This window comes from Aethalodelphis obliquidens, unplaced genomic scaffold (genome assembly GCF_003676395.1).
Source record: "Aethalodelphis obliquidens isolate GAN/ISIS:26980383/991018 unplaced genomic scaffold, ASM367639v1 scaffold29, whole genome shotgun sequence".
In the NCBI taxonomy this organism is placed as follows: Eukaryota; Metazoa; Chordata; class Mammalia; order Artiodactyla; family Delphinidae; genus Aethalodelphis; species Aethalodelphis obliquidens.
The window spans coordinates 6,612,635-6,756,813 of NW_020837973.1; positions in this window are offsets into that span (position 1 = coordinate 6,612,635).

Consider the following 144,179-nt stretch of genomic DNA (forward strand, 5'->3'; position numbering starts at 1 on the left):
ACCCACTTCAGAGTGTGCACTAGGAATGTCACCTACCATATTAGGAAACTAAGGGTGTTGAGCCATCCAGCCCGCAGCCACTGCAGCTGCCCTGACTGTGCACCCTGAGGGGATTCAGAAGGAGTAAAGCAGGATGCTGTCCCTACAGAGCGACGGTGCATATCAGAGGAATGATTTCAGTGAGCCAAGACTCTTGCATCTTCCCATATACAGAAAAGCACTAAATTGCTTAACTTGATGTCTGTTTTTCTTTAATTAACAGTGATTTTTCAATGTTCCAACTATCTGTTTTTCTCTTTTTGTTTGTTTTTTGTTTTGTGAAAACACCTGGCTCCTCCCTTACCTCTAGGGGGCAGTGTCCCAGAGCTATCTGAGAACCCCTTCTGGGCTTAAGTTCTCAGAAAGTCTGCGGAATACAACCTAATTTAGGTTGTGCTTTTTTTTTTTCAGTTGACAAGAGCCTCCAGCTGAGATGCCAGGGGCAGCTTCCTTGACTTTGTGGAGAATTTTAGAACTTCAACCATTACATAGGATTTAATCCTTAATCTAATACTTTATACCTGAAATGCTTAGAGTGTGTTCTGCAAGCTTTACTGAATGCTGGAAACCACGAATAAATTTCTATGTAACAAGCTGTTGAAATTTTAGATTTCTTGGTAAATGCTCATTCTCACAATGCTCAACATATCTTTTGGTCGTGCTCTTTTTCAAAATACAGTCTTCATTTATATGAATGATTTTAATTTTTCTCTAGGCCATATCCATACATTTGTTCTACCAATCTAGATCATTTATGGAAAACATATTTTGTGCTGGTCTCAGCCTATCAGTAACCAATGTTGTAGTTGGATCAGCCCTTGTGGTTCTTATTATCATTGCAAGATGGCCTTCAGCAGAAAGAAACAGAGGAAGCAGAGATTTATTACTTCTAAGACCTGGGAATTAAAAAGCACACCTGGGTCACACAGAGAGGTTGCAGGTAGAGAGAGAGGAAGAACTTGTGAGCTTGGGGTCCTGTTTTTTTTGTTTGTTTGTTTGTTTTTTTGTGGTACGCGGGCCTCTCACTGTTGTGGCCTCTCCCGTTGCGGAGCACAGGCTCCGGACACGCAGGCTCAGCAGCCATGGCTCACGGGCCCAGCCGCTCCACGGCATGTGGGATCTTCCCGGACCGGGGCACGAACCCGTGTCCCCTGCATCGGCAGGCGGACTCTCAACCACTGCGCCACCAGGGAAGCCCGGGGTCCTGTTTTTTTTATTGGGGTTAAGGCTGGGACGCCTAGGGTTTCATGGGCTCATTCTTTATTAGTGAATGTAAAACATGGAGCAGGCATTTAAAGCTTGGGAAGAGAAAAAGAAAGAAAAGCCAAGCATCTCAAATGGCCAGTTATCTAAATCAACCAGGATCTCTAAAACAAAGGAGCCTCAGTGTGAGGAGGTGGCCTAGCTCTATATCTAGCCCAGTGGGTGATAATGTGTTTATTCAAGATAACCTTCCTTGCAGGAGATGGCCCTTTTTTTTTTCTTTTTAATTAGTTTTTTTGGAGTATAGGTGATTTACAATGTTGTGTTAGTTTCTGCTGTACAGTAAAGTGAATCAGTTATACATATACGTATATCCACACTTTTTAAGATTCTTTTCCCATATACATTATTACAGAGTATTGAGTAGAGTTCCCCGTGCTACACAGTAGGCCCTTATTAGTTACCCTTTTTATATACAGTAGTGTGTATATGTCAATCCCAATCTCTCAATTTATCCCTCCCCCACCTCTTTATATATAGTATGCCTATTTAAAGTAGATGCATCTGCAATCAAAGCTTAACTCAGGCACTTACATTACAAAAAGAAAAGCCAACCTTCAGGGCTTACACTACACTACATCTCCATTCCTTAGATAAGGTGTCAGTTCTTGAAACACACAGGCCCACTTACCATTCTTAGTTTACAAGCTCTTTTCATTTCTGAATATTAATGAGATAAACTGTTATCCTAATCCTTAGTACTAATGTGGAATCCCTCTCTGTTAGAGTCAAAACTAATTTGAGGGAATTATGTGTTTAATTCTTACAATCGCCTTTGAAGTGGGAAAGAGCAAGAGAAGATGATGAGTTTGTCCATGAGTTTCTCTCAAATTTCAATTTTCTAATTTTCATACCAGAAAATAAGTGATAGCACCACAAACCAATATATCTATAAAATGTTGGTTTACAGAAAACAAAAAATTTATGTTGCATGCATATTGGGAAACACACAACAGATGATGAGTTTCAGGTTTGAGTATGTGGGGGAGGCAGGGCTGTGTGGAGAGTCAACAGAAGAGAATCAAATAAAGATAATTTTAAAATCAATTACAGAATTCAGTAAGTCGCTGAATACAAAATTAATATAAAAATCAATAGCCTGGTGCTTCCCTGGTGGTGCAGTAGTTAAGAATCCGCCTGCCAATGCAGAGGATGCGGGTTCGTTCTCTGGTCTGGGAAGATCCCACATGCTGTGGAGAAGCTAAGCCCGTGCGCTACAACTACTGAGCCTGCGTTCTAGAGCCCACGTGCCGCAACTACTGAGCCTGCGTGCTGTAACTACTGAAGCCCACGTGCCTAGAGCCCGTGCTCCACAACAAGAGAAGCCACTGCAATGAGTAGCCCACACACCACAGTGAAGAGTAACCCCACTCGCCACAACTAGAGAAAGCCTGCCCACAGCAACGAAGACCCAACACAGCCAAAAATTAAAGATAAATAAATTTATTAAAAAAACAATAGCCTAACTAAATGTAAGCAACAGTTAATAAATGTATTGAATGAAATATCCCATTTATTAGAATGATACAAATAAATTAAATAACTCAATATAAATTTTACAAAGCATGCACATAAAATAGAAGAATAAATCTTTAAAGTGCTACTGAGAGATACAACAGAACGTAAATGGAAATGTCTATTCTACTCCTGGATTGAAAAAGAAAAAAATATTGTCAAGAAGCAAATTTTTGTAAATAGCCTATTCATAGTATTCAGTGGACACCAGTCAATGTATAAGCAATAGGGTTTTTTCACATACGCAAGCTAATTCTAAAGTTCTTTGGGACAACAAGAGTGGAAGAATATATAGGACAATTCCAAAAAAGAAGAGAAGTAAAGTTGAACTAGGGAATTCCCTGGCAGTCCAGTGGTTAGAACTTGGCGCTTTCACTGCTGTGGGCCCTGGTTCAATCCCTGGTCGGAGAACTAAGGTCCCACAAGCCCCATGGCATGGCCAAAAAAAAAAAGTTGAACGAATTCTACCAGATACTAAAAACATAATAGCTATTATAGTCAACAGTGCTATATTAAGTACTTCAAAGTTGCTAAGAAACTAGATATTAAATGTTCTTACCACACACAAAAAAGGATAATTATGTGACATGACAGAGGTGTTAATTAATGCTACAGTGGTAATCATATTGAAATATATGTGTACTAAATCAACAACTGCACATCTTAAACTTACACAATATTATATGCCTACTCCCTTCTCTTTAGCTCAGGTGATGTATCAACCTCAGTTGCCTGATTGCCTCTGGGTCTCATAGTCTTATGGGACTCCAGTATATAAATAATTAAATTTGTTTTTCTCCTGTTAATTTATCTTATGACAATTTAATTACTAGACAGCCAAAAGAACCTAGAAAAGTAGAGGAAAAAATTTTCCTCCTCAACAGCCCACATTATAAAAAAAAGCAAAACAAAACAAAACCTACAGAACAAACAAAAATGTAGAAACAGAAAAAAAGTTTTGAAAAAAGCAACTATGAAGAAGAGAAGTATGTATAACATGAATGCCGAACAAAGAGAGGAAAATGCTGCCTCCATTTATTCATTGGAATAAATAAATAAAAATGAATAAAAGTGTTACAAGAACAAAGGATCCAGGGAAAAGAATGTGCATTTTCAGACCTCAGTTTTGCAGCATCAGGATCCAATAGGACTACAACTGCGAGAAGAGGACTTGGCTGATACAGATAAGACCAAAGGGAGGTGGCAAGTACCCAGGAAATGGGGTTGCAACGGAACAAAGTTGAGGATTTCCAACAACAACGTTAAAGAATCTTTGTAAGTGAAGAATTTTCCACACAGGAGAGAACCAGGGAGCACTGGAACTTGTTCATTTCAGAGGACACAGTTGCAAACTGTGGGAAGGACCACTGGAGGTCTCGGTCTGTTGGCTAGCGTGTCCTGGGCTTGGATGCTCGTGTGACACTTCATTCCAGGGCTACAGAATTTCCAGCTTTCTTCTTTTTGCTTTGCGGTAAACTTCCATTCTGAGGTCTTAGTATCTATTATTCTTGTCTGTAACAAGTAAAGTGAAAGGTTTCTTTCAGTCTGGCAATCACTTTGAAGCAATATCACCAGTCTGTGATAAGACCAGCAAAAGCACTGTATTAGGTTGCTCCATAAAGTCTGATAAAGTTGGATTAAGCTGCATTCATGAATGCAATTAAACTATGTATTTCTAAAACATGATTGTGCATGAAAAACCAAATGTTCATCATCAGAGAAAGAAGCTAAGTGAAACACCTCAAGCCAAATATTTGTCCCCATATAAAGGTACATCTCTAAGTTCAGCTGCAGGAATGTCTAGTCCAATCAGTCCATGTGAGCAAACCGATGGAATGCCAGGCTTTCAGTGCTGCAGGAAGCCTAGCAATTTCTGGCGCTCGATTCCAAGGGATAATGACATAATTTTGGAATTATCATTACTAGTTATTAAAAATATTACCCCACCAGGATTTACCTCTATAATGTATAATAACTATTAAAGAAGCTGTATACCTACCATTCCTTCATTAGACTATAATAAATAAAGTGCTCTCACTATACTGAATGCCAACATTCTGGATTAATAATGAATGAATATTAATGTGAGACAAGCACTGTGGAACAGAGCCGTCCACCTGACCAGGACTGTAGAAAGACATAGCTTCCTAATGAGTCAGGGATGGCATCTGAATAGCGATTCTTTTTGTATCATGCGGATCTTCCCTATGCTCTGCTTGCCCTCCATTACAAAACTCAGAGCCACTGTAGGGGAAAGGAGTATGTCCACTGAAAAAAATGCACATCCTAAAAGTTGAGAATTACATTTTATTTTGTGGACAAAACTAAGGACTTAAGCCCTGGATGCAGCTTCTCAGATAGATCTGAGGGACTCCTCCAAAGAGGAGCTGGGATATACATGAGTTTTTGCAACAAAGACCACGTAGTCAGCACTTCAAAAGATGACTGTTAATTAAAGAAAACCAGATATCTGGACTTCCCTGGTGGAGCAGCGGTTAAGAATCTGCCTGCCAATGCAGGGGACACAGGTTCAAGCCGTGGTCCGGGAAGATCCCACATGCCATGGAGCAACTAAGCCTGTGCACCACAACTACTGAGCCTGTGCTCTAGAGCCCCCGAGCCACAACTACTGAGCCCGCATGCCATACTCTGCTCTCCTCAAAGAGCATTCAAGAGAATTAATATTATCAAGATGAGCTGAGTATCCCAGCTAAACGTTCTACAATCAACTCAATTTAGGATTAGAAAACTCTATTCCCAGCAGTGAAAGACCATCACCAGAGAGAAGCATTTCTGACTTTATTCTGCTTACATACCTTGTTTATTTACCCTGGATGACTCTATCTTGGGGTAAAACTCCAAATTAATTGCACATTTTAAGCATCATTTCTAGCAAAGTCAAAAGTGCAAAGGAGGTTTTACACATTTGGCCTCATTCTGTGATTAAGGCAATGGTGCTCTCAGTTGCTTATATATAAACGTTCCCTAGGTCAAGATGATCACGCTAAAGGTAAATCAAATAATTTAATTCCACTGAGTGGAGATGAACCTGTCTGCTGTTACATGGATTGGAATTTGGTTTTACAATGTAAAAAAGGTGACATTTAAAGTTCCATTTTCCTTGCTTTTTATTGCATTCCTTATTTGTTTATTGGCTTGTTAAGATTGCTCCCAATAGGAATGTGGCCTTCCTGAGCCTATAGAGAGATAAAATGCAATGTTACCATTCACAAAGTCTTGAGTGAATACAATCAGAGAAGCTAATTTCAGGGGAATCAAAGCTCAGAAATCCTGGGCCTCAGTTCCCTGTGTGGCGGCCGGATCCTAGGGTGATGGTAACTGAACGCACAAGAGGCTGGTGGATAAAGGACCTGCTGGTGAAGGGCACGCAGGCTCTTCCCCACTTTCCCTCTGCCCTTCTCTCCCTCCTCCAAGGCTGGGGCAGGGCTCAGGACCAGAACTTTGTACTGGGTCATGGGTCTACGGGCATGGTCTGATTCTGTCTTGAGATTCAGTCTCATGGGACGGGAATCATAGCAGCAGATGATGGATGGAGACCAGTCTAAAGGGGAAAGACAGAGAAAGCAGCTCAACCTGCCCTGGACCTGCTTCCACCTGGGAACGTGGTCCAGTCCAGTTTCCAGCGGATGCTATTGGGGCTTGGTGGCTGGTTTTATATTATAACACATGTCCCTTTACCAGATCTGTCCTCTGTCCAGAGGAGAGAGGTCCACAACTCTCTGGTTCTTCTCCCACTTGCCTTGAAGAGAAGATGATAGGATTCAGGAACTGAAAATCTCCCAGACCATCAACATCATCGGCTTCTTTTTTCCACCCACAGAGCGTTCACCCACTACAGGAGACACACCTGGACAAAGATGACCCCAGGTGTCCCCCACCTGGATACCCACGCTAGGGTCAAGGAGCCTAAAAATCCTACAGTATAATCACAAAATTAAAACAAAACCCTAAAAATATTCTTAGCAATTATGTCTTCATTTAAGCCATCATCCACTTTGAACAAAGGAAATATTCTTGTCCATTAATTTTCAAGAGGCCTAAGAGATCAAGTTTATGTTCTATTTTCATTTTATTTTTTAATGTTTTCTGTACTATCTCAAGCTTCATCAGGTAGGATTCAAAAGGGAAAAATGAACAGATAAAAAGGTAAACAATGTTCCTTAGACTCTTGCAGAGACTTTAGGCTGGAATACTGTATTCTATTAATTTTGTTTGAATGGATTTTGGATTCATTATTTTTCATAGAAAAGAAATAAAAGTAAAATCTGACATTATATCAGAAATACGTTGCTCTCTCAGCCCTCTCTGTGGTAATCAGATTTTTTTCTGATCTTTTCAGCAGTGATCTTAATATATTATAGAATAAATCCAGAAACGGAAAGTTTAAATTTAATAGGTGACACCAGGAAAGCTAGGCAGTCCTAAGACAGGGCTCAGTGAAACTGACTTGCTTCAAACCTTGCCTAGAGCGACCAGTATTCATTCATCAGCTATAATTCACTAGTTCAGATATTGCTCTGCTTGTATTACTTTTCTTTCTATTTGTTACACCAGCTCTAATCTAGCAAGCTATGAAAAATGATGTTGGATCTTAGCACTTATAATATCTCTAGGGTACTTCTCTAAAATGCATCTGAATTCAGATTTAATTAATTTTGTGAATGACCTAAATGTGAAAATAATTTCCTGCTCTTGATATATTACAGATATTAGAAATATCTCAAAAAGAGAAATAGAGTGAAATTAGGTCCACATTATTATTTTTGAAAGGCTGACTTACTTTGACCATTTTTAGCTCAATCACTGGAACTGAACTGATATTCACTGAATTGATATGGTTTTATTCAAAACAGTACCATGTGCACAGGAAATGCCTCACTGGGTAAATTTTCTCTAAATAAGAAAAAACCTTTGTAATGGCTATACTGCTGACTAATTTAAATTTTACTCATAATTATAAGTAGAATATATACATGTATCATAATGTTTATACATATATTATACTTATTATAATATATGCTTGTAATTTTAAGAAAATTGTACATGTAAGGATATTATATAGTATATATATAACTATATTTAATATATAAGTTTATATATGATCTCACTAACCAAATTCCTAGTAAATGTAAATCACTAGTAATTTGATGCTTTTAAAGATAACTTTGGCTAAAAAATAATTTAAATACACAAATAATTTTATATCATTAGGTAATTATAAGAGATTTAGGTAAAATCTGCTTTTATAAAACTTAACAGTTGTTACCATTCCTGGGCATATATCCAGAGAAAACCATAATTCAAAAAGATACATGCACCCCAATGTTCATTGCAGCACTATTTACAATAGCCAGGACATGAATCCACCTAAATGTCCATCAACAGAGGAATGGATAAAGGAGATGTGGTACATATGGTACATATATACAATGGAATATTACTCAGCCATAAAAAAGAGCAAAATAATTCCATTTGCAGCAACATGGACAGACCTAGAGATCATCATACTGAGTGAAGTAAGTCAGACACAGAAAGACAAATATCATATGATACTGCTTTTATGTGGAATCTAAAAAAACGGTACAAATGAACTTATTTACAAAACACAAATAGTCACAGATATAGAAAACAAACTTATGGTTACCGGGGGTAAGGGTGGGGAGGGATAAACTGAGAGATTGGGACTGACATATACATACTACTATATATAAAATAGATAACTAATAAGGACCTACTGTATAGCACAGGAAACTCTACTCAATACTCTGTAATGGCCTATATGGGAAAAGAATCTGAAAAAAAAAGAGTGGATATATGTATATGTACAACTGATTCACTTTGCTGTACAGCAGAAACTAACAGAACATTGTAAATCAACTATATGCCAATAAAAATTAAAAGAAATATGAAAAAGAAGACAAATCAACAGAACCCAATGAAAAAACAAAATAAAATGAAAACTTAACAATTGTAAGATATATTAAAAAATCTAAATAAATGTAAAATAGGTAAACTATGTATTATGAATGGGTAAAATAAAAATATACATTAAATAAATTATGATAATCCATGTTTTCATACCACCATAGAAAGATCTTTAAAAATATATAATGTAAAACAGTTGCACAATAAAGTAATGAATGCAGTTCGATGGCATTTATGATAAACAACAAAATTAATGGAATATACATTTTATATTTAGAGGTGTGAATATGGGTGATTGTGACTCATTTTATGTCCTAACATAAGGTCTAAATGTGTTGTTTTGTTTGGCCTGGACTTTTGTCCTTGTCCTGTGCTGCCAGAAATCAGCATGTACCAAACAGAGCTATAAATTTTATATAAGTTTTGGTGACATCACCTGTGATGATGGAGAAGGTATGCATCTACCTATTGAACCAGAGGCTCTTGTAAGGTTGCCAGATTTAGCAAATAAAAATACCGGACACTCAATTAAATCTGAATTTCAGATAAACAATGAATAACTTTTTAGTATACATATGTTCCATACAGTATTTGGGACACACTAATACTAAAAAAATTGTTTATGTGAAATTTAACTAGACATCCTCCGTCTTCTCTGGCAATCCTAGGGTCTGGATGATTTGCTTCCAAAACTGATGTCACTTGTATGAGTTGGTTGTTTTCAGCTCATTATTGAAGTACTATAAGAAAGAGATGAACTTATGAAAGGACTGGCTGGTCCACAAGTAGAACTGAGAGGGAATATGAAGAGCATACTATTTGGAAGTTTGGAAAATGAAACTGGTCATTGAAGCAGTTTTGATGGTAAAAGAAAATTAAGCCTGTAGTTAGCGTGCATTTTCTTAAAATGACTGATGAGATTCATACAGCTTCTAGTAAATCCTTTCATTTGTACAAAATGGTACAGGGAAAAGATAAAGGTGTGCAGTTATATGATGGTAACTCATAAGGTAATATCTCTTAGTATTGTTAAGAAACATTTAAAAGCAAAAATAAGAGTTTGTCAAATTCTTCTAACCTGAATATTCACATCTGACATTGCTTAAGGCCTAGAAATTGATAATTAATTTCATTTATTAATATCTAAGTATGGTATCGAAGTGTACCTTATACATGAGCATGACGTACAGTCAGCTCTTTTTTTATTGAAGTATAGTTAATTTACAATGTCTTATTAGTTGCTGGTTACAGCAAAGTGATTCAATTATATATATGTAACTGAATATATGTATTATGTATATGTTTATAAAATATATATATTTAAAATGTAATATATATTTTATATATATAAAACTGGGACCTTGTTTATCTATTTTATATATACTAGTACATATCTGTTAATCCCAAATTCCCAATTTATCCCTCCCCCCTTTCCCCTTTGGTAACCATAAGTTTGTTTTCTATGTCTGTGAGTCTTTTTCTATTGTGTAAATAAATTCATTTGTATCAATTTTTTAGATTCCACATGTAAGTGGTATCATATAGTATATGTCTTTCTCTGACTTACTTCACTTAGTATGAGAATCTCTAGGGTCCATTCATGTTGCTGCAAATGGCATTATTTCATTCTTTTTAATGGCTGAGTACTATTCCATAGTATATATGTACCACATCTTCTTTATCCATTTATCTGTGGATGGACATTTAGGTTGCTTCCAGGTCTTGGCTATTTTAAATAGTGCTGCAATGTACAGAGTCAGCTCTTTAATATTAAGGAGAATTCCTCAAATATTTGAAGATTCAGTGTACTAGTCAGGGCTCTGTAGAGATATAGAACCAATAGGATATCTATCTTATCTATCTTATCTATCTATCTATCTAGAAAAATAGTTTTTATGAAAGATTGTCTCATGTGCTTATGGAGTGTGAGAGTTCCCATGGTCTGCCATTTGTATACTGGAGGCCAAGGAAAGCTGGTGGTTTAGTTCCAGTCCAACCTGAAGCCTTGAGATCCAGGGGATTCAATGGTGTAAGTTCTAGTCCAAGTCTGAAGGTCCTAGAACCAGAAGCCCTGACGTCTGGGAGGCAAGAGTAGATGAATGTCTCAGCTCAAGCAGAGCAAATTCACCCTTGCTCCTCACAGTCACACCTAGAAATAATGTTTTATCAGCTTTCTGGGTGCTCCTTAGCCCAGTCAACTTGACACATAAAACTAACCATCACACTCAGATGTGGCCATAAATTCTGAGGGAAGTTTCTTAGAACTTGGATGGACTAAATGAACAATAATGCTTGCATTAATTAGATCAATTTATTCAGATTTGTGAGAATTTACAACACTGGAGACACTCTGACCATGATTTCTCTCTTTTTTCATGCCAATAGCATTTTGTTCACAATTTGTTTCCTGACTGGAATGACTACCCTTTCTCCAATATCTATCTATTTTTTTTTCCAATATCTATCTTTATGTGTAATTCCAGGTAATCCCCCCAGGCCAGCTCTGGCTTGATTTTTCTGCTCATCCCCCCCTTCAGTAATCTTATTGTCTGGTGACTTTTAGCTCATGTTGACTCTGGAATTTGTGAATTATTAAAACAAATTATCCACTTTTGTACTGGCCTTAGATTTTAATTGAACTGCTGCTTTGCTATCTAACTCGTAATTTTTTTTTCCTCTGGCATCCCAAATTTTACAGTGTATAGGTCAAGGACTAGTTCCCTGCATGTATGCTCTTTGGGAAGGAGTGAAAAGAATATTTTAAAATTATCTTTAAAAATCCATAAAAATATAAAGCACCAATCCTGTATGATTATAAAATTCAACAAAATGGCAGAGCCAAAACAAATGTTGTTACTTTAAGAGATGAATATGTTTTAGTAGTTAAGATACATATAATAATAGTGATAATTACAAGTGTCAATGAAGGTTCATAACAGTAACCATGAAAGCAAACACTAGGCGTGTGTCATCTGACCTTAAGAATGAGAAGTGACAGTTTTCCTCAAAGCAGGAAAGTTCAAGGATAACCAGAACTTTTAGTGATTTACTTGGGATGTGGGGAGGGATGTAGGGCGCTATACACATGTAGCTCCCCCTCTTCCACCAGGAGACAGGTATTTCTTTGAATTTTAAAAGTTTGTCATTCGAAAAGAGTGTTTTTGAATCAGGTTTTGCAATTTAGTCACTAACTCACTCAGTTATCTTTCATTGATTCATTTATTTATTCCTTATATTAAATAAGTTCCTTTTGTTTAGTCACCCATGGCACTGAGCCCAGAGGAGAGAGACACAATTAGACACAGATCTCACTTCCACAAACACCTGCCCTGGGGATTTAACAGTCCTGTGGGGACATAGCTAAGGAAGCATCTGGTAAAAGCTAGTGTGGTGGGTTGAGGCAGAGAGGAGCTTGGGGTGTCACAGGAAGGCAGGGGCTGCACAGCACCTCATTTCCACCTGGAGTCCATGGTGGGTGGGCTGGGGGCTTCCCTGGATGAGGCAACATATTTATCTGTGTAGCTACCACTGTCTGCCCTGCATTCTCTCCTGGATACTAATGGTTAGAGCTTTCATGGGAAGATTGGGGAGTATGAATCCCAACTTGCTACATGGGAACAATTGTCACTAGATGCTCTACAATTTTTATCTGTTACATTATTTCCTGGCCCTTTAACCATATATTCTGGTCACTAAATAGAAAGACAAATCTCCACTTTCAAAGAGTTCTAAACGATGTAATACAAATCCAAATTTCCAGTTGGTTTGAGCAAAATCCCATGAGAGGAACATGGGCTTATCCTACAATTCCAGCTTTGAGTGATTCCGTCTGAGGCATCATTCTAATAAAGGACCCTGAAATTTGTTTCACTCTAACTGCCATCCCTATGGCTATACATTTCTGACAAAGATACTATTCATTGATATGTGAAAATACAGAGAAGAAATTCAGGTTTTAGACAAATGTGTCCATTATGACATATCTCATGTGAACATTGTCCTAGATCTCTGGTGGTTGATGTAGAATAAGCATGCATGGTTGCCTGTAAATCAGGTGCTCAGTTTTGCCATAAACCTACTATCCAACATGATTACAAATAAAAACCTGAATGCACTAGGCTATCAAAAGATAATACCATGTGCTTAAACTTCCTCTCAATGTTCCTTTCTCCAATCTCATTTCTATTTCTTGTCATCAGTTTTTGCTCTACCTGAAAGGATCGTGAGTGTAAACCATTATGTCTTTTCTTCTCTTTTGAAATAGGCAAGAATTCTAATTAGCAATTGTCCATGATGATAGACTTAACTTTTTTCTTTCCCATTAAAATAAAAAGAATTCAATCTATTTGATGCAGGCAGATGTCCACACACACTTTTTTTTTTAACTGTTTTACTTTTATCATTGTGTAATTTTACTAAACATCCTATTTTATATATGTGCACAACTGTCAGGAAGGTTTAATGAAACTTTGTGAATATTGCTGTCTGCCTTTGAGGACTACAGTGAGTTGTTTTCCGAAACTGGCAAGATGAAAAATAGAATTGTCTGCAGGTTAGGTTAGGTTAATTAAAAGAAACCAAACAAACAGATTTCAAATGGATAAAAGCAAGGATTTGTAAAATCATCCTACAGAGTTAAAATAGTAACCCAGACTTTGCTGCAACTGACTGAAGGAATCAAGGTATTTAAATATGAAGTGTGTCTTTTAGAATAGGGTTTTTCTATGAGAGGTTGCATGGCCACTTGAAGACTTCTTGGTAGGTGTCCTTCTGGGCTGCTCTTAGTGATGATGAAGATGCAGGCTCAAGTGTTGCCAGAATTTGATGCTGTTATGGTGCCTGATCCCACCCTTCAGGTTTTCCCTCTCTCCTCTCTCCACCTGCAATGTGGTGAAGTCTGCATCATGGGACAATGGAGAATGACAGTGTTATTTAATTAATAAACAGATGTAGAACTGTGGCTTAAGCTCCTTAATGAGTGAGGGCGTTCTTCATCCCCTCCCCCATATCTAACTTTTGGGAAAGTACCACTTTCTGGTTGGCCATCAGGTAGAATTGGGAGAGGGGGCTAATTGAGATTCACAGGGGTCTCTGGGTTCACTTACCCTGCAGAGAGAGTAAGCGACCTGGATGTATACCTTTAATGCTCAGTGATACTCCCATTAGAAATTGTGCTTCAATAAATTTTGGAATCAAATTTAGATAATTTGAATTATAGATAATATATTAAGGTAAGAGTGCAAGTATATGACTATATGTCATCAAATAATATTATCTATGTGGGTGCATAAAATAGACATAAGCATAATCTAGCATGCATACCTTTTGTACATATAGAAAAAATTCTAATGTGTAAGAATAAAATCTAAACTGTCATGATTTGTTTCCTAAAGGCAGGCAGTATGTTGTAGGAAACCCTCTTTCTGCTTTATACTCCCACTGTATTAGATTGCTTTAAAATTTCTACCTATGAAATTAAGAAAAGATAAATAACAGATTATAACATAGACCTATAATTCAAAAAATGCCTTAAATATGTTAAAATACTCTTTCAATTAGGTATGTCTATGGCCTTGATGGTGGTGATAGTTTCACAAGTTTATACTTGCCCCCAAATTCATTGAATTTTATACAGTGAATGCGTACAGCTTTTTACATGTCAATCATACCTCAATAAACTGGTTTTAAGAATACCCTCATTCTCTTGTATCCTATGATGATGTTATATAAATGTTTATTACATATATTAATTCATTTGTTCATTAAAGAACTTTTGTCCCCCAAGATCTTGATAACGTAGAGACATAGAATATAAGGGTTTTGAAATATGTCTTCACACCATGGCAAATTGTTCTACACCTGGGAAATGGACCATAAAGTTGAGATATAGTTTAATTTCACATTTTCAACTAATCTCTGTTTTCTAAAGACAACGTGGCAGGGCTTCCCTGGTGGCACAGTGGTTAAGAATCCGCCTGCCAATGCAGGGGACACGGGTTTGAGCCCTGTTCCAGGAAGATCCCACATGCCGCAGAGCAACTACGCTCGTGAGCCACAGCTCCTGAGCCCACGTGCCACAACTACTGAAGCCTGTGCACCTAGAGCCCGTGCTCTGCAACAAGAGAAGCCACTGAAATGAGAAGCCCGCGCACCACAACAAAGAGTAGCTCCCGCTCGCCGCAACTAGAGAAAGCCGCATGCAGCAACGAAGACCCAACGCAGCCAAAATTAATTAATTTTTTAAAAACATAAAAAAAAAATAAAGACAATGTGGCAGTGAAAATTCAATAATACAAAACTCAGATTAAAGAAAAATTGTAGGACTTTGCATGGCTAATTTCCAGGGTGAATATATAGGAATTAATTTAAAATAAAGTGCTCTAGGACTTTATCACATTTTAGTAATATATTAATATCACAATATTTCAACTCAATCATTGTGATCATTATTTATGAAATCTGCCTTATTCTGTGAGCTGTGTGGCTCCGTGAACTGCAGTGAAGATTGTACAAGAAGATGTTGTCTATTTACTACATGACCATGTTACTAGAAAATTCATTTCACAGCATTCAGAACGGTTAGGACCTTCCCAACAATTTGAAGATATGTCAAAACAAAAATAAATGTAAAAAGTGATAGTATGGTGTATCATAAGACAGTCTGGACTTGGAATTTTTTTCAAGTGGTATTTACTTATGCTGTGACTTCTGTGAGTTACCAGTGTTCTTCGAATTTCACTCCTGCCCTAAACTCCTTGTATGAGTCAGACAAACCTGTAGAAATGGAGTTTAGGCACACATTAAATTCTCAAGTGTGAATCAAAAGTGTCATTTGTCATTTTATTACTAGTTACTTTTAAAATTTGTCATGAGATTCTTCAATGGTTTTCTTTTCTAAAAATTAATATTTTAACAATATGTTAAAAACTATACCCAAAATATAATATAAAATGACTTTTTGTGTGTTTTGTTGCTCCAACAAGGCCATCTTAATCATAAATAAAAATCCAATATTCCTTCCCTCCCTCCCTCCCTTCCTTCCTTCTTTTCTTCCTATATGTTTCTGAAATATTTCCTTCTTCTTACATTTCTGAAACCCTGTATTTTCCTGAGGCTCTGACACTGACACTAATGAATATATATATTTTTTACTTTGCATGGGGATTTCATTTTTGTGATAGCTGGAGAAGTTGATATTTTTTCTTTCAATTGTGAACAGGTTGCTGAGCTGTTCTGTGATAAATGGCTTTAAGTGCAGCAATTAAACCTTGAAATCGCCTGCTGCATTTTGCCCTTTCTGACCCGGCAACCCCCGTTGGGTGCATAATGTCCTCTACCAGCGGGGTGAGTACCTATTTCAATCTGTCAATTATTTATTATTCTTCAGTTTGCCTGTGCAGTAATTGCCCTAATGTAGCTGGTTTTAATGGCAGCACATTTAAATTTTATGAAACACACTAAAAAGGGTAAAAAGGAATATGAAGAAAATTATTATATAAAGTTGAACACAGTGAAAGAAACATTAGTGGGAAATTTGAATAAAATTTTAAATTTCAACTTCCTTGAAAAGATAATCTTTTATATAAAATTATATATGGGGAAAAGCTTATATTTAAAGTCAAACAAATGTTAATTTAAGAATTTCATACCCTCATTAGAGATTCTATATCAATGTAGAGCTGCTCTATTAAACACAATATTATATGAAATACTCAAAAATAACCAAAATGAAAACAAAAGAAATCAAGGGAATTAAAAACAAAAAGAGTGTTTGTGATCATGTTATCACTCAGGAGACAAAATGGAATATTATGCCGAAGCTAGAAAAGATAAAACTTTTAAGAGTTTTACCAAGAAAAATAAAAAAATTGTTAGAAATCACTCTTCTCAATCAAACATCTTTTTTTTTTTTTTAAAGAAAATGGTGGGGGTAGGAGTTTATTAATTTTATTTATTTATTTTTGCTGTGTTGGGTCTTCGTTTCTGTGTGAGGGCTTTCTCCAGTTGTGGCAAGCGGGGGCCCCTCTTCATCGTGGTGCGCGGGCCTCTCACCATCATGGCCTCTCTTGTTGCAGAGCACAGGCTCCAGAGGCACAGACTCAGTAGTTGTGGCTCACGGGCCCAGTCGCTCTGTGGCATGTGGGATCCTCCCAGACCAGGGCTCGAACCCGTGTCCCCTGCATTAGCAGGCAGATTCTCAACCACTGCGCCACCAGGGAAGCCCCAAACATCTTAATGTTAGAGCTGAATGCTATTTATTTAAGTTGAATAGTACTGAAATCTCTCTAGTAAGTATTTAAATACTAATTGTGATTTTAAAGAAATATTGACTAATTTAATAAACGTTAATGACATCTATCAGGATGGGAAGTAAGACCCATAAGTCAAAGGATGTGGGCAGCAAATCGATTTTCTCAACATATTTTGAGAGTTTTCATTTTTCACTCTTGCACTTTACTGGCATTCGTTCATTGTATTTGTAGACCATCTGGCAACTAACAAGTTTTTTCTTGTTTATTTACAGACAAGTTTGGATTCAGTCATGTTTATTTTATTAACTTAATGAACCACAAATTCCATTTTTCTAATGAATCCTTTGTCCTTTTTTTCCTATTTTATCTATCATTTTCCAATGGTATTGTCAGGGGATATAATAAATATTCGTCATTCTCAGATTTTAGGAACATCAGAGAAGTGTTAAGATAAAGATTACTGAATTCATGAGTTTACCATGACACAGATGTTTTGCTAATTATAAATCTTCACTTAAGAAAAACATTTTAACACAGTTTTAATTATAAGCATAATTTGAAAAGTCTGTCAATTTTCAGTAACTATAAGTTTTAGGAACCTGGCTTGAGAAATAAGAAGTAGCTAAATCCATGAAAGTCTGCTCTGGGCTGGAAATCATTTCAGGATCTATGTGCCACTCTTTCACTCTGCTCTGCTTCCTAAAATTAATATTGAAATATGGTGATCAGTAGTAGATTTATTTTAATTGCATAGATCATGATTTTAGTGAAAATAGCTAAAATATATTGGATTGAGCCAAGGAAAATCTCAGAAAAGGAGATATTCCTTAGTATAACAGTGTAGTAATATTCAATTTAAATTATAATAACTGAGTGGGATTCACATAGAATTCTAATTTAAAATTAGAAAATTCTGACCCAAATATAATGGGAAAACTGTGTGAACGCTTACCCTACCTTCTCCAAAAGACTTATTCTCACCAGTTATTTTTTAAACCACAACTTCCAAAAGACTAGAGTGTGATAGTTTTCTAAGCTTTTCAAGTAAATTCTCATGTGTTTACAGGTAATGATGAAAGTAAATCTTTCTAATCAATTTTGTGGAACTTGTTCTACATAAATAAATGTTTTTCAAAATAATGTAGATTTCCTGTAATATCTAATTTGAAGAAATTCTTCAAAACCCAATATACACATTAAGTAAAGTGAGTGCTGTTGGTTCATTGGGTAATTCCGAGGCTTAGATACAGACAGGATCGTCATATGTGAAGACTTCAATCTGGCTCTTTTGACACTGCTTTGATAATTATCCTCACAAGATTCTTTAAGTTCTTCAGATGTTTCTGAAAGATTATATGAATGAAAGTGTGCAAAACACTAATGGCTACAGTTTGCCCAAGGAATTGAAGTCAGCTAAAGAAATTAGGGCAAAGGGTCCAATTTAAAGCATGCATTTAGGCTTTGAAAACAATGGTTAAAATATAAGATTACAAAAAGGATTCATGGGAGTGACCTGAGAACAGTATTTTGTCAATGTTGACGATGATCATAATAATAGTTTGGCATTTACTGGGCACCTATTCTACTCCAAGCACTATGACTCATGACTTATAAACATTATCTCATTGAATCCTTACTAACTTTTCATAAGTGAAGTTGATTTCCACACTGAAGCCCAGAGGGCATGCATCGCTTGCTGGCTAATTGCCAAGTCAGTTGCCATCTGTAGGATTCCCTGACTTTACAGCCCTTAGTTTCCACCCTGGGATTTCATTGCATTTGCCGTTTACATTCAAACAGGTCAGCTGGGCTGAATGTTTTCACAAATGACTAATGTGAAAGTCAAAGTTAGTGGACCCACAGATTTGGCACTGGACTGATCCAAAATTATTTTTCTCATTATTGTCAACGGAAAAAAATTTCTCGTTTTCACTCTTCCCTTTATCACTAGATCAGATTAAGAGAACACATGTTTTTTTTTTTCCCAAAGTAAATCTACTCCAAATTTAACTGTAGTGATTTCTATTAAAAACATACAAAACTAATAACAAAATCTTTAACCCCACTCAAACGTCCACTAATAGAAAAACTGGTTAAATACAAATATGGTTCAGCCACAAAATAAAGTACCACGCTATCATAAAATATATATAAGGAATAACATTTATGTAATACTGTGGAATGATTTCCAGGTTGAATGATAAAAGTATGTATCGTCTGCTACTGTTTGCTTAAGAAAAGGGACACATACATGTATATACAGACATACACAAGTGCACACATATACATATATACGTAAATACACATACAGTACACACACAGCACATACACACCCACATACACAAATATCTATGTATATTTTATATATATACATATAGAGAGAGATACACATATTTCTTTATGTTAGAAAAAATAAAGAAAGTATAAATTGTAAAATTTAAGAGAATGATTACCAGTAGGAAGGATATAGGATAGAAGAGACAGGGATAAAACTGAACCTTCTTTTGCAGAATGAATTTTGAGAACAAGTGAATATTTAAACAATTATGAAACACAATGTAAAGAAGGGAATCCACAATTGAAAGCAAAATGAAAGTGAAATGAGGGGCCTGTGTATTGAGTTTGTGGCATAATCACGCAGGAGAAACTCTTCTAAATGTCTTTAAAACAGTAATTTGACATGATTTGGAGGGGTGATATTGTGAGAAGAAAAATTAGAGACACCTAGCATAGACAACCCTTTTGAGGTATTTTGGTAGATAGATAAATGGGAGAGTGGCTAACGCAAGCTGTGGAGTCAAGGGAGAATATATACTGATGCATATACACACACACAACCAGAGAGGCACATATGTCCATGTACATACTGGAGTATAAGTGGAACGTGCTGTTCAAGCCCATGGTATTCAAGGGTCATCTGTATTTCGTTTGGATGATAATAAGAATATGAATTTATGCTGACGATTAGCTCATGAACAGCAATTTAATTTCTTGCTTTTTTTTTCTTTTTTTTTCTTTCAGCTGTAAAGTGGGATAAAATCTTGCTCACGAGTTTGTAATCCTGATTAAATTCCATAAGGTAACGTCTACTGGGTGCCCAGGAGGCTGTCTTGCTCACAGCAGTCCTCTGTACATAGAAGTCCTCCTTCCATCGCTTGCTTCTTAGATCAGTAAGTCAGTGCACAATGGCTGCCTATCTATCCGGGGTGTAAGTCAGCATGTGAGAAGCACTGGGATACGCCAACACAAATCACCTTGGATCCGCTAGGTCCTGAGGAAGGTCGTGGTCTTCTTGGGAGCACATGGCTGTTAAAGTTAATTGATTATGCGATCCATATGGCGGCTCTTCTAGGATTTCCATTCCAGGAAAAGATCATCTTTCCATGTCAACTCATGGGCTTTAGATTTTATTTATACTGCTACCTTACAGAGATATTTGATTACCGTATGTCATTTAATTCTACAAAAACTATACAAGGAATAACTGTATCCATTATGGAGTTGGGCAAATAACTTTTAGCTGATAAATGTTTCAATTAAAATCCAGTCTTATGATTCTGTTCGCCTTCCCTGGGTCTGTGTTTCTCCCCATGGGGCTGACTTGTCCAGGAATGTGAAGTTAATTGGGCTGAGTGGACGCTGGGGCTTGTTTCTCTTCCCCAGTGGTCCAGGGGCTGTGTCTGTACTGTGCAAGGCTAGACGTTTGCCAGCTGTGAGAATAACATGATCTAATATATTTCGCAGGACACTAAACCCCAAATTCAGTGTTCAACTACATAATTCAATGTATTAGGTGTCTTATATTGTTCTTTCTTATTCTTTCTTTTAAATTGATATTTATTATTTTAAACCTTTTTTGCTGTTTTCTACTGCATTTAATTTCACAAAAATATCAAATAAATAAGAACTGAGAGGGTATACATCTCAAAAATAAACCCAAGATATTTCTTTTCATGTCTTTTATGTGTCCTTTAGAAATGGGAAGAAATTATAAGATAGAAATGCTTATATTTGAGGAACTATAGCAATATAAAATCTTTATATATATTTTATGTATGCATATATATTCTTTAGTGATGCCCTTTTCCATCTTTTCTGTGGATGAGTGTTTATACTGCCAAGTTCATTAATGAGAATTTAAATTTAAACTCATTTTAACTACTGAAGTAGGGAATATTGGTTAACAACATAGTACTAATAAAAATATTGTTACTGTGAATTTATGCTACTTAATTGTAATGCATTCTTGTCTTATAATTACCTAGGTGTAATAGAGCAAATGCATTAGTATATAGTGCCCAGGCCAGGCTGTAACCCTAGGAACACCTGGAGTGCACAGGATGGAACATCTGAGGGGTCATCTGGGCTGGCACGGGGGGAGAGCTGCCATGGAACTCAGCCCTGGCACAGCCTTGGGTGGGACTCAGCCAGGCCAAGGCCAAAGACAGTTGCTCCCTGCAGATGGACCAGCCGTCTGAGGGGCTGGGGGACTTCGGAGCGCAAATGTCAATCCAGATCTGAGTTAAACACATTTTAGATGTAACTGAATATTTATCCCCACACAAGAATGTTTAAGTCAGAGTGCCTGGAAAAGTTAGTGGATCAGTCTTAGTTTATTATTCAATAAAATTTTGTTTTCCCACTGTGGGGTGGAACTAGGACCTTGTCAGAGGACAGTATGTGCTGTTATAACAATAGACTGAACTTCATGCTTAACATATATGACTTGAGTCTCTTAAGTCATGTCTGGGACACATATAACACAGTAAGAAGGCATGCATGTAAACACACATCTTGCTCTTCTTGTTTTGTTTTTAATCTTTTATCCAGATGTTATGTGCTTTTCATATGGGAGCATCCCATTCTTTGCAAAATTCTCATTCCCATTTCTACCACCCCACACTCCCTTACTATGCTGAGTGTCACAGATGACCCTGGGGCCACACCACTGACATTTCCTAGTGCGGTGGTCTCAGCAACTCCTCAGAAATCAAATTTAAAAGCAGACAGCATAGTTTAATTCACACCCAATACCCCCTCTTATTGTTTGTTTTCGAGTTGATTAGTTGTCCTTCAACATTTTAGGGTCCTTGTGTTCTGTATGTTCTAGGAAATTTGGCTGATTGCAAATAAATTTTTCTAGGTGTGTGACAGATGTCAAAATCTCAGCACAGGACATGATGTAATAACACACAAATTTGCCATTTTTGAGATACCCCAGAGTCTCCTCAGCTCAATCCACTTCCATTCAAGCCTTTCCATGCCTGAGTACAAAGACAATACTAGAATATCTGATTTCAACAAACATAACTTGTATCTGATGGCTCTTAAAAGCTTACCAGTAGCAATAGCATCTCTGCAGTAGGGGACAATGGAATTGCCATGGTCTTTATTTTGGGATTTCTTTGCATTCCCTTATTTCTATAAAGGTAATGTCAGTGGTACTCATTTTTTAAAGAGGATATACTGAAGTGGTGCCCAAATTTTGATGCTGACATTTTGTCATCCTTCCAAGAGATAAAGGAACACCTCCAACCTCAAATTCCACAGCTTGGAGAAGCCTAAAGCCTTCACAATTTCCTGACTCCCAGGCATCTCCTGGGAGTCATGGCCCCATGGTTTGGGGTTCTGCTCTTGCACCTTTGTGATCTCTAGGCTGCTCCACAGTGACTCAGACATGAGCCTCTATGCTTCTCCAGATGGACCACCAAGAGCCTCCTCAGCCAGGTGGAGCATGAAATGGCTCTTTGGGGAGTCTGGAGGGGAGAAGTTACAAGCTCCACAGCGGCCCCACCTGACATTTCTGTGCTGTCTGCTCTCATGCTGACCACCAACCGGTGGGGCTGCTTTTTATCCTTCCTCTCCTATGACAATTGTTAAATAAATGCAAGAATGGATAAGTCTATTATGGGTATTCATGAGGAAGCATGCATGTTGAAACGTTATCCTAACCTGTATACATTTAAAACATGAGATACAGTCAGCTCTATTTGGGAAAAAGTGGAAAAGATAGACTTTTTGGAAAAATTCATTCAACCCTAAGTGTTATTTGCTATGATTGCATTATCTAAGGCTGACTTCACTGCTGAACCTACAAACTCTTATGCCGATACAAAGTCAAGAGGTCTTCTATTCAGGCCCTTGTCATGCCTTCCATGTTCACTTAAGCCTTTTTATACAACAAACAAAATGTCATGCATTTGAAAAATCTGTCACTAAAACAGACTGTCCAACTGTGGCTTTACTGCTTTTTATATCACTCCAGAGAAGTTTAAAGAAAGACACAGAGAGAAAGAAAAAAAAGCTCACATATATAGTTGTCTCAATAAAACAGTATTTTTCTAAATATAGACCTTTTGGGGAATATAAAATTCATATAAAATGTTTACTAAAATATGTATAATCTACCTTAAATACTATATGCTGTATATATTTTTTGGCTTTTACATGGTCCTCTAGATACATTTTCTCTTCTAGCAAATGTAATAAAGTGGAAGACTCTGTGTGATTCCTGTATGTGAGCAACATATTACTGTTGACCCAATTTCCCAATTTAGAAAACTTCTTTGGATTCTGTACTTTTATCATCCTAGAAATCTGAGGGGAAGTACAAGTTTGAATATGAATTAACAGAAAGAAAAGCATATATCTACACTTGATTTACTTATTGGTTTTTCTTTAACCTGCTTGTTCATACCAATGTCTAAGAAACTGTAAAGCTAGCACAAAGCAAAATTCTCTTAAGGAATAGGGAGTTGCAAATGGGTATAAAAAACATATGTTTCATATATTATGAAAAGTTTTTTTTTTCTGTGGGCCCAGGCTAGAGAATGACACGCTGATTTCAGTAGAGACGTGTAGAAGCCAGGAATGGAGAAGGGATGCCCCTGCCCAGCCTGGGACACGCGGGCATGTGGAGGTGTGCACAGGGTGGTCTGTGTTGACTATTGCCCAGTGAGGGGGGGATAAAGAGGGGATGAAGTTGAAGGTGAGTTCCATTTTGGAAGTCATTGAATTCTGAGTTTAGGAATTTGAAATTAACCTGATGATCTGTGGGAAAATAATTAAATATTTGGAGTGGGAAAGTGATATCATCAAAGGAATGCCCCAGAAAAGCTAGGTGGAGTCTGGTGTATGTTAATGCAGGAGAGAAAGTGCAGCAGAGGGAAGGCATGGGGAGGTATTGCAGTAGTTAGTCTAAGCAATGGTCTCCAAATTGGGGTGCATGCACCAATCCATCCAGACGGGGTACATTTTTCCAATGTATATGCACATTTATTTTCAAATCATCCATTTTAATGTCATCCTTTGTACTTGTTTCATAATGTACACAACATAACAGCAGTTGTGTATAATTTTTTGGTAAATCAATGTAGATGCCTTGTGAGGGGTTGCCAATACTGTTTACTGGTGGAGATTATGGTTTGAAGGTGCAGATAGTCTAGTGGGAGGGACAATGGAGAGGAAGGGGTAGATGCAAGAAACCTTCTCAAGGTGGAGTGAGCAACTATTCTAATGATAAATTTTTTTGTTCGCTTGTTTTTTGTTTTCTTTTTTTTTTTTTTACATCTTTATTGAAGTATAATTGCTTTACAATGGTGTGTTAGTTTCTGCTTCTAATGATAATTTTGACAGCTGAGGCGTGGAATGAGATGAATGTAATGAAGTTGAGAATTAATAGCTTTTTAATGGCAGGTGGTCAAGATGCCTTGATCAAGAGATCAGATCCTTCTTCTATTTTCCTCTTTTACAAAGTGTAACAAAGAGACCAGAAGATGAGCTTACAAATGGGCCCACTTTATTTGCACAAGGACACATTAATTAGCTTCATCTAACATCTGAAGCTGAACTTAAGTTTTTGTTTTCACATCCCCGAAGTAAGTCAGATGTATTAAACTCTAGGAAAATTTAATTAGGCTGAACTTGGTCTTTATAGGACAACAAATACCAGTGGTAGTTAAAAGACAGCCAATTCTTCACTTTCTTAAAGTATTTTGACTTTTGTTTTTTTCATGCAGTGAACTTCCCTACTGCATTAAAAGATGATTCAATTTGAAATATTGTAATTTGCATAAAATTCTTCACAGGCAAACTCCAAGAGGTCCTTCACTATTGAGTTTCAAGGTATGAATAAATTTAGGATTCTACTTTAACTACCAGAGGATACTAAAAATTATGCTCACTATAGAGATTAGTCGAATCTACATTTTTCTCTTCTAAGGTATGACAGACATATATTACAAAAGATGGCATAAAAAAGAAAAGTTAACATAGCTATAATATTTAATTTGTCTGTTGAAAGAACCAAGTGAACACCAATGGTATCAGAAAATAAAGTGCATGAATTCTAGAAACAACAGAGAATGTTTTCGACAATAGGAGAAAAAGCCTATGCATACACAAAGCCCGCTACACTGTTTTTTTCACTGAACATCAGAACAAGACTTAAGAAATCTGCCTTGCTTCCTAATTTCTCCACATCCGAGAATGGTTCCACCTAAAATGTGAAATGTTATAACAAAATTAACACAATGGCCTTAAATATTTACTTATCAGCAACCTCATACTTCTCAGCTCATACAATTAAGAGCTTTCTTCATCTGCACCTGAGAATACTAAGTTGGGCTCAGTTGCATGGTTTTAGCACTGACAACAGCTCAGTTATTGGAAGCCTCCACATGACCTCTTTGCATGGAGACATCAGTTACCTACACCTAACACTCAAAGTCCATCTATAAAATGCTTCATAGGAATACTCCTCCAGAACTAGTCAGAGGATTTTCCAATTAGTTGTGTTTTATTTTTAATATTTATTTTTTTATTGGAGTAAATTGCTTTACAATGTTGCGTGAGTTTCTGTTGTACAATGAAATGAATCAGCTATATGTATACCTATATCCCCTCCCTCTTGGACCTCCCTTCCCACGCCCCCCCACCCATCCCACCCATCTAGGTTGTCACAGAGCACTGAGCTGAGCTCTCTGTGCTATACATCATGTTCCCACTAGCTATCTATTTTACACGTGGTACTGTATTTATGTCAAACCTAATCTCCTAATTCATCCCACCCTCCTTTCCCCCAGTGTCCACATGTCTGTTCTCTATGTCTACGTTTCTATTCCTTCCCTACAAATAGGTTCATCTGTACCATTTTTCTAGATTCCACATATATGCTTTAATATACGATATTTGTTTTTCTCTTTCTGGCTTACTTCACTCTGTATGACAGACTCTAGGTCCATCTACATCTCTACAAATGACCCAAATTCATTCCTTTTTAAGGCTGAGTAATATTGCAATGTATATTTGTACCACGTCTTCTTTATCCATTTATCTATCGTTGGACATTTAGGTTGTTTCCATGCCTTGGCTATTGTAAATAGTGCTGCAATGAACACTGGGGTACATGTGTCCTTTTGAATTATGGTTTTCTCAGGGTATATGCCCAGTAGTGAGATTGCTGGGTCATATGGTAGTTCTATTTTTAGTTTTTTAAGTAACCTCCATAGTGTTCTTCATAGTGGCTCTATCAATTCACATTCCCACCAACAGTACAAGAGGGTTCCCTTTCCTCCACACCCTCTCCAGCCTTTATTGTTTGTAGATTTTTTGATGGTGGCCATTTTTACCAGTGTGAGGTGATACCTCACTGTAGTTTTGATTTGAATTTCTTTAATAATTAGTGACGTTGAGCATCTTTTCATGTGCCTCTTGGCCATCTGTATGTCTTCTTTAGTGAAATGTCTATTTATGTCTTCTGCTCATTTTTTAATTGGGTTGTTTGTTTGTTTTTTTGTTATTGAACTCCATAATGAAACTTAAAAGCTTTTGCACAGCAAAGGAAACCATAAACAAGGTGAAAAGACAACCCTCAGAATGGGAGAAAATGGGACAAAAGATTAATCTCCAAAATATACAAGCAGCTCCAATGAGGTTTTAAAAGTCACTGTTACTCAAAAGGCCCTGGAGTTCACCTCCTCTATTTTTCTTATTACAGTGTCAAAGAAGAGTTGCAATGTCATAAAATTGTAGAATAACCCTTTCTCCAGGTTTTTAAACATCTATTACAAAGGCCCTAATCAAGTGTCATAGCAAAGAAAAAGGAAAAAATCAGGACATGTTCATCCTTAATTTTGTCCAAGAATTATGCCTTTAACAACAATATTTATACCTGTTTTCTACCTGATGTCTTTGACCTTCTTTGAGAAAACTGGGGTCAAAGCTGGGGTTAGTCTACTTTTAAGGCTCAGTGGAAAGGGAAGAGTAAAAACAGAGAAGGAGAACCTCAATGTAACAAAAATTTCCTCCCCATTGGAGTCTCCTTACTGAGTTCTCATACGGACATGTCCTGACTCCCAGGAAATGCAGCTAGGAAGGGAAATAGATGACATTTCTATCCCCTCAGGCTTTCTTATCCTTAGAACAGGCAGCAAGAGACATTTTCTTCTTTTTTGCTTTGAGACACAATATTATCACCACTGGTAAACAAACACAATCTTGTTAACAGTCCCTTTTTATTCCAGGACACAAATAATACAGTATGTAAAGGAAGACTAGCTGCATCCATTCCAACGTTGCCATTCCTGGGGAGTTGAGTGGAAAGCAGTCTCCTGTGTAGAAACATGAGAAAACGGGAATACACTTCCCCCTCATTAATTACATTGCAAAGTTGTATTGAATGGTGCATTGAAGAAAATAATATATCATGATTAACTGGGATACGTTTCAGGAATGTGAGAGTAGGTCAACATGATGCAATCTATTGATGTAGTCCATCATATTCATAGAGCTAAAGGAAAGCAATCCTATGATCATCTCCATAGTTTCAGAAAATGTATGTTTGATGATTTTTGAATTTTAGTACACATTTATTTATATATTTTTATATTTTATTGAAGTATAGTTGATTTACGACGTTGAATACATATTTACATTGAAACACTCAATAAAATGGTGATAAACTTACACAGAAGAAAGTACTTAAAGGCTTAGGATTTAGAACAAAACAGGTAAAACCATATATATTTGTAGGTAATCTGATTTTACATTTTAAAAATTCACAAGAATCAATGGAAGTTACTACACATAATAAGAGAATTTAGTAAAATAGCAGGCTATATAATCAGTAATCAGTAACTACCTATGAAGCAAATAGAAAATAGAACAGACCCATTTATAATATCACAAATTAATATAATCATAAGAAGGTAAAATAGCTAGGCATAAAATTAAATTTTTTTAACATCTTTATTGGAGTATAATTGCTTTATAATGGTGTGTTAGTTTCTGCTTTATAAAAAAGTGAATCAGGGGCTTCCCTGGTGGCGCAGTGGTTGACAGTCCGCCTGCTGATGCAGGGGACACGGGTTCGTGCCCCGGCCCGGGAAGATCCCACATGCTGCGGAGCAGCTGGGCCCGTGCTCTGAGCCTGCGTGTCCAGAGCCTGTGCTCAGCAACGGGAGAGGAGAGGCCACAACAGTGAGAGGCCTGCATACCGCAAAAAAAAAAAAAAAAAAGTGAATCAGCTATACATATACATATGTTCCCATATCTCTTCCCTCTTGTGTCTCCCTCCCTCCCACCCTCCGTATCCCACCCCTCTAGGTGGTCACAAACCACCGAGCTGATCTCCCTGTGCTATGAGGCTGCTTCCCACTAGCTATCGGTTTTACATTTGGTAGTGTAAAATCTCTTGAAGGACGTGAAGGAGACAAACACAAGTGAAGACATTCCATGTCTAGTTTCCCACTGGCCCACTTCTCATATACCTCTGTCCACTAGGTCTTGGCATAGCTCCCTTGAGAACACATTAAGTGCTCCATATCTTGTTGAATGAACAGATGACTGGATATTCATGTGTAAATATTTCAGCACTGAATTATTTGGAAAATGTCAAATGATTAAAGCTTCATACACCATAAAAATGCCTGTGTCACAGTGTTTTCCTTGAGACACAGAATTGTTCTTTCAAATCATATATTCATATATATCCTTACTGGAAAAAAAAGATGATGGAATTTTACAAATTATATATATTTTTCATAATTAGGTCTTCATTATGCCTATTGCACAATAACATTTCCCCTTATCTAATGGTTTTACTTCAAATTTCCTTTAAATAGTGATTAACTCTAGTAAGTTAAAATATTTCTCAACTGAATAATAAAATTGAACATGGTTTACACCCAACTTTCTGGTTCTGTGATAGAGTGAAGTGCACTCTCTGAGATATATGGAATTCTAAGATACTGAGATCAAATTTTTCAAGTTGCCCTGATGAAAACTTTACAGGGGAATTATGATCTGACCAAGATTCATTGTCCTGGAATGTCAAGCTTCTTTAGTGGTTATTTTAAAAGGTAATTAAGGTAAAATGAGGTCATAAGGATGGGGCCCTAATTTGATAGGACTGGTGCTCTTAAAAGAGTAGCCACCAGTGATCTCTCTCTTCACGCATGCACTGTGAGAAAGCTCGTGAGAACACAACGGGAAGTCAGTTGTCTGCAAACCAAGCCTACTGGCTTCTTAAACCCATCCTGTTGACACCCTTATTTTGGATTTCCAGCCTCCAGAAATGTGAGACAATAAATGTGTGGTAGTCAAGCTACCCAGCCTGTGGTATCTTGTTATGGCAGGCTAAGCAGAATAATGCAGATTTTGTCTTCCATATTACCAGAAATTTCTTCTTATTAAAAATTAATTTTGACTTTTTTTACCATTTCACAAACATTTGTTGTTCAAAGTGTTAGAGATACAAAGCAGAATGGGCTCTCTGACCTTAAAGAGTGTATAACCTAGACAAGATGACAAATACAGGGCTCTTAAGCTTCCAGCCCTTCCCTTACCCTAACTGCCAATTGTAAGGTCGGATCTTAACAAACGGCACCGCGAAACAGAGGAAAGCTTCGAGTGAGCTTTATTAGGGAGCGCTCCCGGGCGAGGTTCACTGGTCCGAGAGAAAGGGGCCAGAGAAGTCACACCCAGTCCTAGGCGTGGGAGATTTTATTGAGGTGTAAGGGAAGGGTGGTTTGCAGTGGTGGTGGGGGGGGGGTGTTGCTATACAGGGTAATTCCTTATGTGGTGAGGATACAGCAGGGCCAGGTGTTGGTTGGTCTGCTGTGGGGCGTAAGCCCATTTTCCCTTCCTGTCAGCCCCACTGTTTTCTGCGCAGGAAGTTAGAGTCTCTTGTTGATTCCCAGAACAGGTGAGGTCGTTATGTCCCAATGCATCTCCTTCCTCATACTGGTCGATGTTTTCTCTTACCCCCCGGGCCTCCTTTCACCTGGGCCAATGGACCTTACACCAATTGATAACAGAAGTATCTCCCAATTGAACATCAGAATCCTACTGAACACAGAATAAGTAACAAATGGTCAAATTAAGAATGCTCCAGGAGAAATGTATTGGTTAGCCTTAGTCCAGTGCTATTGATCTTGGGTGGCCTCAGCCTGCTGCGGCTTGAAGCAGGACTTCGGTTCCCGGCCTGATATTGAAGTCAGGTCACTAGACCAGTGGCCAGTGACAAGGTCCTGGCCCATCAGATTTGCAGAAAAGAATTCCCACAAAGATAGAAAGTAGCAAAACAAGTAAAGTGTTTATTAGAAGGAAAAAGATTACCTGTGGATAAATACACAGATGGGCTCAGAGAGAGAGTCGTGCCCTTGCAATAGTTTGAATCATTGATATGGGGCATTTCTTCCAGGTTTCCTTGGGCCAATCATCTTGCTTTGCCTGGTTCCGGGTCTGCATTTGGTGTACCTTAGGGCTTCGCATGTGTTCATGTGCATCTCTTAGCCAAGGTGGATTCCAGTGAATAGGCCTATAGGTAGGTTGACATCACCCACTATGGGGTGGTACACCCTCCCTTTTGACATTCAAGGAGCCTTTTCTGCACATGCATAGTCAGGAAGGTCTCCTGGACTTTGAGAATGATGAATATGTGGTCTCTATCTTTTATCTGGGCAGGGTTCAGCCTTTCCTATCTTCATCTTGGAGTAACTGTCCATAGGGAACAACTCGAGCTGTTCAGCCTGGGACCCATCTGTCTCTTGCCTCACTATAAGGAGAGAGGCCTGGAAAATAAGGAGGCTTGCTAGCACTAACCACACACCTAAACCTAAAGAAAACACTCTAAAGAAAAAAAAAATTGCAAAAATCTTGAAAAAAAGTCTGCATGTGCACTTGTGTGCACAGAATAATAAAGAAGTTAGGTAGGTCTTAAGAATAGTATTCTAACTTTTGTGTATTTGTGGTGACCACATCAACTCTAAAACATCGACAGCCATCAGATTTTACTCTGTTTTCAAATTGTGGAGTTCTTTCAGACGCTTACTTTATGAACTCATTGATTTCACAGTTATTCAATATTTACCTACATTTTACTCAATGGCGTAAATTCAGTTGTGGCCAGATAACAGGCCTTAAATTTAGTTTTCACCACTTACTCACCCCCTATACTCTCTTCCCAGAAAGTTGCTGAAAATCCAAGGGAACATAAAACTTTGAGTTATGTGCTTATTTAACCAAATTCAGAATGTTTCTATTTCCTTCACTAAGTACTCTATTTCTAGGAGACTAAAGATGGCCTCTTTATCCTTTCTGCTGACTTTTTCGAAAATGGTAATTTCTGACATTTTTCAATGAAAAAATATATTTTACTTTATGAAATATGAATAGGATCAATTAAACACAATGAAAAATGCAGAGACTATTTACACCTTTTTTTAAAAATTACTATCAACGCTAACATACTGTAGATCTAACTGAATCCAACAATGGATCAAAATTACCGTATATTTCTTGGCTCTTGATTTAAACAATGAAAAGTAGTATAGAAACATTACCCTAAATACTTTGTCTGGACAACTATGAGTTATTTTCCTTTTTTAATTTGTCTGTTATATACGTATTTAGTTTGTTCCACTTAAAGTAGTCAATAAAAAGGGTATATTCCTTTCTGGAAAAAAAAAAAAAAAGCTATTGTAAACAACTCCACAGGATTGACTAGGATAGTTTCATATCAAAAAATAAATTAAAAAACCTTGTCTACTTGTATTGTTTGACTACTTCTATTGTATCTCACAGCTTTATCTTTTTACATTTTCGATTTATGTGGGCAATTACTGACTTATGCTTACTTCTTTATTATTAATGAAGAAAAGAAAATTTAAAAAATTATCTCTGCTACATAAACAAAGGATGACAATAAAGGATCAATAAAAAACAAATAATAAAAAAGAAAAGAAAACAAATCTAGCAATGTTAATATCAGACAGGCCCTAATTTAAGATCTAAAAGAAAAAGCGTAATATTTTATATTAATTAAAATAACATTCCAAGAAGTTATATCAGTCATTACCTTTATTTAGTTAATAACATAGGTTTAAAATATATTTTAAAATATTGAGAGAAATACAAGGAGAATTTGACAAAAGCACAACATATCTATCTTGGAAACCCAGGGAATAAATTAAGCAAACATATTGAGGGTTTGTAAAACACTTTTACATGGACAAGCAAGTATCACATATATCATTTTATATTTACTTCAGAACAAAGTATACTCACATACACATGGATTTGAGGCAGGAGATAGATGGGCCCCTGAGGCAAGCAGTTGGAGTTAGTTCCCTGTGGACCAATACTCCAAAATGAGAATAACAGGACAATTGAGAGAAGAAGCTGGGCCCTGCCCAGATAGAAGATAAGAGACCACATATTCCTCACTCTTGAAGTCAGAAGGCTTCCCTGACTACACATGCACAGAAAGTCTCCTTGGAGGTCAAAAGGGGAGTAACGCTAAGTGATGTCAAGTCTATCCATAGGCCTCTTTGGTAGAATCCATCTTGGCTAAGAGATGCTCGTGCACACATGGGGAGATCCTGAGATATATCAAATATGGACTTTGAACCAGGCAAATCACAATGATTGGCCAAAGGAAACCTGGAAGAAACACCCCATAAAAGTGATTTAAACTGCCACAAGGGCATAACTCTCTCTCTGAGTCCACCCGTGTGTCTAACCACGTGTACTGTACTTCTTTTTCCTAATATATACTTTACTTATTTCACTACTTTCTGTCTTTGTGGGAATTCTTTTTCTGCAAAGACATAGGGCCAGGGTCTTGTCACTGACCACTGGTCAAGTGACTAGGATTCAGTGCTCTCACCACCGCAACCTGACCTCCATCACGGACTGGGAAAAGAAACCCTGCTTCAAGCCACTACAGGCAGAGGCCACCCGAGATCAGATTGTTGAAAAATGATCACTTATCTTTCCTGAAATCCAAAAAAGCAGAAATTTATATAGTCTGCCATCACTGTGTCATATGCAATAAAGCTTGAATAAAATAAAAGGGTAGGGAAATAATATCCTAAAATTTATAAACACACATTTCTAAATAGTTCCTTTTTACCAGAGACATTCAAATGAGAAGTTATAAAATTACTTACAAGTGATCAAAAATTAGAACACTACTTCTCAAAACCTGTAAAATGTTGTCAAGCAGAACTCAGTGGAACATTAATGATTACAAACACACTTATAACAAAAAAAGGAAGAAAAGAAACTAATACAACAACATAAAAACTAGAAATAACATTAAATAAAACAAGAAAATACGCATTTTTTTGGTAGAAATTGATTTTAATTTTATGTGGATATACAATGGGCCTAGGAGAGCTAAGATGTATTTGGACAAATAAAACTAAAATTACAATACTTAAATAAATATCAAGACATTAAAAGGTAGTAAAACAATATGGTATCAGTGCAAGCATGGACAAGTAGACCAACAGAAGAAAATAGAAACTAAGATATCGCACATACGTACACATGCATCTCTCACACACACACACACACACACACACACACACACGCATACACACACACACACAATTTATGACAAAGATGACACTTGAGAGCAATTGGTGAAGGATTACCTTTTTAATACATGGGTTCTTTCAATTTTCTTTCCATGTAGGTTAAAAATAAACCATCTTGGCCTCTATATTATAACATAGAGAAAATCAATTCCAAGTAAATTGTAGGTGTAAAAGTGAAAAGTAAAATAATGAATCTTCTACAAGATAATGTCAGGGAGGAAGAAATTTTCCTCTTCCCTTCTAGGTTTTTCTGGCTGGTCTAAGAGTTAGGTTGATATGAGACAGATTAACAGGAGAAAATCAAACAAAAGTTTAATAACACATATACATAGGGGAGACCCAGGAAAACTGAGTAACTTGTCAAGATGGCTGAAAACCTCAACTTAAATAGCAGCTTCAGCTAAAGACAAAAGAGGATGTTGGGGGTAGCAGTTTGGGACTTCAAAGGGGAGGAAGGCAATTCACATGGAGTTGGAAGAGCAAATGTTTGGTAAACAAATGTTTGCTGAGCCAGGAAAAGACAGTGGGACACTGAGTGGACTCTGATCTCTCAGCCCTGCTGAGTTTTTCCCAGCACACTTAGTCCATATTTTTTGCAGATATCTCTGGCAATACACCTATCCCAGAAACAAATTCTCTATCTCCTGAGTCTTTTGGTGCTTAATTGTTTTCAGCTCAAAATAATCCACATGCCAAAGAGACATTTTGGGGTGGCAAGTTTTGCTCTCTTACAATAACATAGGAGAATATCCTCATGATTTGGGGCAGCTAAAAGTTCTTTAAACAGGTCACAAGAATGAGTAACCATAAAATATAAAGATAGATAACATTCAAATTAAGAAGGTGTGTTATTAAAATACACTAGTAGGAGTGTAAAACAGCAAGTTCAGTCTAGAGAAGATATGTCTTTACATACTGACAAAGAACTAATACCCCAAATGTATATTGATGTCCTATACACCAATTAGAAAACATATTGCAATGCATTTATAATGTTTGAAACAAAAAGTTCTTTTGTTTCAGTTTGCATATTATGGTCATAAAAGCAAATCAAAACTCACAACCAGGAAGTGTGTACTTGGGTCATCATTGACTAAAAAGACCACGACTACCCAGATGCTTTTTCTAAAAATTACATGTGAGAGCTGTAAGTCATCAGTTGACTTAAAGTTGAGATTGTTTGCAATTTTGCAGATGAAATTCTGATTTATGTTCTTTAAAGATCACTCTAGCTGCTCCGTAGAGAGAGGATCTAGGAGGTCAAGGGCATAGCAGGGAGACTGGCTGGGGGTCATCCAGTGAGAGATGATGTAGCTGGAGGTAGGATCAGGAAGGGGGAGATCAGAAGTGGTCAGATTTGGTCAGTGTGATACAGGAAGTGTGGACAGAACGGATGAAGCACTGGATGTGGGGATGAATCAGGGAAAACAAAGATTTTTAACACAATACCGGCATTAGAGATAGGTTGGTTTTCTTCCCCTTGCATTTTATTTTGAAAAATGTCATATATTCAACAAAGTTGAAATAATGTTCCAAGGAACCTCCTTAAAGCCTACACCTAGTTTCTGCTATTAATATTTTACTGTAATTATTAATCACATACCTGTACAGGTATCTACCCTCTATCCTTCCATCAACCATTTTTATACATTTCAAGTAAACTGCAGATAGCAGCACACATTCTCCTAGATACTTCTGCGTGCATATCATTAGCTAAATTTCAATATTTGTTTATATTTTTATATATGCAATGAAATGCATAAATCATAAGGGTATGCTTGCTGAATTTTGACAAATGCTTACATCTGAGAAAACATTAATTTTATCCAATAGGATATTGAGATGCTGCAATTCATTATGAGTGCAACAGCATACATTAAGTCACAGGTAATTGCTCAAAGAGGTAAAGAAAAGCCAGCAGAGAAAGCTAGAATCAATGTGTGAGAAAAATGCTTCCACAATTTAATCATTTAAATAGCAATCTAACAGTGATATTGTTTTCATCTGTTTCCCTATTAGAATAATAAATGTAATGGCTTTTTTTAAAAAGTAGAAAAGCATATGAAAAAGATAAGGTTGTTAATTTATATATCAATTACTCAATATGCTTACCCTGTACAAGTATAATTAAAACTCAGGTTAATAAGATTTGCTTTAAGACTTTAAAGAAAGTCAACAGTTTTAGCTAAACTTAATTCCATGTCATAATTATAATGATAAATCATAATTATAATATTAGCACTATAAAACCACTGTCTGCATATAGGCAAAATCTAATTACATTATTCCTAAAGATATAAACAGTTCTCAGTTAAAGAATTCAGTTAATTATATTATACAATATAGGTTTATTTTGGGGGGTGCCCTATTTAGTTTTGAAAGTAACCTTATTTAAAGTAGCCCTACAAAAAACACTCAATACAATTTCTCCTCAATAAGCAAGCACCTTAAACATTATTTACGTGACTTAAATACAATCACTGGTAATTTAATAGCTGGCAGCAAATAAGCATTTTATCATTGTTCATACATGCTAATAAATCAATATCAAAGAAAATAAGCCTTTTTTTAAGAGTCAAAATTAATTTGGTCTCCATTTGTCATCAAATCCTAGAGAAAAAATGACCTCATGTTACTTCTTGAAAAAATTATTTTATTGGCCTTGGCTCTATTAAAAACAGTTAGTTATAAATGGGGTAATTGATTCCAAGTTCAGTGGCTCACCTGAGAAATTTGTCATCAGTAAGTATTGAAAAACAGAGAAGCAAAGAAACAAACAAAAAAACAACTTCCACTTTTCCTCCTGTAGCAGATAATTGTTTAATTTTGACCCAACTAAACCTATAGTTCTTTCTTCATCTGTTCAGAACAAATGGGCTGAGCTCACCCAGCTGCAATTGGACAAAGATGATCTAGAGATAATCAGACTGCAATTCATGTGTGCATTACTACTGCTAAATCTTTATGATTCTGCTTCCTGTTTCTTTTACGTATATTTTAAATCTATTTTACCATCCAGACTTGAGATTTATTTTAAAAATAGCTTTAAATTTTGCAGGACTGCCATGGTGTTGTGACCCTGTAATAGAAAGTGATAATTAAATCAGCTGCCACTAGAGGTATTTTTTTGGAATGCAAGGCTATTTTTAAGTCTATTCTTTAGACATACAAAATGATATTTAATACTGTGGTAAGAAGAGCAATATCACCTTATTAGGAAAAACGATGCTGGCAATTTTTAACAGAGAGAGAGCTTTCCCTTCTTCCTGAAATTGAGAAGCAGAGATTATACAACTTTCTCACGGTTTTACTCAAAACTTATAAACACACAACTTGGGTAAAGAACAAGCCCAAGAGGCTTGTGAAAAGGAGGCCAAAGTTAAGTTCTTCATATTTCAGCAGTCTGGAACAAACAAAATTTCTCACATTATTATTTTCGTCCTAATTGCCAAAATTCAGAGCCATTAATCATGGTTGGGATTTGGAGAGCAGTCCTGGGGGTTTTGTCATGATGTCATTTTAAATGTCATCCTGGGAGAATTAAGAGTCTGTCTTATCACCATCTCTGAGCGTGAGATAATCAGGAAATGTTGAAAAAAGTCAAAGAAAAGCCAAGAATTGAAAACATAAAGAAGCAGCTTGGGAACATCCTCTGAAAGAGGAAATGATGTGAAAAAATATGAGCAAGATTCCCACAGATCATTCAGCTACTGTATCATTTAGTTTCCAAGATTGTAATTTATTTTCCTGCCTTTTTTGTTCCCTCATTTTTTTCTGCACATTCTTTTCACAGCTTATTTATCTTTTTTCAGCTTTCTTGAAGTATAACTGACAAAACTATAAGAAATTTGAAGTGTACATACATCATGATGATTTGATATACGCATACATTGTGAAAGATTCCTCACATATAGTTAATTAACACATCTGTTACCTCACATATTTCTCTCTTTTTGTTGTTGTTGAGAACATTTAAGTTCTACTCTCTTCGCAACTTTCAATTATATAATACAATGTCATTAAGTGTAGTCACTATATTACACATTAGATCCTCAGACCTTATTCTTATTCATCTTATAGCTGAAAATGTGTACCCTTTTACCAACTTCTCCATACTTCCCCAACTTCCCAGCCCCTGGTGACCACTTTTCTATTCTGTTTCTATGATATTGGTTTCACTTAGCATAACGCTTTTAGGTCCATCCATGTTGTTTCAAATGGCAGAATCTCCTTCTTTCTCATGGCTGAATAATATTCCATTGTGTGTGTGTGTGTGTGTGTGTGTGTGTGTGTGTGTGTGTGTGTATTGTATATGTTCTTTTCTTCTTTATCTGTTCCTCCACAGATGGACACTTAGGTTATCTCCACGTCTTGGTGTGGTATGGTTATTCTGAATAATGCTGAGATGAACATAGGTGTGCAGATATCTCTTTGAACCCCTGTTTTCATTTCCTTTAGATATATACCCAGAAGTAGGATTCTGTATCTGTAGTTCTACTTTTAATTTTATGAGGAACTTCCATACTGTTTTCCATAGTGGCTGCACCAATTTACATTCCCACCTAGCAGAGTTATTTTTTGACATTTCAACTTAAAACAATGGGTCAGCCAAAAACAAAACAAAGTTTCCGCCATGGCTTACTTTATTTCTCTGGCTGTGGGGAGTCCTTTTTTGGGTTTCCTTTATCTTTCCCCTTGAAACCCCTGTGAGGGTCTCACATGGGTCCAATAAATTGTGCATCTCAAGAGAAATCAGTGAACCCACACTAATGGAAAGTAGAGCTTTGCAACTTGGTCTCAGGGTGGGAGAATTGCCAATATGCTGGTGAGAGAGCTAACAAAGAAGCCAAAAGATGCAGACAGGCTGGATGCTTCCCAGCTAACAGATCGTTAGGCAGACGTGCCAACACACAGACATTGATGGAAAATGAACCACACAGCAGACCCCAAATGCCTTGATTTAATGCCTCTGCTTTGTTGTAAATAACAAAGGCACCAGTTAAGAGAGAGAACTACTGCCAAATCTTCAAAAAGGAAGGAAATGGCTTAAAAAGCCAAGCCTGTGTTATAGTAGCATTTAGTTATGTGGACTTTTGCTTTAGAATCTGTGGCAGTTGATGAGATGGATAATGAGTCTTGTACTAAAATACAAAAATTGTTTGTAATATTTCAACACAAACTATAATTGGTTATTTAAAATAACAGTTTTCAAACACTGTATTCATAAAACAGTAAAGCTTCCTAAACTAACTTTCCCCAGAAACTATTGTTCCCTGAAGTATTTATTGAGAAGATAAACACACAACGTTTACAATCTCTATTTAAACACTAAACTTTTCATTTCAATGAAAAAAAAGAACTTTTTGACTGTTAAGTACTATGTACTCATAGCTACCCTTTCACATAATATCATAAGGAAAAAGATTTTGTTATGATAACACTGACATCAGTAGGTACTTGTAAAGTCTCAATGGAATTACCATGCTTTGGAGTTTTCTTCTTGAAGGTAAAGTAACTTCAAATATTACAAATGTCTATCACCTTCCACAAAAATCCGCCCAGGCCCAACAATAACAAACACCCATGCATACCAGGGCTTACCTGTAACTGTCTAGCAAAACCACATGTAATATACTTATTTAAAAAATTGAAGTATAGTTGATTTACAATGTTTCAGGTATACAGCAAAGTGATTTAGTTATACATATGTTTCTCTATTCTTTTTCAGATTCTTTTCCATTGCAGGTTATTACAAGATATTGAATACAGTTCCCTGTGATATACTGTAGGTCCTTGTTGTTTATCTATTTTATACGCTGTAGTGTGTATCTGCTACACTCAATATACTCTTAATTTCACCAGTAAGTATTTTCTCACATCTCCAGAAAGAAAGAGTTAGAGTCTAATTGGTCCATTTTAAATGTAATTAAGCAAGAGAGAAGCTCTACAAGATGTATTGCTTTGTCTCCGGGTTTCTATTATCTCAGCTTGGTTTAAAAATCCAGGCTCCACAAGATTAAATGCATAGATCTGAGACTGCAGACTTAATCTTAAATTAAGATGACATCTTACTTTAGCTGAAACCCCATTCCAATAAAAATGAGAGCAATATTTTTCTAGGTTAGGATATAAAACTCTATGTTGAATGCAGTCATGGATACATTGTATCAGTCTCAGAATATTAATATTATGAGGATTTCCCAAAGTATTGATGGATGTAATGTGAGATACAGTAAATCTGAGCAGGAAGAGTCAGAAGTAGTTATTAATAGTGGTTTAATGCTTTTTAGAGTTTTTCCGCACAAAATAATCTTTAAACTAAACATTACACTGTTTGATGGGTACATGGAACTGGGAGAGAATCTTAGGAATGTTTTAATGAATCATTTTTACATAGAGTGTTATGAGATTATTTCATTCAAAGCTCATGGCCTCTGGAGATTACGGTGCAAAACTAGGAAATAGAGAGAAGATGAGCTGAACTTCAATTAATTGTGGTCGTTGTGATGTACTTTTTACGCTAAACAAGTAAAACTTTTGATATCTAGAATTAAGTGGAAAATAAAGGAGTACTACCTGACAGGGTATATTCATGCTGTCCACCGGTGACCCTAGAAGACCTTCACACTTACTTTGTTTTCTGTTGAACCAAAATATCATTCAGGAATCAAAAGCTGAAATTCCCTTGAAGACCAGAGAGAAACTGGTCCTTGAGGTTCTGAGGCACAGGGAGGGAGAATGATGATGGAGTCCACCTACTCTAATTGGAAGACTAATCTTTGAGGAGTAATTTCTGAAGCTAAAACATCACTGGCAAACTCCCTAATACTGTCTAATATACTAATATGCTGAAATCCACTCTACCCTCTTGAGCACAGAGGTGGACTGCATTTCGCACACCCCCTGCCGTTACGTGTCGTGTGACTGGGTCCTCCCAATGGAATGTTGACAGAAATGATATGGGTCCACCGTCTTTAAGGAAATCACCCATGCCAGGTTCTCTATTCTCTTTCTCCTTCCAGCTGACTGGCATGGTGAACCCACACACCCTTGGAAACCACACATTTAAAGTGGCAGAGCAGCTGGAACAGCCTTAGACTGTTATGCAAGCAAGAAATTAAATCTCCATTGTTCTAGCCTTTGCATTTTGGTTCTCTTATTTTAACAACAGTTTAGAATGCCCTAATGAATACAGCAGATAATAAAAGTTCACTGAAATTTTAACAAGTCGCACTTGGTTTTGTTTAAAATTGTCTGTTTGTGCAGGAAGGAAGTGATCTATCGCTCCTGAAAGTGCACACCTGTATTTGGCAAAGTGAGTATGATAACTTGCAATGGACCTCTTCTAGGCCACTGCTGGCCCCAAAAAATGCCCCTCCAAACAGCAGCCTGAGTGAGACTTCCAAACTGATTCCCCATTTACATTAAAATAAAGTTCCAAAGTCCTTAACACAACAACTTTGTCCAGGTTTCTGGCTTTTCCCCATGTCCTCTTGTAACTGTCACACTGATGCTATTTGACTTTGGCAAACTGGCTGAAACTTTTCCTGTTCCAAGACCTCCTTGGATTGTTTTTTCCCTGCTTTTCTTTTTGCCTAGCTGACTCTCTCCAACTCCCCACTGTCACCAGGAAATTTCAGTTTCTCCAGGACCCTTTCTCAACCCCTAGATTAGCTGATACCACCCAGATCTCACTGTACCATCATGTGGTAACTGGTTATGTATTTGTGCAATGATTTAATGTCAACAATTCCCACCTTGGGCTTGAAGTTCTGTGTTTACCTGGTAATTCCCTGCACCTCAAATGCTAATGACAGACCCTGTAGGTCCCCCAAAAGTCCCTTTTAAAACGAGTGTCAGAGTTAGATCCATGGTCTTGTAAGGACCATCCTTTGCTCTCTGGTAAGCCACAGGCATCAACACCCCTCAGGAAGGTGGAGACAGAGGTTTTAAAGACTCTGTCCTGTTGGCAGTTTCCCCTGCCCAAGTGTGTGCACATTTCAACACAACCTGTGAAGCTTGCAGGTCACACCCCTTCCTTTCAGGGGAATTCTTACTATAGAGGATCTTCATGACCATGCAAGCTCTAGGGCAAAGAGGCAGCATGGTTTCCAAGCTCACATCCTCCCTACTATCTGAGCATTCTAAGATCTTGTCTTTGGGACGAAACATTTTGCTTTACTATGCTTTATTCTTTCTCAATATTCCATTTCTTCCTTGCTCTCATTCTAAACTTGCTCTTTCCAGGAAGGGCATGACAACAAAAAATGAAGGCAAAAATAATATTTTCTGGTATTTTGGTTTTCAATACCTTATCCTCTGAAGAACATGGAAAAGGCTCCTGAAATAGACCCAAATAATGGGAGAAGACACCAGACTGGTTTGGAAAACTATCTTCTATGCTGGGTACAGGGAAGAATAAGATGGAAGATATAATAAGAGAATGACCATTGAGTTTCTGGGAGCATAGATTGAGTTAGGAAAGGGCAACACAGAGGGGAATACTTTCAATAAAGGTGATCTCCCCGTCCCCAGATTAACTGGAGTAACTGCTAGCTCTTGAGCACAGAGGCTACACTAGCCATCCTTTCATGGTAGCTGAAGAGTTCCTCTTTGACAAAAGTCAGTGTGATGTCACTTCATGAACCATGAGGAATAAAATCTGAGACTTTGCTCAAATTCACCCCAGGAGTTGGGCAGTGTCTCAAGACACCTGTAACCTTCCAGAGAGGTAGGGTGGAACTCGACACAGCTGGCAGAGTGATAGTCATGCCAGAGGTAAAATTTGAACAAATCTAGCACCAGCATGAGTCAGGATTCCCTATGTACTGTACCTATAAACATTCCCAACTGGACTGCAGGCAGCCTGGAAGGAGAGCTTTAGCAGAAAGTTCTTCTTTCAAGAATCCAGATATTGCTTCCAACTTCAGCTTCACACATTCCCATAACTTATTAAGGTGAGGATTGATGGTCTTTTTCTTCTACATCTATGTCACTATCTGAATTTCCTCAGATTTTCATAGCTTATTTGGGTGAAAATTGATGATCTTTTTCTTCTAAAGCTATGTCTGAATTTCCTCTACTATTAGCATGAAAATTTTATAAGCCACTGAACAGGTAAATTGAAAAGGGAAAGAGAACTTCTCCAAAAAGTGATGAAATAGTCATTGTGTTCAAGAACATATGAATTTTCAAGGTGGTTCCCAAAAAACTTCTTCTCTGAACATCAGATTGTTTTTTTTGTTTGTTTTTTTTTAAGTCTTTTTAGAGTTCTGAGCTAACTCAAGTGAAAAAATACTGGAAATTTGTGGAAGAACATATCCTCTTGTTATAATGGAAGAGGTGTGTCTTCTCCTGCAGGAAGCCAGTTGCCTGGTGTGTGTTCTAGAGCCCATTGCTATTCCTCTAAACAACAACAACAACAACAACACTGTATTCTCTTTTACATCTTCACTACTTCCCATTACTTCTCCTCTGCTAGTTGGTCCTAACATTCACAGCTAAACTGCAGGAATGAACTGTTTACACTTTCTGCTTCCATTTCTGCACTTTCTATTCCATACCAATTCATCGCAGTCTGGCTTCTGCCTCCTCCTCCCCCACAATGGAACTGTCCTAATCAGACCACCTCTGACCGACATGTCATTAAACTTCAGATATTTTCCCTTTTGCAACTTCAGCTACTTAGCCACTTCCTCACTCTCTTCCTTGGATCTTGTGGCACCATCCTTTCCTGGTCTCACACCTACCTTCCCTGTCTCTTCGTTAGTCTCCTTTGCATCTCCCTCTCATCAGATGTTTTCATTCCAAAGGTTCTGATACTGGCCTTTATTCTTCTGTCTCTACTTTCTTTCTTTGTCTTAAGCAACTTTCTAGCTTTACCAGATGACTGTCAAGGTTTCTCAAGTATCCACTGTTATGCAGACCAATATCCTGGGGGCCAGACACATTCATTTTTCTATTGCACATCTCCGTTCAAAGTCAAATTGTCTGGCACTCTACTGACTTATCATTTCCCCTCAGTACTGCTACCAACTCCCACCCCCTCCATCATGGGTCCTAATTCTCCTCCTACCTTACACTCACAATTTCCCATTTGCCCAGGGTCAAGGCTGGGACACAGTCTTTCATCATTGGACTCTTGAGTTCTGCCATATTGCACAACTTCCTTGAGAGATTCTCACGTAGATGTAATGGCAATGGCACCCTTAGATTGGTTAGTGCACAACTTGCACAGCTGTATGGGGTGTGCTGATATTTTCCTTCTCCCTCATCATCAACATTCAAACAATCACCAAATGTGTTTAGCTCTGCTTCTAAAGCAGCTCTTGTCTCTATTTCTTTTTTCCCATTCCACTCCTGGTAGGGTCTATAATCATCTTTATCCTTGACTATGAATCTAGCTCTCTGGCTTCTCTCCTGTACCCATGACACCCCTCCAAGTCTCTGCAGTCAGAGGGACATTTAAAAACACAAATATGGAACTTAAACTTTTTAATGGCCTCTGCTGGCCCTGTAGATAACAAACCATGGGCTCTCAAGTCCTCCAAGTTCAGCCCCTCCTCTCTCATTCTCACTGCTCTTCCTCCAGGGTCCAGTCTTGGTGACCTCCTTCGTTTGTCCCAAAGGTGCTGAGCTCTCTCACCCACAGGCCTTTGCCGTGTCCTCTACTCTGTTCCCCACCCTCATCCTTCACCCATTGTTCAGGTCCTACCTTAAATATCCCTTTATAAGGAATTCCTCCTGGGACCTCAGACCAGGCTGAATGGGACAGCTACATTACTCAATGACCTGGGCTGCCCTCATTATACCATGACTGAGCATCATGGTGATTAGTTTCCATTGTCTGTCTCCCAGGAAGACAGGATGGCTTCTTCACTAGTGTATCTCTGGCATCTGGTAGGTACTTGAAAAATTGCTAATTGGATTAGTTCTATTATTCCCTTAGAATGTCAAATATATATGATAAAAAAACACAAAAACATAAAACTCTTATCTTTTACAATACTATGATTTCTGAGACAAGTTAGATGCTTCAATTTTCTTCTCTCAACTTGATCCTGAAAAGAACAAGTTTCTGAAGAGTAAATAAAGCCTCAGAGTCTTAAAAGTTAAATTTAATGACCTCCAAACTGAAATCTGCACTAAAAATAAATGTTTTTGCTCATGCAATGAATGGTGTGACAGCTTTCCTGAGGAAGATAAACTGGTTTCTTTTTTTTAAATTTAAATTGTGCTCCTCATTGAAATCCTTAAGATTTAATTTCTATGTGGGGAGAGGGGAAATAAACTAATAAGCGAGAAGACTCATCATTTACCAAGTTTGTGAATTTAGCAGAAATAGTCCAGAGACTTAACATTATGGGAAGACATATGGCATATTATCTTATGGCTGTATTGTTTTGTTTTGTTCTGCTCTGTTTTTTCTGTCCCAAGGGAATAGTTTATATTTTCCTATTATTTCTTTTTCTCACTTCCCTTCATAAATTATGCCTGGGATCCATAAATGACCAAATATAAAAGTGTGTCCTTGCTGAATACAGGCCATCAAAGAAAACATATATTCCTACCTTAAAATGTAATGAAATACTTCTCAAATGAGAATGCATTATTAGAACTTCTTGGATATTTATTTTGACATGTAATTGTTTGACCCAACATTGGAATCTATAAATTGTTAGCTGAAAAATAAAATAGCTAAAAATGTTTGCATGCTTTTTTTTTTCTTTTTGCCTTCTGACGCTGTTTTATCTTCTAGATTTTGATGAGAGATTTTCAGATTCTCAGGTTATAGAAAATTTTGTATTAAAATCCTCCTGGTCATGGATTCTTCAGTAAAGACTACAAGTCCTTGGAAAGTCAGGACTATCCCCAGCTGTGTGCTGAGGGGGTCAGATAATCCCAAGAGGCATCTCAGAGCCTGGCTTCCCTCTTCCAGAAATGGTCTATCAATTCTATCAGGAAAGACATAGATGGCACAACTAGAAAGCACAATGAATCCTGACAAATATTGCATAAGCTGTATTGCATTGGGTTGAATGTATGCTCTAGAACACTGTACAAAAGAAATATGATGCAACCCACATATACAATTTAAAAATTCCTAGAATAAGTAAAACAAAACAGGTGGAATTAGTTTTAATAACATGACTTATTTATGCTTGTATATCCAGAATATTATCACTTCAACATGTAATAATTTTAAAAATTATTATATATTTTACATTTTTTCCTAACAAAATCTTCACAATCCAGTGTATATTTTACACTTACAGCTCATCTCAGTTTAGACCAGTCACATTTGAAATGCTCAATAGCCACATGTGAATAGTGGATGCTATGTTGGAGAAAACAGATCTAGACATTCAAAAAGTGGGGCATGGTTGGGTCTGGAACAATCAGAAAAGGCTCTTAGAAGGAGGAGAGTCCTCCTTCTTATCTTTACTGTTGCTTTCAACCAGCAAGAAGAATGAGCAGTTCAATTTCAGGGAACTGGTTTGGGGTATGATAGTGGTCAAGCAAAGACCACTGTCTTTCACTGCCAAAGATAGCATCTGAGATGTGATCCCAACTTAGGTATGGAGAATGGAAACAGAATCACTGGAGGGACTTGGAAAGAAGATAGAAGGACTCAAAATTAAAGCTACCTGAGATTGTTGCCTAATGGGGTTGCTCAAAATTTATTCTTCATTTATAACTACGAGACTCTTTATTATAAGAGTATGTTTAGAAAAAACAAAACAAAACCTTTTATTTTAGAATAGTTTATATTGAAACAAAAGTTGCAAAGATATTACCCACATACCCCTCCCCTCACAGAGTTCCTATTATTAACTTCTTATATTGACTATTTGTCAAAAATTATGGACCAACACAGACAAAATATTAACTAAAGTCTACATTTTATTCAGATTTCCTTAGTTTTTACTTCATGTCCTCTTCTGTTCCAGGATTCCACCAGGGCACCACATTACATTTACTTGTCATGTCTCCTTAAATTTCTCTTGGCTGTGATGGTTTCTCAGACTTTCCCTGTTTTTGATGACCTTTACTGTTTTGACGACTGGGCAAGTACTTGGTAGAAAGTCCTTTGATAGGGACTTGTCTGATGTTTTTTTCATTAGACTGGGGCTATGGGTGTTTTGAAGGAAGACCACAGTAGCAAAGTGCTTTTCTCATTATATCATCAGGGCACCTACCAACAACACGAGTTATCACTGCTGGTGTTAACTTTGATCATTGACTGGGCTGAGCTAGTTTTGGCAGATTTCTCTACTGTATAGCTACTTTGTTTCCTGCTCTTTCCGTTTTGTACATTTTGGAAGTCACTGTGTGCAGCCAACACTTATGAAGTGGAGAGTTATGCTTCACCTCTTTGAGGGTGAAGTATCCATAGAAATTATTTGGAATTATTCTTTATGGGAGGTTATCTATTCTCCCCCATTTACTCACTGATTCAATCAGACATTTATTTCTGATTATTTTAATATCTGAGTATAGACTCATGGATATTAGTTTTATACTTTTGGTTAAGTCCACTGCTACTTTATTTTTTTGCTCAAATCAGTTCATCTTTGGCCATTGGGACCTCTTTCAGTTGGCCCCTGTCTTTTTGACATACCCCATCACTGTGGGGTCATTGAGGACTTTCATACTTTCTGAAACTACAAGATGCTTGAGGCTCATCTTGTATATATCCTGCCCCAGCCCCCAAATCAGCCATTTCTCCAAAGAGACCTAGTTCCTTTTATTGGAGAATGGTATTAGAAACTAAAATCTGGGAACTAGCTGTGCTCATTGGTTTGAGGTGTCATTGCTTCTAGACTCCCTCAGCTTACAGAGCAAGGGAATAAATGTACGTACGTATACTGACACATGAATATACACACATCTATGAATGTTTCTTTGTGTATCTATCTGTATTTATATTAAGTTAAACATTAGTTCACATTGATGTTCAAATCTAATCAACTTCCATATGGATTATTCTAGCCTCCCCAATTCCTTATCTGTAATCTTCCACTTCAACCGTGAGAAACCAGGCTCCCACCATCTGCCATGCATTTACTTAATTCTTCAATGCCAATACACATGTACAGTGGTTTTAGAATTTTGTACCTTTGTAGGAATAACGTTATCAGATTTAGTGTGGTGCTTATGTATATTTCCTTGTGTTTTTGTCTTCAAGAATTCACTCATTTTCAAAGTTATATAGGTCAACACCTCTTCCTTTTCCCTCTCTTCAAGGAGATTCTTCTATATTTGTAATGTAGTTAGATTCTTTTGCCATATTCTGCATTTCATCCTGGGATTTTCTGACCTCTTAAATGATTTCTTAATATTTTTCTTAATATTTTCATGCCTTAAGTTTCATTCTTTGTGTGGTAAAGTTCTGTAAGTTTTGGCAAAGGCATTGTGTTGATTGTCCACCATTTACAATATCATGCAGAATAGTTATTGCCCTAAAAAAATGCCCTGTGCTTCACATGTTCAATCTTCCTTGATCTCAAGCTCTTGAAAACCACTTATCTGCTTGCCATCTTTATATTTTTGCTTTTTCCAGAATGTAATATAAATGGAATCATACAGTAGGTCACCTTTCATACTGTCTTCTTTTACTTAGCAATATGCATTTATGATAAATCCATGTTTTTACATGGTGCCATAACTCTTTCCTATTTATTCCTGAATATTATTCCATTGTGTGGATATATTACTGTTTGTTTATCCATTTACCTATGGAAGGATCTTGGTTGCTTCCAGTTTTGTGTGATTACGGATAACATTGCTATAAACATTCATCTGGAGATTTGGTGTGGACATAAGTTTTCAAATCAGTCCAATTGCTGGATTGGTTGACTATGGTAAGACCATATTTAACTTTGTCAGAAGCTACCAAACTCGTCCAAACTGACTGTATCATTTTGCATTACTACGAGCTATATCTGCGTTAGTAATTGTTATTGTCATTTTTGTGGATTTTAGCCATTCTAATAGGTGAGTAGTGATACCTCATTGTTTTAAATTTTATTTTAAAGTTGAGAAATAATTTTGAGTGTCTTTTCATAGGCTTATTTGCCATCTATATATCTTCATTGATGAGGTGTCTGTTGAGGTCTTTGCTTATTTTTTGATCGAGCTGTTTGTTTTCCTATTTTTAAGTTTTAAGAGTTCTTTGAATATTTTGGATATCAGTCATTACCAGATATGTTTTGCAGATATTTTATCCTAGTCTGTGGCTTGTCTTTTCATTTTTTTAACTAGTATATTTGCAGAGCAGAAGCTTAAAATTTTTTTTTCATAAATGTATTTATTTTATTTTTGGCTGTGTTGGGTCTTTGTTGCTGCACGTGGGCTTTCTCTAGTTGCGGCAAGTGGGAGCTACTCTTTGTTGCAGTGCACAGGCTTCTAATCATGGTGGTTTCTCTTGCTGCAGAGCACGGGCTCTAGGCGCACGGGCTTCAGTAGTTGTGGCACACAGGCTCAGTAGTCGTGGCTCATTGTGGCTCGCTCTAGAGTGCAGGCTCAGTAGTTGTGGCACATGGGGCTTAGTTGCTCTGCGGCATGTGGGATCTTCCCGGACCAGGGCTCGAACCTGTGTCCCCTGCATTGGCAGATGGATTCTTAACCACTGAGCCACCAGGGAAGCCCAGAAGTTTTAAATTTTATTAAAGTCCAAAATTATTTTTGTTGTTGTTTCATGAATTTTGCTTTGGTGTTGTATTTAAGAACTACTCAAAAAAATCTAAGGTCATGTAGATTTTTCTCCTATGTTTTCTTGTAGAAATCATATAGTATTGCATTTTACATTTAGATCTATGTTCCATTTTGAGTTAATTTGTGTGAAAGGTGTAAGGTCCTTGTCTAGATTCTTCTCCCTCTTCTTCTTCTTTCTTACCTCCTTCTCCTCCCCCTCGTCCTCCTCCTCCTTCCCCTCTCCTTCTTCTCCTTCTCCTTCCTTTTTTTTCATAGAGACAACCAATTGTCCCAGCACCACTTATTTAAAAGAATATTGTTTCTCAGTTAATTTGCCTTTGCATATTTTCCAAAAATCAGTTGACTGTATGTGGTTCCATAGTTCATCTTCACTGTGTTTCACTGAGGTGTCTTGTGTTTCTTACACAGCACTCTATCTTAATTTCTGTAGCTTTAGAATAAGTCTCACATGTGATTTCTCCAACACTGGACTTGTAATGATGTTTTAAGATAGGAAGTTTAAGGCAAGTTTCTTTTAAATTAGGAGGATGTAGGAAACAAACTCTAAAATTCCTAATTCCACAAAGTTCCTAGTTCCATAATTGTCCACAGTGAATTACAGAAAGAAAATCATAGCACGCATTTATATAGCTGAGAGCAAACTAATGGGGTTTGTTTTGTTCATTTTTTGCAAGTCTCAAGTGTAAATATCTCCTAAAAAATTTAAACTAATTTGTGGAATGTGGATTTGTTAACATATACAAAGGGAAGCAGCAGCATTTGGTCTAAAAGTGAGTAAAAGTGGCTGTAAAGTTCAACACATAAATTCATAATACTCCAGAAGAAGTAATGAAAAATGTAATAGAGACTGTGATACTATTTGCATTGACATTAGTCTATAACCTATCTAGGATTAATTGGAAGTATTACTTATGTATAAACTGAAAAATTCAATTAAATTAGACCAAAGAGAGAATAAATGAGAAACATAACATTGTAAATATGTCCATATTTCCCAAATTGGTTAAAAAATACAACCCAGTGATATTTGGGGGTATTGGACAAAATATTTCTAAAATATATATGAAAATAAAAATTCCCCCAAACTTATAAGACAATTCTGGAAGAGACAGTAAGAGACTCATCCAGCCTTGTAGAAAGGAATAGTCTGTAGTCATAGCAATGGAGCCAGAGCAATAGTCTTAGTTAGAGCAGTGATTCTCAACCAGAGGCAATTTTGTCCTTCAGTTTGAAGACATTTTTAGTGTTAAAACTGGGGAGAGGGGTGTGCTATTGGCACATAGAGGGTAAAGATTCTATACGGATGCTGTAAATATTCTACAATACACAGGGCAGTCCCCACAACAAAGAATTACCCAGACCAAAATGTTACCTATGTTGAGGTTGAGACATCCTGCCATAAGAATAGAGAAATGGACCCATATCACAAACAGATAATGGAAAATTTGACTCATTCTATAGAGAAAATAAAGTTATATCACCACTCAGATTAAGTAAAAGTATGACTCACAATGGATTAAAGATCTGAACATAAATGGCAGAAGTATGACACTACTGTAGAAAAACAGCAAATATACTTCAGAAATTTGTCCTTAATATGAAGTCAGAACAATTTCTCATAGCAATCACTGAGAGTAAAAATATTAGTATTTATATGGTTGCTTCTTTGATTAAAACCCATCAGAGCTATCTCAACGACTACCAGATAAAGTTTAAAATTTTAGCCTATTTCTCCCCGATGAAATATAGTCACACTTTCTAAAAGTCTCCATTTTCCCTGCCTCTCTTGTCCCTAGGGGTAGAGTCAGTTGCTCTGATCCAGACATATTTAATACATGGTGAGCTGTTATTGCACTTATAAATCCCTAATTAACTTTCTTTTAAAGCCCTTCTTTGTTACCTGACCAAGAGATTCTCCTGGGGCAAACTATGCCCTCCACATTTTTACCCTTGCACAGAGTAAAACGTCCACAGCAGCCAGACACACGTTTTTGATTATGTGAATTGATTAACCTCTACTATTGGCATATAATCATTTTTTCTCATGCTCTTGCAGTCTGCCTTGGATGAACTATGACAATCAATTATATAACTACAAACTCAGATATATTAAATAAAAGTCCATTTCTGCTTCTCAATTATCAGGAGCTATTAAGAAACTCACTAAGAAATGACAAGCAAAACATTCTGAAATAAATGCAGTTTAATAATGCAACTTAAAGACCAATACTCCTATAATCAAATGGACCTCATAATGTAATACTAATATATCATTAAAAATTTTATAAAATAATTAAAATATGACATATGCCCAAGCAGAAAGCATTTTGATTTCTTTTGTTCTCATATGGATTGACACATAGATTTTTTTTTTACCATGAACATTGTACATTACATTCCCACATTTATTTTTATTTTAGTCAGAGATGATTTTTTAGAATCTTGTCTATCTTTGAAACAAAGACATGCAAACGTAAATATTAGTGATCCGGTTTGCACGCTAAATAATGTACATAGCAAATAAGAATGCATTGAAATACAAAATGGAAGATGTAAGTTAGCTTCACATTTAGAATCCACAGTAGTTCTTGCAAACAAAAACTTAATTTCTAGCACAAGGAAGCTTAAATAGCTTTACCATGGCCATGAGGTAAGACTCCTGGGTTGGTCTAAAGGTAATCTTTGTGACTCAGTTACACAACGATTGGTTTCATTGGTTAATGAGAAAAACTCAAAGGGCTAAAAGTTATACACCAAGTCTTATTTTCAGAATACTAAATTTCTTTTGCAAAAAACCCCTCAAAATTCAACCAAATAAATGTGAAGATCTAATTGGCTCTATTCAACAATTCATGAATTGCACAGCATCACATCTAGCAACTAGAAAGCAGCTCCTCCTCCGAGCTGTACGAAGTGGAAGTCTTTTACAGAAATGGAACAGGACAAAAAGGTTATTAGCAAAAGAAAAGAGAGGATTGTTTCAGGCAAGATTACCTCACTAGTGCAGACCAGGAAATTCCAGACTGATTGGTATAAAATTCCACTTCTGGGAGAGGCTGAAACTGCCATTAGGTGAGGTATTATGTTTTGATGAGGTTTTGTAGAAGTGACTCCATTTGGGGCTTGTTTCTTTTTAGCACTTTCTGGCAGGAAGTCCACTTGCTCAGGGAGCTTCAGAACACACTTCATTGCACTGTTGCAAAATCTACCCTGGCTACTGGGAAAGCAATGTAATAAGTCACAGGAGACAGATAAGGTGAGGGCGGAATGAAAAGTACAACTAAGCATCTAATTCCCTTTTCATGCCAATTTCCTGTAAAGGTTTTCTTTCCTACTGAGATGCCCTGGGAGTTAACCTTGAGGACTGCATTAGGAGTTTCAAGGAAGCTTGTTTGGGGCCTTTAATTGGGACGGGTTAAAGGGCCAAGCTGATGGGTTAAAAGGTCATTTTAGCCAATATGAGTTGTGGGGTCTTTTCTCAGCAAACTGTGATCAATAATTCAGCTGGGCCACAAGGGGGAGCTTGTGAAAACTTACAGCAGGCAAGACAGAGTAAATTAAGAGGACTCAAAAGGAATGAGATTACCACAGTCATGAAACTGTGAGCCTAGAAGCTTCATTTCCACACCAAAACCAGCTCGTTTCTTTATTCCTTGTAACATATGCTCATTTCTTAGCTGAAATATCCTGTGAGTGGTTGTCAAGAACTAAGATTTGCTAAATTTGTTTATTTTTGCTTTTCTCTTAGCTCAAATTAGAAGCATATGTTCATCACCTCTGCCTGTGAATAGTTCAGCATGAACTGTTTTCCTCATTTTATTTAGAGCAGATCAGTCAAAATAGTTATCATTTCAAAGTTGACTTGTAAAAAAATATGGCATGCCAACTTCTTTTATTAATTGTGTTTCTTCGCAAACTAGCAGATAAACTCAGTTAACTGAAATATGGCCATGCATCTTAGTGCCGTAATTAGTGCAGCCTTCATTCAGGTAGGAGATACTGATGGTGTCATTAAGCTGCAGAAGCCACATGGAGAGCTGCCAAGTCCCAGCCTTTTTGTTTGAAGTAGGGACTGATCACAGGATCCAGGACTTTTTATCTCTAGAGTTATGTCTTTAATGGGGTCACAGCTGCAGCTGAGAAAAATTACCATCTGAAGTTAGCTCCCTGCATGGTCCATATAGGTCTGGAGGAGCTGGGACAAAAATCGCTCCTGGGTCAGTCCAGCATTACCAGGTGCTTTCCTGCAAGAGGGGAAACTCAGGAGCAGTGAAGGTTATCACAAAGGTCAGAAGTCATTTAGGGACATTTAGGAAGGTGCAGACCACATCATGGCCCAAAATGGGTGCTGTAGGTTGAGAGGATCCATGAAGAAAGCTGGGACTCAGATGACAAAGTACATAGACAGTAGTATCACGGTGTTATAGTACAGAAGCTGAGAAGAAAGGGAAGACAAATGTATTACATCATGTACCAAGCTCATTCCTTTCTCTCTCTCTCTCTCTCTCTTTCTCTCTAGGGATAGAGATATATCTGTGTATACATACACTCACATATTATATCTATAAATAGGTATAGATATATTTGAGAATACATATGCATATATTATATATGTATATATACAATTACTTATTTAGTTCTCACAGAAACCCTATAATTTTATCTAAACTGAGGCTTAGATTGTTGCTATAACTTATGTAAGATTCCACAGATATTAAGTGGCAGAATGAGAATTAAATATATCTATCTATCTATATCTATCTATATATCTATAGATAACACACTATTCCACTGGTGTTATCTGTCTTGTTTCCACAGTCCAGAGCAATGCCTGGCACAGACTGGGTATGCAACGAATGGTGTTGCCAAACCTCACTTTGACAACCCCACGCCCATATTCTTTCTACAACATCCATGGGCCTCACCAGAAGGGACTGCTCTCAATGTTTCTGCCCATGTTTCTCATTCTAATGAGAGAATTTTCATCTAAAGATGGGAGGTAGCAGGGCTGCCATACACCTGCCCCAGAAAAGGCAAGGACCTGCATAAATAAATTCTTATTTATGACCACTGCTGATCTTGACCTTGAAGGAGCAGAATTAGTGAGAAAGATGGGCAGCAGAAGAGTATAATAGAGAAGTATGTGATATATAGGGTGTTGAAGATATATGGTTCCCAAAGTATGTGTGAAATAGAACTCAAGGATTAGTGTAAATTAATTCCTTTGTATGACTAGTATTCCACCTGACCTTGAAGATGCAGGGGCTAGTGAGAGTGATGTACAGAAGAGGCAATTAATAGTGCCTGCTTTCAAAAAATATTTTGTGGTTTAGTTATTCGTTCAGTCCACACACTTACTCACCACACCACGTGGCAGCCATCCTACTGGGTGCTAGTGACAGGAGAGTGAAGAATAGCCTCACTTAGTTCCAGAAGCTTCCATACTATTGGTCCCTGTTTCCAACCATTTCAGCACAGCCAGCTCTTCCATGTCACACTTGGGTGATGCCAGTAAAAGTCAGATATTTTTGGAATTTTTCAGGACTTGCCCTAGCTGACTCTTGATCTAAGGCTCTTCACTGTTATTGTCAGAAGTTAAACTGTAGCGGCTTTCCAAATGCCTCTGTCTTTACATGTATTATCCTGTTACTAATAATGTCTCTATTTTATAGATGAAGAAACAGAGGCTCAGAAATAGCTAGTATTTTCTAAAGCATAGTGGTTAAATATGTAAACTGTGGCTTTTGCCCACCTGGATTTAAGTGTAGCTTAACACTTACTGATGTCGGATTTCTGGAAAATTATTTAACATTTCCACACCTCAGATTCTTTGTTTGTAAAACAGTTCTAATATTGGCACATATGTCAAAGTCCTGTATAAGAAGTAAATAAGTTAATACATGTAAAGTGTTTAGAACAGTGTCTTGAATATAGTAGTTCTATTGGGTTGAATGCTGCTGCCCCCCCGCCACCGAAAAAAGGTAAGTTCAAGCCCTCATCCCCAGAATTTATGGTGGTGAATTTATTTGGAAGAAGGTGTTTTTCTTTGTTTGTTTTCAGATGTAATTTTGTTAGGGATCTCAAGGTAAGGTCATACTGGGTTTAGGGTGGTCCTTAAATCCCATGATAGGTGTCCTTATAAGAAGCTAGAACACAGACTTACCAAGAAGAAGAACATGTAAGGACGGAGGCAGAGATTGGAGTGATGCAGCTATAAGACAAGGAATGCCAGGGGTTGCCAATGATGCTGAAAACTCGGCCTCTGTGCACCGGGACTGAATCGAATCTCAGAGACAGAGTTTTGGGTGAAGCAGAAAAGAATAGCTTTATTGATTTGCCAGGCAAAGGCAGACATGGTAGGCTCATGCCCTGAAAAACTGTGTGTTCCAACCCGGGAGGATTTGGTGAGGAGTTTTACAGCAATGGTTCAAGGGTGGAGTTGCTGATAAGGATTGGGGTGAGTGCAGGGCCTGCACTCCTTTAATCTGGCCTCAGGTGGTCTCCTGATGAGCTTCCTGAGGTCATGAAACTGTGATCTTCTCTGGAATGAAGAAGGCTAACATCTTCCATTTGTTGGGGCTTTTAGTTCTGTAAAGAGCTCAAAGATATTGCTATGTGTATCCCTTGAGGCAGAACCAGAACCCTGCTCCGAGGCTGCACTGTTGTTTCTTGCCTGCTCCTCCCTTGTCTCTGCATCCCCTCCCTTCCCTGATTAGCAACTGTTTGAAAGGCTTCCATGCCCAGGAGCCCCACTGGGTCCTGCTTGGTTTCACCAGGAGGCATGGGACAGATTCTCCCTCAGAGCCTCTAGGAGGAATGAACCTTGCTGACACACTGACTGCAGACTTCTGCCTCCAGAACTGTGAGAGAATAAATTGCTGCTGTTTGAAGTCACCAAGTTTGCGGTCATTTATTGTGGCAGCCACGAGAACCTAATACAGCAGTTAACACACACACACACACACACTCTCTCTCTCTCTCTCTCTCACTTGTTTTTGTTAAGTATTTATACAGCAGTTGAGGCCCACAGAAGTCTCAACCGCAGCCATCTGACTTCAAATCTTTAATCACATGGCTCTTCCTCACTCACCCCTTGGTTCCTGGCTTTGCATCCAGCTTTTATCCCTCTGTTTGAACGGTCATACTCCTTTCTGTATCTTACTGAGGTTGGCTTCCCACTTGGGGCTCCATTTCCCATGTGCCCCTGCTTTGGACTTTCCCCATGAACATCAGGTGCCAGACCCCCGCTTGCAGACCCTCCCCACTGAGTGGGCTCCTCAACAGAGCAGGAGACTCAGCCATTTAGAGCGGGAGCTGCAAGACCTGCACTTAGTACACACGGGCTGAGTAGCTCAAGCAGTGTATAAATAGAAGCTACAGCGAGTATAATGCAGAGTAGACGCAGCATATATACACTATTTCCTGAGGCGATCGGATAGTGAGCGCAGTGGAGGAAGAGAACAGGAAGATGTGCAGTGAAGAGCAGGAGCTGAATGAGTTCAGGAAGCACCCCACAGCCCAAGGCAAGTGACACTGAAGGAACGAGTCATCTAAGACAGGTGGAATTGTGAAGGGCTTTCAAGGTAGATTTTCTCAAAACATGGAGTCAAATGGGGGAAAAGTCCAACTTCCTGTACTGTTAAAGTTTATGAAATATGTACATCTGGCAGTCTTCCTTTGATCTCGTGTTTTAAACCACTACATAGAATCATGAGGAATATTTTTAAAGTCCCACATGTATTTATATAGAAATTAATGCTTTAAAGTTTAAATATTTTAGGAAAACATTTTCTTCTAATTTATCAACATGTAAAGCACACAAAGCTTTAAAGAGAGTTAGTCCCCCAATTCCCTTGTGTGATAAAGAAGGTGGGCACAAACAATCCTGATGTGGCAACTGGTCCCTGACTCTCTGGCTTAGCTATTCGACTTACAGAGCAGTTGCGGAGGTGAGTGGGTAGAGAGAGTCTCAACTCATTCCTCCAAGTGGGACAGATAGAGCAACTGGACCCTGACTCAGTTCACTGTGAGAAATCTCACAAGAAGTGCTTCTGGAAAAAAGAAAATGATATCAGGCAGATGGGTCTACAAAAGGAATGAAGAACACTGGAAATGGTACCCACAGGCGTAAATGAATAAAAGTGTTTTAAAATGTTATTTACATTTCTTTAAAATATAATGAGTTGTTTAAACAACAAGTAACAAAATATAGCATAGAGTTTATAATATAGGTAAAATTTAAAAATATAACGACAAAGGGATAACAGCTGGGGGGAGAGAAATAGAAATATACTATTGTGAGCTTTTTACACATAAAATATAACCTGAAGGATTCCTGTGATATCTACCAAATACCCATTAAGATAACAAAACAAAGAAGATCGTAAGGAAGGGGAAAAAATAATAGATGGGGCAAATAGAAAACAAATAGCAAGATGATGGACATAAACTTAACTATATCATTAATCTCATTAAATATAAATAATCTAAACATCCAAATTAAAAGTGAAAGATTTCCAGATTACATAAAAAAGTAAGAGCCAACTATGTGCTGCTGGTGACAGATGTAAATAAAATGATCCAAATAAATGAAAAGGGAAAGGAAAAATATATGCCATGCTAACCTGAATCCAAGGATACCCAGAATGGCTATATTAATTTTAGACAAAGTAGGTTTCAGAGAAAAGAATGCTACCAGGAGTAAAGGAAGTCAGTTCTCAAAGATAGTGGGGTCAATACATCAGGCAGACATAATGGTATTCAACATTTATGATCATTTTATGCTTCAGACAGTGACACCTCCTCCCCTGCCCCCTTGGATACATTTGGTCAGATTTCACAGAGCACATTCCTCCAGTCTCCTCCTATAGGGTGCATTTTGTGTGACTGCAGAATTTGCAGGCTGAGTCGAAAAAGGAGGGTGGTGAACTCAGAATTCAGCTCACATGTTTTGAAATTATTCCCCTGTTTCTAGAGACATATCCTGCCTTCAAATATACCCCCAAATTCCTCAGTCCACAATTCCTCTGTTTTGTCTTTTAAGGAGCACAAACCCCCATTATTTTGCCATGGTTGAGAAGGGTAGCCTCTCAATGCATGGATTCGGAAAGGGGTATCCAGGAATCTATATGCTCTCAAACAGCCTTCAATTAATCCTCCTTATGTAAGTCCCAGCATCACAGTCAGTGTTTAATTAGAGGAGCAGAAACACTATGAGTTATGGGATAAGGTATTTATTATAGAAATCAGCTTTGACACAATTATGAGATAAGCCGGATAAATGAAGGTCTACAAAAGAGAGCTAGAGGCATAAGAGGAGACACCCTTCCGACAGTTAGAGAAGCCAAGCTCATCCAGCTGCTGAAGTCGGGCTGCTAAGAAATCCATGCCAGAGTCCTGTGCACCCTCAGAAAGGTCTATGCAGCCCCTGATATCCAGGGGGTGTCCCGGCATTATCAGTTGGGTCTTGATGTTATCACAAGTTGGTCTGGCATCCAGAGCTAGGATTTGGTGTTCTCTTGTTGGATGTAAACACTTTCACAGAACATAAGTATGAGACAAGGCCACTCTGTGTCTGATAGATCAAGACAAGAAAAATTTTAAAAGACCATTTTGTAATCTTGCTTAAACACAGAATGTCATCCAAGCCACAGACTATAAACATCTCCCTCTCTCAGCTAATGTGAGTGACTGACTGTTCTTTATCAATTATTGCTTTAGTTTCCCTTTCAGTCTGCCCTCCTTACAGATAGGATTTATTAAGATACCAATCATAACATTATTCTCACTTCATGACTGCTTCCAACAGAGAGCAAAGCTCTACTTCCCTGAGATCTCCCCCAAATCACCAGCCAAAGTCCAAATCCTATAATAGGTTCTTTCTCATACCTCCTGCTGGGACACCTGCAATTCCCCCTGGGGTGGATGTGCTCCATCATTGCAACAAGCAACAAACTCAACCTGTTCAAATACAGATGAGCTCTTGGTGGCCTCTGGCTGAAGGACATTGACAACCCACAGCCAAGCATGTGGTCATGAGCCTGGGGCCACTGTGTTCAGTGGGGTCAAAAGTCAGGAAGATCTAGATGGAAACAGAAGAGTGTGAAGTACAAGCCAGAACCTTCCCTTCCGGGAACCCTGATGTCTAGCTCTCAACCATCTCAATCTTCAGAGATCAGTGGTTGCTGCTGAACTGTTGCCTCCCCTAAATCTCAAGAAAACACCTCTTTTGGCCACTTAATTACCTACTCACTCAGAACCGTATGTGGGAGTCCCAACTTGACCAAGCCTAAGGAGCACTCCCATGCACAACCTTTATCCTCTTTCCAGAGGAAACTGATTCCTGCTTTGTTCCAGAAGTCCTCTGTATTCCCACTGTAGGGTTAAGACTTGATTTCCTCATGTTTTAAAGCCAGTTATCATTTAATAAGTTTATTCTGTAAGCTACTCATTTTTGTTGTTCTTTGTCTCTCATTTTCACTGTTTTTGTGTGCTGTTCATTATTATTTTTTTAAATCTCTTAACGGGAAGCTGCAGTGGGTACTGGAATAGGGTGGCATCACAAGTATTTTCAATCCAATACCTTCACTAAAAAATCAGGCCCTTTGTCACCTATGCAGGTGGTGGAGACAACTACATGCCAACCAGGTGTTCATGCCCCACCCCACTGTAGTAAGGAGCTCCCTTAGTGGTCCAACCAGGAACTCCCTTTATTATCACAGCAAGTGTGGTCACATGATTAATTCTTGCCAATATTATGGGGGAGGAAGTGATGTGTGTTACTTTTGGGCAGGCATGTTTAAAAATGACTTTGCCTTCTCTACTCTTTCTTCCTCTCCCCCCTTTTTTTTTCAGCTGGAAGTTGAGGGTGCAGAGACTCAATGGATGGCTACTTCAAAGATGGTGAGCCAGATCCCTGAGCCCCAGATGGTTGGCCAGAAACACAATCATGTAAGGATGTATGGGACAGCTATGTAAGGGAGAAAATACACTCTATTGTGTCAGTCCACCAAATGTGGAGGTTTACTCCAATTGAGTTATTCCAAGTATGTTACTGGTGTTCCTCTAAGTAACAACATGAGTATGTCATTCTTTTTGAAAGAATAGTTCCATCAACATTCAGTCTTTGCTTTAACTGGCAAAGTTAGGATTGTTGGTTTTGCTTTATAATTACCTCAAAGACAAAGTTAACAGCACACGCTCTGTGGGAAGGGGCAGGGTCAGAACGTGTGATAAACCATTTCTATTTCTAGTTATCCTCTAAGCATCCTCTAAGTCAAAAGTAAGGAAACTTTTCCTGTAAAGGGTAAAAGAGTAAATATTTTCAGCTTTGTGGGTCACATAGATCTCTGTTGCATATCCTTTTGTTTTTTAACAGCCCTTTAAAAATGTAAAAACTATTCTTAGCTTATAAGTCGAATAATAACAGACCTTGGGCAGAATCTGGCCCATGAGTCCGAGCTTACGAATGTCTGCTCTAAGTGACTGGAAGATGTAGGACTTGAAGGAGGATGTACTGATCAGTAAGACCCCTCTAGGGACCATAGGTGGATGCATTCCACTTTAAGGCTATGAACTCCTTGAAGACTGTTGGAGAAGGTCATTGAGAGGACGTGACCACTGGTTGACACACAAGCTGGACCTCGGCAATTAGAAGCCCCTCACTCTATCCCCTGTCCTTGGGATGTGCTTTCTGCCCACTGTTCCTACAGTCGAGCCATTTGCAAGGATATAGCATTGAGAGGGCAGTGTGTTGGTGAGACCATATGGGTGATACACATGACTGAACCCACTGAAGGCCTCTATACAAGCTCTTAAGATTCTGGTGGGAAGCAGGGGCAGAGATCTACTCATATTGTGGTTGTCTGAGACAAGCCTCCTTTGTAGTCTCTTGCTAATTAAATGTGCCTCTTTCTTTGCTCTCTCTTTGCCCTTCGTGGGGGGGGGGCAGTTTCAGATTTCACCTGGGAAAGCTCCTGAGTCTGCAAACCAACAAAGGCAAGAATCATGTTCTCTGTTTTCATCTTAACCATTATTTCACTTAATATAGGGCTTTAAATTTTATTCAGTTTTAACTCTTTTGTTGCTATGTGCAAAGCTCTGTTAGGACTCTAGACTTACACATAAAATATATGCCCCTCCCCAAAATAGAAGCAGTTGAACTGAATAAAATTTAGCTATTTAATTTGAATTATACTGGAAAATTGTGATCATAATTCCAGAACAGAATACTAAGCATTTTATAACATAAAGCTCTGTCATGGTACTCTTTCTAGCAGCCATAGCCTTTGCCATTATTGAATGCCCACATCACTTTCAATTGTTATTATCTAAATGTGGGAGCTTCAGAGAAAGTAGTGCTTGCTTTTTACTTTGACTTGATACACTTGGAAACAGTAAAAATATTTGTAAATTTTATGTGAGGCTCCTATCTCAATAGAAATAAAAAAGTAATATAAATTCTATCTGATAGGATTATGGTGATCTCACCTAGGGATTTGCTATCATAGGTTATTTTTACTTTCTCCAACTCACTCTAAGGCATATTTGGATAGCTAATTATTCTGCACATAAAAATCCCTTCACAAAGGTCAGAGGTTGGGAAAGTCTGGACTCCCAGAGAAAGCTGGGGGCTAAGTAACAGGAGGAGCCATAGTTTCCTTGTTCGCTTGAGTTGATTAAGCTCTTCGCACCTGATGGATGAATATCCCTGCCAGAATGAACATATTGGAACTCCATTCCATGAGCAAAACCAAAGACATCTGGTTTGTGCCCTGCTGAAGCTCACTACTCATGCCAACATCCTTTAGTGGGTTTAACAATTGGGAACCCAGAGAACTCATGTGTATTTGTGACACCATAATGGATTTTGAGCCTGTGTAATTAATGAATGAATCCCTAGCAGATATGTTTGCTGAACTAAGATGTGTATGTTATTTTTCTATTTTAATCTCTGCATCACGTATCAGGTTTTTTAGCTCTGGCTCTGGAAGTAGCTGCCTTTGAATTGCTACAACTTCCCCTAAGGAGCTTATCTCCCTGAAGTAATACCTCCACTAAATTGAATCCAAATTTTTACTTGAATAAATACAACTGGAGAGACCCATAGTGAAAAAAAAATTATGATTATAGCAAAGAAACCCAGTGTAATGAAATCAACAACAACACTGTAACTTACCTGTTTTTCACAATTCTTCATGATAACAGAATAGGTCCAGAGCACACATTGCAAAGCTCTGTGCTAACGAAGACCGTCTCTAGAACTGGACTTCTTATGTGTCTACTGTGTCCATGATGCTCATCTTTTGATGTGGAATTTTCCTTTCTAACTTCTATACCTGATTCTCACAGGATGTACTTTTCATTGAATGCACAGTGGTGAGTGGATAGAGTTTTCTTCATCCTGCTGGGATACCTGAGATTATTATCAGTATGTGGAAGAAAACATCCTGTGTTCAGGAACAGACCCTTAACAGTCCTGACAGCTTCTGCCCAGAGACATTCTCACTATAGACAAATGATCTTTTTTAGAGAGAAATCTTGCTTATTAAGAGCTCCAATATCATAGTGATAATCACAAGTCTGATTAGCATTAGTTATTAGGATAATTCTACAAATACAACTCTACCAACATTTGAAGGTGCCTTCTGTTATGAAAATGTATGCTAAAATATCACATTTCAAATGACAATTTTGTTTTTTTGTTGTTGTTTTGGTTATTTTTGGCTGCGTTGGGTCTTTGTTTTTGTGCACGGGCTTTCTCTAGTCGCATCGAGTGGGGGTTACTCTTCATTGCAGTGCGCAGTCTTCTCATTGCAGTGTTTTCTCTTGTTGCGGAACACGGGCTCTAGGCTCGCGAGCTTCAGTAGTTGTGGCGCATAGGCTCAGTAGTTGTGGCTCGTGAGCTCTAGAGCACAGGCTCAGTAGTTGTGGTGCATGGGCTTAGTTGCTCCGTAGCATGTGGGATCTTCCCGGGCCAGGGTTTGAACCCATGTCCCCTGCATTGGCAGGCGGATTCTTAACCACTGCCCTCAAATGACAATTGAATACTTATTTATTTATTTATTTATTTTTTGTGGTACGCAGGCCTCTCACTGTTGTGGCCTCTCTCGTTGTGGAGCACAGCCTCCAGACCCGCAGGCTCAGGGGCCATGGCTCACGGGCCCAGCCGCTCCGCAGCATGTGGGATACTCCCGGACCGGGGCACGAACCCGTGTCTGCCGCATCGGCAGGCGTACTCTCAACCACTGCGCCACCAGGGAAGCCCCAGCATGTTCTTAATAAAGATGTCTACACACAAGGTGGGGCTGTGATGACGTTTTCACGGCCAGGAATTGTGATGAAAAGAGATCTTGAAGAGTTTTTGGATTTTGTAGGGCCTCTGCCACTAAGATATCGTAATCAATGACTACCTCTTCACTTTGGTAACGACTTGAGTTGAGACCAATTCACAGGGTTGTTACTCAGAAAAATCTGCAAATACAACCATGAATCTCTATGCAATACTCATATACTGTTTAAATTATTTTGTTTCTCCTCTTTGGAGTTAATAGAGCATCACTTATACTTCTCCTGATTGCTCAAGGATATTTGAGATATACTCAGGGCGTTGAATCTTGACTATTGATCTGTGGTCCTAACTTTATATTATTACTTTAAGGAGTCACACAAATGGCTACTTAAAAAATACACTTGTCTGAAAGTCACATCTGGGACTTCTTGGCAAAGCAAGGAGGAAGCTGATGTTATTGCTGCAAAGATGTTTATTCACAAGTTGTTCTCCTCCATTTAATTGTATTTTCATGTTTTAGCATCAACATTTAGTATTAGTGAATGAATGAATTCATTAAATATGAGTAAATAGTTGCATACCTTTTTTGGGGCTTTGAGTATACAGTATCTCCAGCAAAATTAACTCGGCTGGTTTTCTAAAGGGTTAAGACAAAACTTCTGATAAAATAAGCTTAGTGATTAAAATATATATACACAACTGTGGAGTGTGAACATGTTCTTTTATTCTTGCGTCCATTTTTCCACTCTTTTCAGATTAGCTTGGGGTAAATTAATTAAGTCTGCATCCTGCTGGGCAAAGTCCTTTCCTCATTACTGTATTTCTGCTCCCCTCTCTTTCCTCTTGACACTGATAGACCTCAAGACCGAAAATAGATACTAATTATTTTCCACCTTTACCCCTCACTGTTCAAAGCAGTGAGTGATGTTTTGACTGTGACATTAACACAGAGCTCACGAAAGCCACACAAAGTGAATGAACTCACGAAGAAAGATTTTGTTGAGTTCAAGGTACAAACAACACAAGGCACAAATAAGAAAACAAATGTTGTATAGAAAATGTTCCCCACTCTGTTTTTAACGCCGATGGGTAATGGTGTTACATACAGAGGGTAATGCTTGTCCCGGTGGTCACAGGGCATCGCTCCGTTGCTGCCTTTTCACATGAATCAGCACCAGTACTGCCCAGCTCTTGTCCCTCACGCACACTGTCCTGCTTCCAAGGAAACAAAACTAACTTATTGGAGAAATTACGTGAAAAATAGATTCTGGATTCAGAGGGCACCTGTGTTGACGGAACTTTGTGAAGATTTGAGACTCCAGAATCATCTGTTACCTGAACTGCACCCAAGAACAACCTCTTGCCTCCACACTGAGATGTTTAGGAATCTCATCCTGCAGTCACTCAGTGGAAAATTTGTTCCCAAGGAAATTAACACTCTTCACCTTGAGAAAGAAAGAGAAAATAAGAAAATTCAAAGCAAACGAATTACCAGCAATATGTAAAAAAAATGGCAATCGGTTGACTAGCTCGTTACAAGGAATGTTTTGTGGTCTGAAAACATGACAAAACTATCTTGTCTGTAGGGTATTAACGTACAGATAGTGAACTCATTAGTACAGATCCTGAATGATCAACCTATCATTGTTTCCATAATAGAATTTACAAAGCAATTTTGGATTTACACCGAACCTCTATATAACACCTCCATGGGGTAGAAAAGACAACAATTTTATTCCTTTTAGAGAGGAAGAAACCCAGGCTCAGAAACCTTCAGTAATTACATAAAGTCACCAGTTCAAAAATGAAGAAGCTGGAACCAGACCTCAGGTATCCTGATGTTTACCCAGGGCTTTTCCTGATGCCCAGTGATAAAAATGTGTCAATGTATAATATAGTTAGTATGATGGTTAGTTGTATGTGTTAACTTGACTGGGCCATGTGGTGCCCAGATCTTTGGTCAACATCATTGTAGATGTTTCTGTGAGGGTGTTTTTGGTGTGTTTTGCTTGAGATAAACATTTAAATTGGTAGACTGAGTAAAGCAGTCTCAATCTCTCTCTCTTTGTCTCTCTCTGTCTCTGTTTATCTCTGTCTCTCTCCACACACACACACACACACACACAAACACACACATGCACACCCTATTGGTTCTGTTTCCTCTCTGGAGAACACTGACTAATACAGTTAGCCTCTCTGACTGAGCAAAATTCTGATTCACAGTTGGCACTAAAGTTTCATCATTTAGGGTTCTACGAAGCCAAAAACTAGGTGAACAAACTTAAGTGCACAAATTTCTGGCATTAAAACACAGAAAAGAATTAAATGTATAATTTTTGTATGGCCTCTGTCATTTGTAAAGAAATTGTATTATCTTTTAGTCCAGAGCACTTCAACATTTTTGTTTTCATAACCTCTAAACAAATTTTTAAAAACTACTGACCACTCAAACATTTTTATATAAACATCTAAAATTTGTTAACATCCTTTCAAATATCTGTAAAGAATATGTTTTTTATTGTATTATGTACTGCATATGAGGATTAAATCTATTTTCACCAAACTGTGAAACTGGAGCTGCAAGTTTACCTCGTTCTTTAAAGGAAAATGTCCACTGCACAGACAGATTGACATGAAGTCTTCTTTCTCACGTTCACCAAATCAAACTTATATCCTTCCAAAAAATAGTCTGAATTTATGTTTTATTTCTAATAAACATGGTAATAGATGTCTATACAACAGCTTTATCAGTTCTGAGTTCTATTTTCAATGTAGAGGATAGATAGATCATAGATAAATAGGTGGAGAGAGAGATAAATACATAGATGCATAGATACAGAGATCGACCAATCACAGACAGATAGCTAGACTGACAGGACCTTAGTGTACCTGGCCAAATACGGTTTGACACGTCAGTATTTCTTCCTGAAGTTTCTCTTTTTCGCTTTCATGGGACTCTTCCTCAAATGTGGAAATTATAAATCACACCTGGGTTTGGTGCCTGCAGGTTTGCACACCTCAAAGCCAGGCATCACAGGAAGATGGGATGAGTGGGAAGTTTGCCTTCCTTCAGTAGGGTGAGGGAAGCACCACTGTGAAAGGGGAAGAGAGAGAAAAGAAACAGCCAACCACAGGGCACCAGGCACATCAAGCTTAGGAAAGAGCTCATGCGGTTGGAGGATCTGGAAACTGACTCCCTTAAAGCTCAGTCATCCCTCTGCATGCCCAAGAAATTGTATCACTGCAGAGGTTTAGATACCGCACTGGGACCACAGCTCTTCTTACCATTGTCAGCAAAGTGTGTGCTCCCTAAACCTGTGAGGTGTTCCACAAAATAAGGGTTCCAAGGCCAATATCAGTCGTATTTTGCAAATAAGCAATTGAAAGGTTCTGTTACATCATGAAGAAGATACCAAATAAAGATTTTTAAGATATTGATACTACACGAAAAAAGACAGTGCTGGAAGTAAAACCACGGGCCAACGTCTGCTATGTACGTCAGTAACAAAATCCTAAAGAAAATGTTAGCAAAGTGAAGTCAGCAAGTTAAAAGAAAAAGTATAAAGACCTAACAACTGAATTAAGTTTATGGTAGGAATTCAAGTTTGGTTTAACAATCAAGAATCAAAAAACATAATTAGTAAATAACAAATTAAAGGAAAAATATGAGCATCTCAATAGATAAAGAATTTGCATCTTGTACAATTCTTTAACCCATCTTGATAAATGCCTTTGATACTGGGGATAAAAAGAAAAATTTCATAGGAATGTTTATACAATTTAGGAACATATAATTCTTATATAAACAATGTGAAAAAATAGGAAAAGTTACCAAACTCATCTTATGGGGTGTCGCTATCATCGTGATAGCAAGAATAAAGTAAAACAATGGGCCACTTTTATGTATAAACATAAGCAAAAATCCTAAATAACATTAGAAAAACAAATCTAGAAATTCTTGTAAAATAAAACATTGTAATTAGTTAAGGCTTTCTTTAGAAATTATAAAATGTTTTAACATTTAAAAAGTTTAATGTTATTTTTCACATTAACAAATGAGAAAACATACAAGATTATCTGAAAATATGTAGAAAAATAAGATTCAGCAACCATTCAAGATTGCTACATTTCTTAACAAACTAAGAATAGTAAAAAAAACTTCTTAAGTTGTAACACTACCAAAAACTAAAGTGAATAATATTCATAGCATTAAAACATTAAAATTATTCTCATTAAATTTAAAGTCAGAACCATCTCTATTATTCAATAATGTACCTGAAGTTCTTAGCCTGTTTAATAAGATTAGAAAAATATATTGATATAAATATATTCATTAATTACAGAAAATATAATTGGCTACATAGAAAATTAAAAAGGAATATTAAGATAAATAGATTTAAGTGGTAACTTCTAGCTGCATGATTAATATAGAAAAATAAATAACATTTCTATCATCAGAAATTACCAAATTAAAAATAAATTAAAAATAAAATATTTAGAATAGTTACCAAATTCTTTAGTGAAAAGGGGAATACAAGTATGTATAAGATTTTTATGGATAAAAATTGTAGTTTTATAAAGTATTAGAAGTCTTGAAGAAAATCAAGGGAGCCATAGACCATTTCCATGGATGAAAGATTCAGTATTTTAACATTATTAATTGTCTCCATATAAAATTGAATGAAACATATTGAATACACAAAATTATGTATAAAATTCATTATATAAAGTATAATGAATATGCAAATTAAATGAAAACCAATGAAATCTTAAAAGAATTTCCTACAGACCTTAACATGCTCTTTCTAAGATTCATGAGATGAAGGAAAGCTTCTAGTTATCAAGTATATTATAAAGCTATATTATTAGAGGGAGAAAAGTTTGGAAATATTCTATCTATGATGAAAAGTTGGTATATGAGAGAAATTGCATCTTGAATCTGTGGATAAATGAAGAAATATTGATACTTCATAGATGGTATTGGGTGAATCCACTATGTACATAGGACACAGTACAAACACAGGAAAAATTAAATTGGGTCTATATACCTCATACTATTCTTAAAATTAGCTTCAGCTATATCAAAGTCCTAAATATGAAATAAGTGTAGCATTTTACTGGAAAACTAAGATTATCTATATAACCACAAGAGAATTCTATCTTAAATCGTGACACAAAAGGCACCCATACTAAGGGTAAATTTTAATAGTGTGACTCTTAAAATTAAATCTAGTAACCATGAAAAAAATACAATAGACAGAATTAAAGAGAAAATCACAGACTGAGAGAAGATACTTACAACATAAATAATAGTATATAAGATTAGTATCAAGTACTTATAAAAACTTTAACAATGGAAAAGAAGCCCACGATACAAGCAATTAATTTGCAAAAGGCCATCATTAATTTCTATTAACATGAAAAAATACTCATCCTCACTAGAAATCAGAATAAAAAAAGTTTAACATACTGATGAGCTAGCTCAGATCCATCATATTAGCAAAGTTAAAAAGTCTGATGATACAAATTTTGGCAAAGATATACAGAACAAATAAATCTTACATGTTATTTGTGAAAGGTTCAGTAGGTAGAAACAAGTTTAGGAGCAACTTGGCAAATAATCCCTAAAGACAATGCTATGCTGAGTATCATCCAAAAATTTCATTTCTAGAAATGAAGTGAAGCGGGGGGAGTAGATGAAGCAAACACAACAATAGTCACTGTTAGGCTGGTAGTTAAATACATGGGGGTTAGTAATACATTCTCTCTGCTCTTGAGTATGGTTATATTTTTCATAATAAAAGCCATTTTAAAAATGAAAAAGGCATTACATTTTATAGTGTTCAGGAAAATCCACCCCCCCATCTTTTCCAAAAGAAAAAGCACAAAATTACGCAAAACACAAATTCACAACAATGAGTTAATATGCTATTTCCCCCCTCAGTTGCCCTTTCAGTGCTTCAAGACGTTTGAAAGTTGTGTGCCGTACACATCACAGAAACATGTCCCCTTGGAACTGACTTGTTATTTTGCATTGGAATTTGAAAGCTGCAAAGTGTGAGGTGGGCCACCCCTTTCCCTAATTAATGTAACTAATGTACCCTAGATTGATGAAAAGACATTTTCTGAGTGAAGGGCTTGAGCCAAAAGCTCGATTTCTAAACATCGCATATCGTCCTTTGTTAGCTGGATGCAGGGTTTTTGCTTGTTTTGTTTATTATTGTATCTCTTGTGCCAAGATGGGTGCCTTGAGCACAGTAGGTCCTCAAAAAAGACTTGATACACGAGAAAAATCACAATATGTGTGATTCGTCTAGCATTCGGAGTGATCCATTTCCCTGTGTATTATGTTTCTTCTGTAAAGAACAGGTGCATGAAAAATGGACCTTTTGAGAACACGGTAGTCTTCTTTTTCCTAGCTGCTTCCCGTAGGAATTCACTTCTATTGGAATCTCTTGAGAAGTGGAGATACCCCCATAAGTGCGTGTCAGAAGGACAGGGGCTGAAGTGACTTTCTTTTGACTCCACGGATCATTAGCTGAAGTTTGCTCCCAGGGGATTTCAGTCCCGGAACTTCTGAACTGCGTTTGCACATGGGCCAACCCGACAAAGTGCCATCAGAGAAGGACGTGGCGTGGAGGTGGAGAGTGTGTGCACAGTTGAGGGGAGGGGCTGTAGGCACAAGCTGAGCCTGAACTTGCATCACACCGCCTGCTCTGGCCTTCGTCAAAATCAAAGGTGAGCTGAGGGACGGTGATGCTTGGTGGCGAGGGGACTTGCTACAGGTTAACACTCACACCATTCAGAGCTATGTGCACCAACATTAAGTCACTTTGTCACCGAGTCTTTAAAGCCGTAACTGGCTGCAATGTTCATAAAAGAAGAGTTGATGAATGTGTGGTATCTGCTGCCTCTAAAGCCTCTGTAAAGCTGCCGTGTGGAGTCTTAGCTTGTTGCAAGTTGCAATAACTAGCTCTGTTGATTAGAGAGGTTTTCCCGAGGCGTCACACACAATTGGCCCCTGAATGTATCACCATGCAGCCCCATTATTGTCTGGTGTTTTTCTCCCACTGTTTGGCATGTGACTTAGTAGGGCACACAGGGCATCCTGTCCCCCTGTCTGGCCAGCATGATGTGCTCAATCTAGTGACTCAGCCTGGCTCTCCATACAAGGTCATAGCAGTCAAGGTCATTGTCTGTATTTTTACTGAGAAGGTAGTTGAAAAAATGGTAGCATTAACCTAGCCTGGGAGAAGTCAGTGATTATATTTGGCTGGAGTTGCCCAATTTAAATGAGAATGAATTTTGATCCCTTTTATTGATGGGAATTGAAAAGGATGCATTTGTGTATCAGATATTTTTTCCTGCATGACAAGCAAACCCAAAATGTAGCAGCTTTAAAGAACTCTTTAGTTAACTTGTAGGTTCTGTGGGTGAGTGATTCAGCTGAGGTTCCTTGAAGGATTTATTTGATTTATCCAGGGCACGCTCAGGTATCTGTGGTCGGCTGCTGGGTCTGATGGCCCGAGCTAGGTGGCTCATCTCTGCTCACCTTGCATGCAAGCTCATCTAGTGCTGGAGACCCCAGGGCAGGAGGCAAGCGGTACACAAGGCAACTGAACCAGGAGCTGCCAGACCACCAGGTGAAGCAATGGCCAGAGAGAGAAGGTGGGACTAAAAGATAACCTGCCCAGTGGCTGGAGAGCCATCGGTGCTCCTATAGCTTGAAATAATGCTTCATTTTGAGCTACAAGAATAGTCACATTTTCTCTTTTAAATTTTTTCAGGCCCTAATTGATTTACAGTTTTCAGAATCTCCTCATTTGAAAATAAAAATTGATGAAAATTAGATGAGGAATACAGAAAATGTATAATGCTTTAAGAAAATTATCAGAAAGTAATACAAATTACAAATATAAGCCCCCCGATAATATTATATTATTGCAAGACATCATGTTAGTGTTACCAGGAGAGGCTCAGCGCTGTGCGAACAGCTCCCAGCTCTCGGGTTTAACAATAGAACTCACTTCTCAACCCCAAAGCCATCCCATGTGGTTATGGGGCTGGTGATCCTCCCTGCTGGGACTTAGGGCCCCAGACCTCCCCCAAGGCCTCCAGGTCCTCTGTTGGGTCCTCTGCAACTTGGGTGCAGAAGAGGGAGGAAAATGCCTGGAGGAGCACAGGGGACTTGTCCTGAGCCAAATCTGGAACTGGCTTCCATCCTTTCTGTACACAAACCAGTGGCCAGGTCTCAGACAAAAGACTAACACAAAACATGTGTCAAAGCTCAAAAGGAGGCAAAATTAGAGGGTGATCTCAGCAGGCAGGACGGTGGTTACCTAGGGAGAGAGAGAGAAGACGCTGACCAGGAAGAGCATGCAGGGGACACGGTGCCAGCACAGCTCTGCTCTTAACCTGGGGATGTGGGAGAGATCGCTTTGCCGTATGGTTAAGTCCCCACATATGAACGAGCTCTGTTCTGAGAATGTGTTCGTAAGTCCAAGTTGTTTGTAAGTCTAACACAGTTAGCCTAGGTACCCAACTAACACAGACTGCTACATAGTACTGTACTGTAACAGATTTATAATACTTTTCACACAAATAATACATAAAAAACAAACAAAAAATAAAGAAAACATGTTTAATCTTACAGTACAGTACCTTGAAAAGTACAGTAGTACAGTGCAACAGCTGGCATCCAGGGGCTGGCATCTGGTGAACAGGCAAGAAGAGTTACTGACTGGAGGAGGGAGAGGAGATGGGAGAGGGTAGAGCTGAAGGATCCTCAGCAATAGGAGACGGAGGGCAAGCTGCAATTTCACTCACGCCTGATGCTGACAGCACAGGTTCTGGTGCCTTGCTGGATTCAGTTCTATCTACCCTCTTGAAAATACGATCCAGTGATGTCTGGGTAGCAGCTCGTTTTTCTCATCGTAGATGACAAGGTATCACTGGATTGCATCCTGAACGGCTGCTGCAACCTTCGTGTACCGTTCTTGTTTGGGTCCTGTGCCTCAAAAACTAACAGTGCTTCCTCAAATAAAGAAAATCCCCTTGCCATTTCCTGTTTTGTGAATCTCTTCGGTTCTTCAGCAGTACCAGCTACATCACTGTTGCTTTTACGCTTGCTTCAGGACATCCTGGGCTTGAAATAAAGATACTGTACGACTCTACTCTATACGGTACTGTAAAGTACACAAAAGCACAACCACTTGTAGAGGATGCACGCACGTGAAAATGTACACCAGACACGTGAACTAACTTGCGAGATTGGACTTGTGAACACACTTTCTCATCTTTGAAAGTTCACAACTTGAAGGTTCGTATGTAGGGGACTTACTGTAATTCATTGAGCTGCGCAATTATGAGTGGTGTAAGTTTCTGTATATGTGTGACACTTCAATTTTAAAAGTTTAAAGTAATTTAAGGTGTTAAAGAGAATGAAAAGGCAAGCCATGGACCAGGAATAATATTTGGAGATCACGTATCTGACAAAAGACTTATACCCAGAATATAAAAGAACTCTCAAAAATCTACAATATGAAAGCAAACAACCCAATGAGACAATGGGAAAAGCATTTGAACAGATCTTTCACCAAAGGAAATATAAGGATGACAAAGAAAAGATGCTCAACATCATTAGTCACAAGGGAAATGCAAATTAAAACCACAATGCGATACCACAATGCACCTATTAGAAGGGCTCAAAACAAACAAACCAGCCTGACCTATTCTTTGTTTTTTAACTTTGAATTTGATGATTACACTTTGCCAGAGGGATGCTACTGGGAACTTTGTCCACTTCACTTCTAAGGGAAAAATTCTCATGGATCTAAGTAGGAGGACCCTCTGTGTGTGTCTTGGGCAGCACCTCCTTTGCTTGGGAGCAGAGTGGCTGGGTTGGCTTGAAGACAGAGCTGGACCAGCGTGGGAGCAGAGTCAAGGGGCATCTCCATGAAAAACGGACATGCTGTGTGTCCATGGCTAATGCCCAGAATCCACAACATCTCTGAGAAGACCCTGTTTCTATGTGCTGGCGTAGCTCCTTACACTTGCTGCTAACTCACTTTCATCTCCCTCTCATTTTGACATGCAGGCATCTGATGGATAACAGATCATTGCCTCTATGGTCTTTATGTTTCTCCTCTCTCTCCTATAATCCCTGCACAACAAAATCAAGACAAAATAAAATAAAATAAATACAAAAGGCACTTCCTTCTTCCTTCCTCATTCCACTAACAGCAAAACATCCCCTTCTGTGTAAACCACGAGGTAAACCAAGCAGAGAAATGAATTCGTGAGAAAAATGGTCCTCAGCCTCATCCAGAGCATCCAGGACCATCCAGACCATCCACCCTCCCTCTCTCTCTCTCTCTCTCTCTCAATTTCCTCATCTTTCAACCTCTCTCTTTCACATGCACACACATAAACATGCTTTCCGTGAATATTAAAAAGTATATAAGAGACAAAATAACATAACATCAAATGGCTAATTCTACCAGGATAGAGTCCAGAAAACATTTGGGTCACCTAACGGCTTATTTATGACAAAGATTTAGATACAGTCTAAGAGTAGCATACACTTTAAATAAAGTTGGTATAATTACGTTCTAAACCGTTGTGGAGAGCTGTGTGCCCATATAATGAGGCCTGGAGAGAGATGAGTATCAGGTATCTTAGTTACTAAACCTCTGTCTTGTCTCCATCTAATAACTGAAGATAATAAAGGCTAGAAAGTTCTCTGTGTTAATTAATGTTCTAGAGAAAACGTTTTGATTCATCAGAAAAATAAGTATCAAAAATGTTCTTAGCTACAGTGAGCAACTCACAAAAAATGCAGATTCTTTGATGGTTACTTGTCCTAATGTACCTTCCCCTAAGGAATAAAAAACTTTGTCTTTTTATACTGGAGAGCCAGGAAAGGACAGAGTTTAGATCAGTGAAATGAGAGGTAGGAAGGGCCCCATATGTATATATATCTGAGTATCACTATCTATCATCTATCTAGCTCTATCTATCTATCTATCATCTATCATCTTTCTCTGTCTCTCTGTGTCTGTCTCTGTCTCTGCATATAGGGAGGAATAACTCTGCTCTTTGAGAATTACTGGCTTTGTAAGAGCTTCATAGGCTCTGTATGAACAAAATATCTCAGGGACCCCTGGACCTAGAAAAGGCAGTCCCTGTAGTTGCACAAGGCCATTGCCACTAAGGGACGTCAAGCCATATCTTGAGAGCCCAGGACTTGGGGGCCGTCAGTCAAAGCCCACCCTGGCCAGGCACAATAGTAACTACTTGCACGAGTTACCTTACAACAGGAGGTCCTCGTAAGGAACTCGGAACTAACCAGCTACCTACCACCAAGCAGAAGAATTCGGGAAAGGTCAAAAGGAGAGAGGAAACGCCAGTCCATATGTCCTAGCAACCTCCCAGGATCCTTCTCTCTGGAATCCATCTTGGCTGACCGATGCGCATGCCACCAGGAAGGACCCTGAGTCAGAATGATTGGCCAGAGACAACCCGGAAACTTACCCCATCACCATAAAACCCGAGACTGCGAGCCACGTGCAGAGCGGTTCTCCTGGGTTCCCTGCTGCTCTCTGCCGGGGCTCCCCTTCCCAATAAGGTGTCTTGCCTTGTCAGCACATGTGTCTCCTCAGTTCATTTCCGAGTGTTAGACAAGAGCCCGCTCTCGGGCCCTGGAAGGGGTCCCCCTACCTGCAACTTAAAGACGGACAACTCCCCTTTCCTGTATTGTTTCAAATGTTCACCTGGTCACCTTCTGAACGATAGCAGGTGACAGGTCTGTGGCCTGTGTTTGCAGAGTTGCCGCTACCTTTGAAAAACTTTGAACATTTGAACATAGAGCTCAATAATCTTCAGTTCTCCCTGTCAGGATAAATGTCTCTGAAATTGCTTCTCCAAAGCCTGCTCTCTTTTATCCCTACCTAGGGAAAGCATGAAAATGTTTGATTTCCAGGGGAAAGGAGAGTGCCTTGTAATGTTTTTATAGAACTTAGAGAAAGCAGAAGCAGCATTTATATGCCCTGAGACACGTTACAATCTCAAAGGGGAAAATTTACCATCACAAAAGCCATTTGTCTTTTTAAATCAGCGGAGGGAAAATACCTGAATAGATTTCATTATTTTTTGGTGTTACAAAATAGATGCTTTGTTTAGAAAGGATGAAATGTCTGGTTTTGATCAAAATTAATTTTTTTTTCTTCTGTGTAATTTGTGATAATTACTGGTGAGTAACACTCTCTCTAAAGTAAATTACTATAGGGCTGTGGAATAGTTCAATGGTAAAAAGTCAACTTGGTCTTTTCTCACTCCTTTCACTGCATCCTTCCATAGAACGTGTGTGGTGTGTGTTTGGTGTGTGGTATGGGGTGTGTGTAAGCACTTTGACCTCTCGTGTAGATGAGCGCCCACAGGGACAGTCCTCCTGCGGGAATTTGCAAGTCAGGCTGAAGAGTCTGCGTTCCGTGCAGCGCAGTGGGAGCCCTGGGAGCCCTGGAGACCCCGCATGCCTTCGCCAGGAGCGCTAATGATTCAAAGACCTGACCGGAGCGAGACGGCGGCGCCCAGACGGGGCTGCGTGAAGCAGGGTGTGTGGGGGGCGTGGCGACCCCAGGGCGCACGCTGGCCCCCGCGAGCTCCTCCTCTTGAGCACCCGGGCTGTGAAGGACCCGTGGAGATGTCCTGGGCACAGGAGGGCGCCCTTCCAGCCCAGGGAAGGGGGCTGATTTTGCAGTCACTTATGGTGGGATGGGAACGAGGTGTTTTGTCTATCTTTGTTTGTTTGCCTCTGAGTGTTTAAACTTCTTTTGAGAGGAAAGATGAAGTGGTGAGTAGGAGAGGTCCGGGGCTGAAGGCAGGTGTGGACGAGGAGGGGAGGGGCTTTTGACCCTGGAAGCAAGTTTCTCAAACTGTCCACGCGCCCGCGTCGTCACCTGCCTCCGGCTGCCCTTTGAGCTGCACCATCTGTACTTTCGCCAAGTCATCAATAACCCTGGTTAGGAGGCCTCCGGATACACCATTCTCCACCCAGCACAGGAGGTCCAGGGGCCCAGGGTGCAGAGAACAGCAGGAGGGCTTTGAAAGTCGGTGCAGGTCACTCTTTCCTCATACGATGCCTTTATTTTGCCAGCAAACAGCAGGATCTGTGCATTTTCCATCAGCGAAATAATGCTGGTAACATCTCTCATCTTGAGAACGTAAAGTCACGTTGTATCAGTAGTTCTTTGCTGTCCTACTTGTCATAGAAGATGCCCCCAAACCGCTACATTTGCACACTTCATGAGTAACAAAATGCCAGTGTGGTGTCTATGTTACTTGCATTGCAAGAAACAAATTCTAATTCACGTGACATTTTGAGCTGTTTTTGCCACCATCTTCTCAACTTGGAACCACCTTCTTCTCTACATGATTCATAAGTGCTCACCCAGCTCTATGTTTGCAAACATTTCTGTCTTTGACTGCACTTTGAGAGCTCAGGGAAGTTGGTAATTGATAAAGTAGGAGAGACTGTTCCAGAACAAAGGCTTCTATTGCCAGGATGGTGGGAAAAAATCTGATGATGCTGCCCAACATCGGGTCTGATGGAGAGAAAGAAAATTGCACTCAGTGTCATCACATAAGCTTCTGCCCATTTAAGGGTGTTGCCAAATGCAAGTTCATGTGCCAGACACACAGTGAGGCCAAACAATACTGAAATGTCAGAGAAAGGATTATTGCAGGGCCCTCCAAGGAGACCAGTGGCTCATGCCTCCAAAAGCCCCAGTCTCCAAAGGGTTTCAGCAAAGCACTTTTAAAGGCCAGGTGAGGGAGGGGCGTGGTTAGTTGCTGGGAACTTCTTGGTGTCAAGAAGTTTGGAATCCTTGGAATCCTTTGTTCCTGCAGCTGTCCAGGTATGTCAGGTGACGATGTTCCTGTAAAGCTCCAACAAGACAAATGCGATTCTCTGTTCTGCAACTTTTTATCTCTATAAGAATGGACTCTTAGAGGTCAGAGCCCTGAGAATAAGCTATTCTGTATATTTCAGGCTACTGGCAACATTTTTTTACAAAAGATGCAGAACAAGCATGACTAAGCACAGGCAACAGAGCACAAAGGTTAAAGTAACAGAAACGGATCTCATATGAAGTCAGAGTTGTCCTTCTCTATTGCAAGGGGGCTGCTGTTCTTTTTCTGGGTCTCTGCCTAGTCATGGGGCCCTGCCCTATATACCTGCTGACTATACTAGGAGAACAACGGCCCCCAAAGATGCCCAAATCCTAATCCCTGGAACTTGCGACTATGTCACATTGCAAAAAAGGGATTAAGGTCACAAATGTGATTATGGTTGCTAGTTATCTGAAGTAAGACAGAGAGGTTATCCTGGATTATCTGGGTGGGCTCAGTGTCAACATGAGGGTCGATAACAGTGGGAGTAGGAGACAGGAGGGTGGGGGAGACCGTGACCACAAAAGGTGGTCACAGTGAGAAGGTATGAAAAGGACTTGACAAGCCGTCGCTGGCCTTGAGGAAGGTGGAGGAGGGAGCCAGGAGCCAAGGAGAGTGGCAGCCTCTAGAAGCTGAACTGCACCATGAAACGGATCAGACCTGGCTCAGCAGGGTGGAACGCAGCCCCGAGAACCTTGATTTCTGTCCCATGAGACCTGTGTGAAGTTCCCGAACTCCTGAACTGTAAGATAATGCCTGTGTTGTTTAAGCCACTAAGTCTGTAGTAGTTTGTCACAGCACTTTTGGGAAACTAGTGCACTAGTCTCACTGTCCTGAGAGAATATGCATTATCCTTTTGTTTTTGTTTTTTACAAGAAGGAGCCTCCCTGGCCCTGGCACCCTTGTCTGCTGCTCTCCTGGCATGGCCGCCACTCCTGCAGCTGTCCTAGTTACGAGCTCTCCACAGTCTCATCGGCTCCTCTCTAAATCAGGGGTTTGCATTTATGGGAGTGGTGACTGGAGCTCTCTCTGAGACAAGCTGGGACCTGGGACCCTTTGCTGCCCTGCTACAGAGCTTGCACCTGGACAAACTTCTCCTAGAGCTGCAAAATTGGGGCAAATTCTGGACAAAAGATACAAAAAGACAAAAAAAAAAAAAAACAAAAAACAACTACCACTTCTGAAGAGCAGGGAGCACAAGCAAAGTGGTGGGAGCAATGGCAGGTCACTGTGTATGCCCCCAGCACTCAGCACCAACAAAGGAGTGGGCAAACACCTAAGCCACCCATCCAGCCCGACCCCTGGACACACCCCTGCCCTCACCCCATGTAAGGAACAAGTTCGCACCCACTGCTGCCCCCCAGGAAGTGAGCAAGGGAAACGGTTACTTGTTTTCACTCCTTCCTGCAGCTGTAGGAGCCCCAGTAAAGCCTTGCCTGAATTTCTTGTCTGGCCTCTAGTCAATTTCTATGGCTTGGGGAAGGCCAAGAACCCTGGTCAGTATCTCGACACTCAGAGTAACAGCAACTGTTTGCAATGGCTGCACATCCTGGGCTGAGAACCCCCTCTGTCTCATACACCTGCAGATGGCATGGGTAAGCATGTCCCCACACCTGTCACCCCACTTGTCCTTCATCTGGTCTGGGGGAGGAGGTTTCACTCACTTTCCACCAGGATGGAAGGGGTATACACTCACATAAACACATAAAACTTGTGTTTTATAAAATATGCCTTTGGTGCGTTTCTTTATTCATTCATCCAGAAGTAGCTGTTGCCCCTCGGTTCTATTCTGGGCATGTGGGGATAAATAAGTGAGAAGATACGAGTCTAGTCTCAGGAGGCAGTGTCCCTACGGGATTTATAAGGTGCTTCGGCATTAATAAATGTGCGTGTTTTCAGTTGTTGAGGGTAACCATTCCTTTAATATGATCCTGAACTCTGTGAATAGAGAACAATTTGCAAATAATTTCAAAGGAGGGCATTTGTTCAGTGGATCTCAACAGAGATTCTGATTTATTTGTCCTGGAGTGGGGTCTGAGAATCAGCATTTCCTTTCTTTTTTTTTAAAATTCTCCAAGGGATTCTAATGAGTGGCCTGAATTGGGAACTATTTGGGCTGGTTGAGCAATTTCCCACAGAAAACAATAGTGAGGTGCTGGACCAATTAAGGAAGGGCTGCAGGGATGCTGGATCTCTGGGAGTGAGAAGGCGAAGCGTAGGGATCTGCTTGGCTCTGCCAAGCTCTTTGCACCTGGAGACAGAGGCCACCCCAGCATGTGGACCAGGGTACCCTAAGCCAGGAGACATCAGGGCCCAGGGCTCTGCTCACTGGCTCAGACTTGGCAGTCCTGCTGTAGGTCCTGGTTACCACATATGCCCTGGCCGCTGGGGCTAGTCTCTCTTGTCTGGTCACTAGGCCACTGTCTAATTTGTTTCTCCAGCTATGCCACAGAATATCACAGCCCTCCCTGTCCCCTCCAAAGCCCCCCCATCACCACCCCCCTTACACTCTGTCTTCTACCTTAAATTCAGTTGCTCTCTGCAGAAGCCCTGCTTGACCCATGCTGTTCTCTTCATAGAGGTCGGAGTTATGACCTGGAGACTTAGTTCATTTTGGTAGATGTTTCTCCACCTTTCTGCTGGACTGCTGTCAAAGGACCCTGGACACCAGCCACACTCTCTTTGTCCCTGCTGTCAGACGGACACATTCTCCCCTTTGTCTGGGGCATCTCTCAGGCTCCTGGGCTGTCTTTCCAAGCTGCCTGCTCCTAGGACCTCCCTGGCTGCCCATCCAGGCCCTGACCAGCCGGGTCTTTGCGCTATGTCCCAGCCATCTCTGATGTGGCCTGCCCCACCAAGGCCTCCAAGGGGTGACAAATCTACATCTTCACTAAGCACAGACTTTACTAAGGCAAAGGGGCAGCTCTGTGAACAGGTCCTGAGTCGGGAAGTATGGCTGAGAATGAAATGGGAAATATTGATTCTCAAGATAGAAAATGTTCTGGTACACATGTGGCTTTCCATTCGTTGGAAGAACAGGAATTCAGCTCTCTAAAGGAAACCTTCAGGAAGACCAATTTAAACACAAGGAAAATCACCAGTACTTATGACAGATGCTTTATAAGCCTGGGATGAAACTTCTAGAAGGAAAGAGGATGCCGTGGCAGTTGAAATCCTCCAGTGCCAACTATGCGAATCCTGTGATCCCAGAGGAGCAGACAGAGGCAGAAGCGGTCCTTCTCCGTATCCCAGCAAATATCCCACTGTTCTCAGGGGTCATGCAGGTCTGGTTCAAACTAGTCCAAACACAATTCAGTTCTTAGTTCCCTGAAAGATGCCGGAGGCTCCTTCTCTGTATACAGTTAGGACACTTTATAATAGGCAGCCCTATGTTTCCAGTGAGCTAACACACCTGGGAGCTACTTGAATAATAGAAACATTTAATTTCACAGTTCTCAAAGCCAGAAGCCCAAGATGAAGGTGTCAGCAGTGTGTCTTCCAAGGGCTATGAGAGAGAATCTGGTCCATGACTCTCTCTCCTGACTTCTGGGGCTTTACTGGGAATCCTTGGTGATCCTTGACATGTAGAAGCATCACCCCATCTCCGCCTTCCTCTTCACATGTGTTTCCCTGTGACTGTGTCTGTCTCTGTGTCCAGATTTCCCCTTTATTATAAGGCACCAGTCATGTTGAATTAAGAGACACCCTAATGTCTTTAATCTTAACTAATCACATCTGCAATGTTCCTATTTCCAAATAAGATCACTTTCTGATGTACTAGGGATACAACATATGAATATTTGGGGGGACACAATTGAACCCATAACACATGCCATCCTGCCACACTGATCCCCTAGACCCAGTCATTCCTCTAGGGGAGATGACTGAAGAGCCCCTGTCCCCTCCTGGTGACCAGATGTCCACAGTGCTGTTTACAAACCTGAGGACATTCCTGGGTCTCTGCTGAAGATGTCCCCAAAGTAGAGAAAACCAGGGGTGACCTTTGGTTTTTCATCGTTCCAGCAGAAGTGCAAGCTCAGGTTTAATGAACATTTCATCTATGACAGCTTTCCATTTAATTAAACAGGAGCTTTGCTGCTGCTTTATCTAAATTCAGACATCTCCACAGAAAAAGATTCTTCATAATCAATACTCAAAAGATGTTCCAAATATTACCCCAACTCAAAGATTAATTGCTACACTTCTATCAAAGATTCCTTGAAATAAGTTTACCAAACTCCGCTGAAGGGACGCTCACAAATGTGTCTTCCTGCCACAGTGGAAGGCACTGTTTGCCAAAATCTACGCAGTAGATGTTCAGCTGTAGAAAACCTGCCTCAGACATGACTGAAGGCTGGGTAAATGTGTACAGAAATGTGTTCTATCTCATAAATACCTGCAATATTTTTCAGCCTGTTTTGATTCTGCATCTGCTTAACAAGGAATAGTGTAGGTGGCAGAAATACCCTGAATGGAGTGAAAACTTGACCAAGTTAATAGAAATATTCACAATAGAAAGCAATTTTAAAAAGAACATATCCCAAAGTTATTGCAATCTACTATTTCCCTTGACGCCAATTATATGATACTCTATCATGGAGACTTCATATTTGCAGAGTTATTCAAACAGAGGTTGGCCTTTCAGCGTTGTACTTGGGTCCAATTTGTTGTTGAAACTGGAAACTCTTTATAGCTGTAATTTAGTACAGGACAACTACATGTAATTTTGAAAAAACAAACAAACAAACAACCCCCCTCAATTAAAAACTCTTGTAATTAGAGAATCTAATTGGTATCTAAAAATGCAGGTGTTTTTCCAACCAGCAGGCCTTGAGCAGCAGTGGCGGTGTGGGTGCACCCAGGTCAGAGGCAGACCTGCTCCCCAGCACTATCCCTGGGCTGCGTCCTTCTCAGGGGCTCCTCTCCACAGCCCGTCTCCCATCCCCGTGCCCCTGACAGAGCAACACTACCCTGGGTAAGGAGCCCAGTCCTTCAGAATCCCTGCGTCCACATTTGCACATGGAGATGATGCAGCCCTGTACCTCATGGGACTCTCATGAGGAACAAACAGGATAACTCGGGAGCAAGCGTTCTGTAAGCCCCAAAGTCTCCTCCAGGACCCTCAGCTCCGTGTTCGCCTCTCTGATGCAGCACCCACCCCCATCCCTCTGCCCTGGGACCAGTTTTAGGTGGAAGCAGTGGAGCTGCTTGCATTTTTGGAAGCGTTATGACCTCTTCGTGACCTGCAAGCTTCCTTCCTCTACCATAAATGTATGTGCCACTAAGGAACGGTAGATAGCTCAGACAGACAGAAATAATAAGACATTTGGTTAAAACCAAACTACTTTCATCATTCCAATAGCTTTGAATTTCACTTCTTTCAAAACAGTACAGTAGAAATAAAAGAGTTATTGAGGATTGGGGGGGAAATTCTACACCTACTCTCTGATAATCTTTTTCCTTCTTTAATATCTTCCTCAAAGAATTGTTGACCTCTGCTCTAAGATATGTAGCTGAAAGAATGGTCAAAGAGCTCTACCATTTCCTCTCTAACACTGCAGAATCTAAACACTCCATATAAATGTGAGTTAAATGTCTGCAGTTTACCTGAAATTTCATATCGAATGAAAATCAGAATGCACACAGTGGGCTCTGGGGTCTACCACGTGCATTCACGTGCGGTACGTATTCCACCTACACCGCGGATGGGCTGTGTGCACCTGGGCAGGTTCCCGCCCTCTCTGTGCGTCCTCATCTGAGGCTGAGGTCACTGGGGTGAGTCCACGGGCCTGGAACTGTGGGGACCGGGTGGCCCACAGAATGCTCCCGGCGCTTATTCCCAGGGGTCAAGGATGAGCTCCGGCGAACTCATCCCACCCACCTTGGGCTCCTGTTCCCGGTTCCTTATTAATTCTGAACTCACGGGACTTTCATTATTTGCCCACCTGTCTGATCTCCTTTTGGGGACTCAGAGTTTCACGAGGGTGGGAGCCATGACTTTCCCCCTTTTGTCTCCACCATTATGTTGATGGAGAGGCGGCCGGCAAACGATTGTTGAGTGAATGAATGAGCGAGTGAATGAGGTTCTATTCATCAAAATGTCCAGTGGTTCCGTAATTGACCACAAACTCATGGACCTCACACGGAAAATCCCCCACAGTCTGTCTGCACCCCACCTTAAAGACCGGGCTCCTCTAGGGATACGTACTGCGGCTTAGTCCTGAGACCACATGGGCTGTTCCTGCCTCCCAAAACAGGCTTTGTGTTTTCCTGCTTTTGATGATTCTTTCTTCTCCATTATCATGTACCTTCATCCAAAGCAGTCACTTAGAGTTGGTAAAACACGTGGCGCAAGCATAACTTAAGACTGGTTAAGTATATTTTGGAGAATTTATTTAAAAAATTATTTACAGTTTCAGGAGCCGTAAATTAATGCATATTCCTAATCATGATGAAATAAATATGGTTACATCTTGTTTGTAAGATTTTTAAATAAGTGCTCTAAATTTTTTTTGCCTCTTCTTCAAAATTAGTTGAAAAACTTTAAACACAATATTCACAAAATGGAGAGCCAAAAAGATTTAGGTTTTAATTAATTGTACCTACTGAAAGCAAAATTTGCAAACAGAATAACAATGGAGTTTATTCTACAAAAGCAAATGAGAAATACAGGTAGACTTTGGAGATATTGTGGGTTCTGTTCCAGATCAACCCAATAAAGTGAATATTGCAATAAAGTGAATAACACAAATTTTTGTTTTTCCCGTGCAAAAAAGTTATGTTTACACTATATTCTAGTCTATTGAGTGTGCAATAGCATTATATCTAAAAATATACTACCTTAATTAAAAATTACTTTATTGCTAAAATATGCTAACCATTGTCCAAGGGTTTTAGCTCGATGTTGATGGCTGCTGGCTGATCAGGGTGGTGGTTGCTGAAGGTGGGGTGGCCGTGGGAATATTTTAAAATAAGACAACAGCGGAGTTTGCCTCATTGATTGGCTCTTCCTTTCATAAACAATTTCTCTGTAGCACACAATTTTATTTGATAGCCTTTTACTCAGAGTAAAAATTCTTTCAAAATTGAAGTTAATCCTCTCAAACTCTGCTACTGCTGTATCAACTAAGTTTACATAATATTCTGACTCCTTTTTGTCTATTCAACCATCTTAATACAGTAGCATCTTTACCAGGAGTAGATTCGATCTCAAGAAGCAACTTTCTTTGCTCTTCCCCATAAGAAGCGACTCCTCATTGGTTAAAGTTTTATCATGAGATTGCAGCAATTCAGTCACATCTTCAGGCTCCACTTCTAATCTTAGTTCTCTTGCTGTTTGTACAACATCTGCAGTTACTTCCCCCACTGAAGTTTTGAACCCCTCAAAATCACCCATGAGGATTAGAAGCAACTTCTTCCAAACTCCTGTTCATGTTGATACTTGAAACTTTTCCTGTGAATCATGAACGTTCTTAATGGCATCTACAATGTTGAGTTCTTTGCAGAAGGTTTTCAACTTACTTTGCCCAGATCAGACCGAAGAATCACTATCTCCACCAGCTACAGCCTTATGGAATGTATTTCTTAATTAATACTTGAATGTCAAAATTCCTTTTTGATCCATGGGCTACCCAATGAACGTTGTGTTGGCAGGCATGAAAGCAAGATTCATCTCATTGTACATCTCCATTAGAGCTCTTTGGTGACCAGGTACATTGTCAATGATCAGTAATATTTTGAAAGGAATCTTTATTTTTCTGAGCAGTAGGTCTCAGCAGTGGGCTTTAAATATTCAGTAACCATGTTATAAACAGATGTACTATCCACTACGATTTGTTGCTGCATTCATAGGACACAGGCAGAGTAGATTTAGCATAATTCTTTTTTCTTTTTTTATGAATTTAAGAATTTTATTTACTTTTTTATACAGCAGGTTCTTATTAGTTATCCATTTTATACATATTAGTGTATGTAAGGCAATCTCAATCTCCTAATTCATCACACCACCACCACCGCACACACACCCCCCGCCACTTTCCCCCCTTGGTGTCCATACATTTTTTTCTCTACATCTGTGTCTCTATTTCTGCCCTGCCTGCAAACCGGTTCATCTGTACCATTTTTCTGGGTTCCACATATATGCATTAATATACGATATTTTTTTTTCTCTTTCTGACTTACTTCACTCTGTATGACAGTCTCTACATCCATCCATATCTCTACAAATGACCCAATTTCGTTCCTTTTTATGGCTGAGTAATATTCCATTGTATATACGTACTACATCTTCTTTATGCATTTGTCTGTCGAGGGGCATTTTGGTTGCTTCCATGACCTGGCTATTGTAAATAGTGCTGCAATGAACATTGGGGTGCCTGTGTCTTTTTAAATTATGGTTTTTTTCTGGGTATATGCCCAGTAGTGGGATTGCTGGGTCATATGGTAATTCTATTTTTAGTTTTTTAAGGAACTTCCATACTGTTCTGCATAGTGGCTATATCAATTTACATTGCCACCAATGGTGCAAGAGTGTTCCCTTTTCTCCACACCCTCTCCAGTATTTGTTGTTTGTAGATTTTCTGATGATGTGCATTCTAACTGGTGTGAGGTGATACCTCATTGTAGTTTTGATTTGCATTTCTCTAATAATTAGTGATGTTGAGCAGCTTTTCATGTGCTTCTTGGCCATCTGTATGTCTTCTTTGGAGAAACGTCCATTTACGTCTTCTGCCCATTTTTGGATTGGGTTGTTTAGTTTTTAATATTGAGCTGCATGAGCTGTTTATATATTTTGGTGAATTAATCCTTTGTTGGCTGATTTGTTTGCAAATATTTCTACCATTCTGAGGGTTTTCTTTTCATCTTGTTCGTAGTTTCCTTTGCTTTGTAAAGCTTTTAAGTTTCATTAGGACACATCTGTTTATTTTTGTTTTTATTTCCATTACTGTAGGAGGTGAATCAAAAAAGATCTTACTGTGATTTATGTCATAGAGTGTTCTGCCTATGTTTTTCTCTAAGAGTTTTATAGTGTCCCGTCTTATATTTAGGTCTCTAATCCATTTTGAGTTTATTTTTGTGTATGGCATTGGGGAGTGTACTAAATACAATATTTTACGTGTAGCTGTCCAGTTTTCCCATCACCACTTATTGAAGAAACTGTCTTTTCTCCATTGTATATCTTTGCCTCCTTTGTCATAGATTAGTTGACCATAGGTGGGTGGGATTAACTCTGGGCTCTCTATCCTGTTCCATTGATCTATCTTTCTGTTTTTGTGCCAGTACCATATTGTCTTGATTACTGTAGCTTTGTAGTATAGTCTGAAGTCAGGGAATCTGGTTCCTCCAGCTCCGTTTTTTTCCCTCAAGACTGCTTTGGCTATTCGGGGTTTTTTTTGTCTCCATACAAATTTTAAGATTTTTTGTTCTAGTTCCGTAAAAAATGCCATTGGTAATTTGATAGGGATTGCATTGAATCTGTAGATTACTTTGAGTAGTAGAGTCATTTTCACAATATTGATTCTTCCAATCCAAGAACATGGTATATCTCTCTATCTGTTGGTATGATCTTTAATTTGTTTCATCAGTGCCTTATAGTTTTCTGCATACAGGTCTTTTGTCTCCCTAGATAGGTTTATTTCTAGGTATTTTATTCTTTTTGTTGCAATGGTAAATGGGCGTGCTTCCTTAATTTCTCTTTCTGGTTTTTCATCATTAGTGTATAGGAATTCAAGAGATTTCTTTGCATTAATTTTGTATCCTTCAACTTTACTAAATTCATTGATTAGCTCTAGTAGTTTTCTGGTGGCATCTTTAGCATTCTCTATGTATAGTATCATATCATCTGCAAACCATGACAGTTTTACTTCTTCTTTTCCACTTAGTATTCCTTTTATTTCTTTTTCTTCTCTAACTGCCTTGGTAGGACTTCCAAAACTATGTTGAATAATAGTGGCAAGAATGGACATCCTTGTCCTGTTCCTGATCTTAAAGGAAATTATTTCAGTTTTTCACCATTGAGAATGATGTTTGCTGTGGGTTTGTTGTATATGGTCTTTATTATGTTGAGGTAAGTTCCCTCTATGCCCACTTTCTGGAGAGTTTTTATCATAAATCGGTGTTGAATTTTGTCAAAAGCTTTCTCTGCATCTATTGAGATAATCATATGGTTTTTCTCCTTCAATTTGTTAATATGGTTTATCACATTGATGGATTTGCATATATTGAAGAATCCTTGCATTCCTGGGATAAAACCAACTTGATCATGGTGTATGATTCTTTAAATGTGCTGTTGGATTCTGTTTGCTAGTATTTTGTTAAGGATTTTTGCATCTATGTTCATCAGTGATAATGGCCTCTAGCTTTCTTTCCTTGTTATATCTTTGTCTGGTTTTGTTATCAGGGTGATGGTGGCCTCATAGAATGAGTTTGGGAGTGTTTCTCCCTCTGTTATATTTTGGAAGAGTTTGAGAAGGATAGGTGTTAGCTTTTCTCTAAATGTTTGACAGAATTTGCCTGTGAAGCCATCTGGTCCTGGGCCTTTGTTTGTTGTAAGATTTTTAATCTCAGTCTCAATTTCAGTGCTTATGATTGGTCTGTTCATATTTTCTATTTCTTCCTGATTCAGTCTCAGAGGTTGTGCTTTCCTAAGAATGTGTCCATTTCTTCCAGGTTGTCCATTTTATTGGCATATACTTGCTTGTAGTAATCTCTTATGATCCTTTGTATCTCTGCAGTGTCAGTTGTTACTTCTTCTGTATTTTTTCTAATTCTATTGATTTGAGTCTTCTCCCTATTTTTCTTGATGAGTCTGGCTAATAGTTTATCAATTTTGTTTATCTTCTCAAAGAACGAGCTTTTAGTTTTATTGATCTTTGCTATTTTTTCCTTCATTTCTTTTTCATTTATTTCTGATCTGATCTTTATGATTCCTTTCCTTTTGCTAACTTTAGGGGTTTTTTTGTTCTTCTGTCTCTAATTGCTTTAGGTGTCAGATTAGGTTGTTTATTTGAGATGTTTCTTGTTTCTTGAGGTAAGATTGTATTGCTATAAACTTCCCTCTTAGAACTGCTTTTGCTGCATCCCATAGGTTTTGGATCATTGTGATTTTGTTGTCATTTGTGTCTAGGTATTTTTTGATTTCCTCTTTGATTTCTTCATTGATCTCTTGGTTTTTTAGTAACATATTTTTTAACCTCCATGTGTTTGTGTTTTTTATGTTCTTTTCCCTATAATTGATTTCTAATCTTGTAGTGTTGTAGTGAGAAAAGATGCTTGATATGATTTCAGTTTTCTTAAATTTACTGAGGCTTGATTTGTGACCCAAGATGTGATCTGTCCTGGAGAATATTCCATGTGCACTTGAAAAGAAAGTGTAATCTGCTGTTTTTTGACAGAATGTCCTATAAATATCAGTTAAATCTCTGTGGTCTATTGTGTCATTTAAAGCTTGTGTTTCCTTATTAATTTTCATTTTGGATGATCTGTCTATTGGTGTAAGTGAGGTGTTAAAAGTCCCCCACTATTTTTGTGTTACTGTTGATTTTGTCTTTTATAGCTGTTAACAGTTGCCTTATGTATTGAGTGCTCCTATGTTGGGTGCATATATATTTATAATTGTTATTTTCTTCATGGACTGATCAGTTAATCATTATGTAGTGTCCTTCCTTGTGTCTTGTAACATTTTTTATTTTAAAGTCTATCTGATGAAGTTATCTGATATGAGTATTGCTACTACAGCTTTCTTTTGATTTCCATTTGCATGGAATATCTTTTTCCATCCCCTCACTTTCAGTCTGTATGTGTCCCTAGGTCTGAAGTGGGTCTCTTGTAGACAGCATATAGACGGGTCTTGTTTTTGTATCCATACAGCAAACTTATGTCTTTCGGTTGGAGCATTTAATGCATTCATGTTTAAGGTAATTATCAATGTGCATGTTCCTATGACCATTTTCTTAATTGTTCTTTCTGGGTTTCTTTTTTGTAGGTCATTTTCTTCTCTTGTGTTTCCCACTTAGAGAAGTTCCTTTAGCATTTGTTAGGGCTGGTTTGGTGGTGCTGAATTCTCTTAGCTTTTGCTTGTCTGTAAAGCTTTTGATTTCTCCATCGAATCTGAATGAGATCCTTGCCAGGTAGAGTAATCTTTGTTGTAGGTTCTTCCCTTTCATCACTTTAAATATATCATGCCACTCCCTTCTGACTTGTAGAGTTTCTGCTGAGAAATCAGCTGTTAACCTTATGGAATTTCCCTTGTATGTTATTTGTCATTTTTCCCTTGCTGCTTTCAATAAGTTTTCTTTGTCTTTAATTTTTGTCAGTTTGATTACTATGTGTCTTGGCATGTTTCTCCTTGGGTTTATCCTGCCTGGGACTCTCTGCACTTCCTGGACTTGGGTGGCTATTTCCTTTCCCATGTTAGGGAAGTTTTCAACTATAATCTCTTCAAATATTTTCTCAGGGCCTTTTTCTCTCTCTTCTCCTTCTGGGACCTCTATAATGTGAATGTTGTTGTGTTTAATGTTGTCCCAGAGGTCTCTTAGGCTGTCTTCATTTCTTTTCATTCTCTTTTCTTTATTCTGTTCCATGGTAGTGAATTCCACCATTCTGTTTTCCAGGTCACTTATCGGTTCTTTTGCCTCAGTTATTCTGCTATTTATTCCTTCTAGTGTATTTTTCATTTCAGTTATTGTATTGTTCATCTCTGTTTGTTTGTTCTGTAATTCTTCTAGGTCTTTGTTAAACATTTCTTGCATCTTCTCGATCTTTGCCCCCATTCTTTTTCCGAGGTCTGGGATCATCTTCACTATCATTATTCTGAATTCTTTTTCTGGAAAGTTGCCTACCTCCATTTCATTTAGTTGTTTTTCTGGGGGTTTATCTTGTTCCTTCACCTGGTACATAGCCCTCTGCCTCTTCATCTTGTCTATCTTTCTGTGAATGTAGTTTTTGTTCTATTGGCTGCAGGATTGTAGTTCTTCTTGCTTCTGCTGTCTGCTCTCTGGTGGATGAGGCTATCAAAGAGGCTTCTGCAAGTTTCCTGTTGGGAAGGACTGGTGGTTAGTAGAGCTGTGTGTTGCTCTGGTGGGCAGAGCTCAGTAAAACTTTAATCCACTTGTCTGCTGATGGATGGGGCTGGGTTCCCTCCCTGTTGGTTGTTTGGCCTGAGACAACCCAACACTGGAGCCTACCTGGCTCTTTGTTGGGGCTAATGGCAGACTCTGCAAGGGCTCACACCAAGGAGTACTTCCCAGAAATTCTGCTGCCAGTGTCCTTGTCCTCACAGTGAGACACAGCTGACCCCTGCCTCTGCAGGAGACCCTCCAACACTAGCAGGTAGGTCTGGTTCAGTCTCCTATGGGGTCACTGCTCCTTCCCCTGGGTCTTCATGTACACACTACTTTGTGTGTGCCCTCTGAGAGTAGAGTCTCTGTTTCCCTCAGTCCTGTCAAAGTCCTGAAATCCAATCCCACTATCCTTCAAAGTCTGATTCTCTAGGAATTCTTCCTCCCGTTGCCGGACCTCCAGGTTTGGAAGCCTGCCATGGGGCTCAGAACCTTCACTCCAGTGCGTGGACTTCTGTGGTATAATTGTTCTCCAGTTGGTGAGTCACCCACCCAGCGGTTATGGGGTTTGATTTTATTGTGATAGTGCCCCTCCTACCATCTCATTGTGGCTTCTCCTTTGTCTTTGGATGTGGGGTATCTTTCTTGGTAAGTTCCAGTTTCTTCCTGTCGATGATTGTTCAGCAGTTAGTTGTGATTCTGGTGCTCTCACAAGAGGGAGTGAACACACGTTCTTCTACTCCATCATCTTGAACCAATGTCTGATTTAGCATAATTCTTAAAAGTCCCAGGATTTTCAGAATGGTAAATGAGCAATGGCTTCAAGTTTAAGTCACCTAACAAGAGAGTCAGTCTGTCCTTTGGAGCTTTGAATCCAGGCATTGACTTCTCCTCTCTAGCTATGAAAATCCTAGATTGCATCTTCTTCTTCAAAAAAATATTTTTTTTGTCTCCATTGAAAATAGGTTGTTTAGTGTAGCCACCTTTGTTATTATCTTTGTGAGATTTTCTGGGTAACTTGCTGCTAATTTTCTGGGTAACTTCTACATTAGCACGTGCTGCTTCATCTTGCACTTTTATGTTGTTGTGGAGATGTTGTGTTTCTTTAAACCTCATGAACCAAACTCTGTTAGCTTCAAACTTTTCTTCTTCAGCTTCCTCACTTTTCTCAGCCTTGATAGAATAGAAGAGAATTTTGGTCTTTTTCTGGACTAGGCTTTGGCTTAAGGAAATGTTGTGGCTGGTTTGATCTTCTATCCAGACCACTCAAACTTTTTCCATGTCAGCAATAGGGCTGTTTTGCTTTCTTATTTTTCATGTGTTCACTGAGTAGCACTTCTAATTTTCTTCAAGAACTTTTCCTTTGCATTCACAACTTGGCTAACTCTTTATGTAAGAGGCCTAGCTTTAGGCCTGTCTCAGATTTCAACATGTCTTCCTCACTAAGCTTCACCATTTCTAGCTTTTGATTAAAAGTGAGAGACATGCGACTCTTCTTTCACTTGAACACTTAGAGGCCATTGTAGGGTTATTAATGTACCTAATTTCAATGTTTCTGTAGCTCAGGGCATAGGGAGGACCAAGGAGAGGGAGAGAGATGGAGAAATGGCCTGTTGGTGGAGCAGTCAGAACACACAACCTTTATTAAGTTCACTGTCTTATATGGATGTGGTTTGTGGTGCCCCTCAGACAATTACAATAGTAACATTAAAGATCACTGATCACCATAACAAGTATAATAATAATTTAAAATTTGAAATATCAGGAGAAGTACCAAAATGTGACACAAAGATAAGAAGTGAGCAAAAGATGTTGGAAAAATCACATCAATAGATTTGCTTGACACCGAGCTGCCACAAACCTTCATTTAAAAAAGTGCAATATCTGTGAAGGACAATGAAATAAAGCAAGATAAAATGAAGTATGCCTGTATGATTTTAATCCTATAATTGAATTTTTGAATATATCAACTCATATAAAGAAGATTTGGATAGAGTTTTCTAGGTAAATTTATATTTTGTACTAGAATATAGTAAAATTTACATGTTTGAGGCTTTCAAGTGATTAAAAATGAATACATTTCCAAATAACTTTACAAGAAGAGTATAATTCAAACCTACACAGTCAGACACACATATAGAATCTCTCTCTCCATGTATATATATGTATATATAAGTATATGTATATTATTTTCAGATAAGAGAAAAAGCTTAATTTTAAAGCCTTTGCACAGGTGTGACTCATGTCAGGGGTCCTCCTTCCTGTCCTGACCCCTCATTTTCCACACACTCAGGCTCTTGTCATCCCCCAGTGATAAACGTGGTGGCAACTAATTGTGAATAGAAACAATGGATTAATCCTGACTCTCATGTCTTCCAGGGGTCTTTAGTTTCCTCATTTTCTCATGAAAATTGTACTGGCCAATGACTATCATAAGTATTTATACATATGAGGTATGTACACAGCACCACAAAAAGTCAGGAAAGAAATAGATTAGGGAACTAACTGAACTTTGGTGAACTGTCTGGAGTGGCACCTAACCTGGAAAATCGGAAATAAATGAAGGAAGGAAGCAGGATCTTGAGAATCGAAAAAGTAGAGCCCATGCTACCAGGGTCTTGTTCAGGTCTCTCTCTCTCTCTGGCATTCAATTTTTTCCTTCCAGCACAGAAAAAAATTTGCTAGGGTCAAATGATAAATAGCATGTTGTAGGAAAAGTAAAATATGTATAGATGATGACTAATGGCAGGGCAGGCACCAATAAGGCAGAAAAAATTTTGGAGATAAAGAATTTCAAAAATTAGATTTATTTTGATTAAAAAAAACCTCGGTTGCCTTAACTAGAAAAATAGGAGTACCAAACAATAGCAAAAACCAAAGCTCGTTTGTTATATTTATTGGCAAAATAAAATATAGCTGGTGTCTCCTTGAGAGCAATTTGTTCCACTGAAGAGAAGAAATAAGCAGCCGCTAGTGGTCTTTTATTCACCATCTTCCTCTTACCTCCCTTTTACTTTATTCTTCCAAACCAAATCATAAAGGTTAAGGAAAAGAAGCAAAAGGAAAATTTCTCAATGAAAGACAAGGGTGTGAATTCATTGTGAGTGAATGTAGCGTTTTACTTAAAACAAAATCTTTTAGAATTGCCATCCCTTTTCCCTGGTCCCAGGAGGCCTGATGTGGGAACTCCTTGCCTGTGGAAAGACTATTGGGTTCCAGCCCTGCTGGCCTCACCAGGTTCTCCTGAGGAAGTCAGACAATGGCTTACTACATCGTGGGTTTGTTGCAGCAGCAGGAGAACAAAACTTTTCCAAGTCTGGTGAGGGGTCTTGTGAGTGGAAGTCAGAGGTCCTGAGTTCCCTCAGGCAGACTCCTAAATTCTGATATGTCTCATCATCTGAAAACTAGGAGAATAATAAGATCTGCTCTGCATGTGTCCCTGGTGTCAAATAAAACAAGGTAAATGGTAAAAAAAATTGAGATGTGTTATGGACAAAATTGTGTCCCCCAAATTTCATATATTAATGCCCTAAACCCCAGTACTGTATCTGTAGACAGGAGCTCACAGAAGGGATTAAGTGAAAATGAGGCTGTTACAGTGGGTCCTGATTCAGTCTCACTGAGCTCCTTATAAGAAGAGGAAATCTAAACAAAGAGGCACCAGGGATGCATGCACAGAGGAAAAACCATGTGCAGACACAGCAAAGAAGCAGCATCTGCAAACCAAGGAGAAAGGCCAGAGGAGAAACCAACCTGCCAACACCCTGATCTTGGACTTCCAGCCTCTAGAACTGTGAGAAATAAAGTTCTGTTGTTTAAGCCCCCAGGCTGTGGTATTTTGTCATGGCAGCCCTAGCAACTGAATATAAGATGCAAGGCATTATACAAATATTAGTGATAATTTGAAAAATATACCTATTGGATGTGTAGTACAACTGTGTAGGGGCTCCAGTGCAGCCTTTCACCTTCTCATCAGCATCCTTTCCCCTTCCCCAGGCATCCCCACTTCAGATCAGTGACATTTCCTTTGAAGAGAAACAGCATCGTCTACCTTCCATTCCCTATCCTCCCCACACCCACCCACTAGTAGCATTATCTGGACCCTAATTACCAAAAACCAATTTTACATCCTCTAGCCCTGTGATAGCAAATGTGGAGATGAAAAGGAAATTAATATTTATAAATGGAAAGGACAGGAGTTAACTGTGCAGTAGAATATAATTAAATATCCTTTTCCTTAAAGCATTAAATATTTTGTGGGGACTTTATACTCTGTGAAAGTGTTACAAATGTCAATATTTATGCTATGCAATGCTAACAAAGAATGCAAAATATGATGATTTTTCACAGCCCAATACTAATTTAAAAAACAATGTCAAAATGAATTCATAATTATATGGTTATGGAAATGTCTTTGCCCCTTGAACTCCATAAACCACCAGAATGTGATTTATTTTTCATTCTTCTTGCTGCTTAAAAAGCTTTAAAAATTTAATCTCTGTTGTTTTACACAAGATAGATTACTTGGGCAGTGGATTTGAGCCAGGAAAATGAGCCCCTCAAAACTCCTGTCTATATATCCTTTCCACCTGGATTGCCACTGACACCTGCCCCTTTCAATAACCACTGAAAATTAATTATTGGTTCCCCCAAATTACAAGTTTAAGTTTAAATTCAGAGCTGAGAGCAAAAACTCACCAAAGATTCCCTTCATCCTGAGAACTCCCACTGTGCGCAAAGGCAAGTGATTTATTTTTATCCTCTTTCCATATCATCCTTCAAGTGATGTCTTCAGAAATTAATCTAAACTCTATTTCAGAGCCCAATGTCAAAATGCCAAATGTTGCAGGTGTCCAAGGATCCTGGTTTGGCAATTAAAATAAGACAGAGCAAGACAAAAACCTAGATTGGTGCAAAGAGCTAATGGTGACTATAGTTTCTAGTTGGGTTTCTTTTCCTTCTTTCAAGTCTCCACATCAAGAGGTTTGTGTCTCAGTGTCTCAGTGCTGCCTTAACTCAGGGCACTTGTTAAGATTTTTGCTCTGCCTTTGGATGCCAAGATCCTGAAGGGCATGGACTATCACACGTATCCCAGGAGTTCCCATCACCACTCCCCAGAGCAGCTCACGGAAGGACAGTGGGCCAGATGGACAGATGGAGATGGAGGTATCAGAACATGGGGAGATACCTCCCTCACAAGGAAACCGGAACTTTGGGTCCATCTTCACAAGATGAAACAGACCTTACTCATGGTTTTTATTCCCTGTCCTCTAGGGGACACATCTAAGCTGACACAAAGGAGGTATTACAACTAAGGTAGCTGCCCACCAGCCATCACCCAAGAGACATTGTGTCCCGAGGGACTTAATCATTGGCAGGGAAACTGGTGCTTTGTTTTTGCAGAAACTTTTGGTAATCTTATAGAAATCAAAAATTCTACAAACAATAAATGCTGGAGAGGGTGTGGGGAAGAGAACCCTTTTACACTGTTGGTGGGAATGCAAATTGGTGCAGCCACGATGGAGAACAGTATGGAGGTTCCTTAAAAAACTAAAAAGGGAGCTACCATATGATCCTGCAATCACACTCCTGGGCATATACTCAGATGAAACCATAATTTGAAAAGATACATGTACCCCAATGCTCATTGCAGCACTATTTACAATAGCAAAGAATGAATAAAGAGGATGTGGTATATTTATACAATGGAATATTATTCGGCCGTAAAAAGAATGAAATTATGCCATTTGTAGCCACATGGATGGACTTAGAGCAGAGGCAGCACTTTGCTTTGGGAGCCCGTGGAGATCTGTTCCCCATGAGGTTCACATCCCCTGCCCTCAACAAGTGCTTATGTCTCCTCCTTTGCTCTGTGGTTTCAAGTATTTGAGGAAGCTGTGCATTCAGAAGATACAGGAGAGGTTCCTTTGGCTGGCTATGCCTGGCTTGTTCTGACAACCTGTTGTGACAGACAGCACCAGGTATGGGAACTTTCTCCACTTGTGCCCACCCAGCATTGGAGAGGCCATTACTCCAGCTCAGCCCAGATTCCCAGCAAATGACAGACAAGGACACAGAGCTGACCATAATTGATTGATACCTGTCCCAGGGCAGTTCGGGTGGCTTCATAGTACCCTGGAGTGTCAGAGTCCCACAAGGGAAGTAGCTAGGGCATGGACTTTACCAATTGCTTGAGAAGAAGAGCTGACAGGCTTTATGCCAGTGCCTCAAAACTGGGTCAAGACAACGTTTCAAAAATCCCTGCAACACCCTATGTTATAATAATGTAATAATGTGTCTTCAGGTGAACGTCAGATGGCACCAATGCCATTCCTTTCCCAACAACTTTAATAAATGTCTAATACCACTAAGTCTTTATGTCTTTTTGTGTCACATGGAAATGCATCAATTACAATATTTTTTGTGACTGGGTTGCGAGAGAACATAATCACAGGTGCTCTTTACAGACATTTTAAACTGTTACTGGCATAAAAACTAAAGTCATGTTCAGAGTTGGCACCAGGCAAACAAAATATGTTGAGTTTTGCATATTCCAAAGGCATCTGTTGACAAATTGATACTGTGACCTAGTCAGGGTTTAAAGAAGTGAGAATTTAAATGCCTCCTTGCATGTCACTGGTCCTGAGTGTCACTGTCACCAAATGCTAAAGGGCACAAGCCAGAATTTGACAGTCCATGTGCTTGGGGCAGATGGTGCTTTACAATGGAACCATGGGGGTGGGGTTATCACCCTGATTGGCAAGTGCAGCTTGACACCTGCCCTAACTCTCATGTCAGAAGTTTGGATTGATCAGCTGTCTATAAACTCATTAGGATTTTGTGTAAATCTTGATTGGTTATTAAGAGTACTGGCACCACAAATTTGATATTATTTATTTATTATTAATTACTATTCACTTTTTAAATTGTGCATTTAATTAGAGGCATGAAAATATTATTTTTTGGTCATAAAAATCTTATAACTTTTCTCCTCTTAGTCTTTAGGAAACTGTACATCACCTTCCAGATTTCATTATACTTTTTATCTTGTGTCACACCAAATAAATATAGGATTATTTAGGAAGGAATGATAACTCTCAGTTTACACACACACATATGTATATGTTTTATATATATACATGTGTACACACATATATGTATGCCTATATGTATGTATATATGGTATATTTACAGCCTTGGTTATGTTAAAAGGAAAAAAAAAGAAAAAGAGGAAAGGAGTTTAATACCTGATGGTTACAGAATATCTGTACTTATTACATTTTAATTTGCTCAAAGGAAGACATGGTAGTTGATTTCATGTCCTTGCTAATTTCTTCAGAGCTCATAATTTAATATATTAGCATAAAATGAGGTGGGAAAGCTGGCTAATTTCCTTTTACTTGTAGCATACCTTAAGGGAACTTTTTATTAATCTACAAGCTCCCAGGGCAGATGATAATAATAAATAATGAGAGTATATGAGAGAATGACAGATTCATTGGTGGTCTACCAGTCCCAACCCCCAGTGGAAAAAAAGAAATAAATAAAAGAATCCGTGCAATAATTTTAAAACAATCCCTAAAGGTGTCAGAATCTCTTAATTCTCACACTATTTGATTTATCTTTAAAATCTCTTTCCAATTATACATACTGACACTTGGAATTAATAAAAGCCTTGGAGGGTAGGTGGTACGTTTGCTTTTAACATAATTGAAAATGTAGACATCTCAGATTTACCAGTGGCAACTGAAGATTTTCTAAGATCAAATACTCATTTATTTGAAAGAAAGAGATGTAATTCCACAAAGTTCTTGTATAAGACTCACCATCAATCTATTATCAAAGCGAAAAGAGATAAAATATTTTGGAGAGCGTGTGGAGAAAAGGGAATCCTTATAACCTGTTGATGGGAATGTAAGTTGGTATAGCCACTATGGAGAACAGTATGAAGTTTTCTCAAATAATTAAAAATAGAACTACCATATGATGCAGCAATTCCACATCTGGGTACATATCCAAAATAGTCAAAATCAGTATCTTGAAGAAATATCTATACTCCCATGTTCACTGCAGCATTATTCACAGTACCCGAGGCATGGAAACAACTTAAATGTCCTTCAATGGATGAAGGCATAAAGAAAATACACACAATGGAATATTATTCAAGCCAGAAAAGGAGGAAATCCTGCTGTTTGTGATGACATGGATGAACCTGGATGGCATTATGCTAAGTGAAATAAGCCAGACAGAGAAATAAAAATATTATATGGTATCATTTATATATGAAATCTTTAAAAAAGCTGATTACAGAAACAAAGAAAAGAATAATAGAATGGTGGATACCAGGGGCTGGGAGGAGGGGAAAATGAAGTGATGTAGGTCAAAGCTTACACATTTTCAGTTATAAGAATAAGTTCTGAGGATCTAAAATACAGCATTCTGCCTTGGTTAAGAACACAATATCAATATTATGTATGTACTTTAAAGTTGCTGAGACTAGATCTTAAGCATTCTCATCAGAAGAAGAAGAAGAAGAAGAAGAAGGAGGAGGAGGAGGAGGAGGAGGAGGAGGAGGAGGAGGAGGAGGAGGAGAAGAAGAAGAAGAAGAAGAAGAAGAAGGGGAAGAAGAAGAAGGAGGAGGAGGAGGAGGAGGAGGGGGAGAAGAACTGATTTCAAGAAATACAAACTTCAGACCAGACAGACAGCAGTAAAGCACACAGAAGACTTCTGGCTTTGGGGACTACAGGAGATTTCAAAGTAACATATACAGAAATAATGAATTAGGATTTCCATCTTTAATCTGCTAGCCTATAGAAATGGTTCTTGCATGAATATAAGAGCTGAAAACTTAAATTTGCATAACAATCTTCTACTAGCTTTTATCGTTAGAAACCTACATCTTTATGAAATACTCTTTGGCCCTCAGAAGAGATTTACAATTCAAACATTATTTTGAAGCACACCATTCTGGCAGGCGAGCAAGACCTTGCCTTTTAGAGGCTCTATCTACTATCAAGTCTAGCTCTGCTAAAACATCCAAATATTGTACATGTTTCTCCAGAAAAGCAGCCACATTTACTTAACTTTTGCATCCCTAGAAATAACCCAATACCTCATACAGAGCTGGGTGTATGATCCACAAATCTCTGTGTGATGGTGGTCCTTGAAGATAAAGCATGTGTTTCATACTTTTGTTGTATTGTCTTTGCATCCAGCAATGTACCAAACACCTACGTGGTTCACAGGAAATGTAATGGCCAATTTCTGGATTTGTACACTTCTCTTAAATTATGATTTTTGTTCATCGAAACACAAAGAAAACAGCATATGTCATCCACATTCCAGCTGTTCATCAAACTCTCTTTCTATTTGTGCGTTCAGGTAGAAAGAAGCTTGCCACTCTTGTCTTAGTTTATTAGGAATGACATATGTAAAGTATCATAACATTTCCCAAAACAAAAGTGGGACAGTTATACAACAAATCAGCATTGTGCCATTTCCAGATACAAGAGGATGGCCATGAGATCTGTTTATAATGCTGATCATTGTAATATCTGTTTCATTTTGTTGACTCAGAAAATGAAAGAATAAGTTGGAAAATCTCCTGAAAATTTGAGATGGGTATGGCTTTTGAATTCAGAATATAATGTTATCATAAAATATAAAGATCTATTTCTCAGCAATTTTGAAGCATCAGTGTTAAGCTAACCAAAAACAGAACAAACCAAACCAACCAACCAGCCAAACAAACAAAGAAACAAAAACCAGGCCCTACTTAAAGAAAAAGTGAGTAAATTCTCTTAAGCCTAAAATAGAAAGTTCTAGCTCATCTATTCCCAAACCACCTCCTCAGAGTAGAAGAAGTATAAGTTAATTTTCAAGAGACGCTTTTTTTTTTCTGTCCTCAGAGAACAACAGACAAAGGAGGGGATTCCAGTGGACAAAGTGGCCACCTTGGAGCCCACTCCTCTGCCAGGTTGTGGACATCGCTCAGGACCCATCATTGCCACCTTGCTCTGCAGGCTGCATCTCTTTTTTCCTTTCCCAGGGACACTACACACCAGGTCAATGATACCTACTGCCTCTCAGGGGAGGACGAGGCAGGGAGAAACCTGGGAGAGTGTTCCAAGACTTTTTGACAAAATGTCATCATTTGTTCACTATTTGTGGCTGATTCATAGAGGGGTTATCAATATCACTTGTGAATGTAGATTCCCAATTCATAAATAAAATCCTGGCAGATCTAATTTGAGAGGATAATAAAATGAATGAGAATAATATGTTTATGATGCAGAGATATTTCACAATTGGAAAAACTCATTAATATAATTCATCTAGTTAATAGTTTTTACACAAGTGGTTCCTTAAAAAACAATTGATCTGTACAAGGCTGTTTTAATATCCAATTTATAGATGGTTTGTATCCTTATTTTTTTACTAACAGCATTTGTTTAGATTTGTGTGTTTACCTCTGTTCTCTATGATGGAAATTGCTCATGGATTCTTCTTTTCCAGGGCTACACTTCAGTATACTTTACATTTAGAACTTCTGATGGTTAAGTTCCTCATATGGTAGATTTGGCATACTTTCTTCATTTCAGAGTGTCATAAATAGAAAAGTAAGAATTACCCCAATTCCATTTCCTAGAGATAATACTTTTTCTATGTAGTTACACTCACATTATTTCAAACGGGATTTTTACTTGGATTTGCACTTTTCATCTAATAATCAACACCTACCCATGCCAATTATTAGAGAAATGCATCTACATTAGTAAGCTCAATGTATAGAGGCCTCTCCCAAGTGGTGAACTAAATAAGGAATTTGCAGAATGTACCTTTAAATAAATGAACTTCCTCAGGAAATATATGTTTTGGCTGAAAAATTATTGATTATCTGATACAGTGTCAAAGAGGAGAATCCCAGAGTTTTGGAAGCACTGGCAAATGCAAATTATCCTGGTAGATGGCATATTCTGAAACACATCTATCACATTAAGGAAGAGAAGCAACACAAAATTGGAATTCACATACAGGCACAGAGTAGGTGCTTTAAACACATTATCTAATTTAATGCAAGGAGACGATGTTTACCCAGCATGAATACTGAACAATACTATAAAATGAAGCCTCTGTGGACTATGGTCAGGAAGGACCAGCATGGGAGTCTGGTCCAGTTCTAAACTAAGACCTTGAGAGATACTGGAGCTCCAGCTGCCTTTCCCAGACACTGAAATGGAGAGAGTAAAACATAATTTAGTAAAGGAGATAGACTATATAAAGAACTTGGCACAAGCAAGACACTAAGTGTTAGATACAACCAAAATTATTAGTAGAAGTTGGAGTGAAATTTCTACCAGACAACATTCAAAAGATGTCTACTATAAAATAAGGGATTTTTATTAGAAATTCCATTTGATGCTGTGACCACTAATAACTAATCTCAGAACTGATAATGATATTGCACCTAAAGAGGAGAAAATATGAAATATGTTATCTACATTTTCAAATAGTGTAAAGTAAAGCCTGAAAGCCTTACTTGAAAATACCTGTGACTCTATTTAGGCTTTTACTTTTTGGGACAGTGAATTCTGCAAGCATCTTAGTTCATTTTTAATCTCATAGAAAAGTTATGCAAAGAAGAAAAAGCACAGTTTCTACAGAAATAATTTTCTTTCAAGTAGTCATAGGAATAGAACAATAAAGCGTAATTATGTGAAATGGATTATGTGTAACTTTAAAGAAGGACTGTGGAAGACATCATGTGATATGATTTTTCAATAGTTCACAGATATTACTTTGCTCAATTTATTCAGTCCTCCTACTCCCTCCAAGTTTGGAACAAATGATGAAGCAGCATAAGTCACTGGCATTAAAACCAAGCAATTTCAAAGACAAAAGGCAAGCCCATTCAGTTTGCACAGAAATACTTAAGGAGGTATTATATGGATACAATACCACAATCCAGCTGTTCTCATATGCCAAATTTCAATTTTCACTCTTCTTAACCACCCTATATATTTTCAAAGAGTGATTAGAGTGAACTCCTGCTCTTTTCTATGAACTTAGTGAAAAATCTAAAACACATACAGCCTAGCATCAAAATATTGGTTACTAAAAAATAATCTCTGTTGAAAGGAGCCAGGACTCCTTGGAAAGATGGCTGATTCCAGAGTTGGGCCAGGAAAAGCACAAGATGAGTCTGGAACATCTTATTGTACCAGAAAATAAATAAGTCTTTAAAGAGTCATAGGAACATATCAAAGGCAGCCAGGAACCAGCTGGAAGAGCTGTCTTGGTTCCAATCTGTGAAAATTTGAGCATCAAAAGAGACATCTACTGTAATAGGCAATGCATATTGAATATCATATTGCATTGCAGCCAATCCTATCCCAAGGGATTAAAACAATGGTAACGCATTCCTAAGAGCCAAACTCATTCCAAAACATGACCTTTGAAAGTTTGGAAAGGCCCTCCAAGGCCCTGGGCACATTCAGTGATAATTCCAGAGTGATTATCAATGTACAGTGAATACAGTGTAACCCATTGTATAAAATAAAAATACATAAGTCTACCATGATAAAAACAAACACATAAATAGGAGGATGGAAAGCTCTCTCTTACAGTATGATGACAATTAGTAAAATATAGAATAATAGAGTTAGAAACGCATCAATGGATGCTAAAATTGTTAAGTAGATGAAAGCCTGATAAAAAGCAGGGCAGTTTTATACCCTCAAATCATCTACCCATGAATTATCTAAAAAGGGAAAATTATGATTCTACAGTGGAGAATTTTGGCTGGCAAAACGAAGTTATTAAAATTTAACCTTTGGAAGCAACCAATATGTCCTTCAGTAGATGAAGGGATAAATAAACTCTGGTACATCCAGACAGTAGAAATGAGCTGTTAAGTCATGAAAAGACATAGGGAAATTTTAAATGCATATTACTTAGTGAAAAAACCAATCTGAAAAGGCTAAATATTTTATGATTCCACCCATATGACATTCTGGAAAAGGAAAAATCATGGAGAGAGTAAAAGGATCAGTGGTTGGCAGAGTTTTGGAAAAGGGGGAGGGATGAACAGGCAGAGCACAAAGGATTCTTAGGGCAGTGAAAATACCCTGTGTAATACAATAATTATAGATACAAGACACTATGCGTTTGTCCAAACCCAGAGACGGTACAACACCAAGAGTGAACCATAATGTAAACTATGAACTTCGGGTAATCATGATGTGTCCCTGTAGGTTCATCAGTTACAACAAAGGTACCACTCTGGTGGGGGACGATAAAGAGGGAGGTCATGCTTGTGTGGAGACAGAGAGTGTATGTGAAATCCCTGTACTTTCCCTTCGATTTTGCTGCAAACCTAAAACTGCTCTAAAAAACTAAAGTCTAAAGGAAAAAATAAAAACCTTACCTTCCCCACTTTGGGGACAAATGGATATTAAGTGCCTCCTTAAATGATATTGTACTAAGAAGTCAGCAGTTCCAGAACATATAAAATCAGATATATCAAACATATAAAAAATAAATTGGAATAAACACTTTCATCACTTGGTTGTTACGGAGCTGTTTTGTCAGTTGTGTATACCCAATCATACTGAGCATGGTGGCCTAAAAGGCATATTAGCATTTCTAATGGTGGCTTCTCAGAGATGAACCGGTTTTTAAGGCTGGTGTTATTGACATCAAAAAAAGTCTTTATGTAGAGAAGTAGCTGTAAGGTACTGAGACTAGTTTCCCTGAGTAGTTGTGGGAGTGGAGGAGGGGTTATAACAAGGATAGTTTGCAAAGATATAAGCCATCACCTTGAATATCAAGACTAGTCCGGCTTATGATAACAGCCATGAAGACCACAAATGCACAGTGGTTCATGTTGTCACAAAATGTATTTGTTTAGAGCAAAAGGTATTATAAGATTCCACATGAGGTCAAACCGTTTTGCAGTTGAGCCACATGGTGGGGAAGTGGTATCACCAGGGCAAGTACTTTGTGGCGACCAGGGAGCCAGGTAGTCTAATGGCGCGTGTGCATGCTCAGCCAGGCTTCCTGGCTGTGGGTTTCTAGGAACAGGGAAGAGGAGGAACAGAGTTTAATTCCCTGGGGTGGAAACATATCACGCCTGTCTGGATTGGCTTCATGGGACCAGCTCTTCCAGCCTATATGGTGGTTAGCCCTCATCACTGAGCTCATATAGCGGAGTCTCTGGATGCTTGAGAAGCACAGTGTTAGCTCAGGAGTAGACCTTGGTGATCAGAGGTGCAATCCCTCCATTTATCCATCAAGATCTAGGAAGGACCTAGACCTTCCTCTGTGTTCCCAGTGTCACCAGGTTTCCTAGTGCCAGAGCCCAGCTGAGAATGCCCTTTATGACTCCAAGTCCAGGGCTCTTTTTACACTTCCTGATTATTACTTTGCTGCACTGGTATTTTCAAAGGTTCAAAGCTTTCTATCTGATTAGAACATCAAGTAAACCATGGTTCTTTTGCTGTTGGCATCAAAGTATTTCAAATGTTGATAATCACCCTGGAATTATCACTGAATGTATCCAGGGCCTTGGAAGCCCTTTCTAAACCCTTGAAGGTCATGTTTTGGAGTGAGTTGGACTCTTAGAAATGTGTTGCCATTGTTTTAATCCCTTGGGATAGGTCTGGCTGCAGTGAGACACAATATTCAACATTTACATTTTCTGTTCCTGAACTAGAAGATTTTTCCCTCAACTTTTCACATTGCTGACTTCACCTTTCAGACCAGCTTTAATGCCCCCTCCTGAGAGCCAAGATCCATGTAATTAGGACTTCCTCAGTCACTCTTTCTCTTTGTCTATTTCCTTCAGAAGACTTACCACATTTGCAAATACACTGTTTGCTATTTGTTTTCTTGTTTGTGACTTGCTCCCTCCCCTCACTGCTGTGTTGCCTGTAAACGTTTCCAGAAAGAAGAAACGTAGTGATGAGAGCCTGTTGTGCCTCTCTCTCTCTCATGTGTTCAGTTTAGGAGAGTTTTGAATGAGTTCCTTCAAGGAGACTTGATTGTCAGAAGACAGATGTGATTCTGCACTTGTCAGTATGGGGCTCAGCAAGACGCTGAGCTTCCTATTGGAAAAGTCACTGGGATTGGTGATGAGTCAACTGTGGGTGAGGCATGGGGAGTGCTCCCAATGGGGACATGATGAAGTGAGCTGAGTCTGCAGCATCATGGAGAAGGTCAGTCCCAAGCCCAGCTGCTGCCGAGAACCACCCTGGGGCCATTGGTCCCAGCTCTCTGAGGTTCCAGAGGTCTCCCCAAGGGTGGGCTGCCCTCAGGGGAAAGAGGTCTGAGCTGGTTATCTACTTAACAGAGAGAATGGCCATAAAGAAGAAATTCAGGGAAAGAATTCATACTAAAAATTTAAGGCTACTGTATTTCTGCATGGGAAAAACTCATTGGCTATCTTTAGTTTCAGCTTTCTTTTCTGATAAATATAGGAGTAGATGGATTTCACAGGTCTCTTTCCACTGTAGAATTATAGATTCTAAGGCCTAGGTCATAAATGGAACTCTGGTCACCTAGAAAATCAACTATTTTTTTTTTTTTTTTTTTTTTTTTTTTTTTTTAGCGGGCCTCGGACTGTTGTGGCCTTTCCCGTTGCGGAGCCCAGGCTCCAGATGCGCAGGCTCAGCGGCCATGGTCCACGGGCGCAGCCGCTCCGCGGCATGTGGGATCTTCCCAGACCGGGGCATGAACCTGTGTCCCCTGCATCGGCAGGCGGACTCTCAACCACTGCGCCACCAGGGAAGCCCGAAAATCAACTATTTTAAAGTCAGAGTATAAAGTCATCTCTGGTATGTTGGTGTCCATACAACAGGGTGAGAAGAGGGAGAGGCTGACTGGTTGGTCCCATGAAGTGTAAAGAGGAAAACATAGGTACTGAATTACTGGTTTAAAAGTTATTTAGACTAAAACAGGATTAATACTACAATCTAATAAATACAACAGTGCACTTGGGTAGAAATACTAATGTTCATCTATGTCCCACGGTAAAGAAACACTTACATGATAGAGATTTGACATAATTTAATAGTGAAAATTCAGCTGCTCCTAAACAGGAAGATTATTTTTACACATATTTAATGTGATCTTACATTCCTTGATAATGAATTTAAACTACAAAGTGTCCTGTGCTGAGAAAGGAAGTGTATTTTCTCTCTGGCAAGTTATACTCAGCATTTGTCAGATAGCCTCTTGGGGGCAAAGAAAAATAGATCCAGGCAATCCAAATCACATCATATAATTCCATTATATAATTGCAATGGCTATGTAGTAGGTTAGAATGAAGCAGCATATGAGCAGATGCTGATTCAATTTTATCTAATATTCACTTTTTTTTAATGTGCTGTAGAAGCAGTCTCAAAATAAATGAGCTTGGCTGGAATACAATCCCAGTGATATACGGAAATAAAAATCTCTATTCTTATTATTTCCATTTAAATATATATTAATTTCCAATTGACCTGCTCTATCAATAAATGCATATATCTGGGGAGATATTTCCCATGGGCAGCCATTAGGTTAGAGTCTTTTCTAATGTAAAGCATTTTAAGAAGTGAGGTAAAGAGGGCAAGAAGGGAAGGAGAGAATAATTATGATTATTCCTCAAAGGGAATACAAAGGGACACAGCAGAGTAAAAGGGTCCCAGACGAAGGCAGCCAAGGCCATGTTGCCATGTTATGTAATGTTAAGGCACGAGCACACAAGTCTTGCCTTGTGTATTAGGTAAATTTTAAGTTTTATTCCCTGATTCTTTGGTCTTTGCAGTGAATACAATCTTGGTCCATATCCTCAAACACACAGAGCTCAAACCACCTGGCTGCTTAAATCTAGCCCTGGTAAAAATTTTATAGCAAATTGGTTACTGAATGAATAAAATCCTTGCCAAGGAAGTAACTGAATTTGGCCAAACAACATATTAAGGGATACGACGCAAACCAAAGTAAGCATTCAATTCAATACATTTTAAAGACAGAAAAAAAGCTGGAGAAGAGATAGGGGGATCCTTTCTGTGTTAGACACTTGCCGTGAAGGCATTTGGTGCTGTTTAATATTCCCATGTAATCCTTTGTTAGTTGTTCTTCATATTATACCAGAAGTTGAATATTATTTTATGTATAGAGCTGGTTCTGGATATTACAGGGCAGTGAATTGTGCTTCCTTGACTTTGAAGAGTTGGTGATTCTCTATCAACTATTCTACTTTCAAACGGGGGCTCCATTCTGGGAAGCTTTGCATTCATGGACTTGGTGGAGAGACCCTGGTTGATCTGGAGGCAGACTGCACCCAGGAGTCAGGCGATAAAAATAAAGTTCCCAGGTCTGTCACTAAGTAGTTATGTGATCTTAGGAAAGCCACTTCCAATGTCTCATGTTTAATGTCTCCAGTTTCCCATCCCCAAAAGGGAGACCGTGTGTCCATTTTCCTAGAATTAGCCATTATCAGATGAATTTTAACTGTGGGTGGACATGGGAAAGGAAGAGCCGGGCTGAGGAAGTTGGAGATGGGAGACAGACGAGGAGTCCAGAGTGGCAAACTGAAGAGACAAAATAAGAGCTGAGATGTTGAAAATAGGCAGGAAGCAGGCAGAAGCCAAGAGAAGATTTGTAAGTGTAAATTACCTGCCCACCTCCTCCCTGGCCACCAGACACCCAGAAACCAGTATGAAATGGAGCAGGAGGGTGTGATGAGGTGTAATTGCTCCCTGAATGGGCGGAAATGTCTTGCTCAGTTGGTTACAGGGGCCGGTCAGTTTGAGGCCAGTTATCTGCAGTCAATTCTATTATAGCCAAATGGACTCTTCAACTATAGTTTAGGGCACAGATAATAAGAACTTTTATAAATGTCTTCATTTAAACCAAACACATGCGACTACCTGTAAGAGAATTGGTTAAAACCAAACAAAGGTAGACTTCCCTTAGACCACCACATTCTTGTCATAGAAAGAGCCGGCAAGGGTTTTCTAACCCAGAGTAGCCTGTGAAATTGGCCACTCCCTCGTCCAAGAAATGGCTCTTCCGCTCCATGTGGTGTTTTCCATGTTATTTTTTCCTAACTGAAGGGGCTATTATTGCTGCCAGAGAAGAAGGGGCTTGAAGATTCCTACTGGAGTGTTCTCAGGCCATCAACCCTCAATGAGTCCTAATCTGGAAGCTCATTTTGTTACCACACCTTTTCTTTATTTCCTTCTTTCTGTCTTTTTTTCTATATTTTATCCTCACTGATTCCCTGGTCAACCACTGAATGAGGGTCTGTGATAGAGCGAGTCTACACAATTTCAAAGGTAAATAAAGCAAGGTTTCCTTGGTGGAGGTGACCGCCGTCAACTGCGGGGTGGGAAACGGGGCTGGTCAGTACTCGGCACAACTGTGGGGGACAGACTGGTAAATAGGCTTTCACGTCACTGGGACCACGTGATGATAGTCACACAAACTGTGCTGTGGTGAAACACGAGCGGCCCCATCTAAGCCTACCATGGTCAGGGGCAGCTCTCTGAGTTCTGTCTTGGTGTATCTTAAGGGTGAGGAGAGGTTGTCCAGGTGATGGGAAGGGTATCACCAGGTAAAGGGAGCAGCCACCCTTGTACACAAGGGAAGAAGGAGATCACCTTATGTCAGAAACTGGAAATCCTTCCTTCTTCTTTCTAAAGCTCTCTTTTTTTTTTTTTTTTTGGATCCAAAGGTATACTTTTATTGTTTACATAGGTCCTCTTTTCACCAACAGGTTTTAACTGGCATTAACTTGGGGGGACACGAGGAAGTTGTACTCTCTGCCTATCTCCTCATAGGAATCGGCAGAAAGGAACACAAGTTACTCAGGGCACACGATTCATCAACCTCTATATTTCATATACATTAACATCAATCGTAGCAACTGGTCAGGGAGGTAGTTTAACATTCCTTTGAAAATAAAGCAATTGTGCATCGATGACTTTTCCTTTCCACCTAAACTAATTAAAGTTGCGTCCATTTCTATATGTCATTATTTTTTTTTAACATCTTTATTGGAGTATAATTGCTTTACAATGGTGTGTTAGTTTCTGCTTCACAACAAAATGAATCAGTTATATATATATATATATATGTTCCCATATATCTTCCCACTTGCATCTCCCTCCCTCCCACCCTCCCTATCCCACCCCTCCAGGCGGTCACAAAGCACCGAGCTGATCTCTCTGTGCTATGCGGCTGCTTCTCACTAGCTATCTACCGTACATTTGTTACTGTATATTTGTCCATGCCTCTCTCTCGCTTTGTCACAGCTTACCCTTCCCCCTCCCCATATCCTCAAGTCCATTCTCTAGTAAGTCTGTGTCTTTATTCCTCTTTTACCCCTAGGTTCTTCATGACACTTTTTTTCTTAGATCCATATATATGTGTTAGCATACGGTATTTGTCTCTCTCTTTCTGACTTACTTCACTCTGTATGACAGACTCTAGGTCCATCCACCTCATTACAAATAGCTCAATTTCGTTTCTTTGTATGGCTGAGTAATATTCCATTGTATATATGTACCACATCTTCTTTATCCATTCATCCGATGAGGGACACTTAGGTTGTTTCCATCTCTGGGCTACTGTAAATAGTGCTGCAATGAACATTTTGGTACATGATTCTTTTTGAATTATGGTTTTCTCAGGGTATATGCCCAGTAGTGGGATTGCTGGATCATATGGTAGTTCTATTTGTAGTTTTTTAAGGAACCTCCATACTGTTCTCCACAGTGGCTGTATCAATTTACATTCCCACCAACAGTGTAAGAGGGTTCCCTTTTCTCCACACCCTCTCCAGCATTTATTGTTTCTAGATTTTTTTGATGATGGCCATTCTGACTGGTGTGAGATGATATCTCATTGTAGTTTTGATTTGCATTTCTCTCATGATTAGTGATGTTGAGCATTCTTTCATGTGTTTGTTGGCAGTCTGTATATCTTCTTTGGAGAAATGTCTATTTAGGTCTTCTGCCCATTTTTGGATTGGGTTTTTTGTTTTTTTGTTATTAAGCTGCATGAGCTGCTTATAAATTTTGGAGATTAATCCTTTGTCAGTTGCTTCATTTTCAAATATTTTCTCCCATTCTGAGGGTTGTCTTTTGGTCCTGTTTATGGTTTCCTTTGCTGTGCAAAAGCTTCTAAAGCTCTCTTTATCTTTCTCTCTCAATCTCTTTCTTCCTGCCTTTTTAAAACAGGTACTTTAGATTTATATGAATTAATTATTGCTTTCATCAAAAACATTATTATATGGTTATTGTATAAGTGATTACAAGTATACTGATATTTTTATTACTAGTAGTATGATTGAAATGCTTCCTTATTTTTCAAGTCTTGGTTCTGGTTCAGCTTTTTTTTTTTTTGTGGTATGCGAGCCTCTCACTGTTGTGGCCTCTCCTGTTGTGGAGCACAGGCTCCGGACATGCAGGCTTTGGACGCGCAGGCTCAGCGGCCATGGCTCACGGGCTCAGCCACTCCGCGGCATGTGGGATCTTCCCGGACCAGGGCATGAACCCATGTCCCCTGCATCGGCAGGCGGACTCTCAACCGCTGCGCCACCAGGGAAGCCCCTGGTTCAGCTTATTTTGATCCTTGGTTTTAATAGTGCCATAGCTCGAAAAATGCCTAACAAAGAAGTGTACATCCAAATGGAAAAAGTGCAACACTGGCTGTACTTCATAAATCACGTTTCCATCTTATTCATCAATTAGGCAAAGACCTCTATTGAAATATGACTGGTAAATGTCCATGTTCCATTATGTTCATCACTTATTTTGCAAACTGCCTTTTGCTTTTAACACATGATGAACCTGGAAAACCCTTGACTTTTGTGGAAAGAACTAGCATCCTGTCAGAGCTCTCAGAGCTCAGGAAGCAACTTCCCACACAAGCCTCCCCTCTCAAGCATTTCTCAGCTTCTTCTACTCAAAACATGCTCCTGCTGGCTCAAATGGTGGCAGGTCTGGTCCTCTGAGTCCGCAGTGGACTGGCTGGTAGGAGGCTCGGGGGTGAGTGGGCAGGTGGCCTCTAGATGTTCATCCTGCTGTGCTCAGAGACAGCAGCTGTAGGAGTTAAACTGGAATCACACACACACTGCAAAACCCATTCCCCTGCTTTGACCAGAGGAATATGGAAGCCGACAAGCACAGGCAGAGTAGCTGTGAGATGGTAAAAAGAGAAGAGGCAGGACAACGGAGCAGAAAGCAGATGCTGCTGTTCTGTGCTGTGTTCATTTAGAAAACATCATGCAGTGTGCACTATACTCTATTTCAGGATCTACCATTTCACAGAAGAGGAAGGAAGGAAAGAAAAAAGAAAAAGGAAAGAAAAAATTGTAGAAGGAGGAAACAAAGGGCTGGTCAGTACTCAGTACAGCACTGGGTGCTTTTGTATATGTTATGTTTTTAATGAATCACAACAACCTTGGGAGGAAAGTATTGCAACCCGTAGCTTATAGCTGAGCAAATAGACTCAGCAGTAGAGAACAAAGAATCACTGCCTTGTGAAGTTCTGGTTTCTCATCTCTAAATGGTTTAGACAGTTATCATTAACATTAAAAATTGTATGAGGGTTATTATGGCCCTCATAATTAATTTTAGGGATTAATTTTCAAATAAACGTACTATAATTTTAAAAATTCCAAGTAGGCTCAGAAACAAGAGAAAAGTAACGTTACTGTTTAAGGCTATTGAACTCTTGTTCCTAAGGTGATGAAAAACTCCTGAAAGACAAAGATGTTTCCTTTATACTGATGAGCTTATCTTGCCTTTGCATAGAATATGGGACCAGTTACTCGTTGATGTATTTAAGTTGTAAATTGTTTATATTCTTAAGCTTTCAATATAAAATTTTTAAATTAAATTTCAATATTTCCACAGGAACTAGAAATCATTGTGTTCTCAGCCTAAATAGCACTACTTTCTAATATCCCTATTTATCTTTATGTGTTCTAGACAGTGATAATTTCACATAGAAAATATATGAAAAAGGACAATTCTGATTTCTGACACATTAAAGATTGACATTCAGATTCACATAGTATAATCAAAACTCCACATCGGTTCAGAAACACGGGCAAACATAACACCACTCTTCAATCCAGGAGTTAGAAAGAAAGGTGGAAATAATATTATAAAAAGTCCTAATTCACTGATGGTGAATGTTAGGCTTTTCATGAGTAAATAAAGAGTCCTTAGCATTTTGTGAACCTGGGGGACATGTGGTGATCCCAGTGGAGTTCTGAACTGGCGGCAGCAGGTTGGATAGACGTGTATTAGGGAAAGGTAGGAGGAGGCTGGGAGGGAAGCTGGAGGAACAATAATGAAGTCGGGGTTAGTCAAGGAACACTTGCAATGATCCAGGTAACAGGAGGAGTGTCAGGTGAGTGTCAGGTGGTGGTGGAAGGAGCAGAAATTACAGAAGGAAAAGAGAACGTGAAGAATTCTCTGGACGTGTGGATAGGTGTGCAAGGAAATGCTGAATCCAAAGTGACCCCGGTGAAGGCAAACCCTGGTAACATGCAAACTCCTGACATGAGGAAATGATAATGTGATTGACAGACCAGATGGACCTGGTGGGAGGAGCTGGGCTCAGCCTCAGTCACGTGATGTGAGGAGGGAGAGAGGGTGTACCTGCCCGTCAGGCCCCCAGGAGTGAGCTGGCCCCTGCTGGGGTCAGGAACCTGCCAGAACCTGTGAAGCTGTAGACGTGGAAAAATACAGAAGCAAGAGAAAGAAGAGGAGGTCTTGTTTCTACCCAGAAGATGTGTAACTGCACATCACAATTGTTCAATAAACATTTAGGGAATGATTTCATAAATGCCATTATTTCTAAATTCAAAGTCTTTCAATATATTAGGTTTGAGTAAGCCTATGTTGGTTGGTACTGTTGGGTTTCCCACTTTGTACAGTTATGGTAACAAACACCACTAGGGACTGTCACATCACCTGTAATTTCTAATAGACGATTTGCAAGTGCCGGTGATCTGTGCTGTCAAGTAGCACATCCCACTCGTGTGTCATTCAACCCAGCAGCCCGGGGATTGGAACCCGCCCTGTTCAAGCATCTCACACAGCAGATCTGGCTGTGATCAGGGTCATTCCCCTGGGACATTTCAGTTCCATGCAGGGCAAGTTTCCAAAAGATAGGAGGAAAAAACAACTTCGAGGCCATCCAAAAAGAAAAAGTGTACTTTGATAACTCGAAGCTGCAATGGAATTTGACAACTGAACTTTATAGAAGAAGAATAAGTCAACTTTATCTGGCAAAGTTATGACCTGTAAAGGGTGATTCGGCTAAAATCCTGTATCAAAATGGCAGTCGGTAAGGTTGTAACACTGAAAATAAATTGGGTGACATGGGTGCTTTTTGACTGAAGCGACTCAGCAGAGACACGGCCCCCGAGGGACCGAGGATCGGCTGGTCTGGCCAAGCTCCTGACCTTCCCAGACAGTGTCCGGAGGGGCCCGGGCTCCGTCGAGGGAACTGGCCGCGGGCCTCTGGGCCCCGGGGAGGCTCGGCGCCTCGGGAGTCAAGAGACGCCTCGTCCAACGCAGCCAAAATAAATAAATAAATTTGTAAAAAAAAAAAAAAAAAGAGAGAGAGAGAGAGACGCCTCGGACCCTCGGGCACAGCTTTCTCGGCGGGAAATGCAGGAACTGGCCCAGGACCGTCGTTCCTGCACCTGAGAGCCTCACAGATTCACTTTCCACCCTCCAGCTCGGGGGCCACGTCGGCGAGGTGGGGGCCTGCAGCCCAGCCGAGTCGGAGAGAGACCGGCTGTCCGCAAAGGGCACACTTGGCGCAGGTAAAGAAGCCGAAGAAGCTGAGATCCGTAACGTCGGACTCTCCAAACGCGCGCGCATCATGCTACTTAGGAAAACTTAACACAGCTTCGTAGGTATCCACTCTCTTATCTGCCCAGTTAGGGCCCAGTGTGTTTCAAACCAATAAGGAAACCTGAGGCTTATGCTCAGAGCTGGAGGCCTGTGTCTACACCCGCCGGGGCGCCGCCAGTAGCGGAGCCTCTGCTGGTTTCAGCAAACGTGAGGTGCCCAATGTTGCCTAAAGGGGACGCCGTCTGCAGGGAGCGGCGCTGAGAGTTCACAACAGGGCATCCTGGTCTTTTATTATCAGTATCTGCTTGCTACTTTTAGACACCAATTTGCTTCTCTTTTCCTAAAGAGAAGACGTTTGTTGAGTGACTACACCATTCACAAAAATCTAACTGTGAATTATAATTCAACCCATAAGGCATGTCCTATGAATGTTGACAGCAAACCAAAGGTGTAAACTAACAACTACTTTCAAAAATCAATGCTACTATTAAGTTTGCTGTATTTATTTGTGAAACAAATAGATTCTTAATTAACTGATAATAACAAGTTATGGAAAATATGGAGACATTTTACCCATCTGTGTCTATATACCCCCTACCTGAGGAGGTTCAAGCCTCTAATCTGCCACTTATTGGCTGCATAATCTTGGACTTAGAGCTCCTCCTCTGTAAAATGAAGACAAAAACATAGCTTTGATATAAATTAGATAAAATAAGGAAAAGCATTAGGGCAGAATCTGAAGTGTAGTCAACATAAAATAATTGTTATTATTTTAAGGTAAAGGGCCAAAGGACCTAAGATCCTAATGCAGGAGAAACATGAGTGTGTGGGTAATAATGGACCAAGCGAGCTGTCAGGAGAGGGGCTGTGCTCAGATTCTGTCCATGCCTCAGGAGCAGAGGAAGCATCCCTTTCACCCTGGTCACTAGATCCTGCAGAACAGAATCTGGTCACGGGAGTGAGGGAGGGAAGTGAAGTCCCAGCAATACTCAGAGATGACAAGGTTGTGGAACTGATGTCTGGGCCTTAGATGGACTTTTTCACCCTGTGACATTTGTTATTTTCAGGAGGGCACCTTCAGATCACAGAGAAGATGACATCTTTGACATACTCGTATTTGTTCCATTCCACAAGAATAAGGCCATGCTTTTTGTGCCACTTAAAAAAAAGGCCTTCTCCCCACATAGCCAGAATTCCTATATCTAGCTTAGGAGAAAACCCTGAGAGATCCCAGGTGGAACACAGCCTTTTCCCAGAATCATACTGGAACCCAGAATTAGAGAGAATGAGAAAGTCGGTTGCTATGCTCGCGCATCTCACGGACATGTTTCCATCGTGAAAGAGCCAAGTAAATTTCAACAGAAGAAAAATATGATGCTACTAACGAATCGGGTCACAAGATTGTATCTTGGCTTCTTATTGAGGAGGTGGTGGTGGATTAGTGTTCTCCAACTCAGCAGCTCTGCAGAGGCATTTCTGGGAAGGACTCCCTGGTCCTTCTGGCATATGTGACAGCATTTGCATCTCTGAGAAATTGTGACCCAGGTGGGATCCAAACTTCAGAGCCTTCTTGCTCTGGACTCTGACTTCCTGAGCTAACTGGCCATGCTCAGATAGCATAAAAATAGACCGAAACCTGCTGAGGAAAGTGCTTGCAGTTTTCTTTTTACCCATTTTGTAATATTTCTAGTCAGTCCTTACACAATTCAGGGTTGATCTGAAACTAGTAGACGTATACAAGCTTCTTTAGGCATATTTCTATATGAACAGGAATGAGACTGAACCTACAACGTGATTGACCCTTAGCCTGAGCACAAGCTGAGCACAGCGTATGGCACCTGATGGTGGGGGGAGACCTTGGCATGAGGGGCCACCACTAAATGGGATGTACGTTAAAAATGGTCTATTTCATTTTGTTAATTTGCAAAACCTAATAAAAATCCTTTGAAATTCTCTTATTTCAAACTATAGGTTGTTTTTAAATTAAAGGAAATAAAATCTGTGCAGAGTTTTTTCTTTTTTTTCTCCTATGATAGTGCACATCAGAAACCTGCAATTCTGCTTAGCAGCTTCCTTCTTTGAAAATGTTTTTCATAAGCAGAAGCCATAAACCTGTAACCTGCAGGATGTCAAATCCATCCTCATTCATACAAAGTGTGTGGCTCTTGAAGAAAGAGACGACCTATTTTATTTATGCTAAACCATCGGTTAAAGGATGCGTCATCTGAAGAATGATGGGAGAGGCAGTCTTCATTTAAAGAAAATCTCTCGTGTTCTAGAAATGTCACTGGAATTAAACTCCTGAGGGTCCTGAGCCATCCCTGGAGCACAGATGTCTTCATGCAGCTTGGGTACCACATGAGGTCAATCTCTCTGTGCCCGGAGACATGGTGCCTCTGAGATCCAGGTGGCTTCAATTAACATGAGGTTTAAGGCTTTTCCAAACACCCCTGAGTGGTCCTGTGTAGCGCTTGCTAAAGAAAGGATTCCCATCACCAGTGGGATTCTGGAGGGTCAGTTTAGGAGAGAAGCTGGGAGGTTTTACACTGGCTTTATTTGGAATTATTTAAATTTCAATCCTTCTGGAGATTAGAAAACAAATTGGTGACATTATGGGTGGTGCATCATGCTTGCAACTCTGGAATTATAACCATGAATACCAACAGGTGGAGTAGTCGCTGCATACTGGTTGATTTTTAAAGCCAAGAGGTTAAGAATATTATATTACTATTGCTAATATGGCCAAGAGAACCTGCGCAAGGAGGCAATTGGTGACAGTTTATTGAAGTGATCATGTCTCTGCATTCTGAGGCAAATTTAGCCACACTAATCTATATCCTTACGGACCCTTAAGCCAAAGCAATTGTGCAGAGACGTGACTAGCTTTCAGGTGGTAGGTACCATGACCTGCCATCAGACAGAGCTCCAGAACCTTCATCTTCTTAGTCAAATTGCAGGTGACTTCTGATACTACTACAGCAAAAATTATCTCAAAATAGCTTCCAGCAGTTCAGTGAAACAAAACCATTTATTACCAAATTCCACAGTAATTCTCCCAAAACATGACTTGATCCTTTCTTGTACGTTAAGGAAATAAAACAACCTAAAACGTGAAGCCTTGTTTTGAACCACCACCATAAATCCCTTTCGCTTCTTCTGTCAGGTGCTCTCTGAGGTCCTGCAAATCACTGCTCTTTAGATAAAATGTATCAAGGAGGCATGGCCCTATTTGTCGGAACTCTCCTGTTTTCCTACATAATGACATTAGTTTCAATTCCCTCCTACATGAAGCCATAAAGCTCCTTTGAATAATTCACTCAGTACTGTTAGTAATTCTATCAGATCTCAAAGTGGGGCTCATTTTAGTTTAACTTCATAATATGTGCAACATGCTTAGGAGTTAGACAGTTTGAACCTCTACTGAGCAAACAAAGTTCTGTGACTTCATGATTACACCCCCCGATTCTGCAGTCCTTCCCACCAGAGAGGGCAGGGAGTGTGCCCTGTTACCACGTGAAGGAAGAGAATTGTGAACTCACACTTCCCTGAGGCAGCTCGCTGAGGGAAGCATGGAGTGGGGCTGGAGAATGACCCCAGATATGGTAGCACAATGGGATGGCTGAGAGTGGACCCCAGGCTTAGGGAGAACTTCTGCCCTGAGGTGGACAGAGCTGTGAGGGTGAGGGAGATTTGGGTAAGGGGCAGCAGAGAACAGATGCTCTCTGCAGGTGGGCAGTTCCCAGAGAAAGGGGGAAAGGCGGGTCTGACTGGGTTTTCTACTCACTTATCCCAAAGGTTACTTCTACTCGCTGTGGAGAGCAGTTGATGAAGGTGGTGGAGAGAAGCCAAGAGCCTTACTCCAAAACCTTACATGAAAGCAAACACAAAGGGTGGATAATAAATGTCCACCCCTCCCATGCATAACCCCCCTTAACCTTCTCCAGCCTCCTCTTCTCTCAACTTATTGAGGTTAATATAAAAGCCTTGGGTGACTCACCAAATGTTCTCTATCTTGGGTGAGAGGATGAACAGTCCACCAAGGAAATACTACTTCTACCTTCATAAGTCCATTTCCTTAATATCAACTCTGCTTCTTAAAGTAACTCCTTTAGGCATTCTGCTGGAAACACTGAGGGACAGCACAGATTTGTCCCCCAGAAGGCCCTGAAATGCGAGTGAAGAATACACTAATTAGGGGCTTCCCCGGTGGCACAGTGGTTAAGAATCTGCCTGCCGATGCAGGGAACACAGGTTCAAGCCCTGATCCCGGAAGATCCCACATACCAAGGAGCAACTAAGCCCATGTGCCACAACTACTGAGCCTGTGCTCTAGAGCCCGTGAGCCACAACTAGTGAGCCCATGTGCTGCAACAATTGAAGCCCACGCACCTAGAGCCCGTGCTATGTAGTCAAACAGTGGCATGCTCAGCAGCTTTTAAAAGGTAAAAGATAATTAAAAAAAAAAAAAGAGTACACTAATTAGAATAACTTCCATGGCTATTCTGATCCAAAACAAAAATCACTTCTTATTTGACTTCCCATTCCAAATGTCATGTTGTTCAAAATATTCCATTAGTGATTCTGCAAAGAGATCCAAGTACAACATTAAAAAACTACAATAATAAAATGTATAAAGACAGTTTCAAGATCAATTCCAATTCCAACTGTTAATATTAAGCCCTCCCATTACGATAATTTTCACAGAGACATTAGAGTTCAAGAATTAAATCCCCTTGAAAGTTAATTTCTTTAGATTAAATGTCAAGTATTTATCTGTTACTTGTTACAAGTCAAATGGAATTAAATTCTCATTTCTTATTCTACTCAGTCTGATATCCAGGGATTTTGCTGCCTTTGTTTAGGAATTTGCTATGGTGGCAGCCTGAATTGTTAGGTCTTAGTTGATGTATGCCTTTCCCATTAAGAATATTTGTTTCCATTTCACACTGCCACTGGCTATCCGAGTTTGGCATCGACATTTTAACCCCAGAACCTCACTGACTGCCTGTGCTCCCTGTTGCATCCAGAATCGAGCTGCTTTGCACTTTTAAAGGCACATATATTCTTCCCACCAATGCCTTAAAACACGTAAGCATTATTTCTTCCCTCTAATTGCACTCTTACCGTGATTACACCTGCTCACTAAAGTCTGTGTGGTCCAAGTCTGTTGTGGTCCCTGCGTGCATGAGCTTGTGAATGTAATGGGAATAACATTGTCCCCGTCATTTCAGTCAAGCGATAGCAGCCTGCCTGCCCCCTGCAACTCCCACCAAGTGGAATGCTCACCCTTCCACTTAAAATTCATTCTGTTGCTAAGATTCCGGTGGTATTTTCTTGAGACTTGAGTAGGCTTATCTTTGTTGATATCAAATAACTAGCCTCACATCTCCAAGAAGCAGTCTTCAAGATGGAATTAGACATGCAAAAGACTTATTGGGAAAAACTTCAGTCAGAATCATATAGATATGATTTAAAACCTCATAAATGGAGGCTCTCTTCTAGGAATAGAATTTCAACGGAGAATAGTAGACATTCCAGGACTTGGTCCTTCAAATTCACCATCATAGGTAGAGTAGATGAAGAGAAGCCTGGAGGGTAGAGAAGCCAAGAAAGAACCAAGGGGAGTTGACGTCACAAAGACCAAGAGAAAAGGATGTTGTTTGCAAGGTCAATCGCAGTGAGATTAAAACCAAAAATTGATCGTTGTGCAGCATCACGAAGACAGCTGGTGATCTTGATCTCTGTAGGCTGTCAGGCATAATCAAGGAAAATGTGGAGATTGATGTTACAGGAATGAGAGGACAGCAGAGGGAGCCCTGTAATGTCAAGAAGAGATGGGACCTACAGCACCTTTAGAGGGACTGGGTGTGATGAAAAAGAAGCATTGAATCAGTTGTAACAGGAGGAAAGGAGAAGAGGAATCCAGAGGTGAGCAGATTTATGGATTGGGAGGAAGCAATAAGAGGTTTCCTATCTGGTGCCTTCTATTCTTTCTATGAATTATGAGGCAAGGTTATCCACTAAGGGTATGAGTAAGGGAAATTTATGAGATTGCCATCGGGGAGAAGAGAAAACCAAGGAGAATAGATGAAAAAAGATTTATAGGATAATCATGCCCATGTGAAATTTGAGATAAAGATATCAAAGGAATGCCTAACTGACAGGACATGTGATTTTTTTCCGAGCAATGTCCAGCTGCTTCAGTGAAGGCTAGAGACAGCAGACGGAAAAGTGCATTCAGCCTGGAGGGTTGCCATCCAAGTACCAAGCAGGAAAAGAGAGGGAAGGAAATTGATTGAAAGTGAAGAATTTTAATGATGACTCTAAACTGTACCACAAAGGAAAGGAAGGTCAAAGGGATTGTGAGGAAATGAAAAAAATCAATGAGCTAAAAATGACATTGTGAATCAGAATTTTTGCAAGGGTCTTGACCAAATGTCTTGGTGGATAGAAACTTGTGGTTGGTGAGTGGAATGTCAGAATTTGATATCTGAGAGGTGGCATGTTTCTGAGGTAGGACCCTGGGAGAAAGTGGCCACAGAAGGGAAGGTCATCAAATGGGAGGATGCATAGAGCTTTAAGGTCAAGATGTGGATGCTACATCCACAATGATCATGGATGGTACATCTGTGTGGGTGTTGGAATCCAATAATTGGCAGGAATGTAGGTAGAATGTCGATGAAGAAGTATGGAAGAAACCAGTGATCCAGAGGTTAAAATTTTCAGTGAAAGAAAGGAGTGACCAGGAGGACATCCTGGCAGTGATGAAGAGGAAGTAGGATAGATTTTGATAGTGCTAGTCTCATGCGAGCAAGGGTTTTGAGAGTTGGAGATGAAGTGATGATCTGAAGGGAAACAAGGAGGACCTAATCCCTTATGCTGACCCTCAGGTATAATGGGTGTGAGGGAAAAATAATCCTCTGTCTTAGTCTGTTTAGGTTGTTAATAATAAAATACCACAGACTGGGTAGCTTATAAACAACATAAATGCATTTCTCACAGTTCTGTGTGCTGGAGGTCTAAGATCAGGGTACAAGCATGGTTGGGCGAGGTCCCCATTTTTTATTGTGTCCTCACATTATAGAGGGGGTAGCTAGCTCTCTGGGACCTCTTTTATAAGGACACGGATCCCATTCAAGACAGCTCCACCTTCATGACCTAATCACCTCTTGAAAGCCCCACCCTCCTAATCCTATCACCTTGAGCATTAAGTTTTCAACATATGAATTTGGGGCTGACACAAACATTCAGACCATAGGATTTTCCATTTGAGAAGTAGGTTCTCAGTGAACAATAAGATTTCAGGGTTAGGAACCCAGAGGTTGACATATTACTTTAGGAGGAAATACCGGGGCTTCCCTGGTGGTGCAGTTGTTGGGGGCCTGCCTGCCGATGCAGGGGACACGGGTTCGTGCCCCGGTCCGGGAAGATCCCACATGCCACAGAGTGGCTGGGCCCATGAGCCATGGCCGCTGAGCCTGCTCCGCAACGGAAGAGGCCACAACAGTGAGAGGCCCGTGTACCGCAAAAAAAAAAAAAAGAAGAAGAAGAAATACCAAGGAGGAGAGGAATATGGTATCATGTATGGAGACCCTGGAACAGAAAAAAGGACAAAAGGTAAAAATTAAAGAAATCTTTAGAATGTACGGTCTTGAGTTAACAATAATGTAAGAGTATTGGTTCATAGAATTTTAACAAATTTAAATTTTAACAAGTGTACATATTAATGTAAGATGTTAATAATAGGGGAACTGGATGTAGAACATATGGGAGCTCTCTGTACCATCTGTGCAATTTTTGTGACACTGAAATTTTTCTGTAAATCTAAAACTGTTTTAAAATAAAATGCTTAATTGAAATATAAATCCCATGGAAAAATGCTCAGTATTACTTTAGTGCATGCAATTTATACAGACCAAACTCAACACATCAAGTTAAATGTAGTCAGGAGCACTGCTATGCAATGAAAAATATATCAAACTTTGTAACTCTGTTTTGCACATGGGACCTCACTCTCTTCTCCTCTCACTGACTTTTCTCTGAAGACCATAGAGTCCGGAGGTGGCCCCTGTAAGGGAGGAATGATGGAAACTCTTGGCGTGGAAGATCAAATGGAGATACAGGATGTATATCTCTCTCTCTATCTCTCTATCTGTATTTATGTATCATCTATCTATCTATATTCTACTTCTATGGAGGGTATTTGGAAGTATATATAAAAATTACAAATGCATATAGCTTTTGATCACATAACTTCAGTTCTGAGAACATTTTGCAGAGATTCTTACACACATGAGAAAAGACATATGTGCAGTGTTACCCCTGCAGCATGGTTTTCAATGGCAAAATAGTTGAAAGACCCTAAGAGTTTATCAACAAAGAATTAGTTAAGGAAACTTAACATGTGATAGAATACCATGAACTATAAAAAGGGAGTTTTCACTGTATGTGTACATCTGCGTATGTATGTATGTGAATGCATCACCCCGAGTTAATATAAACCAATAAATGAGCCAATACCCTTTAAGAGTAAGGAGAGACAAATATAGAATTTGGTGGGGAAAAAGGCCATTAAAGTTCTCATATTTTAAAATAAAATGCATGTATTTCATTTCAAGATATATGAGGTAGTGTGAAAAATTCTTCTTTGCACAATATTTCCACTTGGATTAATGGAAATAAGCACGATAAAAATACTTGGGCTTCCTGTGGTGCCATCCCAATACTTAACGTTTCACTTTCTCTTCTTACTGTTGTGAAGACTGACTCTTGTCCTCTGTTCCCTACCTTGATCGTTAAGAAATGTAATGTCTTTGTCAGCTATTTGTTAGGATAACCTTAACACAATTCTGAGTGAAAAAGCAGTATGATGAGTCAGTAGCTTTCAATTCTTTATATCACTTAATAAAAGATTGAGAAAATAGTGAAAAAATTTAGTTCTAAGAATGCTAAAATCCGTGAAATAAATAATTACATAAAAAAATGGAAGGTTCAAAGTAGCTTTAATGATACTGTCAAAATTTGCAATAACCCTGGAGAGAACGTGATGAGAAATAAATGTCTCCAAATTCTATAAAGAGATAGTAAAAAGGGGAAAAACATGAAGACTATTAAAATATGAGCCCTTATGTATCTTTAGGAGATATCTCCCAAGAAATGAAACTGCCATTAGCCAATTCTGATGATGTGTAGGTGGGACATAAAGGTTTATCTTTATAATATTTTACACTGTTTTCATACTTGTTTTCTCAGGAGGAGTAACTATTTAAGACTAGTTGTTCTAAAATCTGGCTATCAGAGCTATAAAAATAAGCTAGAATGAAGAAAAGTAAGCTGATAAATTATACTTGGGAATAATAAAAAGCAACCTGTCAACTAGAAGAAGTCATGTCATAAGAAATACTTTGTGAAAGGAAACAGAGGAGTTTACCAGGGTTAAAATGAAAAACAAATTATGAGACATCAGTATGACTTTGACTCCAGTCTTGTGCTACATATAGATGGAAGGGAAACAGACTTCTCACTGTTACCACACCACCTCACCACACCCCACCCCACATGCTCTATTCATGGTTCAGTAGATCAGAACATCAAAAATCCCACAAGGTGTATGTCTCCAAATATATCAAGTTAAAGAATATCTTGATTAAGCTCATCCTGCAGCCACTTTTAAAACAAATTATGTATGAATCTCTGGCCCAGGACATCAATAAAATATCAGATTAAAAAATGGCCATTTCTGTGGGAGTATTATGTACATCATTTGCAGATTAACCAACACACACACACACACACACACACACACACACACACACACACTAAAACTTTTGGAGTTCATGTAGTCAATCAGTTTTGCCTGTTAGCATCAAAAGTCTATTTACGGACTCTCTGGCCAACCTCCCCTTTTATTGATATTGCACATATAGCCTTTTTTTTTTTGTTTCCGTTGTTTTCTTGCACAAATGGCCACAATTAAAAATGTGTTTGCAAACACATTTGGAGATTGTTGACACAATGGACCCATGTCAATATGATGATATATTATTGGTGAACATTCCAATAATTCATTCATTCATTCAACATCTATTGAGTGTCTAGTCTGTGCTGAGAATTTAGCTACATACCGTGTATATATTGCTGGGTATATGCTGCAGGGTGGCAGCATCCCTGCCTGACCACATAAACTAGCAACTATAATATACAGACAGGCTCTGGCAGTGTTAGAAGAGGTTTCCTTTAGGAAGTGATATCAGATGCACTAGAAAAGGAGAACATAGGGATTAAGGTGAAAAGCAGAACCACAGTGTGTGCCAAGGTCACAGAAAGAGAAAGTCTGGACTCCTGGGGAAGCTTCCAGCTTTGCTATAACTGAAAGTGAGGGTTTAAAGAAGCAGAATGGAGAGAGAAGAGGGTTGTGCTATGTTAATATTCATATTTTTTTAAAAAAGCAGGATTTTATGTACACTGTCAAAGAGTCAATAGAGATGGATAACAAGGCCACAAAAGAAGACAGTGAGACCAGTAAAAGAGCTACTATTGTAAATACAAGATATGGTAAGGGGCAGAAGCAAGGCTGTGATGGTGAAAATAGGGAGGAAGAGGGAGCTTTGGGCAACATACAGGCAGTATAATCATCAGGAATTAGAGACCGATCTGATTTGGGATGTGAAGGAAGTGGAGGCGACTGCCATGATGGGCAGGTCCCTAGGCTGGTGACTGGATGGAGCCATATACTTGGGCAGTGCAGAGAAGGGGTCACCACATGTGGGTCATGAAGAATGGAAGGGGTCATTATATGGGTGTAGGACAGGAGTTGGGGGTGAAGGATGAACGAAAGGAGATGTGAGCATAGTTTCAGACATGTCCAGTGTCGGCCTCCTGTAGGATATCCATGTAGAAACTATGACATAACGGGGAAGATGTTTCAATCTGAAGCCAGGAGGGTGGTAGTTTTAAGGAGGGGTTGTGAGATGAGTTATTAAAAGTATGAGAGTGAGAAGAGAAAGGAATCTAGGATGAAACTGTCAGGAACTGCAGTATTAAAGGTGAAGGAATAGGAGCTCTCAAAGGGGACTGGGAAGAGAAGTCAGAAAAAAAAAGGAAGACCAAGAAAGGGGGGTGGCAAAGGACAAAAGTATTTGAGAAGGAGGGGAGGTCATTATTGTCAAATCCTGCTGTGGGTTCATGTGGAACAAGAGTGAAATCCGGGGGCATTTGACAACCCAGGGGTCACTGGTGATCTGGGAACAGATTCATGGAGATCCTGCTAAGCATGAGGGTGCGGAGGCTGACACACGTATAGGTCACAGCATCTGAAAAATGAAGCAAATGCTTTGGGCCACAGGCGGGAGAGACAAGTAGGATTGAAGGGAAACGTCCCTGAGATATAGGGGCTCACAAGGACCTATGGATGGGCTGAAGCAGATCAGTAAGTAGAGAGCAGAGGCTGGAGATGCATGCAGAGTGAGAGGTCAGTCCCTGCGCTGGAGGAGAGACTGCTCCCCTGAGCAAGAGGAAAGGAATAAAGAGAGCAGGTGCCAGTAAGTGTGGAATTGATGGGGGGGGGGGGCAGGCGGGGCTGGGGGAAGGGAGAGCCAGGAATTGGAAGCTCTTACTAATTCTTTTATTTTCGTTGTGAAATTGTAGGTGAGGAAACTTTCTGAACCGGTTGTCGGTAGAGTTTAGAGAGAGGAATAGATAAAGAAGGTGTGGTATATTTATACAACGCAATATTATAGCCATAAAAAGAATGAAATTCTGCCATTTGTAGCAATGTGAATGGACCTAGAGAATATTATGCTTAGTGAACTAAGTCAGATAAAGCCAAGTACTGTATGATATCACTTACATGTGGAATCTAAAAAATAATACAAATGAATGTACATGCAAAACAGAAACAGACTCAGATACAGAAAACAAACTAGTGGTTACCAAAGGGGAGAGGGAAGGAGGGGAGCAAATTAGGGGTATGGGATTTAGAGATACAAACTATCAATACCATTATAAAACACATAAGCAAAAGGGATATATTATATAACGCAAGAAATTATATCTATTATCTTGTAATAACTTTTAATTGAATACAATCTGTAAAAATACTGATTCACAATGCTAAACACCTGAAACTAATACAATATTGTAAGTCAAGTACTCTTCAATAAAAAAAGAGTGAGGAATCACAGGGTAGGGATACAATTGTGGAACCAGCTTAATGGGAAATCATAGCGACTGGCCACCAGGACACACAGTGGGATTGCTAAGTGCAATGAGGAAACTGGTTGGAGACCATGAATTTCTTTTTTTTTTTTTTTTTTTTTTTGCAGTATGCGGGCCTCTCACTGTTGTGGCTTCTCCCGTTGTGGAGAACAGGCTCCGGACGCCAGGCTCAGCCACCATGGCTCACGGGCCCAGCCGCTCCGTGGCATGTGGGATCTTCCCGGACCGGGGCACGAACCTGCGTCCCCTGCATCGGCAGGCGGACTCTCAACCACTGCGCCACCAGGGAAGCCTGATCATGAATTTTTAGGAACCCTAATCTGCAGGTATATATGACACTCTCCAGGGATACTCACAGACCTGAGACTACAGGGGGAAGATCTGAGAGTTGGGGTTTCTTGCTGGGGAGGCGTTGAAAACCCATGGAGGTCAGAGAGTTGATATAGTGACAGGAGTAGTCAGTAGGGTGAAATGTGTTGGGGGACAAGTAGAGACAGGAGGAAACAAGAGAGAAAGTAAAGAGACAGGGGCTTGGATATTTCAATGAGTTTAGAAATAAACTGGTGAGAGAAGGGGAGTGGGAGAACTGGAAATATAGGCAAGTGTGGCTAAACAATAACAGAGTTTAAAAGCCCACTGGATGCATTTTAGTAACTTCAAATGCAGCTGTGAGAATTCAGATCTTTCCACAATCCCTGCAGGATGGGCAGCATGTGACATGACCATAACCTCCCCAGGCACAGGCCAGCCCATTGACTATTAGCTGGACCCTAATTATATTCCCCTCCCAAGGTTGACCAAGAGTCACAGATCATAGTTAGTTGGTGACAGGTGGAGCTGAAGCAGGTTATATAGTATTGTCTTAGGGCTACAGTCACCAAGGGATGATCAAGGAAAAGTGATGGGAAGCAAGAGCTATGGATCAGCAGAGGCAAAAGACCAGGTGGCCCCAGAGAGAAAAAGATGAATGACTTCCACACCCACTCCAGTCTCCAGGAGGCCTGACACAGTTCAATTTATCATGAAGCTTTAGCTTAAGACTCCCTCACACGCACTGCTACTTCCAAGCAATGTGTTCATGCAATAACATGTTTAAGTAAAATTCATAGTTAAAGATATTACTACTCCAATTGGTTAAAAGAGCAGACACTTTTTACTGTCTTCCTATCACACTTCTCCACCTGCCTATTTGTCATAGACATTTATGGAATCAGCTTCAAGGAAGTTGAGTGTTGAATAGGGGTTACATTTAGTCCGGTTGTGTGGATGTACGTTTGTGTGATTCTTGGTCATGTCTGTGTACATTTATTGGTACCCATGGCTGTGTAGAAAGAGCACCAAGGAATATGTTTATCCGGAGTCATGATATGAAAATGCAGGGCCAGAGGCCGTATGATGACAAGAACCTGCCCAATGGCTCCAAGATCCAAATGTATGTGAGTGTTGAGAAGGAAAAAGGCTTGAGTTATCCAGAGCCAGAAGCCAGGCTGAGGGACAGTCTTCCAACTACCAGATGTAAAATATTTTAAGCAGATGATGTGGGTCTTACTCATGTCTATTCAAAGGGGAAGTTCTTTCTTCTCAGGAATTAATTCCAATGACACAACATATAGAATAGCGAATACACTATAAATATTTCCCTTTATAATAGGAATTGCACAAAATAGAGTTTATCAAAATCTCTGTGTTTGTATATAGCACAAAAGTATATGGTTTTATGCAAACAGTTAATATGTCTTTAACAGCTACTATATGAAAAAAAGCTTGGTAGAGATTTTTCCATATTTGACAAAACCACAAAATTGACCTAACATTACCAATAATAAGATGAGAAGATAAAATAAATGTTTAAGCTATCAATAACATGAAACCAAATTTGAATATCCACACTAGAGAAAAGACTGAATTATTTTTCCAAACTCTCTAGAGAAAATGTTACAAAATTATCATGTGAAGAGGTGATTAAAGAGCATACAGCCAAAGGTTACAAGAAAAATATTGTGAAGGTATGCTAGGTGAGTATAAATAAAACATTAGGTTATTGATATTGTTGTAGATCTTACGGTGGCTTTGGTATTCATTAGTATTTTAATATTTGTAATTTATTTTATCATTCCATGTAAATATTTATTTTTGTTTCTAATTTTGAATTCTTCATTGTGTAGTATTTTTTTAAGAGGGCTCCAAAAATCAGTAAGCTCTGGACCTACCCTGACATCTGACTTATATCTGACAATCATCCTACCCCTTTGCACCTGGTTCTCCAAGGAAGGGATCCTGGGTAATATGGTGGCTTCAGGAGACCACTGAAATAAGGAGCCAGGCTGCAGTGGGATGGAGGTGAAAGTCCACAAAAGAACAAGGACTGAAGACACTCACATACAGGATGGATCACTTAAAGGTCTATATGTGATTATTGATGAAGCAAGACTATGGGCTGCCCCCAATCAAAAATCAGTATTTCGGTTATAATATTTTAATTACATTGTTTGGTCATTCATTCAACAATAGATAGGTGCCTACTATATACCTGGTACAGTATATATGTGTGGTTTTGTATTTGTATGTGTGTGGGGATAGATGTGTTTATGTATGCTTAGTGTTTACTTAATTATCACAGTTGATCTGTTATAACTTTGTTAATCCTGGGGCTTAAGGGTTTGAAGAAAGATTGATTAAGACAAGGAAACACTAATATGAATTGAGACTTGAGTAAATTTAAATGTTAAAGAGAAAACTAAGTAAAGCCAACAGGAAAATAGTTTCCTGTTGCCAAGACACTGTCAAGGATTTAATCTAGAAAAATTTAAATTTCTGCACATCTGCATACAGACATTTCACTTTCCCTCTTCTGGCTTTCAATTTTTTTTGGTTTTTTTGGCCATGCTGTGCAGCTCATGGGATCTTAGTTCCCCAACCAGGGACCAAACTCATGCCCCCTGCACTGGGAGCCTGGAGTCTTAACCACTAGACCACCAGGGCAGTCCCTCTCTTCTGGATTTATAGATAATTATTTAGGATATGCCTTCAAACTCTCTTTTCCCTTAAATATTTGTTTTGCCTGACATGACCTGAAAGGAAGCAACCTCCCCATATCACATATCACACACACTCACACAAATGCCTACATACACCTACATACACAAATAGCCACACATACACCTACACATACATGCACCTATTAAATAACTTGGGATCTGCCAAGCAAGATGCCAACCTTGACTCTGGAAAGGCTGGGATACAGACGTGGGAATCCTCTAATGGATGGCTCTGCTCTGGTGTCCAAAAGGATATAGGGTCCTGAAAAAGTGGATATCCTAATGTGTTTCATGGATATAGGCATTTTGTTATTTGTATAAAATCCAGTCAAAACATTCTCTTCAGTGGCTTTGTGTAGACTTCATACTCTTCTATGGTGACCCTTGATTTCATAAGGACATGATGAGAATCTTATTTGGGCACCTTCCTTCAAGTTTACCCTGGATCCCCAGTTCACCAGAGGAAGCCATGTTCCTGGGAGAAAGCTTCGTTACGATTCAAAGCACCAGTTGAACACACCATTGATCCTAGGGATCTAAGCAGTGGGAAGCTTGCAGGAGGGTTGGGTAAGGTCTCTTGCTCCAAGACCTGGTGGAGCAAACACGAGTCCTCTGATGAAGTACTGGTTTGGAGTCTATAAGAAGGGACAACTCATTATAAGGCATTTCTGCACTTGTTGCCCACATGGAATCCTGGTCCATCACCCCCAAATCAGGAATCCATTTGGAGAAGCAGTATCTGTCCAATAGGGTGAGAATTTCTCTTAATGATCACTTCTGCCAATGATTTATCTTTCTTCATTAGCTTAAATCCACTGGCCAGTCACCTTAAAAACTTCCATGAAGAGAGTGTAGTGTCTCACTGGGTGGATGTGCCTTATACATACATAGGCACAGACAGTTTTATTCTGTATGGGATGGAGCATGGGAGAAGTTCATCGACACAAGTATATTTCTTTACATAGAAATCTAAGTGTGTTCTCAGAAATCACTGGGCTTACTTTATTATAACAATGGTTTTCTGACACTTGTTTCTGTTACCAATGTTGGGCACAAATAGAATCAGGTGATGCAGATCATGTAGTCTGAAATTGCAGTTCAGTGTGTTAAATGACACTACTCTTTCAGGCAGAAGCAATATATCTGCCTCTATAAACTCAACAAAATAGACCTATGTTCGCTGAGGGTTTTTCTTGGGAAAAGTCACTTTAATACATAAACCATTTAGCTATGTCCCAATCTAGGATCTGGAACATTGAGTCAGCAGCACAAAACTAATGAAGCATTACGGAGACGTGATTCAATTCCTAATGAACATCACGTTCATCATTCTCTGCCTTGTTTTTAAGCTACAAAGCAACCCACTCACAGAGCAACACTGGGTGGGACATTCAAACTGTCTAGCAGTCAACAGCACTGACGATTAATACAGCTTTCCCCTGAGGGTGATGACAACAGTGTTTAACTGAATTAGAATCTCAGGCAGACAATTCTCATCAATAATTAATATGTGTTGAGTCAATAAGATAGTTGGATTGTGATCGATATTACATCATAAGGCAGTAATTGCTGAGCACCTCAATGCAATTTTGAAGGCCCAAAATGGATTGTAATATTTTATATCCCAAAACAGGTCAGCATTTTGCTCAAAGATGAAGTTGTGTATATAAATACTTAGTGATTTGCACAGGACACAGAGAAAATCAATGACAAAACTGTGAATACAGTTTCTGTTTCCTGGAATGTAGTTCTGTGCTTGGTCCACAGGGAACTCATGACTAGTGAGTGTATAAGCTTCGGTCAGTCAGTGGGGATGCAAAGTTACCTTACTCTAATTATTCCCAAATGGGGTAGCATCACCAATGTCACCTAAGAACTAGTCAGAAATGCTAATTCAGGGGTGTCTGCCCTACACCTAGTGAATAGGAAACTCTGGAGGCGTGGTCCCCAAAGCCTGTGTCTTAACAAGCTTTCCTGGAGTTTGGGATACATACTAATATTTGAGAACAAATGACATCAGAAATGACAAAAACAGCAGACAAGAAGGAAGCTACATGTGATCATGTCAGGCTGGTTCTCCTGTCATAACTCTGGAACTTACATTCTAGAAGGGAAGATAGAAAAACACAGATTTTACAAAGGAAAAATATGAGGTGTCATGGGACTTCATGAGATCATGGGAGAATTAAATTGTAGGTAAATCAAGGGATTGACATTTGGTTGAGACAGGAAGGATGAGTAGGTGCTAGCCAGGTGAAGTATGGCAGAGGAATGGTACAGGTAGAAGGCAGTTGTCAAGGAGCTCCTAGGTGATGGGAAGAAGGGCTGGGAATTTTAAAGAATAGAATAAAAAGGTAAATGGGGATTCATGAGCCCAGATGTGAGCAGTGAAAGATGAAGCTGAAGTATGGATACCAGTTTAACAGGGTGGATCAGACTCTATGGTGTCTGTCACCAAGAATGTGAGACTAATAATAATTGGTTAGATGATTGGTTAGATTTTTTTTTCTTTATGATGCTATTTTGGTTGCTTGCAAAGAATATGTGCAGAGGAACAAGGAGGAAGGTGGGGAGACAGTTAGGAGACAATGACATTAACCTAGGTGAGAGCTGATAGTGATTTGAATCAGCTGATGGAGGTTTGAAATGAATTAACACATCCACAAAATATACAGGAAGTAAAATCAATAGGACTAGATGCTGTGAGATGAAGGAATTGTATAGGGCAAGTCTGAATGTTCTGGCCCTGAGGTACAAACACAGAACAGGATTTATTCAAATAATTGTTACCAACTTTTTCCTTTTGAAATCAGCCTCATCTTATCTCCATTCTCCACTTGTTTTAGACATCAGAGAGAAGAAAGTTGTTAATCAAGAGTATCTTAGTACCCTCTCATAAACATTAGCTTTATCCTATATCTGCTCCAGTTATTACATTTTATATTTATTTTGGTTAAATATTTCATTACATTTTAGGACAATTACCCTCTCTTACTGCCTTTTACACAGTGAGACTTGGAGCAGAATCATGTGGCTACTGCGTCTACGTGGGAACAGGAGTACCAGTGGGGATGTCCTCTCTATTGATAATTGCAGATTCCGATTCTGGAACTAGTGAAATGAATAAAGCTACTGGCGTCTTCATAGTCACATGGGACTGTCCAATACAGATATCTGACCTTGGCTCCCTCTTGGTTTAAGTGGTTCCTTCTTAGTCTCTGTTCCCTCCTTGCTTATTTCAAAGTATGATGGAAGCTATAGCCTCCTGTCTCCCACCCTACCATCAGCAGTACAAAACCCTTACCCAGTTTTTTGTTATGAGCCTCAGCACTCACCTGGAACACGTATTCTGGAGAAGCCTTCCTCTCCTTCATCTAAAGCTTATATTCACATGAATGCAAATGTTTTTGCAGAATTAGGTTTTCAGTTATAGTGTACCTATTATAAGAGAGAGATTTGTTCTTGGGAAAATTTTGCAAAACCATCATCCAAATTATTGTGTACTATTTATGAACATTTAGCATTCTGAGGTCATGGACTAAATATTTCCTTTCTTCCCCAACAACTCTCAGTCTTTATATGTGTAGGGATAAAAGGTATGAGAATTAACCAACCTCCATAATTAAAGAAAACAGAGACATTTTAGATCAAATGTGGGCAGGAAAAAATGCTTGGTACTTGCCAAGGTTTTTGTTTTTTGAAAGAGAACAAAGAGAGACTATATCCTATAGAATACCAAAACACACTGTAAAATGACAATAACTGTAATTGCATTAACTCAGAAAAAAGGAGTGAAACAACGAAACAGAAGAGACATCAGCATTAGAGCCACAAAAAATGTTCAAAATTAGGACAGCATTTCTAATCAGTAATGAAAGCATGAATGTTGTTATGAAAAACCTTCCAAGTTGATGCTCTGGCCGGGTGTCAGGCCTGTGCCTCTGAGGTGGGAGAGCTGGGTTCAGGACACTGGTCCATCAGAGACCTACCGGCTCCACATAATAACAAATGGCAAAAGCTCTCCCAGAGAACTTCATCCCAACATTAAGACCCAGCTCCACTCAAACCAGCAATATACAGTGCTAGACACACTATGCCAAACAACTAGAAAGAGAGGAACATAACCCAACCATTAGCAGAGAGGCTGCCTAAAATCATAATAAGATCACAGACACCCCAAAAAACACCACCAGAAGTGGTCCTGCCCAACAGAAAGACAAGATCCAGCCTTATCCACAAGAACACAGGCACTAGTGCCCTCCACCAGGAAGCATACACAACCCACTGAACCAACTTTACCCACTGGGGGCAGACAACAAAAACAACGGGAACTATGAATCTGCAGCTTGCAAAAAGGACACCCCAAACACAAAAGTTAAGCAAAATAAGAAGACAGAAAAACACACAGCAGATGAAGGAGCAAGGTAAATACCCACCAGACCAAACAAATGAAGAGGAAATAGGGAGTCTACCTGAAAAAGAATTCAGAGTAATTATAGTAAAGATGATCCAAAATCCTGGAAATAGAATGGAGAAAATACAATAAATGTTTAACAAGGACCTAGAAGAACTAAAGAGCAAACAAACAATGATGAACAACACAATAAATGAAATTAAAAATTTTCTAGAAGGAATCAATAGCAGAATAACTGAGGCAGAAGAACGGATAAGGACCTCAAAGATAAAATAGTGGAAATAACTACAGCAGGGCAGAATAAAGAAAAGAGAATGAAAAGAATTGAGGACAGACTTAGAAACCTTTGGGACAACATTAAATGCAGCAGCATTTGAATTATAGGGGTCCCAGAAAAGGAAGAGAAAAAGAAAGGGACTGAGAAAATATTTGAAAAGACTATAGTTGAAAACTTCCCTAATATGGGAAAGGAAATAGTTAATCAAGTCCAGGAAGCTCGGAGAGTCCCATACAGGATAAATCCAAGGAGAAACATGCCAAGACACATGATAATCAAACTATCAAAAATTAAATACACAGAAAAATATTAAAAGCAGCAAGGGAAAAACAACAAATAACATACAAGGGAATACACATAAAGCTAACAGCTGATCTTTCAGCAGAAACTCTGAAAGCCAGCAGGGAGTGGCAGGACATATTTAAAGTGATGAAAGGGAAAAACCTAAAACCAAGAGCACTCTACCCAGCAAGGATCTCATTCAGATTCAATGGAGAAATTAAAACCTTGACAGATAAGCAAAAGTTAAGAGAATTCAGCAGCACCAAACCAGCTTTACAACAAATGCCAAAGGAACCTCTCTAGGCAGGAAACACAAGAGAAGGAAAAGACCTACAATAACAAACCCAAAACAATTAAGAAAATGGTAACTGGAACATACATATTGATAACTACCTTTAATGTAAATGGATTAAATGCTCCAACCAAAAGACATAGACTGGATGAATGGATACAAAACAAGACCCGTATATATGCTGTCTACAGGAGACCAACTGCAGACATAGGGACACATACAAACTGAAAGTGAGGGGATGGAAAAAGATATTCCATGCAAATGTAAACCAAAAGAGAGCTGGAGTAGCAATTCACATATCAGACAAAATAGACTTTTAAATAAAGACTATTACAAGACACAAAGAAGGACACTACATAATGATCAAGGGATCAATCCAAGAAGAAGATATAAAAATTGTAAATATTTATGCACCCAACATAGGAGCACCTCAATATATAAGGCAAATGCTAGCATCCATAAAAGGGGAAATCGACAGTAACACAATAAGAGTATGGGACTTTAAAACCCCAGTTTCACCAATGGACAGATCACCGAAAATGAAAATAAATAAGGAAACACAAGCTTTAAATGACACATTAAACAAGATGAACTTAACTGATATTTATAGGACATTCCATCCCAAAACAACAGAATACACTTTCTTCTCAAGTGCTCAAGCAAAATTCTCCAGGATAGATCATATCTTGGGTCACAAATCAAGCCTTGGTATATTTAAGAAAATTTAAATCATATCAAGTGCCTCTTATGATCACAACGCTATGAGACCAGATACCAATTACAGGAAAAATTCTGTAAAAAATACAAACACATGGAGGCTAAACAATACTCTAAATAACCAAGAGATCACTGAAGAAATCAAAGAGGGAATAAAAAACTACCTAGAAAAAAAAATTACAGTGAAAACACGACTACCAAAACCTATGGAATGCAACAAAAGCAGTTCTAAGAGGTAAGTTTATAGCAATACAATACTACCTCAAGAAACAAGAAATATCTCAAATAAACAACCTAAACTTACACCTAAATAAATTAGAGAAAGAAGAACAAAAACCCCCAAAAGTTAGCAGAAGGGAGGAAATCATAAAGATCAGGTCAGAAATAAATGAAAAAGAAATGAAGGAAAGGATAGCAAAGATCAGTAAAACTAAAAAGTGGTTCTTTGAGAAGATAAACAAAATTGATAAACCATCAGCCAGACACATCAAGAAAAAAAGAGAGAAGACTCAAATCAATAGAAGTAGAAATGAAAAAGGAGAAGTAACAACTGACACTGAAGCAATACAAAGGATTTTGAGAAATTAGTACAAGCAACTACATGCCAGTAAAATGGACAACCAGGAAGAAATGGACAAATTCTTAGAAAAACACAACCTTCTGAGACTGAACCAGGAAAAAATAGAAAATATAAACAGTCAAATCACAAGCACTGTAATTGAGACTGTGATTAAAAATCTTCCAATAAACAAAAGCCCAGGACCAGATGGCTTCACAGGAGAATTATATCAAGCATTTAGAGAAGAGCTAACACCTATCCTTCTCAAAATCTTCCAAAATATAACAGAGGGAGGAACACTCCCAAACTCATTCTATGAGGCCACCATCACCCTGATACCATAACCAGACACAGATGTTACAAAAAAAGAAAACTACAGGCCAATATCACTGATGAACATAGATGCAAAAATCCTCAATAAAATGCTAGCAAACAGAATCCAACAGCACATTAAAAGGATCATACATCATGATCAAGTGGGGTTTATCCCAGGAATGAAAGAATTCTTCAATATGTGCAAATAAATCAATGTGATACACCAAATTTACAAATTGAAGGAGAAAAGCCATATGATCATCTCAATAGAAGCAGAAAAACCTTTCAACAAAATTTAACACCCATTTATGATAAAAACTCTCCAGAAAGTAGGCATAGGGGGAACTTACCTCAGCGTAATTAAGGCCATAAATGAGAAACCCACAGCCAGTGTTGTTCTCAATGGTGAAAAACTGAAACTATTTCCTCTAAGATCAGGAACAAGACAAGGTTGCCCATTCTCAACACTATTATTCAACATAGTTTTGGAAGTTTTAGCCACAGCAATCAGAGAAGATAAAGAAATAAAAGGAAATTAAACCGGAAAAGAAGAGGTAAAGCTGTCACTGTTTGCAGATGACATGATACTATACAAAGAGTATCCTAAAAATGCTACCAGAAAACTATGAGAACCAATCAAGGAATTTGGTAAAGTAGCAGGATACAAAATTAATGCACAAAAATCTCTTGCATTCCTAACACTAATGATGAAAAATCTGGAAGAGAAATTAAGGAAAACTCCCATTTACCATTGCAATGAAAAGAATAAAATGCGTAGGAATAAACCTACTTAAGGAGAAAAAAGACCTGTATGCAGAAAACTTTAAGACACTGATGAAAGAAATTAAAGATGATACAAACAGATGGAGAGCTATACCATTGGATTGGAAGTACTTGGACTGGAAGAATCAACACTGTGAAAGTGACTATACTATTGAAAGCAATCTACAGATTCAGTGCAATCCCTATCAAACTACCCATGGCATTTTCCACAGAACTAGAAAAAAATTTTCACAATTTGTATGGAAACACAAAAGACCCCAAATAGCCAAAGTAATCTTGAGAAAGAAAAACAGAGCTGGAGGAATCAGGGTCCTGGACTTCAGACTATACTACAAAGCTACATTAATCAAGATGGTATGGTACTGGCACAAAAACAGAAATATAGATCAATGGAACAGGATAGAAACCCAGAGATAAACCCATGCACATATGGTCACCTTATTTTTGATAAAGGAGGCAAGAATATACAATGGAGAAAAGACAGTGTCTTCAATAAGTGGTGCTAGGAAAACTGGACAGCTACATGTAAAAGAATGAAATTAGAATACTCCCTAACACCCTATACAAAAATAAACTCAAAGTGGATTAAAGACCTAAATGTAAGGCCAGACACTGTAAAACTCTTAGAGGAAAACATAGGCAGAACACTCTATGACATAAATCACAGCAAGATCCTTTTTGACCCACCTCCTAGAGAAATGGAAATAAAAACAAAAATAAGCAAATGGGACCTCACAAAACTTAAAAGCTTTTGCACAGAAAGGAAAACATAAACAAGATGAAAACACAACCCTCAGAATGGGAGAAAGTATTTGCAAATGAAGCAACTGACAAAGGATTAATCTCCAAAATTTACAAGCAGCTCATGCAGCTCAATACCAAAAACCAAACCCAATCCCAAAATGGGCAGAAGACCTAAATAGACATATCTCCAAAGAAGATATACAGATTGCCAACAAACACATGAAAAGATGCTCAACATCACTAATCATTAGAGAAATGCAAATCAAAACTACAATGAGGCATCATCACACACCGGTCAGGAAGGCCATCATCAAAAAATCTACAAACAATAAATGCTGGAGAGGGTGTGGAGAAAAGGGAACCCTCTTGCATTGTTGGTGGGAATGTAAATTGATACAGCCACTATGGAGAACATTATGGAGGTTTCTTAAAAAACTAAAAATAGAACTATCATACAACCCAGCAATCCCACTACTGGGCATATACTCTGGGAAAACCATAATTCAAAAAGAGTCACGTGCCACAATGTTCATTGCAGCTCTATTTACAATAGCCAGGACATGGAAGCAACCTAAGTGTCCATTGATGGATGAATGCATAAAGAAGATGTGGCATATATATACAATGCAACATTGCTCAGCCATAAAAAGAAACGAAATTGAGTTATATGTAGTGAGAAGGATGGACCTAGAGTCTATCATAGAGAGTGAAGTAAGTCAGAAAAAAACCCCAAATACCTATGTTAACACATATATGTGGAATCTAAAAGAAATGGTTCTGAAGATCCTAGGGGCAGGATAGGAATAAAGATGCAAAAGTAGAGAATGGAGTTGAGGACACGGGGTCGGGGAAGGGTAAGCTGGTACGAAGTGAGAGAGTGGCAGGGACATATATACACTACCAAATGTAAAATAGATAGCTAGTGGGAAGCAGTTGCATAGCACAGGGAGATCAGCTAGGTGCTTTGTGACCACCTAGAGGAATGGGTTAGGGAGGGTGGGAGGGAGAGGCAAGAGGGAGCAGATATGGGGATATATGTATATGTATCACTGACTAATTTGTTATAAAGCAGAAACTAACACATCACTGTAATGCAATTATACTCCAATAAAGATAGTAAAAGAAAAAAAAACTACCAAATTGATAAACAACAAGGTACACATCAGGAATCAAAATGAATTTATATGAATTAAAAATATAAATAAAAATAATAAATGTATTGGAAGATAATATAGAAGTTCATTTTCTAGTCAAGGTTAGAATTGTTTCTTTAAGACACAAAACCTAACAGTAAAAATAAATTCAAAGTGTGTTGACATATAAATAAAATAATACATATATATATAATATACATATATATGTAAAATATATAATATGTACATGTATATGTAAATACATATATAATGAATAGCCGGAAATAATGGACTGCCTAATTTAGTTTAGGAAGGTGTTGCTTGCTACACAAAACGTAGAAGCCAAACAAAATTTATTGACCGGTGTGACCTCCCTTAAAATCCTCTATATGCCAAAATATACAACAAAAGAATCAAAAGACAAGTGATGAACTCATATACAATAAGTTCTTACAAATAAATAAGAAAGGATAACAATAGAAAAGTATACAAAACATATTCAGTGGTTAATATTAAAAAATTAAGAAAATGCAAATTAAACAAATAGCACATAATTCCCTTCAGATTGGCAGAGATTGCTAAAATCCAAAGCGCCACTGCGGGAGTGGTGCACGTGGTGGGTTTGTGTTTCACTTGTGCAAGTCCAAGTTGGTATAGATTTTTGAACAAGGTTATCTATCTCTATCTGTTAAATCTAAAATGCACATCCCTCCTACAGAAATGGTCACTTGTATGCAAAAAGAACATGGTAAGAATGGGTGTGGAAGCTTCACTGGAAACAGCAGAATAATTGGAAACAACCTAACTGCCCATCAACACATGACCTGCAGTGGTTAGAAAGAAAAAAAGAATAAATATATATGTTGTGATATAAAAATAATCCCAAGATATTTTCAGTAATAAATGCATGGCAAGAAAAAAATGTATACTGTGATTCCATTAACGTTATGAACAAGCCAACTATATATCTATATATGTGTATGCTTGCTTTATATGTATGTTAACTGCATAAACGTGCATCTGGACAGCACACATCAACCCTAAAATAATGGTTTGCTCAGAAGAAAATAATTCTAGGAACATCAATGAAAGGGGAAATTTTGGATTTTAGTATATGCTTAGTATGTTATCATGACTTAAAAATAAATAAGAAAATAGATAAACGTCAGTTATATCAGAAATGATTGCATTATATCTTCCCTTTGCACAAGAGTATCAATCCCTGTTTTCTCTGATTCTTATCTGTTCTTACCTAAGGTTCTTTTTTTTAAAATTTTATTTTATTTACGTATTTGTTTATACAGCAGGTTCTATTTTATACATATTAGTGTATGTATGTCAATCCCAATCTCCCACTTCATACCCCCCCCTCCCCAATTTCCCCCCTTGGTGTCCATACGTTTGTTCTTGTAGCCTAAGGTTCTTTATCAACATTCCCCAAGCGATTATCTGGAAGAACTTTGGTAAGTAACTAAAAAGAACTCCTTATATGAAGTTTTCCTTTATTTATCTTTATGAGATTCCATTAATATTTCCTTCTCTAAATAGAGAATATCAGAGTGTAACCAAATCACTAAAATCTGTTTTTATTACATTGCCTAGATGCATTAAGAAAATACAGGGAATCTGAAAGGGTGTTTACATTTCTGTAACTAATATTCTTAAAGAAACCCGTACCAAATCTAACCACTAACTGGTTAACTTGAGGAGGTGCAGTTGGGAAGGGTTGATTCACAGAGTCAGGAGTTACTTTGTGCTCAATCTAGCAAATTTTACTCTGAATTAATGCATTAGATGAAAAAAGTTCTTCATTATTAGAAGTATCTGATTTTTTATTTGAAACCTCTGATAACACTGATATTAAACAGACATCATCAATGCTTTGGAATGTTCTTCTACTATCGGAGCCAACATAACTACTGTGTTTTACTTTTTTTCATGTAAAAGGAAATTTGAGATCAAAATCAAAAGAACTAAAGAATAACTCATGTGACCTAAAACAAAGTTATAATCTGAAGACCCGTGTGTAAACCCAACCAATCCAGCTGTGCCTGTCACACTCATGTTTCTTTGGACACAACTTTCTTAAAACACTTATGGACATTAGAGTAGATGCTGCTGCATCTTCAGCAGATTTGCATCTTCTGGGTTTCATATGGTCAGGAATATCACAAGCTCCCATGGTGGATGAGAAAATGTTTTGTGCAAATTATGTTTATTATCCGTTTTCTTGAGATATCGATATTCAATATTGAATTTCTTATTGAACATGTACTTTCAATTTTTAAGCGAGTTGATATCAGAAGAGTTTATTACAAAATAAAATAAAGAGTGTTAGCAAAGAATAAAAATAAATAAATGCTAAATCCATTGCAGCAAGAATGTTCGGATTACTGTCCACCTGCTCTTGTGTATATTTAATGAGGTTGAGTCAGTTTCTCAGAGTCTGAGCTCCTTGAGCACTGGAAAGGGAGAAGCCAAGGGCTCACAGAGGAGAGGGTCAGCTTGGGTAGCTTTCTTCTAAGTAAACAACCTAAACCGTCAGGTACACCTTTCCATTATTAGAACCAGGATGGGACTGGAGAATAAGAAGATTTTCTCATCACTCCAGATGGTGCTGATAGAGGTAGTTTGAGCCTCTGGAGGGCAAAGACTGAAGCGAGCAACTTTTATTTATTTATCAAGTTAATTATTTAGTTAACATTCTTTACTTCGCATGACAAATAGCGAAAAGACATCCCATGGGTATTCTCCATTCGGCATGGAATGGCACTGTCATTACCAACAGCAATAAGAGGATTCCATTTCTGGGTGGAACAGGGGTACTAAGTGAAAGGGGGTAACTCCCTGGCTTCACTGGAATAGTTACAGAATATTTCAAAGACTTTTAAAAGCTTTTTCAACATAACAAACGAGTCACATAGCTCAAGCAAATTACTCTGGAGTGTATAGAAATTTTAGACAAAAGAGGTGTCATTGAAAAGTCATTTGTAAAATGGTTTGCATCTGTGTAATCATGCACATTTGTACCATTGTACCATCAACTTGGATTTTATTCCCAAATAGCACTGAAAGTCCAGTTACTCTCTGAATCTAATTCTATTCAAGTGGGACCTTGTGCCTGACTAAACATATGAGAGAGAACTTTGACTGAAGGCTGTCTTACTGTCAGTATTCATAATTTCTATCCCCAAGCTATAGCCAAGATACAAAGTATTGATTAGGGTTTTTGTCACTTTCATCCTCAAGGTAGATATAGAAAGAGATGATGGAACTCAAAGACTTCATTTAATTTTTTCCCTAAAGAGATTGACAACTATTTCCAATATGACAAGAACATGTTTGAAAGTCAAGTTTAGAGATGGTTTAAATTTTGTTTGGAGACTTAAACCTCATGAAAAATCTCATGTCATTTTTCATGTTTTAGCTATGTGTGTGGCATATTTATTTGCCAAGAACTCCTAAGGGTGAATAGCATTCCATTAGCTAGTCTAAAAAAAACCTTCAAAACCAGGAATAGTTTATAACTCAGGAAATTTCTAAATAGTTTAGGGTCACTAAAAGTAGATTAGGATTCTTAAAAAAGTGACTACATAATATAGCTGGCCTTGTTGAAATTGGTAGAATTAAGATAGAGCCAATTCTCTACAAGAGAAAGAATTCAGAAACTGTTGTGTACAGTAAAGGGTGCATCTGATGGCAATTAACTGAAAACTAATTTTCCCATCCAAAGCTAATATCTACTGATTATTGCATTGTCTATGTTCCGAAAGTGGTATTTAATGATTTTCATATATTATCTCATTTATTCTCATAACAATGATATAAATTAGACATTCTCCCCCCTTTCTACAAGTGGGGAGATTGAGTTTAGGAGGATAAATATCTTGCCAGAGTTTATACTTCTGGTAAGTGTCGTAAAACAGAGTGCTAAAGTGTTTTTGTTTTTTTTTAATCAATAACTCAGAAAAGTAGAGCTGTCATAATAACACAGGAAAAAAAGGCAGAATTCCAGAGCTAAAAACTGGACATTCTTATTCAGTTTAGGAGAAAAACAGCCATCAGACTTTTGAGGATCTAATGTCACTACCAAGACCATTCCTCATGTAGATAAAAATTTCTAAATTTAGGTTCCAATGGTAAAACCATTCCATTCTGGCCTGGAAAATTGAACCACTCAAGACAATTAAGTCTCTTTATTCTAATTTCAACTCAACTGACACACTTATTCTCAAATAAGTCTTAAAGTGTAATGAACTTTGAATATTTTGACCTTATACTGTATCAGTGAATAGCTTTTGAGTATGATATTGATTTTCATGCAGGCTGACAAGAGAGGAAACATGCTGAAAGACAATGACGATACAATTTCCAATCTGCACAGGGCTTGTGTGATACTGACAGGCATGAGTAGACACTCTGCTGTCCACTGAGGATGTTTGTTTAATGGGCATGAGTTAGTCCTTCACAGCCTGATGTCCTTGGGCACCAGCAAGAGAGAGAGCTCAAAAACCAGAAGGGCAACCCAGTTGGCTTTCCTCTAAATGACACATTTGAACATCAGATGGTCCTAGAACTTCTGTCAACAGTGTACACAGCAGGTCTATCATCTACAGCCTTAGAACATATCTT